This window comes from Pholis gunnellus, assembly GCF_910591455.1.
Source record: "Pholis gunnellus genome assembly, chromosome: 21".
Taxonomy (NCBI): domain Eukaryota; kingdom Metazoa; phylum Chordata; class Actinopteri; order Perciformes; family Pholidae; genus Pholis; species Pholis gunnellus.
This window is the reverse complement of record NC_136548.1, coordinates 717,088-861,266: the sequence shown is the minus strand read 5'-3', so window position 1 is coordinate 861,266 and position 144,179 is coordinate 717,088. Positions and strand designations below refer to the sequence as shown.

Genomic DNA, 144,179 nt, shown 5'->3' with positions numbered 1-144,179 from the left:
TTTACTTAAATCAAAAACAGATCACTTCATTTATAATTACATTTTAATACATTTTAACTGATTATAATGCATTGTAAAATAAGATGTATGAGAATTATGTTTCTTTTAAAAATAATGACTCGAATAAGGTATTACTTGACCTTATTATAAAATGCTATATAATGTGTTATAATATTGTTATAAAGCATTAAGAATATATATGAGTGCTTGTAACTATACTTATACAGTGCTATTAACAGATTATAACACATAAGTAATAAGTATGCTTATAATGTGTTATAGATGTGTGTAATAAAAAGTGCTATTTTATAAATTACTTGACGTTTTGCTTGAATACGGGCAAAGTAAAATAGTAATATCAGAAAAAAGGACTTATCAAAAGCATAGTTACTGACAATGCAAATTGGCCCTTTCAGAGTATTATTTTATCATTTATGATGCCTTAATATTACTGACACATTAATGTGTAATCAGCATTTTAACTGATATTCTATTGTCTAATATGCTTTGGATGAGTTTTTAAAGGGAAAGTTATCAGTCCCACTGATATGGAACTTGCTTGCTTTAGATAATCTTTAACAGTGGACATTATTTCTACTTTAATTTGTCCGCCAGGACAATCTGTAACCTAAACAGGAGAATTTGATTGGTGGAGTTTGGACAGGAAGCTCTCTGTCCTCTACTGTAGGCTGTGTCTTTGAAGAAGATTAAGATTATACTTTGATTTACCTGTGACAATATGTATCTAAGGAAATGTTTTTCAATTAATATCTTTCATTCTTTGTATTCATTTGTGTAACATGTTTGGTTTAGTGGACGACACCTACTCAGCTCCCCTCAGGTAACAAGAACCGTAGATACAGTCTATCTATGATAAGAACCCCTCCATGTGCTCTTGGCGAAGATGCTGAACCTCAAAGTGCTTTGGAGAACTGTTAAAGTTGTCTTTAGGACCCGACCAGCTGAACTAATTGTGAACATATGTGAGTAAAACAGCATAAAGCTCATTGTTGGAGAGTAAATGCTGCATACATAAAGGCCCGACCTAAAGATGCAAACCCAGTCGTCGCTCTTCGCTCTGCTGTTTCACTGAGGAATCAAAGGCAGCCACAGATTAGCAAACAGTTTAGTGCATGTCAATGGTCGTCCCATCAGCACATTCAACTTCAAATAGCTTATCATTGAGTTCTCATGCAAACACTGTGTGAGTTTTTCAGTAAGTAGATTAGGTTAATGATTGAGTGAAGCCTCAGAACAGCAGGGACCACAGAAAGATACCAGCGGGCTGATTGTTTATACAATACGTTCACAGTACCTTTTAATACAACACATGATCACAGCTGTTGAGGCTGACAGCTAAACTGACTGACTGTGATTTGCAGGCTGAATTTGGAAATATTACAAAATAAATAACATTGTGATATTTCTTCTAATGATTAAAGCTCATTGTCTTATAACTTTGTTTGTGTGATATTACTGAGGTTCAATGGCCGCACACATAAGAGACTTTTCCAAAACCAACATATGCACATTGATCTCAGCCCCTGTATTGTGTAATGGTTCACAAATTGTGCAGGGTAAAGTCAACATTTGGAGAAATAGCCCACACAGTTGGCGGGTGAAATGTCCAGAAGATAGCTGTTTGATTCCAAAGTGCCTGTCTGATCTGGTCAATTAACACACACCCACACACACAGCCCCCCTCCCACACACACACACACACACACTCACACACACACACACACACACACACACACACACACACACACACACACACACACACACACACACACACACACATGCAGTCATGTTTCTATCACTTTAGGACATTGTTACATTTTCATGACTTTTGGGGACATTACATTGACTTACCTTCATTTCCTGCAGACTAAGCCTAATCGCTACCAAATCCTAACCCCAGTCCCCACAATGTGACTGTTTAATCAGATTTATTGCCCCACAAGAGTTATTTACACTTATACACACAGACACACACAGATCCGTTTACATCTCTTCAGAGGACATTGCATTGACTTACATTCATTTCCTGGAGATTTACCCTAACCACTTACCAACTTGCCTTGTCCTAACATTAATGGTCCCATGCTGTTCCTCCTGATGATAAAAATGTGACAAAAAAGCTAGTTTACATGTAGAAGATGACATGCTTTCGAACAAGAATTCTGAAATGATGTCATGTCATGCAGGAATTCAAGGACATTTTTTGTCATGACAAATCAACACAGTCTCAAGGTAGATTGTGACACAAAATACATTTTAGTGGTTTCGTGCTGAATTTTGGGGATTTTTTCCCGTGCTACGTGGGATCTGTAAGACAGATTTTTTGAGACAAAAGGTTTAGGAAAAACATCATGGTTAAAATAACTACGTACAGCTAAGTTTAGGCAACAATACGATTAGACGTTAGTCTGTGATACTCATCCACAAACCCATTGGTTCCTACTTCCTGCTGAAGATCTTTACAAACACCTCACAAATATATAGTTCAGTTAAAAAAAAAAAAGTCTAACAATTTCAAACAGCTTAACAGTACCAAACGCTACTCAAAGAGGAAGAAACTGCATTTGTTGGGGACTATTTTCAGCGGCGGATTAATTCCCACTTGGTGCTGTAGTGAGTATTTGTGGCAGCAGGACGGTGTGTGTGGGACTGAGTGAAAATAAACTACAGTGTGTGTTCATGGTAATGACGGAACATGTCATCCAGTGCAACAGTGTGGCTCACTGATGTATTTTTGTATATATTTTGGACAAATATGAAGCTTTATGGCACTGAGGAATATGAAAATAAAAGTCACTTTTTTATCACTATGTTGTATACCAAAAATGTAGACCACGTTGACTCACCCAGGGTGTTTTTGTTTTTCAATAAATGAAGTGATAGTGAACCTAACCCAATCATTGTAACCTAATCAAAACCCTGAAACACTGAGCCAATATATGTCTTAACTATGAAACACTTTTCAGTTCCCAAACAGATGGCGACATCAGGTGTCATCGGGTGGGACAAAGTACTTCATTTGTCTGTAGGTGTTATCATAAGTTAATCTTTCTGGTATTGAGCGGATATTCTGAGCAGGGATCAGAGACTGTGAATCACCTTTTTAATAGGATGAAACCGTCATAAACAGGCAGGACAGTATCACCACCGCTCACTAACAATCTGTTAGCGCTGTGTGTCAGTGTGTGTGTGTTCCCTTGTGGTACTGGTAGAAACAAGTTAATGTGTGGTTATATTTGAACGACTGTGGAATGTGTTGACTGTTGACCTTGGCCAAATGGAAGCCATTATCTCCCCACGCTGAGGGCCCCCCCCCCTCCACTGAACTGATAAATTAATGAGAGAAAACACGGCATACATCGATACTAGTGTCGCCAGCAGCCACAGAGACACGGGGAGGGAGGAAAGCAGAGGGGGGAGGGGGAGAGAGGGACAAGAGGAAACAGAGCCTGTCATTGAGAAACACAAATATCAGAATGGCAAAGAATTCTTACTGAAAATATATTGTTCACTCCAGCATTATATTCAGATGTATGCTAATTTAAAAATATAAAAGAAAGAGAAAATAACATGAAGAATTTACATGATTAATAGCAGTGGAATTGTGCAACTGGTTCAGTTCCTATAATTATAAAGTGTCATTTACTGTTAGTGGAAAAAGTTGAAAGAGAGTTGCAATGATGTCTCAGATCCATCAAGGAAGTGATTGTTAATGGGTAAAGGAAGTACCAGGTCAGAACATGCACACAGAATAAAACAAAAAAAGACAAAAAGCAACAAAAAAACAAGGTGCACTCAGTAGAGTGCAGATCTCTGCAAGATGTGTCTGCAAGGACCGCTGCTGTAGTGTTTGATTGAATTAATACAAACCGCAATTGTCCCCCATACTCTTCTTCAGACTTGTTTTAAAAAATGACACGTGGATTTGTTGATAATGATGTTAAAAAATAACATAAATATCCTAAAATATCTAAAAACACTGAGAGAGGAAAGAACCTGTGCTGTGCAAAAGCACATATTGCAAATGAGATGACTTGAAGATGGACAGAGGAGGCGATAAAGAAGAACATTGGTTACTTTTACAAGCGGTGTAGAGCATAATGCCGTGAAGGCAGCAATGAGAATTGCTCTCATGATTTGTTGGTGACAAATATAACTCACAACCTATTTGACTCTAATAATGCATGAACAGATGAACAACAATGTAAAGATAACTGAAGTGACTGAAAAGGGGCATAGCTTCATCCTTAAACATTTCCAACCAATCTGAAAAGTCTATTTTCTGAAGTGACTGGAGAAGGGTGCAACCTCTGCAGGCCTTCAGCATTCTGTTTTTTATATCTAATAGAAGTGTTAAGTGTGAGTCAAGTTATGAATTTAATGACTTCACACATTTTTTTATTGTTTTTAAAACTACTGTTTTTGGACTTTCAGCAGCATCTTCAGAGATGGACAGGCCAATGCTGAAACACAACACCTGTTCATCCTCCTAACTTCCCCTTTAAAGCTGAGTCAACCACTGGTCTTAAACCATAAACCAACTCTGAATTATTGAATGGGTTTTGGGACCAGTTTGTTGTCTCCAAAAGGGAGAGAAATCTGCATAATGTGACAGATTGTTTTTTATAAGGGCACATACGCACACATGCGCACAGGACCCAGCTATTAACACTGCAGGTAACAGAGTTCTTATTGCAGCCTGGAACCATTTAGTCACGTCTACACCTCTCAGTGCAGAGGAACTAGGAGTTAAATTGGCCATGCACTGATTTGTGTTGAAAGAGAACAAACAGTGGCTCATGTGCTCTGCTGGGTGGCACACAAGACCAAACAGCTTTTGAAGACCTGTAATGATGACAAATGTATGTTTGTGGGTTTACCGTGTTCCTCTACCATTAACCCGCCATGAGGACAGTGTGCTACTTGTACCAGGGAATTGATTCGTGTCGAGCTGGGTTTCATATTGACTATTTTTCATTAGCTTCACATTTTGTACATTTTGACACTGCATATTTATTACTTCCACTGCATTCAGTATGTCACAGATTCATCTGCTATTGTTCATTTGTTCATCTGCCCAATAATGTCTGTTTTGCTTGAAGTTTTCATTTTGTATTTGTTTGTTGATTTAACAGGGGAGATAGATAAATGAGTGTCACATAGGAAGAAGAAATGCAATTATGTATAGCTAATCTGCAGTCCATATTCTTCGTTGGACTTCTAAATTCTGATGAAAACAATTAAACAAATGTACAATTTCATTAGTTTGGATCATCAATAGTATTTATATAGTAGTTTTCTTATTTAGTTTAATTCCGTATGATTCATTTTTCAAACCTGCTGGCTTATTTTAACACTTACCTTGTGTTTTCTATTTCTCACATATGTCCTCCAACTTCCCTCTCCCTTATCCATCAATCAAAAATCAGCTGAGTCAGCAGAGTCACAAAGCCTAAAATAATTCAATTTATTATTTTATTATTATTATTATGTTTTTGTTTTAAGTCTCACATATACACACTTTAATATACCAGTAACGATGTATCACAAAAATATATCTCTACCTTAACATAGTGTACTGATAACTTTGTTATAATAGTCGTCCCCCCCCCCCCCCCCCCCCCCCCCCAAATATCCAGTTAGGAAGCCTTTATAATAATACTATAATATAATAATAATCTCTGACAATCTAATCATTTGAAATAAGTTAAGTTTTTGCATTCTGTCAGCGCTTACTTTCATGTTGCTATGATCTATTATGTTGTACAACATAAGAGAAACAGTTGTGAAATATGAAGGAAAGCAGAACAGAGAACAGAGACTGTTTGTAAATGCAGGCCCGGTCTTTTATTGCGTGAGGGGATTAAGTTAAGAAGATCCAACGATTCCTAGCTTGAATTCCAGGAACCCGAATCTACGTTGCCTCTGAAACAGCCGGATGAACTGCTGCTCTGTGGTAGGATGGAGTAACTTGGATTGGTACCACCTCGAACATACAATATATTTAGAGATTGCTCTCTGAATCATCATATTGCAGTAATAATAACTAATCAGACCTCCTTCTGATCTGAACTCAAACAAAGTTTACTTTGAACATTTTCCCCTTTGGTCATCAGAAACTGACTTGGAAGTTCTGTGGAACTAACAAATACACTGTATTTATGTATTTAAGGTGATCTCCAAACCAAGCTTCTTCACTTTGTTTTAAAGGGCCCAGTTTTTTATTTTCATATATATTTGTTTTGCTATTCATCGGCAAACTAAAGTTGTTGTTAACTCAATTCACTTGTGTTGTTGCAGAGACGATATTGATCAATAATCTGAATACAAAATCTGCAGTCCGTTCTTCGCTGGAATTTTAAATTCAGATTAAAACAAATAAACAAACAAATGTGCTATAAGACCAATGATTTAAAACAATAGCACAAATAAAACAGACTGTGTGTATGTGTGTATGCAAGTGTCTAAGTGTGTATGAATTGTACATGACTGTGTATGCTTTGGCTAATTATTATTATGAATATTGAATGTAATTTAATTCTAATATATTGTAGCACCTTTCATACCAAAATGGAACTCAAAATGCTTTACAAATTAAAGAAAGAAAAAAAGCCAGATGAAATATAAGACAACTTAAAAAAGAGGAGGGAAGTAAAATAAAAAACAATCAAATTATATAAAGTAAATTAAATCTTGGGACACATCTTTGCATCATGTCACCCAAGAGGCAAGTCTGACCACATTTATATATGAGAACAATGATCTTAAAATGAATCCTATAACTTAACTATAAAGTTAGGTAATGTGTTGAACGAAAAGCAGTTTCTCTCTTTGCTCTTCATTAAAACAATGCTCCCCACATATCTGTGTTTTTACATGCCTGTATATATGACTTACTCCTACCTGTGTAATGTATGAATGTCAATCGCTGTGTCCTGCGCTAATGCAGAGCTTGTTGTGGCTCCATCACGGCACAGTCATTCAGTAGAGACACGTTATGGAATACATTGAATATTCTTACACGTTATTCAAATTTGTACTCTATTTCATTTGGTACTATTAATGGCTTCAACTGTTTTTGGCTTTCTTAACCATCTCCACTCCACATCTTCATTATCTAATTATCTAAACATAACAGCTTTCCATCATCATCACTGTAAGTTATCTCAATGTGGCAAAAGAAGCCATTATCCTGAGTTGATTGTTCAATTTCAAAATGATCTCAAGAAAACAATCATTGTTTTCTTAAGATTACATGTCTCATTATGTTTCTTTATCTCAAGATAACGGGCGTCTGTATTTCATGGTGTATCCAAACTGGTTTCATCATGCAGTCGTTCCGCTCAGCTTTAAATAATAGAGGCTGAAGCTCATATGACCGTCGCTGTGTTGTTTTTTTTGCAAGAAATAAACAGAAGTTACCATATTTGGAATGAGGAGGAGTGACGTAGAGACGCTGTATACAGTTCTGTCAGTGGCAGCGACCTGTCAATCATAGTAAACCCGCCCTAAAGCATCCCCTGCTTTATGGTCTGTTTGACTCTAAATGGACCATCATTTACTAAATGAACATCCTGCTGTATTGAAGAAGACTTGAAACTAGAGATTGAGACCATAAACTCATGTTTACAATGTTTACTGAGGTAATAAATCAAGAGAGAAGTAGAGTCATTTTCTCATAGACTTCTATACAACCAGACTTCTTTTTGCAACCAGAGGAACCATGACCATTCAATTCATGACCAGTCTTACCGTCTATATGGGCGCCCTATGAAGGGGCACTTACTATGTGATTTAGTATTGCACTTCTATAAAGTTAGGATTTTAGGCTCAGCCCAAATCTAGGGGGACAGTAGTTGTATGCACTGTTTTCCAAGCCATTTGCGATCATAGAATGCCAAAACATCTCCACATCATTTAGGAAAAATATGATAGTTGCCAAAGAGAAATAAATCATCCCGTATCGCCGACATCGTGTTTTGTATCTAACTGTCTTTATCATTCTGCAACCAACACAACAAATGTTGATGATGACTCGTTTTCAGTCCTAAACTATTTTTAGTTACATAACATACATGGGTAGGAATTTAGCGTACAACATTACTAATCTGGAAAGCTTTTTTGTTATAATCAGCTGGAGGTAGTTCACAGAATGAATGTTTAGCTGACAAATGTTTTCCATTTGAATCCATACCAAACTAATCTGGGCTGCTCTAATTGCAAATAAAGGATCCCTGACAACACCAAGTCAATGTGACCTTCAATGCTCTGAATTGAATATTTATTTAGCGAATAGCATAGTGTTAGCATAGCACAGAACAACCCTCCATGACAATGTTAGGGCAGACAAAGACGGTGATATTACCCCAGTAATGGAACATTTGCTCCATTTGGTCCAGTCAGAGAGACCAAGGGGAGATGGCACAAAGTTGAATGTATTTTTTAAAAACCTGACAGATTCGGGGCAGTAATCTGACGCTAATGTGTAACGATGGTAGAATTCTCCTTTAAGAGGAATGGTTGGTGAGACGGTGATGTTGTCCTCCTTGTAACAGGGCGAGCTGAGTGGACAGACTTTCGAGTGAGACGTTGCAGACACCGGAGCTCAAAACAAAGAAGTGAAACCATGTGTGCTCCAAAGAAAACAATAATGTGCATGTCAGCAGGGCTGCAGTCTGTGGCAAACTTCTTACCATACTCTATTTACACACTCCAAGGCCAGCCAATACTGCCACCAGGGGCCCACCAGCCTGGCTACCTGATATGGATGAAGCAGAGGCATGCAGAGGACACTCAGGCTAGCCAGGTGTAAAGCTCTTTGGAATAAGTGTCCATCCCTCATTTTAGATCACTAATTCATGTTAATGAAGAAGCAATTTCTAGTTAGATCATTATTATTGTTTATGCTGCATGAACAATAAATACTGTGCAGGCTATTAAAAATAAATATATATTTGCAGAAAATGTTCACATGTCATGAAAATACTGCAAAAAGTAAGGTCAATAGACCAGTGATTTTTTGCCATAGTTGAGTCTGAGCCTGCAATATAGTGGCTGGCTAAGTAATACTCTTCCATGCCAGTGGGTGGTAGTAGGTAGCGCAATAATGACTGTTAATTTAAAACGGTAATTAAATGATGCGCAGAAGAGGTTGCGGTGACAAGACGAACAGCAATAGAGAAATATTTTAAAAGGAAAAATGCAGACTCTGAACTGGGCCCTGGACAACATTCTAAATGAAAAACCTTGTATGAGCGAGCTTGAGGTAATACAGCGAAAGTTATCTTTCAGTTGGATTTACTTTCACCGGGGATCCGACTGCACTGACTCCGTTATGCTTGGTGTGTAGGGAAAAGCTATCCAACAGTGCCATGGTCCCAAGAAAGCTTAAGCGTCAATGTGTCATTTTGTAACTTTTTTGGTTGTTGGTGTGTACCGTGGGATCTTTTCAAAGTCAAAAATGTACCGCAGCTCAGAAAAGGTTGAAAAACACTGCAATAGACTACATTGGACCCAAACACTAATGCCCATGTAATACTCCAAATCAACCCTTAATTAATAAAGTACCATTATGTTATTATATTGACACTTTGAACATTATCACCATCAGTTTCGGATCATCCCCTTTTCTTTTACTTTTTAATTTGTCATTTTGGAAAAATCCTCTCCACATTCACCTTGAGCGTCGAGTGTCTTTGTTCAGCGTCCCATCTGGTGAGTCAACAGTGAGACCTAGAGTTGTCCCAGAAACCACTTACCGTGGGAGTGAAAAGGAGCCACATCGAGACATTAATCCCCAAAACAATAATCCAATAGATAATGCGTGAGGGAGGCCATTTGAAGCAATGGAAAACAGGAGCGGGGGCGAGGGGCCCGGCAGAAGAGATTCATTCCTCCAGCAGCTAAGGAGATATCACTCACCGATTCATGGGTGCACTCAAGTGTACTATTTGCTTTTCAATTAGGCCATATCCAAATGGAAGATAGGGAGGTTTTAAATGTATTAACATGCTAGTTAAAAGAGTTCAGGATTTTCTGCCTCACCATCCAATTTAGATAGAGTCCATCTGAACGATTAGCTGCTCAAACAAGCCGCCCTGGCAGAGCACACACACTGATAATAAATAGTTCTGGCCAAACGTAGCAAACATCCGACTGAATTAAGCTGCTATTAGGGCACAAGTGACATTTTAGGAACAATGTAAAAGGATATATTCTGAGGTAAGGTAGGTGGCTACTGGGAAATAGTTTTGTTGGATTTTCCATTGTGATAAGATAATAAAAGTCAGGCTTTTGAATTAGTTTAAAGGAACCCCTTTAAACATATATGATTTTGATATTCTGTCTCAACCTTGTCCCCTTAAGGCTTCAAAGGCACTATGAGTGGGATTTGTCGATTGTGGTTTGTAAACATAACATTCAAAGCTGCGTGCTTACGATCTGGCACCTGGTCGCTACGTTTCTACAGAGTTTAGACCAGAAACGTCCTGCGCACAGAAAATACAGCCAGAGGAGAGGGTCTCTGCAGATACAGACACCACCATGCACTCCTGGTGGGTCAGAAGTCATGATTGAGAGGGATTATTTATCAGTCTATACAACGTTTTTCTTTTAGGAAAATCTACAAATTTTTCCTTCCTATGGTTTAGTCATGTTGAGACAGTGTGTTTCCACAGCCCAGGCACCAGGAACAAAATGATTGAATGGCGTTGTACATTTTTTCAAACCACAGATATGTTCAATGCCACTTTTTTTGTGCATTTCGTCAGAGCAAGTGACGTAGTATATATAGCGGGCGTAATTGAAAGTTAAGTGGTATAATAACGAGTATAACAAACGAGAAAGTCCACTACTGAAAATCCACTGGTGGATCAACAAACACAGGACTTTCACCTGGGAGACAGCTGTTAGTGTCCAGTGTGAAACTAAAAGTACATTTTGACTTTAAGCTTGTTATGCAACGTAAAGTCTGCTTCAGGTCGGTTGTTTATTTACGCTTGTTAAGTTGTTACGTTATTGTTTTAACACAAACTTTTTCTAACCTCAACCAAGAAGTGTTGTTGCCTTAACCAAACCAATCATTTCCCAACGTTAACCACATGGCCTTGTTCATTTCTGCAAGCATGATAAGAGGCTGATATGAAACGTATTCATTAAACGTTTAGGTTGGGAAACGTTGGCTCTCAATGTATCCGCAGAAACGTACCACATTTCTTTGAGCAACTGGGTTGGTTTTCAAATGACCTCCTTCTGGCTTCATCAGGTCCATGTTAAATTTCAGCACATACAGTTTTACATACCCGTTGCCATCATTTTAATAAGTTGTTATTTGCTGAGTAAGTCACAACACAGAAACATAAAATCCTAATTCTGTAGGCCTCTCTGCACACAGAAAGCCAGTATTGTAATGTCTGTGTGGAGGTATGGAATGTCAGAGGAAATGGATCAAAAGTGTGGCTCAAGTCTTATCAGCCTGGCCCCAGTCATTGTTGTACAGTGACACCTTTCTATGACCAGAACTGATTACAGCAGTTACACTTTAAAAAGTGTTATGTAAAATCAAACTAGTATAGAACACAGCCCAAATGTAGACTACAATATATTTTGCAACATGATCTACAGCAATTAAGGTCTTTGCAATTTCTGTGATATGAATTCATTATTTAACATGGTATGTAACAAAATGTAATGATAAAATGGTCCTGTAAGGAATGAAACATAAACTAATAGTACCCCAATGTCAAGTGATTACAGTGAATAGTCTTGATCAGGCAGTGTTTTGTTTCCACGGATTCCATGATTTATTCTATTGAGAGGAGCTATAACATAAATGTATGGTTTTAGACATGGAGTCTGTAACAGTGTGGCTGTTAACGTCGTGGGGCTTTAACCTTCAGACATATGGCTTTATTCAAACGTGACAGGACGGTTAAGAGCCACGATGTTTGTGAGATATTTGTTGTTTGGTCCAAAGAGGGAGCCGTGTTATAAAGTAACGATATGAAGAAAGAATGTGTTTTGTGTTCGCTCTCAGACCGCAGCAGTGATGGATTTTAAATGTAACTGATGAAGCCATAAGACATTTACCCGACGTGTACAATTGTCCTCACATTTGCAGATTCCACACATATTTTGTTTTGTGTCCGTAATTCTATATAATACACCCTTTAGTGTTCAACACAAGGAAATGCATCTCTTTGCGGATGTAGAAAAACGCCAGCGCAGAAATGGGAGAGAAGGGTTCATTTAGTCCGTCTTTCAGCGTCAGTCTTATGGAATATGCTCATGGACATTATCGAGACAAAAACAGGACCGATAATGCATGGCGTGTAGCCAGTTGTGTGAAATACTTTGTTAATAAAAGACATATGAAACACTATGCTAGCATGCCACCGAAGTTAGCTAAATACAGCTGTATTACGTTCTGAAATCAATTATTAGCTCGCTACTTCCACAGGAAGTTGGACTTCTGGTTGACTCGCATACGTCCAGAGAGCTATGTAGAAACAAAGTGTTAGATGTCAGAAAACACAGTGATATTACTGCTCCAGTTCAGATGCAATTCATATCTGTTTGAAGTGCATTCTCAGTTCTTATCTTCTGTATCTGTATTCACTGTGCATGTATGGTCGTATGTGCAGCGCTATGTGTCATAGTCAGATTAACGCAGCTTGTTTCTAGTTTTTACAGTGTTGTAACGCAGCTCTTATCATCCCCTCACAGAGACAAACACACCTAAATGATCCAGTTATAAGCTTTTATTGATCTGCTGCTGGTCCTTTTATGACATGCTTGTGCTGTTGTTCCCATCCCACACCATTGATTTTTACTGCTGTGTAAACAGCAGGCCCCCTTGTAAAAGTGCCTCAGTCCACAGCAATGTGTTGGGCAGGCTGTGTGTGTGTGTGTGTGTGTGTGTGTGTGTGTGTGTGTGTGTGTGTGTGTGTGTGTGTGTGTGTATTTGGATTCAATGATATGGTAATAATTCCAGATCAATGGGAGACAATGTTTAAGGGTGCTACTCCTTTTACTGACATATGGGCCTTGACAAGCAGCTGAATAATGTTTTACTCATATCCTTTTCCTGCTCATGTTAGAGGGCCCTCCTTCTGCTCTCCCATTGGTCAAGAGAACTGGATGTCATGGACTGGTCTGTCAGGCCAGCCTGTAATGACTGCTTCTTCGTTTTCGCCTACTTTCTTTGTATTTCTTTTGGTCTTTGATAAAGAGAAAAAAGCTTTGCACACAGCATATACTTCAGGGTTGGAGGTGCACGGCAATGGATAAACACGTAATCATTCAAAACTAATCACAAGTGTTTGGGTGATAAACTGTGCACTAATCCTTTTTTCAGCACAAACTCAACTGTAAATCTGACTTATTGTTTAATCATTTAACAAAAGATTAACAGATTTGTGTGTATATATATATATATATATATATATATATATATATATATATATACACTTTTTTGGGGGATATATATTTACTTATATTGTATATAGCTGTTAAATGTTTATACCTACATCTGTTCTACTTTTTTGCTGCCCTTTTTCATTCTTTATATATGTATTTTTTCTTGTTTATTGTAAAATAGTGTATGTACATTGAGATCAGAGTGGAAACCGGAGACAAATTCCATGTAGTTGTCGAGCTGATTCTGATTCTGAAAATATAAGAAATGGAAATATTATACGGTCTATCTCCTCCGCGAATCACCACCTTAACGTGGTGGAGGAGTTTGAGTGGCTCAGTGATCCTGGGAGCTATGTTGTCCGGGGCAGTAGCCCCTGGTAGGGTCTCCCAAGGCAAACAGGTCTCGGGGGAGAGCCCAGACTAAGAGCGGTTCAAAAGAACCCTGATGATAAGCAGCCCACAGTCTTCAGCCACCTCGCTCGGACCAGGGAAACCGGGGCACCCTCCCGGAGCCAGACCCAGGAGGGGAGCTCGTCGGCGAGCGTCTGGTGGCCGGGCCTTCGCCCATGGGGCCCGGTTGGGCTCAGCCCGAAGAAACAACATGGAGCAGCCACCCTGTGGACCCACCACCCGCAGGGACAAGCATCGGGGTCGGGTGCAATGCAGACCGGGCGGCGGGTCAGGCCGGAGGCCTGGACGAGCCGATCGCCAGCAGCATAGACTAGCTCTAGGGACGTAGAATGTCACCTCGCTAGCGGGGAAAGAGCCGGAGCTGGTGCAGGAGGTGGAGCGATACCAGCTAGATATAGTTGGACTCACCTCCACACACAGTACTGGCTCTGGAACCAAGCTCCTGGAGAAGGGTTGGACTTTGTCCTTTTCCGGAGTTGCCCAAGGTGAGAGGCGCCAGGTGGGAGTTGGGGATACTCACGAGTCCCCGGCTGAGCGCCGCTGTGTTGGAGTTCTCCCCGGAGAACGAGAGGGTCGCCTCCATGCGCCTACGGGTTGCGGGAGCAAGGCTCTGACTGTGGTTTGTGCTTATGCACCAAACAGCAGTTCGGAGTATCCGGCCTTCTTGGAGTCGGTGGGAGGGGTCCTGGAAAGGGCGCCGCCTGCTGACTCCATAGTTCTCCTGGGGGACTTCAATGCTCACGTGGGCAATGACGGAGAAACCTGACGGGGGGTGATTGGGAGGAACGGCTTGCCCGATCTGAACCCGAGTGGTGTCTCGTTATTGGACTTCTGTGCTAGCCATGGTTTGGCCATAACGAACACCATGTTCGAACATAAGGTGGCTCATAAATGTACCTGGTACCAGAACACCTTAGGCCGGAGATCAATGATCGACTTTGTAATCGTATCATCTGACCTGCGGCCGTATGTCTTGGACACTCGGGTGAAGAGAGGAGCAGAGCTGTCAACTGATCACCACCTGGTGGTGAGTTGGATCAGATGGCAGGGGAACCGGTTGAAAAGACCCGGCAAGCCCAAACGTATAGTAAGGGTGAACTGGGAACGTCTGGTGGAGGACCCTGTCTGGGAGGTCTTTAACTCCCACCTCCGGAAGAACTTCTCACACATCCCGAGGGAGGTTGGGGACATGGAATCCGAATGGACCATGTTCAAAGCCTCTATTGTGGACGCGGCCGCTAGGAGCTGTGGCTGTCGTGGCGGCAACCCGAGAACCCGGTGGTGGACACCGGAGGTGAGGGAAGCCGTCAAGCTGAAGAAGGAGGCCTTCAGGGCCTTTCGGTTGGCCTCAAGGAGGTTCTGGCAAACCATCCGACGGCTCAGGAAGGGAAAGCAGGCTGTTCTCAGCGGGGTGGGGGAACTGTTGACCCGGATGGGGGACATCGTCGGGCGGTGGAAAGAGCACTTTAAGGAACTCCTAAACCCGACCAACATGGCCTCTGCAGAGGAGGCAGCGCCTGAAGACCTGGGGGGCTCACCCATATCCCTGGCAGAGGTCGCTAATGTAGTCAAAAATCTTCTTGGTGGCAAGGCGCCAGGGGTGGATGAGATCCGCCCTGAGATGCTGAAGGTGCTGGAGACTGTCTTGGCTGACACACCTCTTCAGTGTCGCATGGGGGTCGGGATCAGTGCCCATGGACTGGCAGACCGGGGTGGTGGTTCCCATTTTCAAAAAGGGGGACCGGAGAGTGTGCTCGAATTATCGGGGTATAACACTACTCAGCCTCCCAGGGAAAGCTTATGCCAGGGTGCTGGAAAGGAGGCTCTGACCGTTTGTCGAACCTCGGATTCCAGAGGAGCAGTGCGGATTCCGTCCCGGCCGTGGAACATTGGACCAGCTCTTCACCCTCGCAAGACTACTGGAGGGATTCTGGGAGTTTGCCCAACCAGTCTACATGTGTTTTGTGGACTTGGAAAAGGCTTTCGACCGGGTCCCTCGGGGGTTCTTGTGGGGGGTGCTGCGGGAGTATGGGGTGCCGGACCCGTTACAACGGGCGATCCGGTCTCTGTACGACTGCAGTAGGAGCTGTGTCCGCATTCTCAACAATAAGTCAGACACGTTCCCGGTAGGTGTTGGCCTCCGCCAGGGCTGCCCTTTGTCACCGGTCCTGTTCGTGACTTTCATGGACAGGATTTCTAGGCACAGCCGGGGGGGTGGAGAACGTCAGGTTCGGGGGTCTCGGGATCACCTCTCTGCTGTTTGCAGATGATGTGGTCCTGTTGGCCTCCTCGGATCGTGACTTCCAGCATTTACTGGGGCGGTTTGCAGCCTTTCAGGCCGATAAGCCACACCCCCTTTCCGGCGCGTCCAACACGATGGACGCGAATGAACACAAATAGTCCCCGGTGATGCCGGCGGCGCGATGGACGCGATTCGCGCCGCGTTCATCGCGTTTGGTGTGAACACACCTTTAGAGATAGGGTAAGGAGCTCGGACATCAGGAGGGAACTTGGAGTCGAGCCACTACTCCTTTGCGTCGAAAGGAGTCAGCTGAGGTGGTTCGGGGATCTAATTAGGATGCCTCCTGGACACCTCCCACTGGAGGTTTTCCGGGCACGCCCAACTGGGAGGAGACCCCGGGGAAGACCCAGAACACGCTGGAGGGATTATATCTCCCAGCTGTCCTGGGAACGCCTCGGGATCCCCCAGTATGAGCTGGAACATGTTGCGGGCGAGAGGGAAGTCTGGGTCAGCCTGCTTGGCCTGCTGCCACCGCGACCCGACCCCGGATAAGCGGAGGAAAATGGATGGATGGATGGATATACGGTCTATTTTGATGTAAAATTATTTTAGCACAAATGTTATTGTTCCTTTTTCATTGAAAGTCGATATTGACGGACGTGAAGACAGGTTGATAAATAATTGGCTGATGTTTTAGAGACCCCATGAAATTCCCACCTTTACACAGCATTTGTGCTCCACAGTCATCTGCACACTACCAAACTTCATCATCAGCCTCCCATCAAACCTTCCACCACTGTTTCCTGGCAGATTGGCTGTTGTGCCAAGCCTTCTAGCCATATAGCAACCAACCTTGACAGTTGGTCCCAATACACAAACATCATCTTACTTCAATACTAATCAGCAGATCAAACTCTGGTTTAAACTGGACCAGTTAAAACTGGATTTTCTATTAAATTGCAGGTTAATCAGGGATTTGCAACCATTCTAACTAGCCTGTTTTTTGGCCTTAATTCATATTTTGAAGAGATAGTTACTGATTTAATATACTTGTCAGCAGCACAAAGTAACAAAATGTAGTCCAAGGAGGTGTGATTAGCCGCAGTGAATGAAAAACCAAAGATGGGGTGTGGAATTCAAAGGAAGAGGCAGAGCATTGAGCTTCAAGTTCAGGCCTCACACACACACTCACACACACACACACACACGCACACACACACACACACACAGGCATCACTGCTGGCCTTTGCTTTTTAATGTGTCGTTTCAGGAAACTATTGTTGCGCTGATGTTTCCAGCTATAATGTGACTGGCCAGAACAATGCGGTGTTAATTTGTTTGGTTTCCGGCAAAGGACTGTGAAAACAGTGATGGCCACAGAGACAGGAAAGGACATTAATAGATGAAGGAATGCTGGGGGACGAGGGTGGCGGGGTGCTGGGCAATGTCCTCAATGAAGGAGGATGTTGGACAGAGAAAGAGAAGGTTAAAGCTAACATTAGCATATAGCGATGAATTAAAGCACACATTCTATAACCGCAATATAATTAGTACATACACAATTAGCATTTAGCTCACTGATGGTGGCAACAGAGAGCAGTGTTTAGGAATAGGACTGGTTGTGTTTCCAGTATTTTGTGGACTTTTTGTGGAAAGCAGACATTTTGACTCAAAGTTGGAAAAGCACAGGTGTTATAATAACATTAATAATGGATCTGTTGTGCTCAAATGTCCCAGTAAGTCATGCCAGTGTGCCTGTGAGCAAGCATGAGCAATACCAGGACCCTGAAACTCAAGTAGTTACATGGAATTCAAACATATTTACAGCTGTGTGTTTTCCTACTGTCACATGTCAATAAAGAAAAAGTGTCTGAGGACAGCCTCTCTGTGCCATCATTAGACACTCAGACAAGTGTTGAGAGCGACAAAGTTCGGCCAGGGGGCGGGAGGGAAGTGGTGGTGGATGGGTCAAACAAACATAGGACTTTCACCCAGGCCGTCGTTTGTGTCCAGTGTGAAACCATAGACTGTATATAAGAGGTGGACATAGTCATCGTGACGTCACCCATTGGTTTGTGGACTGCCATTCTGAAGCCTCGAGTTTGGAGATTTGGCCGTCACCATCTTGGCATTTTTGCAACCGAAGAACGGGCGTTACCATATTTGGAATTTGGAGGAGTGACGTTAAGACACCATATACAGCTCTGATAGCGGCAGTGACCTGTCCATCACTGTAAGTCCGCCCTAAAGCATACTCTGCTTTATGGTCTATTTGACTCTAAATGGACCATAATTTATTGCTGCATGCTGTATTGAAGAAGACTTGAAAGAGACCATGTTTACAATATTTACTGATATCAAGTGAGAAGTAGAATAGACTTCTATACAATCGGACATCTTTTTACAACCGGAGGAGTATAGTTTCTACCTGAGCAGAAAATGAAGTCAGTCTCCCTCTGTGCGTGTTGTTATCAGAGCTTCTCCTTGCTTTGTGTGCATAGCCGGGTTGGCAGCGCATGAGATTTTCTATAATAAAATGTAAATGTGTGTTGTTAGAGGCAGGCAGCATGGAAACCCCATGAAAAGCCTAGACGTGTAACATTCCTCATCATATTTTGATGTACCTGTGGTTTAACAGTGATGAGTCAGTCTGAGCCACATTTGCAGGGATGACTTTGTTGGTGGAAAAATAAATGTATATGGAATTCAATATAATACTTTATACAGTTCTGACACTTTCAACACTAATACTTTGTTTAATCATTGACACCGTATCCCCTGTAAAGGAAACATTGTTTCAAAAAGGGATTCATAAGATTCACATTTTACAAAGTGTCAACCGTTTTTCCGAGCAGGTATCATTTCTTTTAGGTTACTTTTTGTTGTTGTTTCTTTTAAAATGTTTGAACTAAACTTTACTGGTTTCAACTAATATGGCTACGATGACCAGTCAGTTTTGTATGTGAGGTATTTGTCTGCATTATACAGAAAGTCTAGTGAGTCCATGTCAAAAGAAAACTCTCCATGGACCCTGTTGCATTCTTGTTATCCATGAAAAGGGTTATCTGAGACAATAAGGGTAACAGGATATGCTGTTTTATCACTTCCTCCCAGTCCCACTTTGTTAAAGACTGCATCACAGTGAGCGAAGGAAAAGAGAAGAAGGAGAGAAACCAAAGAACTGAAAGGATAAAGAGGAAGTATGGTGACAAAAAAGTAATTGACTGAAAAGCAGATTTAACATGTGAAATCCAGCCATTTATTGTCTTGTTGGAGATTTGACACGGGCTGAGTAGAGTCCAGACTGCTCAGTTCAAAGCTTTGCCACCTGGTAGGTAAAAGTACTTGACTCTTGGTTGGTTGTGTATGACACAAGATATGGATTCACTTCATTAAAAACAGTTTTTTTCTGGATAGCATGATTCCATCAGTAAAACATAACGCTGTATCTTATAATAAAGTAAGAATTTTTGGTGTAAGAGCCATTTCCCTAACAAAGACCACGCCAGTAACGATATATTATATATTGAAGGTGAAGAGCCAAGATGAAGCAGGAAGGATGGATTAAAGGTCCGGAGGCAGGGCTGAGGGTTGAAGGGATGGGGGTCGTGAGACATGGGGATGAAGGGCTGGGGACGAAGGAGGAGAGCGACAATGGAATGTTGTTAGCTGAAGACGGTTGGGAACCGAAGGGGGGGGAGTTGAGACTCTCAGGGATACCCTGCCTCTGATGCGTATAGGACGTGTTTCATCCTAACGGAGACCTTCTGATTAACATGCTGATGTGTGTGTATGTGTGGGACAGTCCTGGACAGGGTGCCCCTAAGAACATTTCTAATGAAGACATTATTTCTTCATTATCTGTGCAGGTCCGCTGCAAATTTTCCCATTTTTGAGGGGAGACAAAATGTTACCATCTAACCCCTTCAGTAAAATAACTTATTTTAATTCTACCGCTACCTGGTCCAAGTGACATCACACCATCAGACACAGCCCTTCGCGGGAAGTCCCGTGTGGCATGGTTTTCACCTGTCTGTGCACATCTGGGAAGTGAGGAACATTGTTTTGCCGCGTGGAGAAACCCGCACAGAGTATAAACGATCTAAAGCTCATATCCGTGCGGAAAGCATAACCGAGGCTTAAGAGTATATTTATTTAAAATTGATAGGTATAATCAACTTCATATTGTTAACAACACATTTTTATTCTGTCCCCCCATATATTCAATTTGATTTATGTTGTATAGCCCAGATCCCTCTCCCAGGATGGTCAGAAGTCCAAAAGATGTCATGTGTACAGAATGACCAACATAACAGAGTTACAACACATGCAATGCCTGTATGACAGAAATTATTCATATAATGAGAGTAGTAAGCAGACTAATGATGGAAGAATTACGACAGCTAATATTAACAGCAGCATGTCAGGATTCCTGTCTGAACCATTGTGTGTTAACCTCTGTGTTCCCCCAATCTCCTCTCCTCATGTGTCTGTCATTCCGCTGTTTGTTATTGTAAGTCATGTGCTCGGTGTTTGTTTTCTTGGACCTGCCTCCAGACAATTTCCATGGCCACACCCCTGATTGGCACCCAGCTGCGGACAATCTGGATCGTTACCAGCTGATCCTGATTCCACTGATCACCGCCTGGCTGCTTATCAACCCTGGCCCTGCAGGCCTGGGTTGTCAGTCCGTTTCGTCTTCTGCCTCGGTAGTCTCACCTCTGTTCCGTGAATTATCTGTTGATGTTTCCTTGGACTAACTTCCTTCCTCTCCACTACGTTGTAGAATATTCGCTGTTCTGCCTGGCCTCCGGTGTCGAACCACGGGACCTCACACCGTCGATCTGCCTGCCTCCGGTGTCGAACCACGGGATCTCACACCGTCGATCTGCCTGCCTCCGGTGTCGAACCACGGGATCTCACACCGTCGATCTGCCTGCCCTCCGGTGTCGTGCCACGGGACACACATCGTCGATTTGGCTACCTGTGTCGGACCACGGGCTCCACACATCCTCCTTTAAATACTGGTGAAATAAAATCTGTTTTGCCAGACTCTGTCTCCTGTGGTCTTGCTATTGGGTCCTCATCTTGACCTCCCGTGACAGAACGGACTGACCAGTATGGATCCAGCAACCACAGGAGCAGCTATGCTGACCGGACACAGCGCTCTGCTTGAGGCACACCAGCAGATGCTCATGGACATGCGTGAGGCACAGAGATCCATGGCAGCTGAGGTCTCTCAGATTGGCCTCATCGTGCAGGGACTGGCTCGGACGGCTCCATCTCCGCCGGCTCCGGCACCGGCTCCAGCGCCTGCACTCCCTTTTCCAGTCCTGGTCCCGCCGGATCGGGAATCCCCCGTGCCGTCTCCGGATCACTATGACGGAACTCTGGGGAGGTGCCGGGGCTTCCTGTTCCAATGCCGACAGGTGTTTGACCGTCAGCTTCAGACTTTTGCCTCTGACAGATCCAAGGTTTCTTACGTGGTGGGATTACTGCGGGGAAGGGCTTTGGAATGGGCCACTAATATGTTGAGCATCGATCAGCCTAATTCCGTGTCGTATGTGGACTTTGTGGAGGATCTAAGGAGGGTTTTCGATCACCCGGTGGACGCCGAGGATGCAGCTCAGCGTCTTCTCCGCCTACGTCAGGACAAGGCGAGTGTAGCGGAACATTCGGTGAATTTCCGCATTTTGGCCGCTGAGTCTGGGTGGTGCGAGACGGTGCTCAGGGGAGTGTTCATCTACGGACTATCGGAGGCCATAAAGGATGAGTTGGCCATCTGTAATAAGCCCGGATCGTTGGAAGGACTGATGAAGCTCACGATTGAGCTGGACAATCGGATGCGGGAGAGGCGACGTGAGAGGAACTACCGATCCCAAGGGGAATTCCCCGTGACGTCATCTTCCTCCAGTTTTCGCCCTCGTGCTTCGGCGTCAGCCTATCAAGGCGAGCGGATACATCTTACGGCTCCGAGCTCGTCTTCTTCTTCCTTCCCGGAGGTGGAGCCCATGCAGCTCGGCCGTGCTCACCTTCCGCCACAGGAGAGAAAGAGGCGGATCAGAGCGGGTGAGTGTCTGTACTGTGGCTGCCTGGGCCATTCAGTGTCCTCCTGTCCAGTTCGGCCAAATGGGGGCGCTCGCCAGTAATGGTTGGGATACTGGTGAGCGGACCCAAACCTTCTCTCAACTCCTTACCAAGACTTTTGTTGCCTGCGTCTCTCTCTCTGCACTCCCGCTCTCTCTCTCTCTCTGCACTAGTGGACTCTGGAGCGGAGCAAAACTTCATGGACACAGAATTTATAGCTAGAGCCCAGATCCCCCTAGAGACGTTGGAGTGTCCACTAGTGGTCAATGCCCTAGATGGCAGCTTCCTGGCCAGGGTCACTCACCGGACCCAGCCACTTCAGCTCATCCTGTCCGGTAATCACAGAGAGAGACTTCAGTTCTACATTTTTTCTTCTCCCCAAAACCCTCTAGTTCTGGGCCACCCTTGGCTCACCACCCACAACCCTCAGATTGACTGGGCGGCTGGGAGTATTGCCGCATGGAGCTCCCACTGTCATGCTAACTGCCTTAGATCTGCGCAACCCCCTGAAGGACATCTCCAGGGCCCCACCTTGCCGTCGCCAGATCTCTCCTCCATTCCCAACGTTCTTCGTTGAAGTGGACGCCTCTGACACAGGCGTGGGGGCCATCCTGTCACAACGTTCGGAAGCTGACTCTAAGCTTCGCCCTTGCGCCTACTATTCCCGCCGGTTGAACCCGGCAGAAAGAAATTATGATGTGGGAAACCGGGAACTGCTGGCAATCAAGCTGGCTCTCGAGGAATGGAGACACTGGCTAGAAGGGGCTGTTCATCCGTTCATGGTCTGGACGGACCATAAGAACCTGGAGTACATTCGGACGGCTAAGCGGTTGAACTCTCGTCAGGCTCGGTGGTCACTATTCTTTGGACGTTTTGACTTTTCCATCTCCTACCGCCCCGGCCACAAGAATACCAAACCTGATGCTCTCTCTCGCCAGTTCTCTCCCGAGGGTCACTCCTCCAGTCCTGGCACCATTCTCCCGGCAACCTGTGTGGCAGCCGCTCTCACCTGGGAGATTGAATCGGTGGTGCAGGACGCTCTCCGGACCCAGCCAGACCCCGGAGGCGGACCTCCAGGCCGCCTCTTTGTTCCTCCGCCTGCACGCTCCCAAGTGCTCCAATGGGCGCATACCTCCCGGTTCTCCTGTCACCCGGGCATCAGACGCACCATTGACATGCTTCGGCGAACCTTTTGGTGGACATCACTGGAGGCCTCCGTTGTCGAACCACGGGACCTCACACCGTCGATCTGCCTGCCTCCAGTGTCAAACCACGGGACCTCACACCGTCGATCTGCCTGCCTCCGGTGTCGAACCACGGGATCTCACACCGTCGATCTGCCTGCCCTCCGGTGTCGTGCCACGTGACACACATCGTCGATTTGGCTACCTGTGTCGGACCACGGGCTCCACACATCCTCCTTTAAATACTGGTGAAATAAAATCTGTTTTGCCAGACTCTGTCTCCTGTGGTCTTGCTATTGGGTCCTCATCTTGACCTCCCGTGACACTGCAGTTGATATAGTAGAATAATAATGATAATAAAATCAGTAATGGTATCGGTAATAGTAATGTGACTAATCATAATAATGATACGTGTCAGTAGGTGTCAGCAGAGCCATGGCAGGAGGCTGGACCAGGGTCCAGATATAACTACGATCCATGGAAACCTGTGAGGAGAGAAAGAACAAAGAAAAGCAAAGTTAGTAATTTGCATTGATGGGACATGAATTCATACATAGATAAAGAGAAGGAGAGAGGAGCTCAATATATCCCAGTCCCCCGGCAGTCTAGGCCTATAGCAGCATATCTAGGGGCTGGTCCAAGGCAAACCTGAGCCAGCCCTAACCATAAACCTGAGCCAGCCCTAACTATAAACCTGAGCCAGCCCTAACTATAAACCTGAGCCAGCCCTAACTATAAACCTGAGCCAGCCCTAACTACAAACCTGAGCCAGCCCTAACTATAAACCTGAGCCGGCCCTAACTATAGACCTGAGCCAGTCCTAACTATAAACCTGAGCCAACCCTAACTATAGACCTGAGCCAGCCCTAACTATAAACCTGAGCCGGCCCTAACTATAGACCTGAGCCAGCCCTAACTATAGACCTGAGCCAACCCTAACTATAAACCTGAGCCAGCCCTAACTATAAACCTGAGCCAGTCCTAACTATAAACCTGAGCCAGCCCTAACTATAGACCTGAGCCAGTCCTAACTATAAACCTGAGCCAGCCCTAACTATAAACCTGAGCCAGTCCTAACTATAGACCTGAGCCAGTCCTAACTATAAACCTGAGCCAACCCTAACTATAGACCTGAGCCAGCCCTAACTATAAACCTGAGCCGGCCCTAACTATAGACCTGAGCCAGCCCTAACTATAGACCTGAGCCAACCCTAACTATAAACCTGAGCCAGCCCTAACTATAGACCTGAGCCAGTCCTAACTATAAACCTGAGCCAGCCCTAACTATAGACCTGAGCCAGTCCTAACTATAAACCTGAGCCAGCCCTAACTATAGACCTGAGCCAGCCCTAACTATAGACCTGAGCCAACCCTAACTATAAACCTGAGCCAGCCCTAACTATAAATCTGAGCCAGCCCTAACTATAGACCTGAGCCAGTCCTAACTATAAACCTGAGCCAGCCCTAACTATAGATCTGAGCCAGTCCTAACTATAGACCTGAGCCAGCCCTAACTATAGACCTGAGCCAGCCCTAACTATAAATCTGAGCCAGCCCTAACTATAAACCTGAGCCAGCCCTAACTATAAACCTGAGCCAGCCCTAACTATAGACCTGAGCCAGCCCTAACTATAGACCTGAGCCAGCTCTAACTATAGACCTGAGCCAGCCCTAACTATAAGCACTATCAAAAAGGAAAGTGTTAAGCCTACTCTTAAATGTGCTGTGTGTCTGACCCCCGGACTATAACTGGAAGCTGGTTCCACAGAAGAGGAGCTTGATAACTGAAGGCTCTGACTCCCATCCTACTTTTTAAGACAAGTAACCCTGAATTTAGGGAGTGCAGCTCTCTAGTAGGGTAATATCGTACTATAAGCTCTTTAAGATATAATGGTGCCTTACCAATTAAGGCTTTGTAGGTAAATAGAAGAATTTTAAATTCTATTTTAGATTTTACAGGGAGCCAGCGTAGAGAAGCTAATACAGGAGTAATATGATCTCTTTTCTTAGTTTTTGTTAGTACACGAGCTGCAGCATTCTGAATCAACTGCAGAGGTTTAAGAGTCTTATTAGAGCAGCCTGATAATAAGGAATTGCAGTTATCTAGTGTAGAAGTAACATGTGCATGAACTAATTTTTCACATATATATATTATATATATGTAACATATGTTATATATATATATATATATATGTACATATATACGTTTATATATATATATTGTTTTTCTCTCAGGCTCTCTATTCTTCCCTCCCGCTGCCGTCTCTCTGTGTGTCTCTGTGTCGGATGAGTCGTGTCTGAAGTCAGTGATGGTACCCAGAGGATTTGCCTATCAGTAACAGCACATGTTCTCCTGTTAAAAAAAACAACAAGCTATCTAAGAGCACACACACGCGTCTGCCGGGGCGTACGGCCGCGCTGCTTTACTGAACACCCTGCATGTGTGTGTGTATGAGTGTGTGTGTTTGCGTGTATGTGTTTGTGTATATATCTCTGCCTCTCTTTCACTTCCCCATTCCAAATGAAAGAGAAGACAATTTCATAACTGGGACACACAGACTTGAGTAGCGCGCACATATTTTCAGACACACACACATGCACACTGATGAGGTTAAGATCAGTTCAAGAAATACAACCTATAATAATGATAATCTTCCACATCCCTCATTTTGACACATAAGACAGATTGTTCTCTAATAGCTTTTAGGAGGCGTAAACGCTTCCCTAAAAATATTTAGTTTTTTCTTAATACTACAACATTATTGAAGAAACATTATTACTTTTTGTCTTGTCATACAACAATACAACTTTTCTTTTCTCAAAACAGTGTAAATTTGCATTTATTCTAATATTTTCTTTAATTTAAATTCCCTAATTATTATTATTTTTTTTTTAGCAGTGTCCCCCAAACCCAGTCTGTAGTGTCACATTTACTCAAATACCGTAATAAGTATAGGTTTTAGGTTATAGAATGGTTTTGTCAATCACTCACAGAAAAAAATTAATTTTTTGCTAATTATACTTATATATATAAACACTACGTATTACTAAGTATTATTTTCAGTACAGGGCTTCTAAATTGTAACATAGTATTTTTTATAGTGTGTGGCATTGCAAATTTTACTGAATTAAAGATGAATACATTGATGAACATGTGATGTATGTGACATCTCTCCAGATTCTGTGAATCAGTAGCTATCTCCCTATTTGTTTCAACCTGTCCACTCAGAACAGTCTTGCATACATGTCTTACAGACAATAAGAACTTTTGGACATTGTATCTCATGATGTCTTGAACATCAACAAGCTGAGAATCTTCTCGACCCAGTCTGGAGCCCGGGGGTGGGTGGGGGGGGGCATTATCTTTGTTTGACTTCCTTTCCCTAGAGCTTGATGAATCTGCGTGGCGGGATGATCTTGACCTCTTCATTCAGAAAAAACAGAGGTGAAGAGTCCACAGCAGTGCAGACAGAAAGACTGCACTGCAAATAATCCATAATCTGCCAGGGACTGTGATTCTACATGCAGACTGACGCTCCACGTATAGCTTCAGGATTCGTTTGGTTCTTCTTTTGACATGTATTTTCCAAAGAAAGTCATGTCCGTTTGACATTTATTGACTTACACTCATTAAACAACACAACCACACTCTCTTCCTCGATGGCCACTGAACACTTCCAGCATGAGGAAAGTTCACAGTCTGTAAACCCAATCACTCGCGAGTCAAAAGTCTTGGAAACCTTGGGAAAGTAAAATTACTTTCTTTTGGTTAGTGAACTTGTTTTTTTGCAGCGTGTGAAGGAGAAATAGAAGCAGAGAGAGAGAGAGAGAGGGATTGATAAAGTATCTGTGTACGTATGTTAACATTCCTCCTGGTGCCTGTCCACTTGACGGAGACAGGAGAGACAACTGGCAAGCCTCTGAGAGGTTTACGTCTGCTGAGCAATAATCATGCACGTCCATGTGTGAGTGTGGCAGTATAAGTGGTGAATGTGGCTGAGCAAACTCAACACTGTGAGAGACACTCGAAGACCCATCAGAGCCTTTTGTCCTGCTGACAAGAGCTCTCCACCGAGACAGACATCCTCCTAGAACAACTTTTTCAAAGCCAAGCCCACTGTTCCCCCCGACGGCAGAAATCTGGCAGCTCCTTTCGAAACAAGCTACGTTCATACAAACATGCTGAGGCTATTTGTACAGTATTGATTATTAAAAGACAAGGGGGGCGACTAACACTCCGAAGCTGAATTTTGGCGAGGGAAAAACAGTCATGGCCATATTCACAGGGGTCCCTTGACCTCTTACCTCAAGATATGTGAATGAAAAGGGGTTCCACTGGTACACACAAGTCCCCCCTTTACAAACATGCCCACTTCATGATCATCCCTTCAGTTTGGGGCAAAGAACATACAGTCTTTAGCAGTATACATGTGTTATTTTTGCTTATTCTAAAAATGGTGTATTTGCTTATTTCTGCATACTGGGGTCACTAAACAGTCTTGGAACTGCATACAATTGGGTATGACTGGAAAGATGAGACTCATGTGTGATGATTTCAGTCCCCATAGAACTGTTGTGACCTCTAAGATGATCACAGCCTCATGAAGCTTTACAACCACAAACTACAGATCGAGGGCATTCAGAGGATGTATGACGTTCCTAAGTATATGGTATCCTCTGTATCATTCTCGTATTATAAGGGGGTTTCTGAGCAGTTTCCACAACAGAAGCGCTCCCCATCCAAACGCAGAAAAAGGCCATTCTCGCAGAAATCTACAAATGTCAAGAGTTATTGACGCCAAATCACAGCATGGATTTGTATGGTTTTCCTCTTGGTCTTGGTGTCTTAATGTGGTATTTTGGAGGTATTTTGGATCATTTTTGATCAATTCTTGAGTAGTCAGAAATTGTCAAATTTAGCACCAAATCTGTGCAACAAATAGTAAGTATGGTAAATTACAACCACTTATGAGTCATAAGTTGACATGGGAATATCTGTCATGTACCTCCACCAAAACGTTCTAAGCCCTTTTCACTGTGAATACATTCTTTTTTATTTAAGACTAGAACAACTTGGCACAAACTGCTGAGCTGCATTTTGATTTTCACTAGTATAGTGAGTAAAAATAATAAATCTTTTCACTTTGAAATGTAGCATGAAGTATAATGTTATTATTTCTTCATATATTTAATGTAGTAATATTATTTTTAAAAGTTGATACCTTGATTGTACTTTTTCATACAATTTTTTTTTTTTTATCAAATACGTTTCCCAACAATGCTGCTAGTTCTGATTGATAAGATTTAAAATAAAAAGTGGGTAATCAATGTCTACTTGGCATAACAGCATGGATGTACATCAAGATCTGGGTGTGGGCTTCTTGTAGTGTGTCACCAGAGAAATTCCACTTTGTTGTTACAAAGGATACAAAGGAGCAGTGGTGGGCCTTCAGGGCCAGCAAAGCCTTCTCTGCTGGACTAAACAGAATCACAAAGTAATAGCTATTTTATAATTTAATAATTTTTCATAAATACACTACATGTATACTTTGTTTTCATTAGCTTATTTTCTCATTGCACAGCTACTGTCTTTGGGGTTTGTTCTTGTCATTGTGTTAATTACATTGATTTTGACTATATGCATTGTCCGTTAATGATGAAGCATCCCGTCATGCACATATTCATGTATCTGTTTTCTTTAACAAAGCAAGAATTATGGTCTGGAGAAATGGGGATTGTGTGGTGACCTGTTTGAATCAGTAGGGAACAGCTAAACGCTGCGAGGAGAGTTTGTAGCATGTGAGCTTGTAGCGTGAGTTTGTGTGTGTTGTTTTCCTGCTAAGCTAGTTTAGCATAGCCTCAGGAATACACGTGCCGTGTACAATGTTTGTCTTCCGTGGTGGGTGTGTCAGACAGCACGTTGGGTGGGTTGCAAGTTTGAGTGCAGTGGCTCCACCGAAACCATTATATTTCCCACAATTTAAGCTTCTGCATTTTACAAACGCACTAGTATTATTCAAACGTATTGTTCGGTTCGTGAGCCTCGTACTGAACGGTTTAATATGAATACGTGTATTGTTACACCCCTAGAAACAAATAATAACCGTAGCTGTGGTGTCATAATGAGGTTATTAGGAGGTGGTTCAACTGTAAAAGGACACTGAAGGCCCAGGTATAAAATACACGGCCCGCCACTGCAAAGGAGTAAACACTAACAATGGAAGAACATGAAAAATAAGACATATTATCTATGGTACTAAATAGATGTTTAAGATTTAAATATATCTGTACTGAAAGTAAGTGGGTAGACGGTAACACATAGACACAATGTATAAAGTGGAGCTCAAATGATGTCACGTTTCCTACAGGGGTTTGTCAGTGCATGTTTACTCAATGCAAAGCATTCTGGGGTGTGTCCCTGTACTGTGTGTGTAAATGAATGCATGATGGATGTATAATTTGTTACTGTATAATTGATGAGAGAAGGAGCCTCTTGGTAGTGGATTAAATGTATTAGATTCAAATGTGACATTAAAAGTATTTTCTAATATAATGTATTTCAAGACAAATCTGCAAAACACATCGGATGAGGATAGTTAGAGAAAAGTGCTCTGTGTCTCCCTCTGCAGGTCAGCACTGGTTAGTTCTGCCTCACAGTCAGCTGCTCCAACTGCTCTCTGAGGGCGGTGGAACAACGAGTTCAAAGTGAAAAACACACAAATAGACACCACTGACAGGCCATGGATTACTATTACAACACTTTTGAAGCCGTGCACAGGAAAGAGACCTCAGTTGTAGTCCTGTAAAGCAGTGGTTCTCAAATGGGGGTACGTGTACCCCTGGGGGTACGTGAAGGCACTCCAGGGGGTTTAAAATTAGACAGAGCTCCAGTCATGTCGGTCATAGTGGGACATTTGACCAACTTGATTCAAGATTTTCATTCCTACTTTCATGGAGGAGAAATCTGCGCAGCTGGATTGGGTGAGAAACCCATTTCTCTTGTCCGAAGTAAACGGAAGCGAGCTACCTCTCACTTATCAGGAACAACTCCTGGAAGTGTCATCTGACCGTGGCCTCCAGATGAAGTTTGCCACATCAACACTCACACAGTTTTGGGTGTGTGTGAAGCAGGAGCACCCTGACCTGGGACAGAACGCTTTGGAGCAGCTACTACCCTTTGACTCCACATATTTATGTGAGGCCTCCTTCTCTGTAATGACTGATCAAAACAAAGCAAAGAAACAGACTGTGCCTGGAGAAGAGCTTGATCACAGTAGTTGCCTCCCTGCCACCAAGACTGACAAAGATCCTCAGTGAAGCACGAGCACAAGTTTCTCACTAAAATATAAATGCAAAAGCACTCAGTTCAATGCAACAATGCAATCTTCAGTGTTGTCAGTTTAATAAATCAGACACTGATGGCACAGCGCTATGTATTACATATTTGTTTCAACCAAAAATGCTTTGCACTGGTTCGGGGGTACTTGGCTGAAAAGAATATTTCACAGGGGGTACATCACTGAAAAAAGGTTGAGAACCACTGCTGTAAAGGGTCAGTACTACTGATACACCTCGACACAGCACCTGTAAAAGAGTAACTTTGTCATTTTTCAACATGAACCCTTTTCCCCAGTGTTTTTGTGTCTAAGTGACTAACTAAACTTGGTTATTGGTCACTAAAATGACGAAAAACATGGTTGAAAAATGCTGAAGTTACCCTTTACCTTCAGCAGTTGCAAACATACAGCAGAGCTTAAAGGTTTCTACACATAGTTGATTAGTTGATTACTTTGTAAGGATAATGTAGAAAAGTTTAGAAGGCATACTGAAATGACAGTCCACCAGCAGCAGTTGGCAGCCATGTGTCATTCCAAACAACCTCTACACAATGGGTGCATTATGTAAAAACCTTTTTCACCAGTATAAAATCGGTTTATGTAAATGTTTATGTTTTTACTGCCTACCAAAGATATTATGGACTGCTACTTGGTAGATAAGTGTTCTAGATACACACAAACAAGACAGATATGACTTGTTCCACCGAGGATTTCCACAGTTTAGGCCAGGATGTTTGTAATGCTATATGAGCACTGCATGGCAACAGGCAAATCACAAATCATATCTCACAAACTATATGTAACACTACACCTACTGCTACTGAGCAGGCGGCGTGCAGTGGGGTTCATAGACCTTGTCTCTGAAACAGCTTCCAGCGATGCTATGAGAGCGGTGAGAGAGAACCAGGACGGTAAAGCTACAGACCGCACTGCTGAGCAGTGAGCTGAGGCTCAGTGTAAGGTCTAAAGTCGAGGGGAGCAGCAGATTCAGCTGATCATTCTGTGTCATTCTCGTATTATCCCTGCTTCCAGTCTTTGTCGCTAAGCTAGGGTAAACACACCCAGGAGGCGGTTTTCTATTTAGTTTGTATCAAACTTGTGTTTTTCCCAAAATGTTGAACTGAGACTTAAAACAATGTCCATTGGGCCTTGTCTGAAACATCTGGACAACCTCCATGGCTTCAACGGTGGACTGTCTCCATTCCAGGATGTCCTTCAGTGGTATTTGTGAGGAGGGTAATTTACAATAGAGGTCAGCGCTTGTATAGCAGCCTGTGCTCCGGACAGACACAGGAAGCTGGCAGGAAGCTGGCAGAGCATGGAGAGGAAGAGCACTCGGAGAGAAGAATAGGCAGAGGGACAGTTCACAGTAGACCCTCACTGCTATGATCCACATATCCTCTTTGAAAAGGGACATGTGCACACATGATTATCACTTGGTAGGAATTAAATAACACTGACGGCGTTGTCGCGGTAACATAGCACCCACCCTCCGGTTCTCCTGCAGGGAACACTGTTAGCTCTATCAGCAAAGTTGTTGTTGTTTGCACTGTTAGAACCATTAGTGCTGTTAGAACCGTTCGCATTTAGCCACCAGCTGCACATGGGAGGAGTTTTCATTCAGTTTAGGCAACAACCCTACTTTGTTAGGTTTAAGAAAAGGTCATGGTTTGGGTTTAAATTAGGCCTTTCAGAAAGCCCCAAAGGCAAACTTCTCCCATGTGACCGCGTGGAGGCAATAGATGCTCTGAATTTTGTATTGAGCACATTTAACCACAGTGTATTTCAAAAAACCACAATCTTTTACTAATCTTGACCATAGTTAGGGACACTTAAAGAAAGCAGAGTGTGTGTGTGTGTGTGTGTGTGTGTGTGTGTGTGTGTGTGTGTGTGTGTGTGAGGCAGAGGAAATACGTTTATGTTTATTTTCCATCCATCTATCTGTCATCTTATATCTTTACAGCCCTGCCTCTCTTTCCCTCATTGTATACCATCTGTGTGTCTGTTCCCGCAACTCTGACACATTTCCTATACTGTTGGCGTGTGTGTGTGTGTGTGTGTGTGTGTGTGTGACCGACTTCTTGTTTTTGGTGGAGTAATAAGGAAACTCATAGTCAGGGCTTTTGTAAGGAGCTTATTGTCAACCACACACTCCTAATGGGCCAATCCATTTCGAGAAGAATAGCAGGAAATAGAAAGTGGTTGTGTAAGTTGGTCAAGGCCTGCTGCCTTACTCAAAATCTAGTTTCAAACAATGTGGTAACCTTTCTGTGGTTCCATTTATTGTTATCCACCACACCCCTCAAGTGGCTCACTTACACATTGACATAGTTATTCATTTAGCTTACAACAACTAAAAGTAGAGAATATGAGGAAACCCAAGTCTGTTTACACATGCACACATTCACAAACAATATAATAATAATGATAATACACCTATTAGTATTTTAATAGAACTGTTTATATATGGAAGACTAAAAGTCAGGATATCTTAGTCTCTTCTTCAATTTTGACCCTTCTTTTTAAAATCTGTCTCTCACAAGACCCAAGCAAAGTTAAAGTTTGAATGCAGGACTAGTATTCTGACATTGTTACTTTTACTTCGTAAAAGATTAAAGAACTGGATATATAATCCACCACTGCCAGCATATAACAGCTGAAGGTACTTTGTATATATAAACTATTGCTGAAAGACCTAAGGCAGCATGTGGGTTTACAAGAACAGTTGTCTCCATATAAAGTTGCAAAACAATAAGCACCTTAATCACTTTGAAAGGCCACAGTGACCAAGATACCACTTTTACTATTTATGTGCTTTAGCCAAAACTCTGACTGCATTTAGTTGTAACTGCAGGCTATCTGTGGATCTTTTGGTAGGTAGAGCACGATCTGATTTCTGTTTCAGAGTCAGTGACGCTGCAGTGTGCATTTTAAAGTTGAATTCACTCTCTGATTTTCAAGTGCAGGTTCAGTGTTATCAGACGTACAAATGTTAGTATTATTTCTGTTTATTTTATTTTTTTTAAATAATATGAATTTCAGTACATACCACCTCCTCACTCTCTTGTCATGCCTGCATTTGTTTACTCATTGCAAGGATCCAAAACTCAACATTTGATCTCGAGTTTGAGTGCTGACTTTGTGTTTTGAATCTGCAATGGTGAATAAAGGCTTCTTCGTGGTGTTTTTTCACATTTTACAGTCCTATATGAGACAAATGTACACACACGGAGCAGCTGAAGTTCGTTTTGTTGGCTTCAAAGTCCAGCGAATCACAAGGTTTCTTTTTCCTGTTGCTCCCTCTTTTTCTGCTGACCGTAGCAGGTGCCCTGAAATCCATCACACACACACACACACACACACACACACACACACACACACACACACACACACACACACACACACACACACACACACACACACACACACACACACACACACACACACACACAGTTCTTGGTTTCCTTCTCTTTCACACATTCAGAAATGTAGTCATCATACTTAGAATCTGAAGACAGAAATGGCCAGTGACAGGGTCCATGCTGCGCTACCTGACCCTCCCAGTCAAAGTGAAGAAGAGAACAAAGAAGAAGAGAGGGCTTTTGGGAATATCTTTGCTGAGTTAGAATCCGTGGACCTGCCTCTAGGAACCACCTTAAGGTAAACCTGTGTAATATTCAGGACTTTTTTATTTCTTTTCATCTGCTGGATACCACAGATGGTTAACCTGACCTACAAAATGAATGATTTAAAATGCTGATTGGTCCTAATATTCACATCAAGAGCCAACAACCAAGGAAACATGCATGTATTTTATATTTGCTTATAATACCAAAGGTGTAATTGAGCTTTTAGTGCAATGTGCTGTTAAAACACTTTAAACAGACAAATAAATGAGCCTTATGAGCAGAGTGCTTGAGTACTTGTTTTGACCCACGTATTACTTCAACCAACTGACTGGTCGAAATGTATGGGGCCATGTGCAGGCTGGTATCAAAAAACAAGTTTGGGGGATTAGTATGTAAATCTATTTTTTGATCTACACGTGACTGTGTACTTATAATATTTTGTATTTTTTGGACTTCATAATTAAACACCTTTTTTTTTTTTTAGAAAGATGAATATACGAAACTATTTAAGTGGGTATCCATTCTCAATCAATAAAACTAAATGTGATTTTAAGTCATTTATACAGCCTGTGTAATCGCTTTGTTCTTATGGAAAACATGATAACCAATTTAATTATAATGTTACTTGCTAAGCTGATATACATTCGTATACATTCTATAATTCAACAATGGAGACAATAACTAACAACCCATATGGTTTTCCATGTTGGCCAATGGCCACAGTGTTTTGAGGTAAATGTTTGGGGATGTGCAAGTGTGTTCCTGTGACTAACCTAATGTAACGTACAGGATACTGTACGTGGAAACAAAGCTGCTGACGTTGAATTCATTACAGCTGTAGTGCGCCCCCCACCGACCAGACCTCATACTGAACGGCACTCTGCTGTAGCTGCAGTGATAGCCATAATACACACATAACAATCATGGCGGAGAATGAAACCCTGGAGTGTATAACGGAGCACGAGCGGATTTTACAGGAAATTGAGAGCACCGACACGGCTTGTGTTGGTCCCACTCTCCGGTAAGAATATACTGCTTCTTAAGAAGTCCTCACCAATCATGATGTCCGTGTGTGTTATTGCATCTCCTAGGCTATAAGACCTTTTGTTCATGAGCTAGCTTGGCTGTCTTAGCCACCGGCAGGCTAACATGAGCTATTCTAGCCAACAGAGCTATATGGTGTTGAAATGAAGCGTGAGCCTAGCTGGCTTGTTAGCTAACAGGCCAACAGTGACCACTGGTTCATTCAGTTGAACGCAGCTATAGCATAACCGCGTAGTGTGTGTGTGTGTGTGTGTTCGTGTGTTACAGGTTTTGTGCCTTGATGGACGGCTGGTGACCTGTCAAGATGTAAACATCAGTTGTGGGTGTGGCTGTGGTACACCACATCTTGTTATCATTATTTTGCTGATGTTGGCTAACAGTGCTAACAATTTGGGCTAGTTATTTATCAATTGACGTTAGTTGTTAAGAAATTAGAAAATGTATGCTTCTGGCATTCCAATATAACGGTACGATGGTTGGATGAGTCATCTAGAAAACCCGGTGTTGTGACGTGGTTGATAATGAGTGATATAGATGATGTAGATACGTTCTACAGCACACTGCATTGATGTTGTTAGTTAGCTACCAAGCTAGCTTCAAAGGCCCTAATGACAGACATTAGTTTGACAAGCTAGTGTTCAGCTGAATGCCTCCACCTCTCTCTCACACACACCTGTCTCGTAGACATGCCCGGAGGCCGTGGTTGTCTTTCAGCATACCTGAGTAAACCAGTGAAAATATGCCCTCAAGGTAACATTACATCTACGCCTCGGTTAGTTTCAGTTTTAGTGTACGATCTTATTAACGCTGTCATTCTTTTATTAGATGGCCTAGACGGTCTAGATTAGTTGTTGAAAAATGACACTTATCTAAGTTGATGCACTAATATCATGCTGCTTTCATGATTGATGAGTTTCTCTCTCACACTATCTGTAAATAGAAACCTCAGTGTTGAAGTCACATTTGATCTGCTCAGAATATTAGTAACAGGTTGAGGGGGAAAGGTCAGGTACTCTAAATCGCTCCAGTCAGAAATGGAGACATTATCTCTACTTTGTATGTATTTGTAAATGCAATTATTTGTACCTTGTGGCAAGTACAGGAATGGTCTGCCTGCAGTTTCAAGGATCAAACTTGGGCAAAATCAAGAAGGCTCCTGGCCACCATAAAGCCAAAGTTTCCCAATGGTCTATGTGATGTCGGCATACATTTGAATGCTTTAGTGTTCATTTCCCTTCTCTCCTGACTGTGTTTGCTTATACTGTGTGGGCTGCCCGGCAGTTGTATATAGCTCCTTCTGGGTGTGGACTAATCCATAATTACAATAGTTAGTTTTACCTGATACATATGTCTCTAGGGCTGGATGGTATGACTGACTTAACATGAGGACTGCGGTGATTGTTACCACTTATCATTGATGTTCTAACTTCCAAAAGCTGTGCCATATTACTGACACACCTGGGGCGTGTATCACAAAGCAAGTTCCACTTCCTCTGGCTTTATTTACAGAATCTGCGCAGTAGTCGGTTGGTGCGGCCGCCGTGTCCCGTTCATTTTTTAATTGTATATTATGAGCGAGGAGATGCTTTACTGCCGGCGCCACTGGGGCATGGGGTATAATTCAGGCTGGGAGAGGACCATTTTTGTGAACAGTGACAGAACACCCCAGTGTCTTATTGTGGCACCCCATCCAGGTCCATCAGACCACCAGCGACTCCCTGGTCAGCCAAACTCTATATAAATGTACATATATATACATGGTGTATATGTTATTGTTATACGTTTTAATTAATGTTACGTCTTAATCATTTTAACAAAAGCTGATGTAGGTCCAGCCTTGTCTCAGCTGTGACGCTTTCTGTCTTTGAATGCAGCCTCCGTAGGACGTGGCCGCTGAACTGGGACACAGCCTAAGTCAGTGCAGATGTTGCCAAGCTAGCTAGTAACATAGTTTGTGACTGTATGAACCATAGACTTTAAAGATCTTTATATACAGTCTATGTGTGAAATCGACAATCAGTGTTATGTAAAATTGAAGTTCGATCTCCTCTCGACCTTCCTACTCTACACGACTACTTTATTCAGAACAGCTAGCAATCACAGCTGTCAATTAGGGCTGGGCAGTGTGGCCTAAAATCTGTATCACAATATCATTTTGAAGCACAAACGGTAACGGTATACATCACGGTTTATTTGTTTTTCTTATAAAAGTCAATATAATTGCTTCCGAAGGGGTTGAACTCTGGTAGGGCAACTGCATGGCATAATGTCAACCATCCCAAAGTCAATGTAACCATCAGAAATTGAAAATGTTATCTTTTTAATTTATCTATGGTGGTTATTTACATAAAACAGGCATTTCAAATGAACAAATTTCAACTTTTGGTTCTTTATAATGCTTTTAACACTTCACTTGTTTATTTACAGGGCTTGTACAAAGGCAATAACGTAGTCCCTGAATATGAGATATGAGTTTACACATAATCACAATCCCTCCTCTGCATTAAGGAGGTTGGTTTATGGCTTTCACCGGTTCCACCGACAGGCTCTGGGCGTATCTCTGGGTCACACTCGTTGTCTTTATGATTCTTCACAGTTCATGTTATTTGTACACATCTGGCGTTTTGGAGAATATTGCAGGCCACAGTGCGTAGAGTATAAACGCCTCCGCTCATACTCACAGCTGGCGCTGAGGTGCCAAGCGAGCCAGTTAAGCCATTCATTTTTATTAATACTCTACATCAGTACTGATGTTTTTTTTTCTTCAACATACCTATTCATAAGAAATATATTATCTATGGCTGCAGTTACAGTGCAGCACTTACAGATAGGGCTGGGCAATATATCGATAATAAATTGCTATTTTGATATGAGACCCACTTAAGTTATTCATCATATCCACTTTACTGATTAACGAAACTTCATTGTGTAAATATTTTGTGAAAGCACCAATAGTCAACCCTAGAATATTGTTGCAATATCGATATCGAGGTATTTAGTCAAAAATATTGTGATATTTGATTTTCTCCATATTGCCCATCCCTTGCAGAGCAGCTGCCAGACACTCAACCCTCACCACACTCCTCTTTCATCACGCTTCAATTTTTATAACTGCATGTTTATTACTTTAAAGCAACTTTCCCAGACCACAGATCTTGGGGAAAGAACTGCAGCAATAACTGACCAGTTGACTTGAAACTTTATCTATCTATCTATCTATCTATCTATCTATCTATCTATCTATCTATCTGTGCTGTGCGGGTGCCTGTTACTGAGATAAGTAACAGGCACCCGCCTAAGACAACACTGTGGACTGTTTTGAGACTTGTACACGCAGTTGGAAAAAAACCCTGAAAAGTAGTGTAAAACATTTACACTAAAATGTTGTGACAATCTGAAAATGACTGGGTGGTTGTTCCTTTTTTACTTTGAAATTGTGTGTATATCAAGTGAAAAACACATTGAAAGGTAGAATGATAGAGCGCAGTGTTTGTGACCCAGTGGCCACTTGGCAAGAAGTCAGCTTCCTGCCCTGAGAGGAAGCAGGAAAACAGCAACCACCTGTTTTCAATTATTAATAAGAGGAAAGAGGAACCTCATGCAGCAGCATGGAGACTGCTGATTACAGGGCTGCATGAGTTCTATGGTGATCAGTTAGTCATTTATCAAGAACACTTTAGTTTAGTTTAAATTGATGCTATTTTAAAAATAATTTTTCACATTCTACAGATTAAATGAAATTTGAAAAAAAGTGGATTAATCAAAAATGAAAGTAATTATTCTTTGACACCGTTAGAGCAGGGGTCACTAATAGGTGGGCCACGGTCAGGATCCGGACCCAGACGCCGTTGTATCCGAACCCTGGACCTATAACCGATAGATAATTGAGAATTATAAAATTTTTCAGGAGCGCTTCTATTTCTATGGCTCAGCGTTTCCAGCCTTTACGGCACTCGTTCAGCTGTGCAGGAAACACACCGACCAATTACATGCGTTGTAAATCACATCACGTGATGCTGCTCAGCCAATCACATATGTGTATTGTGATAAGGACCGCTGCTTGAGTGAGATATAAACAGACGGGAGAGAGTGGACGAGAGGCCGATCAAGTCGGAATTGTACGTGAGTCAGAGAAGTTATTTCACATGGCGTGTTCCAAAACGAGAGAAGTGGACAGCGAAACCAGAGTCTTCAACCAAGAATGGACAGACTCTTCCATCTTCATTGCTTCTGCGGGCAGTTTAATACCATGTCTCATATGTTCAGAGGCCGTGGCGATTATTAAAAGCGGTAATGTGAAGCACCACAATAAATACAGATGTTAATACAACTGTTGCTTACTTCAGTATATATGGCACTAAATCATAGCACAAGTTAGACATTGTGAAGTTCCGATACATGCGCTGGTGATTTAGAAATATGGTCCATTAAAAAAAATTCTATTTTTATTTTTGTCTCAGGTATTCTTCTCCTTGTGCTCTGGCATTAGATCTGACTTCAAACTCTTCTGCAAATGATGTGGAAGTAGGGATGAACATTTGAATAGACGGAGCAGCATCTGATTTGTTTAACAAAATGTCTCCGACTGTCGACAGCACAGCTCCACAGACAGTGTCTAATACGCAGCGTCTATTGGCTGCATGCGTATTGCTTGTGACAGCAATGGGGTTTAAGGTGTTTGTGATATTGACTCATATAAAGTACAATTCAATTCCAGGAATACTCGAGGTGGAAACTTTCCATGGGAATTAACAGAATTGTATGGGGAATAAAACGGAAATATAGGGGTAGCTCAGGCTGTATGTCACGTGTAGACAGAAACAAACATTTTACCATATAAGTAGGGTTGGGTACCGAAACCCGGTGCCAATATGGTCAAAAGTGTGGCTGTTTTTATTTTGAGAGTCCGTTGCTCACTGGCAGCGGTGGAGGAATGGAGACTACTGGACATCGCTGCGGTAAAGTCAGACACTCAGGTCTCCGTGGTCAACTCAGCACACACTTGCATGTTAGTGACCTATATGCTGAAATTGACGGTAAACGCATTTAAACGGTACAGATCGGGAGCGAGCGAAGGACTTTGAAAGTTAGCGGAAAGATTTAACGTGAGACAACATCCGGTTTCTTCAGAGGAACATCCGGTTTCCAGAATAAAATGCCAACAAAGTATGAATTAAATTCACATTAAGTATAAAACATGCTACCTGCATCTCGTGAGTTAAAGGGAAAATACACCTACATTGTGTGTAAAGTGTCTTTATTCTTTGATCGCTGGGTAACCATCATCACCTCTGAGTTACAGCATTATATTGATGAACAGTAGAGCTTCATTCACATGCTCTGTCATGAAGACGACACACATTTAGATGAAATGTGCTGAAACATGTTATTCATGTTGCACAGCAGTGGAACGTTTCACATGACGTCACACACTGAGCACAGATAGTGAAGAGATAGAACTGCTACTGTGTAAAGGGAATACTGCTGTTAAAAAGAACCTTATTTGTTTAAAGTGTTTGCAAACCAAATGTTATTGCACTTTTGTTCATATAGCAGTACTTTTAAAATAAAAGTGCACAATACACTACCTTTGAATTAATTATTGAACTTTGCCATAACAATGTGATTAATCGCAAAAAATCCATGCGATTAATCACGATTAAAAATTGTAATCGTTGCCCAGCACTAATATGTATAGTATACATATACTACACTATACGTATACTACAGTTAAATATATTGTTCAATTTGAAGAAAAAAATTTGCCTTGGCAATAAAAAAAAGTATCTGTTCAGGCACCGGTATCGTTTTAAAAGTATCGTTTTAGCACCGGTATCGTAAAAAACCCAAACGATACCCATCCCTAATCATAAGTAGATATTAAGTTGTGTAATACATACAAAGTGGTGAGTTAGGGAACCATCAAGTTAACTAATGGGGAAAGGTAATTTGAAAATTAGATAGAGCAGACCAGTGGTCCCCAACCACCAGGCCGCGGACCGGTAACGGACCGTGGGTCATTTGGTACGCAATTCGAGCCACCTGTGTCTCGTGACACATGGCAAGACGCTTGTCTCGGTCACGTGATGCGTTACCTCAAAAATTAAGCCCACAAACTAGCGAAAATGAATACAAAACTTTTGGAGAGCTTCTTTGCAAAGAGGAAAAGGCCACTAAGGAGACAGAAGAAGAGCCGACAACTTCCAAGAAAAAGAAAGCTTCATTTAACAGACAATATCAGGACTCTAATTAAATATCAGGAGTATTTCTGACGCACCAAGCCCGCTCTGCAGAATATGTGGCAACAGATGAAGATCAGCTGCTGGAGATTGTAAATGACGGTGGCCTTAAAAGTATGTTTGAGACCACAACTCTGCTGGTGTTTAGATTAAAATCCAGGCTGAATATCCTGAGATCGCCACTAAAGCACTGAAACCCTGCTTCCATTTCACACATCCTCTTTGTGAAGCAGGATGTTCTGCAGTGACAGTAATCAAAACAAAACGAAGTAGTCTGGACATGAGGAACACACTTCGGGTGTCATTGTCTCCCATTAACCCCAGATGGGACCGTCTCGTTGCAGAGACACAAGCTCAGGGCTCCACTGATTCAGCGTTATTGTGAGTTGTATTTATTTATGCATTTTGTATTAGTTTTAATGCCGGTCGTATCATTTTATTTCGTGTTTATCCGCCATACCTTGAATGCCGGTCCGTGAAAATATTGTCTTACAAGCCGGTCCGTGGCGCAAAAAAGGTTGTGGACCTCTGGAGCAGACGACTTGGACCGTGTGCGAGGATTTAAAGTGAGCAACTAATTCATAGAATAAATCATTTATAATAAAGAATGAATGGAAATAGATCAATCATATCTACTCAGATAACATGTTCAATCAAACCACATGCTAACAGCTAGCTAGCAGGATATGCTAACAATTTATAAACTGTGTACTTAGCTTGAGGCTACTTTCTGCTGGTTAACTCAAATGTAAAATATATTAATTTTAGTAATATAATCCAAAGTTACATGAATGCTCAGACTTTGACTGACATCTCTCTGTAATCTGCCAGTTACAGGCTCTACCTTAATCACATTGAATTCATTCTTCGATGACAGGAGGATGTAGGTTTGTCTTGTTGTGACTGTAATCAACCATCCTCAATAGTAAAACTCTGATTTCCTACCAGAGGTGTTATCAATAACTAGGACCTCTGTTTTGTCCTGGTTGAATGAGAAGAAATGTTAGGCCATCCATGAATTAATGTCAGAGATGTTCACAGAAAATAACCATGTTCATTCCAATAAACTATCATACAGGACTGTCTCAGAAAATTAGAATATTGTGATAATCCCCATACGTGTGATTTAGTTTTCTGAACCAAGCTGAGTGTTTTTCAAGGCTCAGGAAACCCTTGCAGGTGTTTCCAGTTAATTAGACGATTCAAGTGATTAGTTGAATACCCTACTAGTATACTTTTTCATGATATTCTAATATTTAGAGATAGGATATTTGAGTTTTCTTAAGCTGTAAGCCATAATCAGCAATATTAAAAGAATAAAAGGCTTGCAATATTTCAGTTGATTTGTAATGAATCCAGAATGCATGACATTTTTGTTTTTTTAATTGCATTACACAAAATAAAGAACTTTATCACAATATTCAAATTTTCTGAGACAGTCCTGTATATCATTCATTTGTGAATGTAGCAGGTTCCCTACTCGGTCACTAGATGGAGCCGTTACTCCAGATGGAATACACGGTGATCCTTGGTAGTGAAGGCTTTGGGCTCAAAGGTTTTGTCAGTTTGGGATCCTCATTCATCATGTGCTAACCGTCCTTATATCAGAGGCATGTTTAACTTAAAGGCCGACCTACGTCATGTCTTCATTCTGTGTCCTTGCTATTAAATCAATTGTACAGCTTTAGAATGAGCTGTGATGTTAGCAATGTATTTGAGATTCATCTACATTGAAGTATTAGGTAAGTAGGCTTTCCAAATAGTTCAGGTCTTTGCTGATTTTGAATCTTGCCCTTTAAGTGACGAGTTACAATACATACTGGTTGGATATCATCGAGAAAGTGAAGTTCTCTATTCATTCCATTTTGGAACATGCCAAAAACTATAAAAGGTTAAATTAGGAACGATGCCCATTGTTTTCAAAATACATCTAAAATATCATAACCAAAGTTTGTGACAAAGTTTTTGTATCAGAAAATAGTCAATCTTCACGTTAAAGTTGTTTGACGAGGATAATATTGTTGTTGAACCATTTCTGAATGGACAGCGGTTTGTGTTTAAACTGAGTATCCCAGTATTTCTACATGTCATATTTCTATAGAGGAAAAATTGTGGTTATAGGCCAAGGTCCATGCCAATGGTAGCTGCTTATGCACAAGTACACACATTTCTACGAACACACAATGACTCACAATTAGTACACACTCAAGCTTTCTCCCTCTCTTACACACACTCAGATACATATGTACACACGACCGTGTGTGTGTGTGTGTGTGTGTGTGTGTGTGTGTGTGTGTGTGTGTGTGTGTGTGTGTGTGTGTGTGTGTGTGTGTGTGTGTGTTTTAATAGCAGGGTTCTTTACAATGTGCAAACAACTGGCCGCCTAGGCCTCCACCACTAGCACAGGGATGTTGCTTCTCAGTGTTTTTGTCGTGCTGTTGTTCAGCATGCACACACATAATGAGGCATTGTAAATGTCAGTGTGACAGGTCGCACACAGCACTACTAGTCACTGGATTGGAAATGATTTGACCCCTGTAGAGGTTTTGGTCATGCGTCTGCTCGTTGTAGGGCGACATCTTTGTTAGAATAACCACCATAGATGATGAACTCACAGGCTCCTGCTCTCTGTTGTCACCTATACTTTGTTTTAATGCAGCCAAATGAACAATATAGTTGTTCTCCTTCACACATTTTTCTGTATGAAATAGTGATTTAAGAAGGGGAAGAAAAAAAGCAGTCAGGACAGAGGGCTGAAACTAGGGGTGGAAGGTAAGCTATAGCAAGTACACCCGTATGAATTTGTCCTACGGTATGAATGTGGAATATACCCGGCAGAGCCTGGAGATGCCGTGATAGTCTGCTGCCATCTGCCGTTCAAATATGTGCTGTAAGTGAAGAACACAGAAGACATGAAAATAAGCTAACTTAATCAAACAGTTATTGTATTGTCATTGATTCCCATGATAATAATAAAATACATGTTAAATAATAATAATTCAATCGTAAAAAATGAATGTACCGTGATATAAACCTTTATAGGGCTGCAACTAACGATTATTTTAATAATCGATTAATCTGTCGATTATTTGTTCGATTAATCGATGAATCGGATTTTTAAAAAAAAGCATTAGTTTCTAACCCTTTTTTCAAAAACAGAACTGACAAAACAACAAATTCACAGCGCAAAAAATCTTCAGAAAGTGCACAAACAGGTTGCTCGAACATCCCTGAGCTGTTAAAGTAATAATTTAAAAAAATAAATGGACTAATATCAGGAGTGGGGTTCAGCGGGTTACCCACGCCTCTCGGCCAAGGGTAGACACACGCTGATCCACTCAGTGTGGCGCGCGTGCAGTCCCGGACATCTAAGGGCATCACAGACCTGTTAATGCTTAATCTCGTGTGGCTGAACGCCACTCGTCCCTCTGAGAAGCTGGACGCCGACCGCACGGGGCCACGTAACTAGTTAGCATGCCGGAGTCTTGTTCGTTAATGGAATTAACCAGACAAATCGCTCCACCGACTAAGAACGGCCATGCACCACCACCCACAGAATCCAGAAAGAGCATCAATCTGTCAATCCTCTCCGTGTCCGGGCCGGGTGAGGTTCCCCCGGCCGTCCCTCTTAATCATGGCCCCAGTTCAGAGAAAAACCCACAAAATAGAACCTGTAGCCACACTGGTCATAAAAGAGTCCACGCTTATTCCTGATGTTCACGTTTATTATTGTCCTCTCATGGAACACCGGGAAAACTAGAGACACAAAACAGCTTCATGTACAAACAACAAAGAAACAAATACTCTTGTCTCTCATCACCTACAAGTATAACAGCACTTTAATGAGTGAACTGAATACACGTCACCGTGTTCTGGTAGACCAGCAGTAGAATAACACGGGGAAGAAAAAGTTCGCTGTTTTCTCCCGCCATTTCTCATCTTTCTGAGCTCCGCTTAACTTCCGGTTTAATGGTCACGTTACAAAAACAAAAGCTCGTCTATCATAAGTAAAACAACGGCACGGTTACGAGTTAAACGCAAGGTACCCAAAATGGCAGTAAATGTAATTATTATAATTGCAGAAATAAACTAAAAATAATACAAATCGCGTAAATCAACTTCCGGTGTTGTCACGGCAACGTTTATACGCCGGTCAGAGTCAGCTACAGAACCGGAGTCCTGTTCCGTTATTCCGAGCTGCTGTGAACACTCAAACATCTCCGCGACTTATTGAGTGGCGTAATAATCGCGCGACACAACGAATCGATAATGAAATTCGTTGCCAACTCTTTTGATAATCGATTTTTATCGATTTTATCGATTCGTTGTTGCAGCCCTAAACCTTTACTGTCTGTACTACAAACCGCCCAGCCCTCGCTAGGACTAGAAAACGCTACATAGAAGCAATAACAAAGCTCTACACATTTTGAAGCGTCCATGTGATTTATTTTTAACAATCATGAAGTTGTGATAAATGCATTACACGGTAATGATAATTATTGGGGATAATAATCAATTATCATTGATTGTGACACAGCGTAGATGACACCACATTTCCTGGTCTGTCCCTCCCAAATCTAGTGTCCTGTATTACCGCTCGCGTTGTTACAACCATAAATCTGTACAAACCTGCTTTCTGCTTCTATGGGTTCGTGGCAAACTGGTATGTGATGCAACTTCCTGTCTTTGAATGGATTTCCACCTAAAAGTCACACAGAGCGTTGACATGTTGTCACTTATATCGTTTATATGGCTAACATGTTAGCAAGCGGTTGTCTATTTCCATATCCAGCAGACACAGAGTAACATCAGTGTTTGTGTGGAGTCCTGTTTTTGTCCACCTGATGAGAGAACGTGCAGCATTCAGCGCGGACCCCAGGCCTTGGTAGTGGCTAATGGGGATCCAAATATAGAAATGCTTTTGCTCTAGTTTGGATTTTCACCATCTCCTGAGGAAAATGTCTGGCTCTACTAACTGCTACATGCTCCTTTACGTCACCGCCTAGTTGCTAACTTTGTCTGTCTGCTGATTGGTGCTGGTGGGAGTTATCACTAAAACAAGTGGGAACTGTAAACTCAAGAGTAAGAGCCAAAGATGATGAAGCTCTGTGGACCTGAGGGCAACTGTAGAGTGGGTGATGATCCTCTGTGGGTTTGTCTCTGTGAATGGCACCTTCTTTGTAAAAAGACAAATGTTAAAGTATTGATTTGTGTAGCTTTAGTATTAAAGGGCCGTTGCTTATTAAAGCTTATTTTGTATGAGCAACTTTCATTGGAATGAATGTGAGCCATCTTGGGGTTTTGTATTTAATGCTTATTATGCATAATAATAAATCGTGCCATATTGTAAATACATGCACACCATAACTCACACTGACCAACAGATGCAAAAAGTATTGCGTTAGTTTTTCCAGCAGTTAAGTGCAGCTATTGTAACTAAGGAACCTCCATCAGGCTGCATACGGACAATCACAAAGTGACATATGAACAAATCATTTTTCATTCTAACAGTTCTTACCGTTTACTCTATTTTTCCATTTTTCTCTTCCTGCCTCACCTCTCTCAGGTCTATTTACGATGACCAGCCCAACGCCCACAAGCGCTTCATGGAAAAGCTGGATGCCAGGATAAGGAACCACGACCGCGAGATTGAGAAGATGTGCAATTTCCACCACCAAGGCTTTGTGGACGCCATCACAGAGCTCCTCAAAGTCCGTGCTGATGCTGAGAAACTGATGGTAAGGGACATAATAACTGTAAAGAGACTACTGGCCAGAAGAGGCGATAGTCATAGTGTCACGGGGCATGATGGAGGACTCAAACGCAGACCAGGCAGAGTAGCGTGAAGAAGGTAATTTAATGAACAATAATCCAATAGCAGACTTTACAGGACTCGATAGGGGATCCACAGAACAGACAAGAGACGAGGGGGGGAAATCCAGCAGGAATGAGACAGGGAAGGTAAACCAGGACCAGGACAAGCCGAACGGGCGGGTAGACATTACAAGGACCTGGCAAGGAGTTACTGAGGGGCAGGAGTTTATGTAGAGGGAAGAACAGGTGAGAGGAGTTGATGAGGGGGAAGTGCTTGATTAATGATCAGAGGCAGGTGAAGGGAATTAGGCTGAGGGAGTGACTGACAGGTAGAGTGGAGTAACACAAAGACACACAGAACACAGAGGCAAAGCCTAATCGTGACACATAGTCACATTAGCTGTCAAATCTCATAGGGCTAGTCATCACTCCAATACCCCCCAAAAAACATTTCTGTTTATTACTTTCAATAAAATCATGTTCCAGACACATTTAGAAGGTGATTTATGTTGTAAAGCATGATTACATTCTTCACATATTATAGTTAGCTGGAACAAGGGAAATAACGATACCAGAAATGTAGTAGTCGATAGCAATGGCAGTGAAATTCCACGAATCGCGATGCCCAATTCCATACCACGGTAAAAGACCAAAGAATAAATGTGCTTCCACATACACCCTTTTATGAAATACATTTGAACATCACAAAAACAAAGTGTAACATGTATTTCAGCATGAGTATAACAAGGTTAGGAGTGAAGATTATGGAGGACTCAATAATGTAAACGCTGAAATGCATTTATTCATGCTAAACTTGCACAAATGTTTTTGACTAGAAAGTTTTTAGTATTTCTTAATTCTCAGTGACTTCAAGAATAACAAGTTCAAGCTATACATACAAAAAATGACATTTCTCAGAAACTTGCCAATTTGTAAAATACATTGCAGACAAGATAACAATGTAAAACAAATCACACAATAATGCTTGAGTCAATTAGGAGTGGGATTAGTAGCAATATCTAGCAATAGGTTAAAAATCTTTTTTCGGAAGTTGTGAATCAATTCAGAATTGTAGAAGATAAGAATCTTGATTGTTACATGAATCAAGCACGACAGGTTCTGCTGTAAATTCTTAAAGACTTTTCACCTCTTAACCAAATTCAATGGATGAGAATACTAACGTTTTCAGGAATAAATGAGAGAAAAGACACTGTCCCATAATGGAAAGGTCATAGGTTCTACTCCCTGGTAACTGCCCAGTGCAATGTTGCACTAGATCACAGTCTTGGTTAAGTTTCTAGATATGTCTCTTCTGCTTTCACCGTGGAGCTGCACCGTAGCCAAATACAAAATTAAAAAAAGAAGCAGTGATTATGTCGTCGGTCTCCCCTCGTTTGGAAGCTTCGCTGTTGAAAGGATTGTCATCAAAAAGCCGACTGGTCAATTGGGTCATGGCTCTCAGCCGTGTGACAAGAGCCGAGAGTTCAAAAATCCCCATCCAGGATCGAGAAGTTTGTCACTGAATCTGTGAGAAAGAGCCTGTCACAAGCCATTAAACCCCATGAAAGAGCCAGTGCACCGGCGACGGGTTCAGGTCCTCGCTGCCTGGTTAATCTGAATTTGCCTGCCTTTGTCCTTGCCCCTTCATGGACAATGAGCTGATTACAAGGCTGAGCAGCTGCAGCGAGGGAGGTAGCGAGGGAAAGGAGAGGGCATGAAGAGGGGGAGCACACCGGGAGAGGAAGGACGGGTGGACATGTGACAGCATGTGTGGCTCGACCGAGACCAGCTCATTCATACATTCTAAAAACGTATTCAACTATCAACATTTTTAAAACCGGGGTTTTTGTGTCTTTTAGGAAAAAGGTATTAAAAATGTTTTGTTTTTTATTAAGAACTATGTTTTGATCTTACTTGTTTCTTACTTGATCTTAATTTTTTGAACATCACACCCCATAGTTCTACATGGTGAACACCAAAAGGCAAACAAGTTCTATGATGTTCATATAAAAACCACAGCGTGATGAAACAATTCAATAAAGTACATGAAAAACAGTAATACAGAAGCCAGACTTCCAAATATCAAACATATATGTAATTTATAAACATTATGCCATATTCATCATCACAATTGAAGATAATACATCACCTATATTCAAAAATATTATGCATTAAGTTATGGGGTCAGATCAGTCTCAATAATTGCAAATGCACACAGAAAGACTCACAAATGCAAACAGAAAGATTCACAAATGCGCACAGAACAATTCACAAATATATTCGATTTACAAATGCACGCAGAACAATTCACAAATACATTCCAATGCACAAATAAATAAATTACGATTTATATAAATGTAAAAAAAAAATCACAAATATATTTCTGCATTTGTATGTATTTATTTGTGGATCGCACTGCATTTATTTGCAAATCGATTCACATTCATTTGTGGATTTATGAGACTGTCCTGCCGTTGCTGGATTCACAAATGCGTTTTTTTCAACATAAACCTATCTGTAGCCAATCAGATGTCAGCCTCATTTTCAACCAATCACATGAGCGCAGCTCCCCCCTCCCCTCCCCACGAGACTGTCAAGCTTTGTTGAATCAGGAAATAAATATTGTAGCCGTCTATGTTCACCCAGAGCTCTACGATCCCTCATATCAGTAGAGACCGGACCAAACTATGTGTGTGTAAACCATATGGTACAAACAATGAGGCCACGAGGCTGCCAGCGTAATGCTGCGTTCACACCAAACACGATTCGCGCCGCCGGTCTCGCCGGGGGACTATTTGTGTTCATTCGCGTGAATCGGTGAATCGCGCTGGACGCGCCGGTGAGGGAGCGCGGCTTATCGCCCTGATAGCCGTTCAACTGTCCGCCGTCAACTGTGGAAAAAATAACCTCTATTTCTGCTTAGTATGTGTTGTGGAAGTCCCAGATATCACGGGGAACGAAACGCCGTCATGTCTGGTTCATAACATAGTCCGGAGGAGCTCCGTGGATTTCATCGAACTGTATTCACTGTGTCTAGCAAGCCACACGTCGGCTGTTTACCACAGCTGTATGAACACAACATAAACTGATTTGGCTGTGATTTAACGGCAATAAACCAACAAAAAGGAACTCCGAAATAACATTTATACACATAGTTTGGTCCGGTCTCTACTGATATGAGGGATCGTAGAGCTCTGGGTGAACATAGACGGCTACAATATTTATTTCCAGTCTCGTGGGGAGGGGAGGGGGGAGCTGCGCTCATGTGATTGGTTGAAAATGAGGCTGACATCTGATTGGCTACAGATAGGTCTATGTTGAAAAAAACGCATTTGTGAATCCAGCGACGGCAGGACAGTCTCAAAAATCCACAAATGAATGTGAAGCGATTTGCAAATAAATGCAGTGCGATCCACAAATAAATACATACAAATGCAGAAATATATTTGTGATTTTTTTTTTACATTTATATAAATCGTAATTTATTTATTTGTGCATTGGAATGTATTTGTGAATTGTTCTGCGTGCATTTGTAAATCGAATATATTTGTGAATTGTTCTGTGCGCATTTGTGAATCTTTCTGTTTGCATTTGTGAGTCTTTCTGTGTGCATTTGCAATTATTGAGACTGATCTGACCCCATATTAAGTTAGAGGGAAAAAAGGACCAATTTTGGATCCAATGTGTGAACCCGTATTGAGTCTCAAACAGAAGTGAGTGCTCAGTCACAGAGACGTTAATATGCCGCCTTTACCGACTCCACCTTCGTCACACTAAGAGGAAAACCTTTCATTTACAGATGTAAACTTACAAGATATCTCTATTAATGTTCTCAAAATCTAAACTTGTGTGTTTATGTTTTCAACATGCAACAGTTCCCAGAACAGCTTTTTAAAGCTAAGGCTGGTTTTATTGCATGTTCTCTGTCTGTGGCTCTCAGCCCCAAGCCCATTGATTCCTCCTGAAGACATCTGAAAAATCAGTTCACAATATATTGTATACGTAATATATTGCTCAGTAAAACTGCTGGTAACTGTCATTTTTATCACAGGTTACTCAAACAGGAGGAAATAGTGCATGTGTTGGGGACTACTTTCAGTGGTGGATTAATCCAAATTTGGTGCTCTAGTGGTATTGAGTCAAAAACATACTTCAGTGTGTATGTTCGTAGTGATGAAGGACCATGTCACCAATTTATTTTGGCTCATAGTTTTTTTGTGGTTTTTGTTGAAAATAAGAAATGTGCAGTGACCATGGCTAGAGGAAAGAAAGAATACAGCGAGTCCTCAGGCTGTACAGTTTAAACTGATGTCTGTGTTTGTTTTGAAAGGGTCAAGTTACGGACACTAATCGAAGACTACAAGATGCTGGGAGGGAGGTAAGTCCACATATCGCGTGTATGCATGAGTGTGCAGGGGACAAAAGGGCTGCTTTATATTGTGTTGTCAGGACGTACGCCTGCTTGTTAACTGCAAAGACAGTTAGACGTGACCGTTCTTTAACCCAGTAGTTAACAGTTGTGGCCTCTTTCTCATTGTTTCCTCTCCATTGTGTGTTCCTTCCCTCAGGTGACGGTTCAGACAGAGGAGGTGATCCGCTGTCGGATCCAGCAGAGGAACATGGCCACCACTGTGGAGAAGCTCCATCTCTGTATACCAGGTAGCACTGCTGCTTGTGTAACAATATGATGGTCGCTTTAATTCTTGTGCTTGGCGAGGTGTTACCTCAGGGTGCCACCGGAGGCCACACGTGTACTTGTGCCTAGAATCTGACCAGTTCAACACCTTCTTCAAATCTCGGGTGTCTAGAGTGAGAACTCTGCCTAACTTGGCGAATAGACCCACTAGTTTCTAGGTGATGGCCATTTTATTTAAGCTGAGGTAAGCTGTTTTAGTTCTTCATTTCTTACATCCCGTAGTGCAGGGGTCTTCAATGTTTTTCAGGCCAAGGACCCCCAAACTGATAGAGATGGAGCAGGGATCTCCAACTGTATATATTGTATAAAATTGTGTTTTATATGAAACTGGGCCTAGTGCCATGTATAAACATACCTCTTTATTGTGCATTCAATACTAAGCTATTCAAATAAAACACAGGTTGATATATTCATGTTATTTTAAACATGTGAAGGTACAGTGAGTAGGGGGGCCGTGCCACTGACATTTAGAAACATACCGTGTCAACTGATACCAATGCCAATATCAACATTGTCTGTCAATTGCATGATAATCATTCACACAAGCTGTTGAAATTGACGTTTTCATTTTAAACATAAATGAGTGATGGCCTATTAGTGCCTCTGCAATGCATAAACATACTTGTTATCTTGCATACAATACTGAACTATTAAAATAATGCACAGATTCATGTTTTGAAAAAAATAAAATAGTCTAATCAACCAAAAAGTTTGCGGACCCTCTGCAGTACCTCTGCGGACCCCCTAGGGGTCACGGACCCCCTGTTGAAGACCTCTGCCGTAGCGTATACAATATATATATTTAATGCAGAAGTAATAGAAGTACTCCTAGATGGCACTCATTACTAAGATAATTGAAGATTAGTTCAAATAACCTTTAGCAGCTGAGTATGAGGGTGTTTCTTTATTAGAATTGAGCACTTAAGGAGCCATATGCTGCAGGATTCATGCAACAAGCACTGGGTCACAGACTTGGAGGTCTGCAACTCCACTCCACTGGTGACCTGAAATAGTACTTTTGGTTGAACCTTTTTTTACACACCTATGTATCTTTTAATGCACAGTCAATTTGGAGCAAAAATAAGCAAAATGCTTAAATCAGCAAACTTACTGGTCTTGTTTCCCGTCTTCTCTTTCTTTTGCAGTGCTAGAAATGTACAGCAAACTAAAGGAGCAGCTCGAGTCCAAAAGGTACCAATCTCGCAAAGCATCTCATCACAGTGTGACTGATGTATAACCATAATATTGAAAACAACTTACAATAATTTTTTAAATCTCAAGGTTCCCAGATTGTGAAAGTGTAACTTTACCCAGTCTAATAATCAGACTTGCCTTGCCAACTAGTGGTGACAGCATCCTTTCCCCCACCCTGTGCAGCTGTGGTGTACCGTAGCACTAGAGTACCATTCTACATCCCAGATGGGTGTGGTTGTAAGTACATCAGAACATAGACCAGTGACGTCGCGTGTTGCTATAGGCCTACGGTACATTGCTGCTGCACACGTTTGGAAAAGGCTTTTGTCACCACTAGTTGGCAGGGGGTGAGGCCAGAGGTTCAAGAGACTTATACCTTTCAACCCATAGAGGCTAGTGCAGCTATGTTTTTCCTTCTTTCAAAAACTACTGTGGACTTATTCTTTGCTTAACACCAACCGAAAATCTTGTTTTTTGCTGACTTCCAGTTGTTTAATGTCCTAAAAGTGTCACCTTGCATTAGTGATGTAGAAGTGTACTCCAGGGTGTGTCAGTACTCTGTGACGTCACTATTGAGCATTGTAACAGGTGTAACAGAGCTTGCGTCTGATCTAGGGCTGTCAAAATTGGCAAAAAAGGATGTTTCAAAAACACATCAAACTATTCCAATGTCTATTTTTGTGAATTATGTCAATGACCTTGTGTCGAAGATTATTATTATTTAATGTTATTTACAATTAGAATATAGCTTATTCAAATTTAGATTTGTTGACATCCCGATCACATCCCGATCACACTCAACCATACACGTCAAATTTATAAATGAATGAATAAATAAATGAACATTTTTATTTTTGTGTCCGGCTATTTCCATCAGCCGTCCCTCATAGAATTATACAGACGCATTAATCAACAACAAACTGATTATTTCAATATGTAAATATTAACCCTCATAAGTATGAATAGCCTACATGCCTCATGGATTTAAGGATTCAAGGGCAATTTATTGTCATTATGCAACTCATAAAAGGGTTGCAAAATGAAATGCATCTGCAACACAAGAGAAACATGACAAACAAAACAGTAGTGTATTCCTGTGCATTCTTTTAAACTCGCATCAGGAGGAAGGCAAACAGCTGCAACAAAACAATTCTCTGGGCAATATGGCCGACATCTTCACATTAAAAACTCAAGATCATGGAAACACTGTCCGTCACATTTGACTGTTTGAGCACCAAGCATCAGTGTAAACACTGAGTCCGCCTCCTCTCGTCCCACTGGAGTCCTGCTCTCTGTCCTGCTGTCCGCCCGTCAAGTGCAGCTCGATCCAGGACTACGATGGAGCCAGGTCTCTGTGAAGACGTGGGCACAACAGTCACTGACCTCCCGTTGCTCAGTTACAATTAATTTTCCTTCAACCGAACATTAGCCAGGAGCAGACTGGGTGGTGGAGTAGCTTTAGATCCTAGCTGGGTTAGCTTAGCTTCCATCTTGGCTCTCCTCCTCTCGACTCTGCTTTCAGTGGCATTTATCTGTTTAAGTTCATGAGTAAGTAGTTTATCATCAAGGAGGATTTCATCTGTCTTCTTTTTCTCCTCCTATTTCATGCTTTAGAAATACATTCAGAAAATGCAAAAAATGTATGACCAAAAGGTTGATTGAAGCCCTATCCTCAGTCGTCAGTGAGGCTGGCTGTGGTCAGAGGCCAAACTTTGAACCACAGAAGGCAGTTAAAGACTGCTTTGCAACCTGTTAATATGTTACTTCTTGGTAAATGGAAGTGTCTACACATAAATGGACAGTTGATACATGTTTCTGTTGTCCATTCTAAAAAGTGTGTTGTTTTTTGCTAATCTTAACATTCTACCAAACCAATCTGCAAAATCATCCAGTATTCATGACGCAGGCTTGCGCTGCTCTGTGGGTTTGATTGAACTTCATTTTTACCCCATGAACTTCATGTCTGGTCGTATTTACATGCCTATCCATATAAAGAGGGGTGGGGAGTTCACTTTGGACAGGAAAATAATGACCCTTTCTTGTTCATTACTGTGTACCAAAAGGAAGAGGCCATTCACTGGCAGGACAATTGACCCTCAGTGTGCCCTTGTTCACAACAAGGCCCCCTCACTGCAGCTCTGTCACGGCCCACAGCCAATCCGAGGCAATTAGACCATTGCCGGCCACCTAGTGTGATTTGTGTGTGTGGAGTGTACTTAAAGCACTAATGACATAGCCTATACACTTCCAATAAATTGGAATGGGTTTGAATGCCACAAATGCACATTATTGTCCGTGCTGTATGTGTTCAGGTCACATTCTGCTCCGTGTCCTGCCACTTGCAGTCTTTGTGTCCTCCTTCGTGGTGCTCTGCACTGTGACAAACGTTTTCACCATACAGCTTATGAGGCTGTCTTCTGTTCATGTGGATACAACACAGTTTACACTCGCTGACCGACCAATTAGATCCCTTCACAGTCTGCCTATCAGCCTAATGATGGGAGCTCAGCACACTGACCTAAAGCTGAACCCTTGTGACGTGTGCACACTATGAAAGAGCACAATATCTTTGTAACACAGGTAGCCGAATAGGCGTTAAGAATGAAATATCACACTTTACTGCATGCAATGTATTAGACTTACATGTACCTCTGTGATTGCCTTGTCAGGCCTTAAAATGTGAGCAGTAGGGGATCTAAAGGACAAAGCTCTATTCCACCATATTTTAATACGCGGGTCACCATTTTTATACATTTAATTACCTTCAGTTTTTCTCAGAACATTGTCATGTTCTCACTTGTTTTGCATATTTGCCACTGCAAGATTAGCCACACAATAGTCACGCCAAAAGTTCACCAAACATTGTTGGGCGCATGGACATTAAAAAAAAGACACAAAGAAAATTCAAAGCAGCAGAACCAGAGATCCATGCCTACATTAACCATAATGCATCTGACATCAGTTTCATGTTTGTTATGCTAGTAGTAGCTCAATTACTAAACTCACATCGTCCTCTTTCCGTGTATAAAAATGTATATCAAGTTTATGTGGAGATAAAATGAGACTTCAGCAGTCTCAGTAGACAAATCAAGAGGGTATCTTCCAAAGTTAAAGGCTTTGTAGTATGAAATTAGCTTTTTGTGGTTCCCAGAGGAGGGATACGCTCTTGATTTGACTAATTCAGACTGCCGAAGACTCAAATTAGCCTCAGAGAAATTTTTTACAATATTATTGCACTGAACTAGAACTGTCGATTTTGTCCCCTATCAATTACAAACTCATTAGGAATGTATCTCCCAATGCCCTGTATGAATTAGGAAAAGTAATATAACAAGCAGAACTGCTTCAGTGTTCCAATGGGAACCTGATTATTGTTTTATGACAGACTTGATACTTAATAGTTCTGATTAAAGGAGCAGAGCTGTGACTGCATCCTAACTCAAGCCACACCGTTTGTCTCTGCAGATATTATGCTGCATTAAAAACCATGGAGCAGCTGGAGAAGGTTTTCATTCCCAGGTAGGATTATACCATCAAGGTTCATGATGGAACACAAATCTTAAAGTACAGATGTTTTTCGCCCTCTGTGGGTTTCAAAGATGGCTCTGAAAAGTATATGGCTTTTGATCTAGACAGCTTTGATTCACACCTGTTAAAGGTGGAAGTCTGGGATTCTATAGAAAGATTGTTGACATTTGAACTCAACACCCAAACACCCGTTGTTGCTCCCTGAGAGCATTGGCATGTGCCAGATTTAAGCCAAAGTTGTACTTTCTACGTACGCTAGGGCCGCTGAGGTCCGCCATACGCAGACATCCATACGGAGTCAAAGCATACACCCTCTGATGACAGAATGTACGTCATGCGGACCCTTGCATACCCGCGGACTTGGAAAGTATAGCTCCTGCTAAAATAGAACTACTATACATCTGTGTATGCATCCATTTGGAGGTATAACCGGGGCTTTACCATCCTTCTTGCAGTTTACACATTTAGAACTACTGATTTGTTAAATCAAAGTTCTACTAAATATGATGGTAAAGTTAGCAGAAGAACTCTAATATAGGAAAGGCCTCTTATGTCAGGTAAGAATCATTATTACTGTCTGAACCAATGACACACTCCCTTACAGTTCTGTGGAGAGAGAGGATCTTCTTCCTCTTTTGTGGTTTCTCCAACAATGGAGAGGTAATGGTGAGCGATCTGCACCTGTGCAGTGAAGTATGACATAAAAAAAACACACATAAACTCCGATATGACCGTTGTTCAGATATCAGATTTAGGACCACATATAAAAGTGGAGATATATCTGATTCATGCATCCTCTGTACACCTGATCTGTGTCACATAACTTAGATTTTGGCCACATTTGCTTGTGATGTGAACGAGAGCCTGAGATCAATCTCAAATGATGCTGGAAGTATTACCAATACAGGCCGGCGCACAGTAATGTTACCCGAGTATTAGTAGCATGACACTGATTGGTCGATGTTTTCGGTATTGGATTTGGTTGATTTGCCAGCTGTTGTGTTCATATCAAATTAGACAATGTTGGTTGGATTAGATTGAACTCTTTAAAGTGGACACAACTGGGCTGTTTCTACTGTGTCTCCTGCAGGGTAAGTCAGTACAGGTTCTGTCAGATCATGGCTGAAAACCTGCCCAGACTGAGAGAGGAGATCAAGGAGATCTCCATGTCAGACCTCAAGGACTTTCTGGAGAGCATCAGAAAACACTCTGACAAGGTCGGAGAGACCGCCATGAGACAGGTATGAGAGTTTGTGTTTTCAAACAATTTCCACAATAGATATAAAAATGTATTTATCAAATCATTGATCTGTGTGTTTCTCCAGGCACAGCAGCACAGGACCTTTAACAGTGCAGTAGCCAAGCAGGCCAGTATGGGCCACTACACCAAGCCTGTGTACTCCCTCAACGGACGAACTCACACTCACAACGGCCTGATGATGGACGACGGAACGGGAGACGAGGAGGAAGCTGATGAAGAGGTAAGGAAACATTTTGTGGTCGGGTGTGACGGAACGTGATCATGCAGAAAAAACGGTATTCATCTTTTCCTAAACTGGGTTGTATTTAGTTCACTTCTTTCTTATGTGATAGCTGCTAAATGTAAATGGTGGAGTTTTTTTGGTTGTATAAATGTCATTGCTTTCTTAGTAATCAAACCTTTCAAGCATAAAGCTGCTCTGTAAGATAACTGTCAAAGCAGTACATTTATTTTTCATGACGTAGGTAATTCATGTTTCATAGTTACTAGCTTGCTACTTGTTTTCATTGGTTGCTGTACTCAGAATGAGTGTAAAGAAATGTATGTCTCGTCATCTGTGTTTGACAGGTCCTTACAGCTCAGGACCTGGTGGACTTCTCACCCGTCTACAGGTGTTTACACATTTACACTGTGCTGGTAGGTGTTTCTCTCTCTCTCTCTATCTATCTATCTATCTATCTATCTATCTATCTATCTATCTATCTATCTATCTATCTATCTATCTATCTATCTATCTATCTATCTATCTATCTATCTATCTATCTATCTATCTATCTATCTATCTATCTATCTCTCTCTCTCTCTCATACTCACACACACACACTAATACACATTACTTTACATTACATTACAGTCATTTAGCAGACACTTTTAACCAAAGCGACTTACAATTCAGATTCTATGACATTCATACACCGTAGGCACAGCTACGGGAGCAGTTTTAGGGTTCAGTGTCTTGCTGAAGGACACATCGACATGCGACTAGCGTAGCCGGAGCCAGGGATCGAACCACTGATCCTCTGATTGAAGGAAGACCCTGCTCTCCACTTAAGGAATAAATTACCTCCTCACTGACCATTTCTGTAGGACCTCTGCTTTAATGGGACTTCACCACAGATACCGAAAGGTTTACTGTTAGAAGACTCGAGCAGAAATGGGTTCAAGTCCATCCCAGCAGAACAGCATCATCATATTGATCCAAGGCCTATTCACACTGAATACTACATTTCTCTGTTCATTGGAGCTGCCTTCATCACTGCTTTACAGTACTGCCGTAGCTCACAGAATATTAGATATGCTACTCTACAATGTATTAATTCTTTTTATTCAGATTGGTAATCACATTGATAATAAGAATAATGGTTTAGGAGAGTGTCTCGTTTTCACTTTCTCAGCTATAATTTTCAAATGTACCCAGCTTGCTGAAAGATCCTTAGTTTCCTAAATTCTATGCCACTGCAACAATTTTTGGAATATATTGTTATCATTATTTGTATTATAAATATAAACGCCATCTGGCGTACAGCTAAACTAATTGTTTTCTTTTTGTCATTGTCAGTCACTTTTGAAGAGGTTATTGAAGCCTGTTGTATTTCTGTGTCTGCAGGGTGACCGAGAAACATTTGAGAACTACTACAGGAAACAGAGGAAGAAACAGGCCCGGCTAGTGCTGCAGCCACAGGCTAACATGGTGAGCAACACACAAGCAGCCTCAGAAAGCATTACAACCAATGGCTCCTATAGTATCCTAAAACACACATGTAATGCATTTTTGTGAAATTCAAAGAACCAAATTCAATTTGTAGTTCACAGCAGGAATTCACATCTCTTATTGTGTTGGGCAAAATTAAGCAGCTTTGACCCAAGTTAATAGCCAGTTAAATAAATAAACAAATGAAGCTGCAACAGACAGACCCTTCCAGTTATTTGCTTGTCTAATGTTTACGATTCACTAAAGGAAAAATACACTGTGAGAAGTTAAAGAGCTGCATTCCAATTTGACTTAAAGCCACGACTAGTAGAATTAGGAAAGTTATATCTTTGCTGCCCCCTAGTAGTAGTATGGAGAAGACACCATGGCGAACAGCAATGCATGCTTCTACCCCTCTGCACCTCATTGACTTCTACCAGGTTAGCAAACACTAACGTTCCAGGTTTTCTACCAGAAAAGTGGAGTGGAGTCGAAGTTGTCGCAGCCTGAACTGTACACACGCTGCACTACAATGTTTACAGCTATAACCTTACTGCTACCTTCACACACGCACTCTCTGCCCCTTTGGACCTCATGCTCGTTATTCCTTAAAGGAGTTTGCAACATTTTAGTTTAAAAGCATTTACAAATTATTATTTTTTTTTAAAGAATCCCTGATGCTTAGGCTTGCAATACACTGGCGGGAACTCTGCTCGCTACGCTATCAAAATAAGTTGAAAGGTAATGCGTCAACAGGAAATATAGTCAAGTATTTGATGTTAAGATTGAGAGAGTCAGCTAAAGAAGTATACATATGTATAGGCATTGTTAAAATTTCAAACCTTATTCTTGTATCATTTATTGCTGTTCTGTTTGGCAACCAGCTGCCAAGTTTTGGATGTGTGTGTGTATATATTTTATGCATTCCTGCACTGTGTGCAAACATGGCTTTCTGTGTGTTTGTCCAGCATGAGACAGTGGAAGGCTACAGAAGATACTTCAATCAGATAGTAGGGTAAGATGTTCCTCCTATTATCACAATACAGAATATTATCTTTAATGCTACATTCTGCTGACCTTTTAACTCTGTTTGATTAGTGTGTCCAGTCAAGTTTTTGTCATTCAATCCTTGGGTTTCAAAGAGTCGTAACATTTTCTGTCATTTTCCAAGGGAAATTTAAACGCAGGAATTTTGTAATTCTTGCACAATTTCAATATAAAATTAAAGCTGCAAGCAACATTGATCGGGCCCTTGCATATTCACGCACGTCGAGGGTACTGGTAGGACTCTGGTGGATTGCATGCATTTCTGTGACCATCATACACTGCGTGCACGAGTTAAACGGTATTTCCTGTGTCGACCAATGGCTTAGCCAGGTCATTTTGCCAGGTCTTAAGCTTCGAATGTTTTGAGTTTACCTCCGAATACAATCATAACTGTAAGCCTGTAAAAATTGACAAAAAACTGAATGTGTGTGAATGCGCTTCAGTGTTAGTAACATAATCGACTACTGAGTGACTCAAAGCTGGAAGAGTCGAGGAGAAATAGGAAAGTGTATAGTTCCATCTGGAAAAAAACCCATATTTTTCTCAAGAACTAAATTTAAGCCACGAGGTGAGCCAATGTGGAATAATCTGTCATACAAATTAGGCTGGGTGCAGTTTGATTTTATTAAACAAACTTCACGTTTCATAAAATTACTACACGGCCTGGCGCTAAAACGAACAAAAACAATTACATTTACTATTAATGAAAACTCCATGTAAAAGCGTGATTTGGAAACCTTTTTTATCCAATTTCTGCTCTCCAAACATCTTAGTTTGCACATATTTAGATCAGAGAAGTCTTTTTCTGGTGGTGTGCCCACAAACCCTTTTCATAAGTTCAGTGTTTGGGCCGCTGTAATTATAGAATCCTGCTTACGTCCATGGTTATCAGTAGGTGGCGCTATGACTGTGAGTTAATATTGGCAAGCACAAGTCCTAAAGTCATGACGGTCATCAAGCATGTCAAGTTTTGCACATTTTTGACAAAGTACAGTTGAGTTACAGCAGCTTGATGGATGATGGCGAACTATGTAAAATGGCTGCCACGCCACATCCACGTTGTTTGGTGAAACCTCAAGCTTTTAGTAAATCTAGGTCTTTAGATTGTTCTGACCAAATTCTAAGTTGATCTGATTAATCCCTAGGAGGAGTTCGTTAAAGTACAGCACCTGTAAACGGCAAAAAAACCACGAGAAATTAATACAAAATTCAAAATGGCTGACATCTGGTTTGGCTTAGAGCATGGACCCCTAAGACTTTTTTTTAAGTCTACATGTGATACATCTGCTTACCAAATTGTATACGTCTAGGTGAAACGTACTGCGAGGGCTGCATCGTCGAAATTTAGTAGGGGGGCGCTAATGAGCCGACTTGCCACTCTGAAGCACTAAAATCACATCAGATAACTACATTCAGGATTTTAAATGTGTGTGAAAAGTTTGGTTATGTTTCCAGCATTTTTAGCCCCTCAATAGCACCTTCATTGTTAATGGCAAAGAATGCTTTGCAACGGCCTTTCACAAAACAACAAACGGAGTACATTTTCATCACAAAGGTCTTTAGATTGTACTGGCAAAATTTGAAGTTGATTCGATTATTTCCCTAGGAAGAGTTTGTTAAAGTGCAGCGCCTGGAAATGGCAAAAACTACACTCGAAATTCTGTAGGGGGCGCTCTGAAGCATTATGAACTTCTTACATTTATGTGGAACTAATGTGACGTTGATGTGATTTACTTACTAAGAGAAACAAGCCAAAGTATAGAGACTTTAACTCCCTGTTGGCGCTATGACTATTATACATAATTGGCCTGCAGATGTCTTCAGGACTGAAGTCTCATCAAACATGTGAAATCTGGAAAAGATCTGACCATGTGGAGTCGAGTTACATCAATTTATTTGTTCATGGCGATGGATCGAAATTTGCCGAGCCGCCACGTCGCCGCCCTTTAACGAATTCTTACAATCTTCACAATGAAGCATTATCAAGGTCTTAAGGTTTTTCTGACAACATTTTAGAGGGATCTGATTAATCTGTGAGGAGTGGGATGTCAAAGCACTCAACCCTTAACTTCCTGTTACCACTAGGTGGCGCTATTACTATGATTCGAAATTGCCATATAGATGTGTTCCAGGTCAGGATGCTATGACTAAGATTTTTTTTCGGTGAAGCGGTTTGTTGTTCTGTCGTTTGTTTGCTCACAGCTTTGTACTGGTTTCACGGAGAGAAATTCTGAAGATATCTCTGGAGTCTGTGTCGAATTCTCATGCACTGCGATGTATTGGTGGTCTGTGTTAGCTGTTAGCTTCTTTTGGAATATCGAAGTGGATGCATAGCTCGCCAACTCGTGGCGACAAATACGTGATATTGTGGTACATCTTCTAGTTGCTTATATTAGTTGTGTATAATTGTGTCTGGAGTGTGTAAAAAATGACTTACATGGTAGTGTTGCCCAGATGTTGCTTTTTAATCTGGTATATAACGTGTGTAGCATTCATATTCATTCATTTATATTCGTTTCTGAAAAGTGCATTCTCCGACACTCTCTTCGCTAAACTGTCTCGCTCGGTAACCAATGGTGGATAAATTAATGGAAATAACCCATATATTTCCATTTTATTCCAGTTCATTCTCATGGAATGTTTCCACTTTGAATATTCCTGGAATTGTGCAACCCTAATTAGTCCTGTTGGTTTCAATGTGAACATAAATAAATGTGTTAAGATGTGTGTTTTTTCTGTGTCAGGTTCTTTGTTGTGGAAGACCATATCCTCCATGCCACGCGGGGTCTGGTGACCAGAGCTTTCACTGATGAACTGTGGAACATGGCCCTGTCCAAGATCATCGCTGTGCTCCGCACACACTCTGTAGGCTCTCACGCATGCCCACACACACATGAATGAACACGCACACACACAAAAAGCAGGGAGTGGACTGTGGCTGAGAAGGAGACTGTTTAGAGTTAATAGAGATAATAGAGCCTGCTGTGGTTCTATTTATCCTGGAAGAACCTTCTTTCACTGGCTGATATATACACACACACACACACACACACACACACACACACACACACACACACAACACTGTGGAGGTCAGTGCACCCACAAACACCCTAATGATGTCTCTCTCAAGAGAAAAGGTCAAAACACACATACGCATGCTGCCAAGAGGAGGTCATTGGGGCCTTAATGAGAGACAGATTGCAACAATAACAGCAGATTAAGAAGGCATATTCCTGATCGCTGGGCTCCAGTCACTTGTAAATGACCCAGAGGATTATGCTAACAAGCCGGAGAATGGGCCGCACAGCGTGGGGGGAGATGACTAACAAAGGCCCCTGGTCTCCCCCCTGGCCTGCAGCCCCTCTGCTGGGCCATGACACAGGCAGCTCCACACTGCCAGGGGTCCTGCCCTTCCAACCACTGCATGGCCAGCCCACAGGGAGAAAGTCTGTCTGTGAGCCAGACCACTTCTAATTTATTGTAAAAAGGTCTGCAATTTTATGGATAAAAATAAAAGATCTTCATGCTGATGGTGCTCACATATTTCAATAAACAAATCCCTCATAACACAACTGTTACCAATCCATTAATATAGCTAAGTTAAAAGAATGAAGTTCACGTCACATTTACAAATAGCATGGATCAGAACATTGTACATACAGGCTAATAAAACGGTCTACATCCCTGCCACTGCTGTGATTTGCTGCTGGTAGCAAAGTCTCCAGCTGGTTGTTGGTGTGTGTACGTGTGTGTCTGAGTAAACAAAGAGGCAGGCGGCCGCCGCTTTACGTCAAATCTCAGGCTGTGTTCATTTGCTCAGTTGATTTACACACTCCTGTGTTTGTCAGGATCCTTGTGTCGGCGTTAAGGGACTCCACTGTGCTGCTTTCAGGGTCATAAATCACTCGGCACTCCAGAAAAATGGAGAGACTTTGTTGGTGCGGATTGACCCTTAGCTAAGCCCCTCCCCCTTAGTTACTCTTGCTACGCCTGTCAAGCTGTCTGAAATCACAACTTTGTTCCCTGATTCACTTTTCCTACATAATAATGCATATTAAATGAGTGTTTTTAAACAGTGAACAGTGAATTGAATAAGCATCATTTTACTTACACTCACAGGTGTAGGATTCCACAGCTGTATTTATTTATCAGATGACAACTATTTTTAAAATGAAAAAGTTTGCTCTGGCAGGTGGGCGTTGCTTGGTTTTGGCTCGAGTTTTTCCAACATGGCGGTCGGGTCACAAATATTTTACAGCTAAGCAATGCACTAAAATAGGCTTCTAAAAACATTTGAGGCGAGGATAACAGTCTTGATCCATATTTGAGCAGCGCTGCCTAGTTTGACAGCAGCAGTGATTGACAGCTACGTTAGAGACTCCTCGGCTCTGATTGGTTGTTTTCTTTCAGGCAAGGTCTGTCTCATGTCTGTCAGTTTACAGTGATAATTGGAGCAAATATGACAATTAAAGTCACTGTAGCTATAAACAACACAGTGCTTTACAAATATCTTTAACATTTCTTCATAAATGATTACTTTTCCCCCTCAAATGCAACTTTGGAGTGATGTTTGCTGATTATGTTTTTTTTTCTTTTTCCCAGTCATACTGTGATGACCCAGACCTGGTCCTGGAGCTGAAGAACCTCATCGTCATCTTCGCTGACACACTACAGGTGAATTCAAAGCTGTACTTCATTTGAACATGTTGGGACTCTGAAGGGTGCAGAACAACTGACATTAACTCACTTTATCTTCTGTATGTGTGATGTCTGTTTGTCTACAAAGGGTTATGGTTTCCCAGTCAACCGGCTGTTTGACCTGCTGTTTGAGGTCAGAGACCAGTACAATGAAACTCTCCTGAAGAAGTGGGCGCTGGTTTTCAGGTGGGTTGAGCCGACGTATGTGACTGTTTGTCTATTATTACATTTCTTAACTTCATTTTACAAGTGAGATGTTGAAACCAAGCATGTGGGTAAATCCTGGTGACGTGTGATTGGCCCACCACCACCGCAGCAGCTACAACCCACTCAGCCAGGGATGCCGGCCTGCACACGGCTCAGACCACAGAGATGTCCGAGTTGTCAACTAGAAGCTAACAGTGCTAACAGCGCTAACAGCGCTAGTGACGCTAACAACAGTAACAGTGCAGACAGGGCTAACCGTTTAAAGCGGGGGGCTCATTTGTGAAGGTTATCTAGCTGAACAAAATGTGTGAGTATCATAAACTTTTGTTTTCTGCAGTAAATCCAAAATCCAATGGAGAATTCCCATTTGCTTTTTGTCGAGAGAACCGGTGAGATGCTAGCTTCCTGGTTGGCCTACCAAATTATGTCATACCTGCAGCACTCTGGTGTTTTCAGAGAGTAATTACTTTGTTCTAAGGTCAGATTGTTGTCTTAAACAGGTGTACAAGTCTTCATGACGATTGTGACCATTTTATATTTTAGAGTACAAATACATTATACTGTCATCTTTGGATGACATATGATAGTACCAACTGAACAAACTGTACTTTGAGTACAGTAATAATCAGAGTACCCAATAGTGAAACAAAGAGAGAGATTCTTAAAGCTCTAATAAGTGTTCACAAACACTAAATTGTGTTATTTTCCACAGGGAGATCTTTGAGTTGGACAACTACAGTCCCATCCCAGTGGAGACAGAGGAGGAGTATATACTGGTAGTCAGCCGCTTTCCCTTCCACGATGCTGAGATAGAGAAGGTAACATGCTCCACTCCCATACACTCACAAACCTATACATCCAAGGCAAGACTTCAAATTTGGATTACTTAATAGCGCACTCATAAAGACACTCGGGTTTTCTGCGGTGGTCGGTGTTACTGGTGTAATACACCAAACAAGGATTATATGACTTCCCCAGCGCCCCCATATAGAAATATAACCCATTCAGTTCATTTTCGCGGATCAGTGCCCACGTTCGTGAAATTATAATAATTACAAATTTTATTTTTTAAATACTAATTGTGTTATCGGTCGTCAGACGCTACAGTTATGACAATAAAATGTCTGCTCCGTACAGCAGCATAAAGTAGCAAGATTCAACCAATCACATGACGAGAGATAAGGAGTCATTTAATATGGTTTCCTGTTTTTTTTTTGTGTGTGTGTGTGTGTGTGTCTGTGTGTGCGTGTGCGTGTCTGTGTGTGTGTGTGTGTGTGTAAGCAGCAGGACTTTCCAAAGAAGCTGCCAATGTCCCAGTCTGTCCCTCAGATCTACACACAGGTCAAAGAGTTAATTTATGCCAGCCTCAAGTTCTCTGAGTCACTACACCGGAGGTTGGTCTCATGAAACAATTACCATTTTTTCACTTTCAGTATGTTGAGGTGGACACTAGAACACCTCTACAGTTCCAATCCTCCTGACTGTTTGCCTCTTTGTTGTGCAACTCTAATATATCTGGACTTGCTAGATGTAAAGTTTGTTTGTGTACCCAGTTCTACAGAGATTGACGACATGTTGCGAAAATCAACCAACCTGCTGCTGACAAGAACGCTCAGCAGCTGTCTGCAAAACCTCATCAAGAAACCTCACATAGGATTGACTGAGGTAGGAACAACACTGCCGTTACTAAGCATCATCTACACCAAGAAGTAAGTCATTTAGTCTGAAGTTTTCACCTTCTTCCTGTAGCTGGTGCAGATCATCATCAACACCACCCACCTGGAGCAGGCCTGCAAGTATCTGGAGGAGTTCATAACGAACATCACCAATGTCTCCCCCGAAACAGTACACACCACAAGACTCTATGGCTTGTCCACGTTCAAGGTAAATGTGGATTCTTCTTTGTGTTAATCATACACTTTGTTGACATATGTTGTCTTTTGCATTTTATTATTTATATATATTTATCTAAATCACACAAAATGACCCAAAGGGTGCTGCTTTGTACATTATTTCCTTTGTCCTTGGTGCTGAAAAACAGTTCCAAGACCAGCCGGCAGCCTCCAGTTCAAGTAAACTTAAACTTACATTCTCTTTAATGGCCATCAGGGGGCAACTCCTCTGGTTGCAAAACTAAGTTTGATTGTATAGAAGTCTATGAGAAAATGACTCTACTTCTCTCTTGATTTATTACCTCAGTAAACATTGTAAACATGAGTTTATGGTCTCAATCTCTAGTTTCAAGTCTTTTTCAAAACAGCATGATGTTCATTTAGTAAATTTAGAGTCAAATAGACCATAAAGAGGAGCATGCTTTAGGGCGGGCTTACTGTGATTGACAGGTTGTTACCATGCTGTTGTCCGGTCTGGGAGTTGTCTGTTTGTTTGTATTAGAATGTTAATCCTTTTACAGTATTTTCAGTTCATGAAAGTTCATTGTAACTTCTTCAGTGTTCAGTTGTACTTAGCGCCACATTCTCGTGTCATTTCTGGTTCCAAAAAAAACAAATTGGTGACGGCCAAAATGCCAAACTTCATCAATTTTTTAATCAGAATTATAAAGTTGTGCTGATGCTCTGTTTTAGTGAAGCTCAATAATTGTGGAGCTGGGCGCACGTGCACAAGTCAATAGCACCAGAGCAGCTGTCATTACACAGTGTTATGGCTATTTATAGCAGTCATACCACTAGTTCATCACATTTATCTGTAAGCCATCATTACTGTGATAGCTCAATCCTCATCATCAGTCTGACAGAGCTTCACAATTCAGGATAGAATCAGAAGATTATTGACCAGGAGATGACGGCTCAAATGTGGTAAAAAGAATAGTACAAATCATCACTCATAAATATTATTCAGTGAGTTTTATAAAAGTGCCTGTAAGAGCCAGTTTGTATTCTTAACAGTTTTTTGTATTTTATGTTTATTGCAAAATTATGTGTGTTATGCCCTTTAGAATGTTTACCATATAATAGAGGTAATTAGTAATTGGTCATGTTTCAAAATGTGCTTCAAATGTGTGTTTTGCCCTCTGAAGATAAAAGATTTCAGTGCTAGTTAGGTTTTGATGGAGCAGGATGTGGAGCAACAATTTGGATGTGGAGCAGAAGACCGCAGATTATAGACTTTTTAGTTATAGCCAGCAGAAGGTCAATGTTTTAGTACTCCAGTTATTACTCCCACCACTGTGCCTATGCAATTTTACAGATATATATATATATAAATTCAGCAGTATTTCAAATATGATTTGGTTATTGAAAATTGTGATTAACGATTTAAAATGGCTTTTCCAACAATGTTTAACCTTATAGATTAAATAGTGCTCTTTTTTATTTTTTTGTACTGTTTTACTTACTTTTCGAGAAGTTTTAACTTCTGTTTAAATGTCAGGGACATTAGTCATTAGGAACATCCCTTATGTTCACCGTATCATATCACCCGCAGCTATCTCCGGTAAAACTGTACACCTGGTCTGAAAGTATGCGTGAGGTGGGCACATTCTTCTTTTTCTAAATACCAGTTCTAGTGTGTGGGGAATGGTGTATGCATGGTTTTTGTGCGTTTCATGAGCGAGGACGCATGAGAACAGCCTTCCAGGAAGTGTTTTAATGGCCGACACGCCCCCTCTTTGTTCATCAGTTATGTGATTGGACGCTGCAGCCAATCGGACTGATCTGATTTTTTTAAAGTATCTCTGGAGTTTCATACCAGAGTGAAGACAGATCACAGATTAAACTCAAGTTTTATATTTGATTAGTTTTCTGATTCACCATCTGGTTTAAATAAATGTTCATTGTAGGTCTAAACAACAAAAGGACCACAAACAACTTTCTTCATTTATTAGAAAGATTTGTCTTTTCATGATCTGATATTTCCCTCAATCATTTTTTATTATGGGTACAATTAAAGTCAGAGAGAGCTGGAGAGACGAAACACTTTTTACATCATTTATTATCATTCAGTCACAGGCTGATCATTCCTGAGTGTCGGGTTAGATGAGTTTTATCATTTAAGTTTAACCTGAAACATTGAGCCTAATAAATTAATTCCAGTAATCAGGAGAAACCATAATCATATTCTGGGTTATTTAATAATGACATCACAATCAGTATTTCAAAACGTACAGACGCAAATAATTCATAAATATGACAAACGCATTCTGCCTTAGAAATCGATCCTGTGCTTAAAAACAGGACATAGTTTCAAGAGGTAACAGGCCTCAACTCTGGCAGTGATGAAGTGTCTTTATTAGTATTATTAGTTACTATTATTAAGTACAATGATCATGTGAACAGACACACACGTCTCAAAAGTCTCTTCAGCTGTTAAAGCCGTGACAGCTGATCAGCTGTGATCAGATCCTCCGTCATCAGAAACAGACGTCGCTTCACGTGATGTAACTGAGGAAAGGACGTCTCATACCTCTTAAAACATATTTCCTCGTTTCCTCTCTCCTCGCATGGTTTCCTTGCGTCTCTCCATGCATCCCTGGTGGGAGGGACTAAGACGCAAGGAAAGGACACAAGTGAGGGAAACAGGGATGCAATTAAGAGACTTGGGATGTACCCATTGTCTTTTTTTTTCTTCCATTCAGGAATCTGACAGTGATACAGGATTGCAATACTAAATAGGTGGAGTGCTTTTTTAAGGACTTGTTGCTCTTACAACAGTTCTATATCAACTTTAAACTAGTTGGGAAGAAGTGAAAAATCCAGGCTTGTATCAAATCACTAAAAGTAAAATCAAGCTTACTCAGCTATCCACATTGGCTAACGGTAGCATAACGTTACTGCTAGCCTAAAGGTTCTTAGATTTGCTAAATGATAATTAGTGTCTCTATTCCTCAATGACTAAAGGTACAACTGTATTTAAGACTATATTTAGTCCTATGAAGTCTTTCAAAGGTGCTTATGAAATATATTTCCCAGGATGCTCGTCACGCTGCAGAGGGAGAGATTTATACCAAACTCAACCAGAAGATTGATGAGTTTATCCAGCTAGCAGACTATGAGTGGGGTATGGCTGAGTCGGACGGCCGTGCCTCTGGATACCTCATGGACCTGATCAACTTCCTGCGTTCCACTTTCCAGGTCTTCACACATCTCCCGGTGAGTCTGATCCACCATCCACTAACCTGTGACCCGTTCAACCCGCCACCTTTGTCTTGGAACTGTGGGACAATGTGTTCTTGGTTTTTAGACCCATTCTATTGGCTTTCAAATGGTGTGCCGCAGTTTTGACTGTGTTTTTGTTGATAATAGGGATGTGATAATTACTTTTTTTTAAATGTATTTTCTCTAAACCCCAACTGTTGTTTGGCTACATGTTCATCACATCCCTACTAAATGTGTGTGCTGTCTGAAAGTGAATTGATGTATGGTATGGATACGTTGGTAGCTGTCCATATGCATGGTAACTGCGCTGTTACTGACTTGTATACTGCTTTTGCATACTGACATTATTTCCAGCAAGACCCATTTGTTAATATCTAAGTGTTGACAACTTGACCACTAAATGTGTTTTGGCCCAGATAAGCTGACAAATACAGCTGGTTCAGTTCCACTTTCAATGGGCCACTTGCCTGCTCTTCTCCCCTATATCATGTCCTGAATGAGTTCTAGCTTATTTTCATTTTTCCAAGAATGTCTCCTGTCCCCCGATCCACACCCCTGGTAATAAACAGTACTGTAACTAATTTGTTTTACTAGCAGTTTTATTCCTTGATTAATTTGACTTGTCAAGCATGCAAGATATCTCCAGTTGAATTTACCTCCTCCTGTCCATTTATTGTTGCCACATTTCTTTTCCTGTCCTTTCCCTCTTTCCCTTCCCCTCTGCCATTTTTGGTTGGTTTGGGGGTGTCTCTGCTCAGAATAACAACAATGACCATGCGTCGATGTCGGTGAGTATTCCTGCCTTGCTGTTCCAACACTATGCTGCCATTCTACGGGCAGAGGGGAGATGAAGAGCATGCTTTTGTTTGACTGTAGAAGCTCCACTACTCCAGGCTTGTTGGTTCTTTTGGCACCTGTTGTCACCCTTACTGAGGACATTAAAGAATACTCTCTACATTTGCATTTTCGCAATGAATATAGTCGTCCAGAGGGACTTTGAGTGAGAGACGACCAAGCAGCAACCACCACAGCTGAAAGCTAAAGCAACAGAGGAAGATCCTCTTATGGCCGCTACATTTTGCTGGCCAAAAAAGATTATTCACTTATCTCAAGTCAAGGTCACTCTTGTAACACAAAGTCAATATTGTTTTCCCTTGACATGACATGTCATTCAGTGGCTAATTTTGTGACATTGTGTCTTGTTTATATAAGCGGTTTAGTTTCAGAGGCATGATTTCAGAACAAAAAGCTATGTGTAGTAGTTATGAAATACTTTTTCAAAGTCGTGCAAAATAGCAACTGTCATCGTGTGTGACAAAGTAATTACAACTCAAAGCTCCACTTACGATCTTTTTCTGAACTTTAAACCACATTTCATTGTCTTTGATTATGTTGTCAGTGTTGCACATAAAGTTCCAGAAAGACTTCCATTCTCAAGTGGAATCTTAGGAACCTCAGGGCATCAAGGTCCTTGATAATTACATACCATGTTTTGTTTTCGACATGAGAGTGTGTTGCATCAGGCCAAGGAATCTATCATAAGGGATTCTGTGTAATGTGATCCCTTTGAAAAGAGGTGTGCTGCTTTGCTTTCATACAATATCATGGTGCAATTATTTAAAAGTGACCAATTTCAAGGCACCAAGAATACAAGGGGTTTACTTTTAAAACAACACATTTCCACACTATTCAGTTAGTCTTTGTAACGATCTTTGTCCACATTGAGTGTAGAAAACGCAAACACTGATCTTCTCTCTTACCATGCACTACAGCCAGCTTCTTGTAAGGACTAGGAAAGGCGGTCTAGTTGCTCTGCTGAGTCTTAGCTTGTTAAACTGTAATTTGTCCAAACTCATGATATAGTTGTTCTCATTTACATATTTTTCTAAAATTGAACAAATAAAACCAGTGATTTGACCCTGCTCAGGAATGCTCCCAGTCAAACGGTAACTTTTAGGTTGCAGCACTGAGACATCAATTAAATCACTATTTTACAATTGTCGTCTGACAGATGAACACAAATACAGTTCATTGGTAACAACTGTGCTGTGTGATTGGCTCTTCCTATATTTACTGCTACACAGCCCACCGTCAGGCTCATTTCATTGTTTACTTTAGGCTTCATTTCCCACGTCTACACTAAAACACCAAGCTGACATTTTGGAGACTATTTTCAAAAAGCTCAGTTTTTGGGTGTGAAATACAATGACTTAAAACTGAGTTTTCTAAATTGGAGTGCATTTCTCTTTGGGGCACATCTGTGTGTGTGAATAGTCCCTGAGGTGGAAACCAGTCTATGCAGAGTCAGAAATTCACTTTTGTGATTGAACAAACTTGATGTGATACCAGCTTAGAGTGAATGGACAGACCTTGTTGCTGCCACACCATGTATCACTACTGTCCATCTGCCACTCATTTGTCAGCATGAAGGATGTTAAAAGGGATGCTGCGGAGCTCAAACAAAGGAAAGCCAGAGATTATTCTTTCGTTTTTTTTCTGAAACTAAACACTCACATTTCTTATATCAAACCCAAGAAAAACTTTGCAAGGTGCCATCAGTGATTTGTGTTTTTTACTCGTATACCTTTTAATAAAAGGACTCGCTGATTGTCTCTTCGGTGTTGTTTTTAATCAGGGTGATAATCGGCTGTGCATTTTCCTTGACATTGGGGTCACCACATCATCCTGTGGTTTGAGAGTTTTGCATGGGTATCTGTGAGAATGGATTGTGTTGAGCTGCTGTTCTGTTCCTGTTTACCACAAACTCTTATATACAGATCAATTCAAAGTTACTGTTAGTGTTTTAGACACTTGAGGGAAGGTATAATTTATAGAAATTCCACAAACATACCTGCTCACAAAATCAAGAAAAAACACCTCAAGTTGTGGTAACGCTTACAATTCTTATTTACTTTGGAGTTGTTACATATGTAAAGTTGTTGATGGAGTTTATGTTGTGCCTTACCTGCATGTGTTGGGCTGTGGTTTTAGTTTTTTGTGTGATGTTTTACAAAGAGCACATGTAAGGAAATGAATAGCACTGTAAGTGGTTTCATACCTTTCAGTGACAGATTGTGTGGTTTATCATATCCACGGTAACATGAGTCCCTGACATAAACATCTCTTTAATGAGATGGATGGGTGGGTACAACAAGCTTTCAACCAGAAGGCCGTTGTTTGTGTCCCATGTGAAAACAACTTTAAAAAAACGTATATTAGCTAACAAAACATACTCCACTTGCGTCATGTACGTAACGTAATTAACATACGTAACTTACTTCACGTACATATGTAGCATACGTAACTTGCATCACGTACTTTACTTACGTAAATTAAGTCACGTACATAACATGCGTAACTTGCGTCACGTACGTAACATACATAACTTACGTCATGTACATAACATAATTAAGATACATGCATGCTAATCATGTCATGTATGTTAATTATGTTACGTACATGATGTAAGTTATGTATGTTAATTATGTTATGTTCGTAAGGTAAGTTATGCATGCATAACTTACGTCTCTAACATAACAAACTTAACATTTGCATCTACCTTAAGTTACAAAAACACATAGGACTTTTGCCCTGGAGCCCGCTGTTCGTGCCCTGTGTGAAACCAACTTATGTACGTAAGTAGACTTACATAAGACTTACATCACATACGTAAGATACTTAACTTATCATACTTCACTTAAGTTGTTTCAGTTAACCAAAATTGCCTAAACCTAACCAAAGTAGTTTTTTTTTAAATTCAGAATGTGTCCCATGCAGGGGCCTATCCTGCATGTTGAAAAAGTACGCGTTTTTCACATCATGTCATTTTGCATTGCTTTGAGCACCATGAATATAATCCCAATCATTCATTGTATTGGCGTTGCATCAGAAACAATGAAAAACAATGACAAATTCAATGACAACTTTCTCAGTTTGAATTATCTCTATGGGTAAATACCACTAGGACCAAGGGAAGACATATTCCGGGGATTTGGGGTAACTGAAACCAGACATTATTAAAATCAAAGATGAAAACCAAATCACCCATTCTTTTTCTACATCTTATTCCATGCATCACCTCTCTTTCACTTGACAACTGCACACATTAGTGGTTCCTGCTTCCAGGACATAGCTCTAACTGATAAAGTCATAATGGAGTTCATCAACAACTTTTGTACCACCAAGCACCTACATGCTCTGTCTTGATGCTTTTGTCTATGTTTTACATGCATTGTATCTTGCTCCTGTCAATTAGTCATTGTCATTGGCTGTTGACATTGCAATTTGTATCGACATATGCAGGATGTCGATAGAAATCACTGTTTTAAAAGCTTCATGCACCTTTATATTGGCACTGATGTAAACGTTAGGATACATGGTGCAGAGAAGGTAGACGTGTCTGCAGGGAGTGTTGCCTCCCCAGTCTTCAGTCTTTTGCTGCTCTTGCTGAGGCTGAAAGGTCTCTTGGCATGTATGCAGCAGCAACTCCTGTTTTGGTTTGGTCGGGGTTCAAAACCAACTTGTCTGGTTGGCAATCAGCTGTTCACTTTGCCCGTGTATGCCACACTCTCAGACAATATCTCGCTAAAAGTCAAGTGGTCTTTCCCCAAATAGGCGTGCTCATTCTCTGCCCTTCTCATCCCCATCCTAATCTCTCCTACACCTTTCCCCCCTCTTTTGCATCCTCTCATCCTTCTCTTTCCTCCCTCCCTTCCGCTGTCCCTCTTTCTGTAGGGTAAAGTGGCCCAGACGGCTTGTATGTCAGCCTGCAAGCATCTGTCCACATCATTGATGCAGATGCTGCTGGACACAGAACTCAAACAGATCAGTATGGGGGCCATTCAGCAATTCAACTTAGACGTCATTCAGTGTGAATGTAAGTACAAATATATGTGTCGTTCATTTTGATTGATGAAAGTATAATTGGAAGGGTTAGACTAACCAAGGTGTAAAACTCTAATAGCCTAGGGGTATTTCATTAACTGTGTCTCAGCTATGTCCATTGTGTTTATATGTGGTCCAGCACTAAGAAGCTGACCAGGAGCCACAGTTTTTGCTATACTAGCTATGTGTACTTTATTATGGTAATGTATTTGATTGTTGTCTGGTGGTATTTCTGTTTCCTCTCAGTGTTTGCCAGTTCAGAGCCGGTCCCTGGCTTTCAAGGAGACACACTCCAGCTGGCTTTCATCGACCTACGACAGGTAAACTGTCTCACTGAGCTGTATAGAACAAATCAACAGTCAAGTTTTGAACAGATTCATCTATTGCTCCAAACTTTGTCTCATGATAGTTATTTCATTTATGTGTTGAATTTCTAGCTTAAGTTTATGTTCTTATGTCAAGCCTTTGTTAATGGAATAATAAGAAAATCCAGGGTCCAGTGTTGCCAGATTGGCCTGGTTTTCGATTAAGTTGGGCTGGGACAAATAGCGTTGGGCTTGTAGATGAAAATTGGGCTGCTTTGGTCAACATTTGGTGGGATTTTAAGTTGTGATTGGGCTAAAAACTGTCAATCTTATCATGCAACACGGCCTGGGTCGGATGTGTGAGGAGAGGGTTGGCTACTACCAGTGGAAGTCTCCAACGCAAAATGTGTTATATGTTCAGGGGCTTTAAAGACTAGTCAGTCAAGTTCAGAGAGCTAACAGGTTCCAATGCTGTTTTGAAATGATGCCCAGTTGTTCAACTGAGTATTCTAAGTATTCCATATTTAGAGGCTTTCCTCCACTGACACATACAATTGACCCTTCACTAAGTCCCGCCCCTCAAACACAGACTGACCAATTACAGCTTAGTCATCCAGCTTTGACCAGGCTCTGCTAGACTGTAATGCAATCCGTTTTCATTTCCAGGCTGCTTTAGTGGATTTGAAGCTAGTCATGGATAAACATTGTGCAATAGTGATACTCGTTAAAGGTTTACACGTTTCTAAAACGTTTCAATGTAAAAACATGCAGTGTTAACCGACCCGGCCGATCGACCCGGTCACGGCTTTTCTCTGTCCTGGCCCCACAGTGGTGGAATGAACTTCCCACTGACGTCAGGATAGCAGAGTCGTTGCCCATCTTTCGGCGCAGGTTGAAAACTCACCTTTTCAAGAAGTAATACCCTGAGCCTTCCACTTAGCACTTATTGTATTCATACTAGTTTGTTGCACTTGTTTTCGTTGGTTTCTGCACTGTACTTTGGCTCTGGGTTATGCTCTTAGATGCTTGTTTGGGAAATACCTATGTTGAATACACTTATTGTAAGTCGCTTTGGATAAAAGCGTCTGTTCATTTTTACATTACATTACAGTCATTTAGCAGAGTACGTTAGCATAATTTAGCATTAGCACTTCTATTCTACTCTAGCTATTGAAGGTATACTGAAAGTACACATGCTGCTTTTGTTTTTTAACCATTGTAACAGGAACAGTGTTGTTACTTCATTTCATTGTCTTTTGTTTCAATCGCCAGGTGATGAGGTGGTTCACTTTTACTCTGTGATCTGTAGCTTTAGCTTCTAGCTTTATTTTTTTAACCTGTTTTTACTCAGTTTGGCGTCCTGGATTTATCCCTCAAACGCCTATTGTCCTTCTGACTGCTTCTCTCTGAAATCACTTTTTCAATTTTCCATAAAGCTGTTATATCTATTCAGAAAGTGCAGTTTGTGACACAGTGGTCTCTACGGTAGCTCTGACAGCTCGACAGAGTAGCAGCAGGGGGCGGGGCTAAGCAAATGGTCAATTCTGCTTAAAACTGTTTATAGCCAAGTGCTTCAACCAAGAAATAAAGAACAAAGCCAGAACGGACCAATAATTTAGATTTAGTTACAAAGTCATTTCTTTGGCTTCAGTCCGTTTCCACCGTTTTCCGCTTCACTTCTCAGCTGTCCCACACCTCACCTCTCCAACAATATTGTGTTTCACTGGCTGCTTCTTTTCCAGACTCATGTCTTTGTGTTACCTTTTCAACTTTCACCTGTCCCAAGGTTCACCTGCGCAAGAAAATTCCTATTCCCAAATACACAAGCACAAAGCCCCTGCCTCCCTTTTTGTTGTGAACACCAGTGGTATGTAAAGTGTTGCTGGGTCTCATTAACTTGTGTCTGTGCTGATTTGTTAATCTGAGCCTGAGGTGAAGGCTTGGCTCTGCATCCAGTCCAGGTCACAGCACTATACTGAGGAAGTTTGTTGAAAACACAGAAAGAAGACTGAAAAATTAAAGGGAGAATTTGCCACCTTTTATGTAGATTTCCAATAAGTGCTGCTGAAGAAATAAATTCCCCAGTGAGTGATATATCGATCGAGAAAGCTGATTTCTCCTGCTGCGGCAAGTTCGTTACAAGCCCTCTTGAGTCTGAGAAATGAAAATGTAAATTTAGGAAATATTCTTACATCTCAAATTTGTAGACCGAACTAAGACAGGCTTAACTGCCTTGTTAACTCATCGTAAAACACACTTCATTCATATTGGACAGAAACTCACAAAACCCATCTTGCTTTGTCTTTCCACTGTTCCAAAAATCATCAACTCTTATGCAAAGGCATAAAGGTGAAGGAGTCTCAGCCATATGCCAGCTTAAACCGGTGCCTCAACAGACCAGATCTAGACGGATGAGATATAGAGCACACAGCTATAGAAAGAGCTTTTAATAAGGTCCAGCAACAAGGGGATGAGGAAATATTTGGCCTCTTAATTACTCTAGGGAAGAAATGCTTTATATCAAAACGGTAGTTGTTGCATTTTATAAAAGCCGTTTTATTTCCTAACAGAAAGGTCTAAATCCTGTTTCAGTTGCCTCAGGTTCAAATTTGGTACAGCACTGATCTTGTAAAATGTCAGGCATATAGGCAATACAGGCAATAATAGGTTTCAGCAATTATTAAAAGTTTAGTACGAGTTCTACTGTAAATTTATAAACTTGGTTTTCAGAGAAATTCTCCTGGAAATCAAGATCTGCTTAGAAAATCAATGCAAGTAACATTGTCTGTATTTTCTCTATCAATTCTACCAAATCATATACTTCTTCCCAGGAAACTTCAGGGGATATTATTAGAAAATGACTGACCCAAAAAATAATTATAAATTAAATAAATAATTGTTTTGTTATTAACTGTATGTATAAAAACTGCACCTGGTTGCCAAAACCCCCTCAAAGGACCTGACCTCAGTGTTCTCAGCGGTAGCTACAGCCCTACCTGGGCCTGTTTTCAACTAAAGCTTAGTTTCCTGTGAAGCATCTCATTAGACAAGATGTGTTCATGTTCCCTTTATGCAGGCTGCCTGCTTGACATGTTAATCCTAGCCTTAGGTAAAGGGTTTGGTGAGGTTACCCAGAGGTCATCCCTTTACTTTCTCTTCATATGATGACTTTGGATTTCGTAGCTATGACTGCCTTTTAGATCGTTATCCTGGAACCATTTAGAATGATTGAGTCAAGTCAAACATTTAGGGCAACATATGTGATGTCAGTAACACACTAAAAGGTTGGTCAACATAGAAAGATTTGAGTGCTACTATTTGCTGTTGCCTGCAACAGAGTGTATGTTAATGCACTGGAGATCAAGAATATTCTACACCTCAGTGATTTAATGCACCATATAACACATATGAAACGTTATATTGTCTTTAAGAAATCAAATTTCATACATCTTGAAACTTGCTCATTTAGATTAATAGGAGTTTAGTTTTTTTATTTATTGATGGTCTATATAATAGAGATTCTGTTTCTGCTCTGCAATTTATTTTTTCTTATTGGCCAACATATACATACATATGCTAATATCTGCAGATATATCAGCGTGGCCGGTCTAGCTCTAGTTCAAACACTGGAGACACAACAGGATGCCATTCATTGTGAATAAACTGCTAAAAACTCTGCTGTAAACCCACCACCACTACTCAAACACTCAAAAGTGCCAAGACGTGGGGAGGTTTCTGCAAGTGTCCCCTTTGACATGGGATGGCTACCCATTTTTTCAAGATATAACTTTTAGTAAGTTACCAGGATTTGAAAAAGTAATCCATGCATGAAAAAACATCGCCAGAGAACTACTTTGTCATGCAGGGACAAAATCAACAGGGAATAGGACAATTATCATATACTCGCCCCCAAACCACCAGACTCCAGTCAGACAAAATGCAGTCACTTTCTTGGTTAGTCTTTCTGCTGTTCAAACCATCCCCAACTCTGGTTTGAGAGTTTGAAAGAGTAGATATAAACAGAACTAACCACTGTAATGTTTTTGTTGTTTACTAAACTTGTTTTCTGTCACATTCTAGACATTGAACACGACAAAGCAAACCTTTTTTTTTAAACTGCATATAGGCACTCATTTTAGTGGGTATTTGCATCTGTATGAGTGCCAACACCTGAAGTTAGGGAGAATAGCCTTGTCTTCCATTATAAGACAATAGCATCTAAAGAAGGGAAGGAAAGCTGAGAGGGATTTCTAGAGTTTCAGAGCACCCTGACTTAGTGTCTCAACGTAAAGGTGAAACCAAGGATTTCATGGTAAGCCATCAACTAATGTCACAGGGACAAAGAGCACACACACACGTCATTCTCTTTTTCTTCCACTCCGGCTCTTTCCGTTAATCGTAAACCTAAATTCACATCAGCCTAACCCTGGACATCCGCTGGATGCAGCTTCGTCACCTCTTGGTTGTAGATCAAATTTGTACTGATATTGTTAAGAGTTCTTTTGTCAGCATTGCTTGTGTTTTTCAGCATATTGAAAACACTTCTGTAGCTCATTTCAAATTGATGGTGGGGACAGATACTTTGTGGCCGTTGTTCAATCGTTTTAATGACTGCATGCAGCACGCCGTCGTGCTATTGTGCATATAATAAACCTATAGCATTCCTTTTCCTGCTTCACAAAGGAAGAATACAACAAAACGTTCCAATGGGTCAAAGATGAGACTAACATTTCTGCCACAAACTTTATTATAATTTACTGTTTTTTATGTTCTGGACCACTGGCAAATAAAACTTGACTGTAATTGGATTATAGCAAGTATTCAATTATGAAACAGAGTATTTTTAACATTTCCAATCATATTTACAAACTTTCACCCATTTTCCGCTGGTGATCCAGATCAAATAAATAATGCGGTGGCAGCACGCAGGGAAGGTCTTCCCACCCCATCTGTAATGGCGAGCCCAGCCACCCTGAAAGAACCATTACGGCTGTTTGTGTCCACAATCCCATTCTTCCAATCATTACCCAAAGCTCATTGCACATAGTTATTGAGAGGCGAGCCTTTGGGATTTGGAGCAAACATTCAACATAATGACTGCCAGTGGGTTTTTTTTCAGGACTTGTACAAGTCGACCTTCCACAGTGACAATTGACTACCACACACACACACACACACACACACACAGCCTATCTCTCTCTATCTCTCTCATGCCAAAAGCTGAATATTTCCCAGAAGTGTTTACCTTTTGACTCTTTAACATGACTCTGCTCGCCCAGCAGAATCCTACTAGATCCCACTGATGGTTGTCTCCACTGCATTCGGGGTCATCCGTCAGACATATGTGACAGAGTGGAGTGGAGTGGAGTGGTGTGTGAATGACATTCCCCTGGGTGGGGTTGGATATTGAGAAATGGTTCTCAAGTGGCAAAAAGGTTCTGTGAGGGTAATTACCCTCCACAGGCTGCATTGTTTTTGATATCATAGAGACAAAACATGTGCATAGAAGGAGAAAATCCTCAACTTTGTATGTTTTGATCGGGCTGCAATTTAAAATGACTTCATTATTATTAGTATTATTGTTATCATCATCAGTTATGATGATCCTTAAAGCATTGAGAACAGAACATGTCTGAATCATGTGAGCTCAGATGTTAGCAGCACTACAGCATGTTAAATGAAAAGTAACATCAGCTGTGAAATAATGTCCCATGAATGTTAACAATCAACATATACTGTAGATGTGTGAGCCAGACTGCTCCTGTCTGCACCTTTACTCTCTCTCTCACACAAACACACACACTCACGCCATAGATAAGAAAATGTACATGGTAGGGTAACCATCGGTTTGATACCAGTATACCATTACAACCCTCGTCCTTGGTTAGAGATATCTATGGATATATATGCCCTCTCATTTAGCTTTATTTTAGATTGTGGATGAGTTATCAAGACATGTTCTGGCTCTGTGTCTGGTGCGCAGGAATAAACCAAATCGTGGGAACAATTTAATTAAATTGAGGCCACGAATTTCATCTTGTGCGCACAAATGGATAAATGGTGGCCTTGATTTACTTATTTTTTCTCTCATTGGCCCTATAATCCAGATTATCTAAACCCCTTCATTTGGAGGTGAAAGTGAGCATTGGAGCCCTACCAGCTGGTGGATAGTCTCATCAATGTATCGCAGGTATATCGGTATAGACGCATTACCCAGCCAGTAAATAACAAGAACAGTCAGTAGAGGAATGCCAAAGATATGATTCAGCTCATTTAGAACTGTATTCATTACATAGTTTTCCACCAGAGAGCACAGACAAGTCCTTTTTTACACTGTGAAATCTGTTTAAAAAATCCAGAATGCATCTGGCTCTAGTGAGCGCACCTGAAGTACCTCACTGCACAGGAAAAGAGAGAGAGAGAGTGTGTGTGTGTGTGTGTGTGTGTGTGTGTGTGTGTGTGTGTGTGTGTGTGTGTGTGTGTGTGTGTGTGTGTGTGTGTGTGTGTGTGTGTGTGTGTGTGTGTGTGTGTGTGTGTGTGTGTGTGTGCGTGCGTGCGTGCGTGCGTGCGTGCGTGCGAGAGAGAGAGAGTGTGAGTGTAACTCCATTATTAGAACTGATAGAACTAAGTTTTAACCAACTGTAGTTCTCCTTCAAAGAATCATGGTACCAGCTCAGTCCGATCCTGTTAGTTGTTAGTGTTGGAGAGGGAGATGGCTGCTCGCGGCTCATCCCTTGGCTCCAGGTGAAAGAATGGCATTGTTGCTAAGCCTCTCTCTCTCTCTCTCTCTCTCTCTCTCTGTGTGTCGGAGTCTCTCAGTCAGCTGAATAATGCCATTATCACTAAGCTGTTCTTTCACTGCTCTTTCAACATGACCCAAACACCCAGCTGTTTCACCCTATGACATTAGCATACACTGTGTGTGGGTGGGGTGGGGGGGGGGTCAGCTCCATCAGGTTAACCCGGGGTCGTGGGGGGGTCATTTTGAATGTTCCTGTTCACACTTAACACTCATCATGTTAAGCAGTAGAACCCCCCCTCCCTTCCTCTCTCACTCTTCTGTTTTCTCTCTACGTCTCAGAGTGACACAGGATACACAAGTGTTTACCGTCTTCACATTATCTGACCCTGCTGCTGAGCCGGCTGGAGCCGTTCGCTCTGCTTGGTTATGATGCAAAACTAACTACAGTGTTTTTTTCCTTCAAAAACGGAGCTTTACCAAAACGGCCTCCAGAGGGCACAAATCTTCTAATGCCAGCTTGGCGTTTTCTGTGTGTATAAGGAACACTTCTCAAAAGCCCAGTGAGGGTCGGGGGCTGTGTGCCGGTAAAGTTAAGAAGGATTTTCTGTTGCCTCAACCCGTCTCTGAGATCTTTCAATTTAAAATATGGCCAAATACACAGCACAGCTGTTGTTATTTAAGTTTATTTTGTCAGAAAACGTGATAACCACAAAATAAGGTTTTGGTTTCGCTGTCTGTCTGTCGCACTCCTCCCAACACGTTGGCTGTGGGCAACTCTGTCGATTGGCAGCTGAAAAGAAGAGATTTATCTGTGTTTAGGTGTTTCACTGTAGAAAGAGGTTTTCTACTAAAACCATGTGGAAACACGAGTGCATAATAATAATAATAATAATAATAACTTCATTTATAGCTCTTTAAAAGCAAGTAACAAAATGCTTCACAAAGACTTCTAAAGACAGGATTCTAATAGAGCTGGAACCATCTCAAGTGTTACTATTTTTTCAGCCTGGATCCTATTTTTCCATGTTTTTGTGCCTAAGTGAGGAATGGGGACAACTTCTTTTTCCTTTTTTATATTATCCGTTAAACAGGCTGCAATGTATTCTTCTGGCAACAAGTCACCTCCCGTAGGATTTCAGAACGAGACTTCTCCTTGAGCGAGACTTGGAGACTAGAAGCGAGACAATCTGAGCCCGTCAGCGTCAGAAACATGGTGAAGGTTCAGCACTTTTGGGACAAAGATCCCTCTGAGCAACAGTTGAATAAGTGTAGAAGAAATGCCCAGACTGGTTAAAGAAAGGATAGGCTCACCATCAAAATGTGTGCAGATTGAAATAGGGGCAGCTTCCTGTTTCAGCATCATATGCGCAATAACGCAGCATCTAACCAGCTGGTACTGACGTGTTGCTTTAGCAAAGCTCTTCTTCAAACTTCACAATAGAAATAGAAGATTAGTGTCGGGTTGGCACACTGACCAATCACAGTTCAAACCTCTTGTGTTGTATCTGAGTGGAGTATATCTGTGTGTTCTCTAGCTCCTGGATCTGTTCATGGTGTGGGACTGGTCAACGTACCTGGCAGACTACGGCCAACCAACCTCCAAATACCTGAGAGTGAACCCAGCCACCGCCCTGGCTCTACTGGAGAAGTGAGTGCATCTGATATGAGGACATGAATACAATATTTCAACATCACTTTTTAAAAGGACACATTTGTGCAGGGCTGATGTTTTTGATGTGGGTGTGCTGGTAGAGTAAGTGAAGGGCCACCAAGAAACAAATTGTCTTTTTGAACTGAAAAGTATTAGTGCTAGGATGTTTGACTTAACAGCAGTCAGCTGGTTCCCATGTGTCGTGGAAGACCGGGAAAAGTCAAATGTCCTGGAAAATCTTGTTTTGTCCTGGATTATGATTTCAACATTCTCTTTATTTTCATTTAGCTGAGAATAAACCACTATCTATCCAATCTCCCCAAAACAGATAACATTGCCATCTGAATGGGCCAAGTTTGGTTCAGGCTCATATTAACGTTAGTATGGTAGTCCATGGACCAGAGTATTCTGGTTATGTTGTGGAAACACTGTCAACATCCCCCCACGTCACAGCACATGGTAACATTGCTTTCTTGTGAAATATAAAATGTGAAATTGGTGAGCCCGTTTGGTTCAGTTGCTATAGTTGATGTGCTTGCTAGCTGGTTTTGCCTGCCAAGCTTTAAGGGTTGCGATTCAACTCTAGGAGTGATGGTGTTGGGCGTTGTTGACCTACTTGGATAATAAAATGGGAAGCTTGGATCGAAACAATGAATGGGAGCCCAAAACAGCGGCTAAATACTGGCTGACGGTACGTTTTTACTTTGCTAGCATTCTCTTTATATGCATTGCTGCATTGTTGAGGTTAATATTAATATTCATTAATATTACCAGTAAAGCTGCTAAAGTATGGTAGAATAAACTGATAAGAGTCAGTGATAGTTAATAACCCGGGAAAATTCTACTCTTTGAATTACATTTTCATAAATTCTAAGCATGTGAGGGATGCTTTCACACCATAGACTGCACGTCTTTGAAATCAGACTTCTACAGAGAGGAACACGTTAGTGTATGTCACGACCCCCTTCTGTCATAAATTATTTTTTTATCTAGTTTTTTTATGCTCAAAAACAGGTGGCTGGAAGTGCTTCACTGGAGCATTTGTTTATACAGATGTTCTGGTGTGGGTGCTTGATGCCCATTATTTACTTTAGACACTAATAAGGAAAGATTTGGTTCCAAGACTGCTTTTGTTTCCAGAGCTAGTATACGCTCATGCTGTAGGCCGGCGTTGGACTTGAGCTGAGAGATCCTCTGACTTTGTGGTCTGACACCGTACCTTGAAAGCGTTCTAGCTTCACTTCGCATGTTGAGATGGTTGCTCTAAAGTCAGCAGAGAGGGATGGTCGCCGGTTATCGGGTTTGACAGTGCTGTTTTTGCTTTGTTTGGTCGATCTATCGCCATATTTACGGTATGTGTTGCTCAAAATCCAGTGGCGGGCCGTGCATTTTATACCTGGGCCTTCACTGCTGAAATACCACCTTATAACCACATGATGGCGCCACAGCTAGGGTTATTATTCGTTTCTTGGGCTGTAACTATATAACGTTACGTATTTGTATTAAACCGTTCGGTACGAGGCTTACAAACCGAACAATACGTTTGAATAATACTAGTGCATTTGGAAAATGCAGAAGCTTAAATTGTAGGAAATATAATGTTTTCTGCTCTCACTAGGAGACAGCGGTCTGTGTGACCTCTGAACCGGAACAAAAACAGCTGTGCCCCGCAACTGTTCCGGGAGGCTAGGCTAACTAGCTTAACGGAAAAACAACAGCAGTAACGCGCATTCTGCCACACACTCAAGGGCCATTCAGATATTAGATGTAAAAAAACGAACCAGTTGACTTACCAAATGCTGATCACATCCTCTTTTCTTTGTTGACAAAGAGTTTAATCCCACGGTTAAATCCCAACTCACAAATCCGTTTATCTTCCAGTTTCAGCCATTGAGTGTTAAAAAACAAAGCTAGGTCAAATTTAAAAAAAATCTACACCAAGCAAAATATAAAAGATATAAAAATATCATAATTTCATTCATATATTTCAATATGAACTCTTACTACTTGACTAAGCCTCTGCTGTAAATTTCGTTTCAAAATAGTCACGTGCTCGCCCACTGACCAATCACAGCACAGAATCTCACTGCAGCGCTGCTGCTAATGCTGATGTAGCTGTAGGCCAGCAGGCCACTCTGGCGCGTCCAAGAATCTCAAACTAAAGATCTGATTGGTTGAAGACTATGCCAATCAACAATATCGTCTCCATTCACTTAACCTGTACATGGAGGCACTGGTGAGTCTGCAGGCCTGGGGCCTCTCTTCTACCCAGAGACACAGAGGTGAAATCTGATTGGATAAAAGCTCTACTTAAAACAAGCTGCACTGGAAGCAGAGCAACTGAGGAGCACAGTAACTGTGCAATGAGAAAATAAGATAATGGGAAAAATATTTTTATAAATTATAATACATGTAGTGTATTTAAGAAAAAATATTAAATTATAAAATAGTTATAACTTTGTGATTCTGTTTAGGCCAGCAGAGAAGACTTTGCAGGCCCTGACGGCCCGCCACTGTCAAAATCACTTTATCGTCCACTTGGTGTGGAGTTAAAGAGAAAATTAGGTTTTTTTGAAAGTTAACAAAAAAAAGGTTCTAAGTTTCTAATGAACATTGTACCACCATCTTTCACATTAACAGCCCTTCATTACAATAACTCTTGCTTGTAATTTATGAGAACCCTATGAATTTGTCTTGTTTTGGTTGAATCGTTGCTGTTCCCCTAAATCTCCTTCTCTCTGCTGTTTTTCTGCTGCTGCTGCTCAGAGTCTACAGGGGGTAGGTGCAGCTTCCTCACTGCTTTCTGTTGCTCTTCTCCATGCATGCTCTGATAATCTCAACATGGTTCTACCTCCTCTATAGTATAGAGCTGGTCTCTGTAACTTGGTATAATAGTGACTTAAGGTGTAATGTTTTTGACCTTGAATTTAAGTTATTTCCTGCTTGAACCTCATCACAACTTACTTAATCAGCTCAAACAGAGAAGTTTAGAAAAACCTTCAGAATATAGAGAGGAATGAAACTGTAGAGTTTGGTGTATGTAAGAGCTACTGAAGGCTGACTTTTGGTGAATTTAGGAATTAGATTCAGAAAGCAAGCTGAGTGAAAACTCTTTGAGTGCTGAAATGAGGGACACTCTGGGTTTTTAGTTTCAGAAAGAGAGGGAACTGACCTGCTCATATAGTTTACATGCATTAATATCTTTACGTCCGCTGGATTCAAATGGAGGCCCTGTCTAGGCACTCCATTGCTGAGGAGCTCAGAGTTAAATGAACAAACTTCGATCAGCAGTTCTGGAATGGAGTTTTCATCCGAGTTCAGGCTTAGGCTCAGTTCGTTAGTCCTGCTTTCTGAAACAGGGCCCAGAGTTTGTTTTAAACATAACGCTTCAGAAAACATGTAATACAAAAATAGTCTTAATATAAATAATCAACTGGGAAAGTTTTATGGCGATATCTGTTAGTTAAGTAAAGTAGCACCCTAAATGTGTCCGTCTGCAAAAGAAAAGTCTTTCATCTTCACCAGTTGAGAAGTTGTTAGTTTATCCTGCCAATCCAGATTGAATTCTGATGGCAACAGGCAAGTGAGTACATCACTGAGTCATCACAACCTGTCTCTTAGACACTCTCTGTCTCTCTTTCTATACAGGATGAAGGACACCAGTAAGAAGAACAACATCTTCTCTCAGTTCAGGAAGAACGACAGAGACAAACAGAAACTGATAGAGACTGTGGTCAAACAGCTGAGGAGCCTGGTCAACGGCATGTCCTCCTAAACACACACACACACACACACACACAGGAGAGACATGTGCGTCACAGTGACATGCACACACTGAACTGCCAAGATGCTCACAGAGGATGGAGATGAAGTGATAACATGGGGGAATTCACACACACACACATGGACTCAAAAAAAGGGACAGATAGGCCGCTTATACACACACACAGACACACATAAAGGCACAGTAATACACTCACTGTACAAGGCATGCAGGGAACACACACTAAATACTCAATGTAAATAACACACACATACTAAACACTTTACTGGACTCTTCACAGGAACAGTAAGATGTTTGTAAAGTATTTTTAATGGCTGTGATGAGACAAACTATGTTTTGTACATTGGTGAGTGTAATGATTGTATCTGCAGAGGGAGTGACGGGGACAAGTACTGGGACAATGAGGTCAAAGGTCAATACTCTGCACCGCAAGGGAATGGGAGAAAACCCGTTATACATTCAACATGTTAACACTTCTCCTCAGAGCTCCATTAGAGCTCCTCTGTCCTCATTGATCACTTTGTGTTTATCAAATGTTTTCCGTACAAAATGTTTTGTTGCACTGCATATTAGGGCAGTAACAACTAATTGATTAAACCGATTCAAATAGATGATAAGAATTTCATGTAGCACTTGGCAGAAATGTCAGCATGGATTAGTTATTGTAATTCACAACACGCTGTGGCACCATCACGTAGAGCGGGGGCAGTAAGACAGCCCATAGGACGAATCACAGGAAATGGCGACAAATTATCTCCGTTATCTCTGAAGTAAGCATTTGAAAAACGGCAGAGGCAGACACTAACAATAGAGCGAAGTAAAGTGCAGAGGCACCATTACAGATTCTACTTTAAAAAACAACGAAACGGGCAGAAATAACAATAACTTGTGAGGATCAACGTAGCAGGGCCCCAGATGAAGCTGTTTACACCTGGCTACATTGGTCTATTACAAAAACAGAAGGAAGGTATTAATTAAATAGGTACATTTAAGGAATACCTAAAAATTGGTAAGTCTAACACAAATTACACGCTAATTAGCTTAAATCAGGTCAGCGAGTGTATATCGTAACGTTAAGGCGTTTTGGGAATATTTCATGCCATCAGTCAGGTGTCCCTCAGTGTGTGGCTGCATCCTCAATATCCAATTATTGAAATACATTTTTGTAATTTCGCATTTTACAAGAAGACAAATAATACGTTTTGTTTTATGAAGAAATGCTGGAAATAATAAAATGTAGCTTTATTGTTTTTATGCGTTTAATAATCGATAAATCAAAGTAATAATAGATTGATCGATTATCAAAGTCGTTGTTGGTTGCAGCCCAGTTCAACTCATTGTCCCAATATGTCGACTGTTGTCACTGTGTAGTGATGCTGAGCTCATAGATGGATGGATGATGACGTCTCAAAAGACTGATGTTCATGAAAAACAGTGAGGCTTTGCTGAACTCCTTGGTGACTTTGCTTGCTGTTTGTCTCATTTTCTGCCTCACATGGAGCATTTAAACCAAGCTCCTGAGGCAGAGCCTCACAGGGACTGAGCATGGAGGATCTTTCACACCCAGATTGTAGTTTAAATAGTCACATGTTCTCTGCACACCAGAATGTCAAAAACAAGGGTAGAGATCTGAAAAGTGGCTTTTTAAATGATTTGGTCCATCTTGGACAACACAACACACCAATTTCCCAAATAATGCAATCTGTTACAACAACGCACATATTCATGGAGACATAAGCCTGGTCATCGCAGGTTGTTGTACTGGATTGTATCAGACTGCACTGGTGGTCAGCAAAGGCTCCAAGGAGCTGATGAGGGTTTTGCTTTGGTGTCATAGTGATCACTGCATGAGGCATCTTAATGGAGGGTTGATGTCACCATGTGAGAAATTGACCACAGTCACAGGAAACTGATCTGGTGCTGACATGCTATCAGTATCTGGATACGTTTGGCGTAAATGCAAGCAAAACACGCTGTCATGGGAAATTATTGTAGGTTCAATGTGGTACAATCTCAGCCAGGTGTAAATGACAATTTGAGGGTTTTGGAAAAGATAAAATCTGAAATCAGACGGGCTAGCACTAGTGCTAGCAAGATTTTCCACTGGCTCTGATTACCTTATTAAATTTAGATTATATTCCTTTTGTCCTCACAGCATCATTTTCATCATTTGTTTTCATGTCTACAAGGGAGCAGCTCACAATTTACAACAGCTTCCTACGTAGACACCAAGTGTAGTGTACACTCTCCTATTGCTTTAACAAGCTTAATAAATAAAGTTTGATTTTAATAAATAAAGTAGCCCACTTAGCTTATATTTAATATATTGTATTATGTTTATGCCTCTTGACCTCCATCAACAACACCAAAGTAAACAATACAACCGTAATAGTGTGACATAACTGTAACTTTAAGTTAGGTAACGTAACGTTGAGCAGCAAAAAAATGCTTATAGTTTATCATTTCAGCTAAAGTTAACGTTAGTTTGCTAACAACATTATCATTAGCTATATAGCTAGCTAACGTTGGCAAACTCATAAGGTTAATATGCGTACACTCGCAGCTATGCCAACAACCAGATACAGATCACATGTTAATGGGGTCAAACGTTTCAACATCCACAGACCAACTGGCTGTCATTGTTACTCTGATGACCATTACCTGTCCAAGACTTTAAAAGAAGTTTGTTTTCCACCCAGTATCACAGCTGTACTCATTCATAGCAGCCCAGCAGCGTGGCTGTGAGGGTGGTCGGGTGACATCACGGTGACATCACGGTGACATCAGTGCATGCCCTCTTCCTCCCTCTGTAAATCCTGTCAGTTGTAGGGTTAGGGCACTATTTAGTGACGTTGACTGCAGTTTTGTCTTACAACCCACTCAAACTACTTGATTCACGCTTACAAGAAAACAAGGCCCACATGGCAAATTATGTTGTTGGTGATTATATTTACATATATATATTTAAAAGTTTAATAAATTGCATTCTAAATTCTTTTTGTTCCTCAGGGTGAAATGAAGCTTTAGAATCTTATAACCATGTATATTTACAAAGCACAGCAATAATGAATTGGCGGCTTTACAGCCTTGCAGGCAGGTTGATGCTTATCTAAAACCTGCACATGACTATTGATGACAAACATTTTGTAATGAGACAGTTTCTATTCTATTCTGTTTATGTTTTGGGTCTGTGCTCCTTTTTCAGCAGGCAGTTTTGCACTGAAAGTTGAATTCTTTTTTTTGCCTTTTTTTGTAAATGCCAATGTATATACTGCATATTTTGTAAAGAAAATATTGCAGCAGTCTGTCTGCAACAAACATAATTGGAGGTTGACACTGTAATATGTACCTCCATCAACACCTAGGTAAATATGTAATTAATAAGAGTTTGCGTTTGTTGCTTACTTGGTGAACACAGTACAGTGTGAGGAGCTCAGTGATTTTTGTTGGTACCTTCTCTCCACTCATTTGCATGGTTAAGATATGAAAACATAACTATATTATATTCTAGCATAGACCCTGTGTAATATTCCAATATGTAGTAGTTAAAGACAGAGTTCAACTAAATGCTCAAAGATGTTACCCAAAATATAGGACCGATCCAAATTCAGTTGTAGTCAAAGGGTCTCTGTGCACACTCCTGTCTGGGGTTCATCTCGGGTGTAAACTGGTGCTCCTAGTTTGGAGTTGTGCACAGGGCCGTGCATTCATGTCCAATGTTCCATAAAACAATGACCAAGTCTCAAATAACAGCTGGGCCAGGCCTAACAAATAATAGCCCGTGAAGAAACATTGAGGATATTGCAATGCCTCACATTTTCACATCACTAATTCCATCAGTTCAACAGTCATGTCATAATCACCACTCTCTCTTTCTACCACAAATACTTTCTTTCACTGCTTATTTCCAGTTGTTTTATTTATTTACTTATTTCAAGAACTCTTTCAGTGCTACATTTGAGGAAACAAATACAATGTTTTACTAATGCATTCAAGTCTGCCACCGGCCAGATACCTGGATTAACATGAAGCAATGAATTATCCTCATGTTCATAGAAAGCGGAGTCCATTTCCTTCAGAATGTATTTGCTGTTGCTAATTGGTTGTATATAGATGTAACAGAGTTTTATCATATGGGACGATTTACTTTAGAATTCTGAATAAAGGCCTGGCTCTCTGCATTTGAAGTAAATGTTTAAATATATTTTCATTAGTATACAATGTGTCACATAAACTCGCATGTGAGACAACAAAAGAAAACGTGTGAATGCGCTCACAAAACTCAAAATGAATCAATCTGTGGTCTTTTGATTTAGCAGCATTTCAACAGGTTCCTGGTATAATGGCACAAATCAAAGTTTTTCATAATGCCGCTTGTTTGCCAATGATTATTTCGATGGATTTAAAGATAGTGAGGTATTTTTTGCCTTCCACAGCAGTGGAGAGAGGGTACATTTTGATATCCAAAGGAATCCTTGCTTTACCTTTGTCATTGTTCTCAGTGAGACACCCTGACTGAGATGGTGTTTTCCTAAATTTGGTGTTTTTATTTTGTGTGCTGTAATAAAAGTTTATTCAACAATAATGTGTGCTTGACTGATCAGTCTGTTTGTCTGTCCAGCAGCTTTCTCTTCAACAAAATGTAGCCAAGCGTCAATCTCCGGGTCTGAAAAGTGAAGCTAACGAGCAAGTGTTTTAAAACCTGCATTCTCTCTAGTGGCCATCAGGTGGCGACTCCTCTGGTTGTATAGAAGTCTATGAGAAAATGACTCTACTTCTCTCTTGATTCATTACCTCAGTAAACATTGTAAACATGAGTTTATGGTCTCAATCTCTAGTTTCAAGTCTTCTTCAATACAGCAGGATGTTCATTTAGTAAATGATGGTCCATTTAGAGTCAAACAGACCATAAAGAGGAGCATGCTTTAGGGCGGGGCTTACTGTGATTGACAGGAAGCTAGCGCGGCGTTGTCCAGTCTAGGAGTGTTCCCTGTTTTTGTCTTAGAACTTTAATCCTTTCAGTGTATTCACTGGTTTGGCTCGTTTGTGTTTCCAGAGACATACGTAACTTAGGTTGAGCAATGTTGGCACAGTTTTCATCCAATCCACTCTTTGTCCTGTCTTTTTTTACTTACTTACTTTGAAGCTCGGGTTTCTCATTTGCATTTACCACATTTAAGCTATACAACCAGGCGGCTAACCTGTTGTTAATTAATTCATTAAATAAGGTAATTGAGAAAATGTTTTTAATGCGGGTGAACTGACCCTTTAAAGCCACTGAGTGTGCCTCATCTTTAAATGAACCACCAGTCTCAACCTAGTTATGGGTGCTCTACCCCTCCCTCTTCCTCTCTCTCACACTCACACAAAGACAGAAGCGTCACTTGTTCTGTGAAGGTTTTCTTGTCATCTTATATCTCACCCTCGGAGCCTCGCTGTGTCCCACCGCGCACACGCTAACTGGGAAACAGCAAGTGAACTTTGGCCCGGGTCAGCGCTTGAATGCGAGGATCCCTGTCGCCGTAGATGTAATGAGGCGAGAGACATTTGGAGAGCTCTATTATCACTGGACAGCAGCCACCCTGCCAACACACACACACACACACATATTGACAGAAATGTGTTTGTTTTCCCCATAGGGTTACTAATACTACACTCAGATCTACTGTCTTGTTACATTCTTCCACTGCTCTTCTCGAACATTGTGACCCTTCTTTCACATACACTTCCTCCATCTGTGAGGTGGATTTGCCTCTCAGCGCTCACCAAACACACCCACAAACCACAACTAATCACAAATGCTCAGGATGATGCATCTTTGGTCCAACTGTAAGGTCGAAGTGTAAAAGTTTATCATCAACTTTGTAAAAAGTCCGGTTTGTGCTGATATTTAGGAGAACTCATGGACGGATTATGAGACATTGGGCCCCGAGCACAGACATGTGAAGGGCCCCCAACCCTCCAACATAAGAACAAGAGCCACAGATTCAGAGACATCTTTCTGTTCTTTTTTTTCATTTGATGTCTCTTTTTTGGTGACATTTTGTGTCTCTTGGAATTCGTTTTTCATGTCTCTTTTTGGTCATTTAGCTAAACTTTGTAGATGTTTTGTGTCTCTGTGTGTTCGTATTCTGTCTCTTTGAGGTTATTTCTTTTAGGGGACTTTTCTCTTGCCATTGTGGCCCCAGTGCTTGCTTGTGGGGAAATGTTGGGTCTCTATAAATCCTAGAGTACGGTCTAGACCTGCTCTATATAGAGGTGTCTTGAGATAACTTCTGTTAGGGTTTGACGCTATGAATACATTGAGATTGAATTGAGACATTGTGTGGTAGGAGGGATGTTTATTTAAAATAACATTTTGACAAAAGAAAGCACATACTCTCTGTACTCTGAAACCAAGGTTCTCATGACCTCAGCAGCAGAAAATGCAGTTTTGCAACAGCAATGATTTGTCACAACTAACAGTTTTCATCACATATAAATATTTACATGCAGATGTCATTTATTTCCCGCTTTGCCTTAAGTTGTGGGAAATTACATTCTGTCTGATTTGCGCCAATCAGACTTGACTTATTTGGTTGGTTGTAAGAGAGTATTAGGTTAAATCTGCACTTTTTAATGTAACTCTTCCTTTCCTTTTCATTTTGTGTTCAGTTCAATATTCAATTAAATAAATGGAAATGGAAATAATTTTTCTTTAATTTTTTTATCCAACAAGTAATTGAATTCTTTAAGTATATTTTACTGATAATACTTCTGCACTTGTAGATAGGTGACATTGGAATACTGGACTTTTACTTGTAATGGAGTATCTTTTATTTAAACTACTTTTACTGAAGCAAAGGTTCAGAATACTTCACTGCATGCCAACGTCGTATTGGGCCATTCAAGGTAAAAAAAATGTAAAAAGCCGGATGACGGGGGAAACAATCTGAGAAAGAACTTAGTTAGAAGTTGGAGATATAGTCAGAAATTTAGGAGAAAACAGCTCGCAACTTTACAAGAAAAAAAACATCTTCAATATTCTCTGAGATTATAAAATCATACATTTGAGAGAAGAAAACTGTGTGTGCACTATTAAACTGTAGGTGTGATCTGACAGGGTGGAATAGGATACGCCACACAGTCCAATTATCTGATTTAAAATATGTTAATATTATTATAATATATCTTTTAGGCCACATGGGCAGCTTGCCAGCCTTTACTCACAGCCTACAACAGTGATGCTTTTGCATATTTATATAACCTATAACCTTTTAAATATTCACACAAAGCCCACACGTAAAATAGCGGTTATTTTATGCATTTTGAAGTTCACCACTAATAATCCAAATTACAACGTGTGATCATGATGTCACACCGGCTCCCAGGAGTAGCCTTGATTAAAAACAAACCTGGATCTCAATTACAAACAATTTTAAAGAGCAAACATCAATGTTGAGCCGCTGCACGTTTGCACTCTGAATAAATTATGTGTGGGTGAAAACCAGCAGACATTACGTTCCTGTGTCGAGGCATTGTGTGAGGCGGGGGGGCATCCTTCCTGCAAGTCAGCAGGAGTGACAAGTATTCTAGAGCAGGGATCAAACACTTTAACAAGGCAGTAAACAGCTTTCACATTCACTTCAACAATACAGCGGGCAGACAGGGGAGGAGGAGGAGACCCGGGAGCACATTGACATGGTCTGACCTACACATGTACCAGTATCATAGTGACTGTATCTCAGTCTGTTTTATCTTCTCATAGCCATTGAATCCTTCCATCTATAAAAGGGCATGAGATTAAGAGCGGGAGGTCAACACAGATGTGCCAATCTATATAACAATAAAGGGTTTGATCATTCACAGAGATGAATTCAGCATTCTCCCCATTTCAGTTGCCATCCAGTGTTTCCCACTGGGATGAATGCGTACTGGATGTCTTATTTAAATATTAAGTAAATAGGTAATGATGAACGGAATGAGGCCTGGAGACCAGCTCATTCTATCTCTAAGAATGTTTCCTTTGAAACTAACTTGACTTGAAAACACACTGGTGTCTCTGGACCACCAGCAAATTATGGAGGCATGGTCTAACCATTTGGCACTCTAGTTGTTGGAATTGCTTTTTCACTTACTTCTATTGAGTTTCTACAGTGAGAGACAAAGAATGATGTCAGTGGACAAACAGCGAGTGACCCCGTGCTGAACCAGCAGCCTGACACTACCTCTGACCTCCTCCTGCTGGGAATGCACCGCAGATTTGCACCTCAAACTACAAATCCCAGAAGTCAAGAAGAGTTACCAAGTTACCATAAAGTGTGTTGTAAGCCGGTGTTAATGCAGGCCTACTTAGCTCGCACCTGGCTGCGGTATTCTTCATCATTCATCAACAAAAGAGCGATGACAGTGATATCAGGGGAGACGTATCATACATATTGATTGCCTACTTGGCAGCATCGACTCGGGGACCCTGCAGTGCTGGCATCGTGACACTGGGCCACCTGAGACAAACAGACGGATTGGACTGGAAGACACCACGGCAGTTGTCAGAGGAGTCGTGTGTGTAATCTCTAAGACTTCTGGAGGGGCTAAGAACGTTACCGGTGCTGAAGGCTGGCAGGACGAAGAAGCAAAGCTGCTGTCCATTGCCTCTCCAAGCCTGGGGAATTTGAGTGCATGAAGGAGAAGGTTTTACATGCAGCACTAGTGAAAGCTCAGAACCTTTTCCCGGGTACAGAACTTTGAATCTGCCCAACTCCACCGAGTTTGAGTCGGCTGATACGCCAGGAAACGTGACATGAAGTAGCGGTTCCATGGGCGAGACGAACACCGTTGGCACATCACGGCCTCTCTTCTCTACTCTTCTCCAGCCTTCCTCATTTGTGTCTGTAACCGTAACGTAAAGCTCCGACAGCCTCCTCTTTCAAAAACATTGTGAATCTTCAACCCTTATAAGTAATCTAAAACATTTGCAGAAATCCTCCAGAGTAGACGGCGGGTCTGTACGGGACAATCCTTTTGCTGTTTAATTATTTTAATTTTTTCAAATTCTCCCTCTCTCCATTTCTGTTTCTCCCTTTCCCCCTCTCTCTGTTTTCTCTCTATCTCTCTTTCTCTCTCTCTCTCCCTCTCTCTGTTTTCTCTCTCTCTCTCTCCCTCTCTCTGTTTTCTCTCTCTCTTTCTCTCTCTCTCACTCTCTCTGTTTTCTCTCTCTCTCTTTCTCTCTCTCTCTCCCTCTCTCTGTTTTCTCTCTCTCTCACTATCTCTGTTTTCCCCCCCCCCTCTCTCTCTCTCTCTCATTATCTCTGTTTTCTCCCCCCCCCCTCACTCTCTCTCTCTCACTATCTCTGTTTTCTCTCTCTCTCACTATCTCTGTTTTCTCCCCCCCCCCCTCTCTCTCTCTCTCTCATTATCTCTGTTTTCTCCCCCCCCCCTCTCTCTCTCTCTCTCACTATCTCTGTTTTCTCTCTCGCCCCCTCTCTCTATCTCTCCCTCCCTCTCTGTTTGATGGACAGTGAACTTGGTTGAGCGTGAGAGTTCACTGAGATGTCAGGGTTACAAGCAGGTCAGCCAGTGTGTGAGCTGGGGGAGGAGATACAAACATGTGTGCCTCTGCACTTGTGCTGAATGCGTGCTCTCTGTAGGTGTGTGTGTGTGTGTGTGTGTGTGTTATGATAACAGTAAACACATTAACAGATGTCATGGTGAATTTATCAGCTGTGATAGTTCTAGAACAGACACGTGCTGCCTGAGCACAGATGGAAAGTAACTACTTACAGCTACTCGTGTACTTTATTTAATACTAGTTTTATGTTTCTGATAGGTGAGCATTTGTTTTGATATATCTATACTGTCGCTCACTTCATACAATGTAGCTCTACTACTTTCTATGGAGACTAATGTTTAAACTACGAAATACATAATACGCTCATATGATACATTGCTGCAAACTATAGGTTTTCCCGATAGTTTTGGAAATATGTTGCTACTTTTAAAGAGGTTTCCCATTCTGATATTTCTACTCGAGTAAAGGATTCGCACTTTTTCAACCACTGGTGTACTTCATCTTAACCTCAGGTGTACTGAATGATGCCCCAAATCTGACATAAGGCAATAAAAGAGCATCAGACAAGACTAAAAAGTAAAACTGAATACATTAGTTGATAACACAGTTAAAGAACTAAAATAGAGAATACAAGGAAATGCAACACTTTATACTTTTCCTCAACCTTCAGTGTTTGCAGAATAGAGACCATGGTGCAAATGATGTTTGTAGTGATGGTGGTGCTCTGGGGAAATATAATTATCAGGTCATTAAAATCAAATGGGTTCATCCTCTGGGGAATGTGAACATGATCAGTAAACGAATTACAAACTGTCTGTTAGATTATGAGATGTGTGTGAAGGTGACGTGTGCTGCTGTTAGAAATGTCATAGAATGTAAAGGTTCATCCCCTGGGGAGCATGAAAGTGCTCATCTCACCGCATTCTGCCAATGAGATGATATGATATTTCTAGACTATAAGGGAAGCTTTTGACCTGACAATGAGGCAGGCTACATATCTCAGAGTTTACCTTTACGGTCACAGTATGAATTGTGCATGTGACCGCAGTGAAGGTGTAGATTTCTCCAGCAGCGTGCAGCAGCTGATCAGCATATTTACGGTGAGTTTATGGAGCAGCATGGTGAGGTGTAGACTCAGGAATCATTCTCCACACTTGAACCTCCCTTCGCCCGCCCACTCGCTCCCCTTCCCCTCCCTGCTTTATCACACCTGAACAGCAGAATCCTGTTTCACACATTCACATTGTGATGAGAAAATCTCGCCAGCTCCAGCATGACCAGCTGGAACCCATTCACCCTGAACATGCATCACCCACTGCTGTCTGTCTGAACGCAGAGGGTAAACAGGGACTTGTACATTAATATTGTTGTTGAACAAATACGTTTGTCATGAAATATTTTGTATTTTAGCGCTAGACCTTTACTTTTATCGTTTGGTTCAGAGTTGTCAGAGCTCATCTCTGTCTTTTAAGCCCCTAACCCTCCCGTCAATCAGATGAAATACTGTATCAAACTAACCGTATTCATATTAAATGCTTTGCTGTTCTCGACTGTATTCCACTCCCTACACAAGTGCAGACCATTTGATTTACTTTGATTGTTTAAGTGTTATATATTTAGTTATTTGTTTGATTATATTTCCTGCTAATTTTATTAGAATAGAGAAATCTCTTCTAATTAAAATCTCTATAAAAACTGGAAACATAAACTATTTGCCTGCTCGGCACCAGTTTGCAGAGTTCCTTCCATGAAACTTTATAGGAAAATGTTCAGGAAGTTGCCGTCTCTTCTCACCGGGGTGAACTTCGGGGCGCTGTCTTTTAAAAAAACAACACAACAACATAAGCACACAGTCAGCCAGAACAGCCAGATCCATCCATGTAGAGCAGGGGTCTCACACTCATCTTCACTCTGGGCCACATCAGCATCACGGTCGCCCTCAAAGGGCCGGTTGTAAATGTAAGACTGTGTAACTGTAACTACTCCTAATATATTGGTAAATAACTGTCTCTGCATTTGATTATCGTTTATTCAAGTGTAACAATATTGTACATGCAGTTATATAAATGTAAAAATATATTTAAGCACATTTCTGTTATAATAACTTAAATCCTTTTAATTTAGGATTAAGAAACACACATTACTCTATCAAAGATCAAACTTTTAAAGAAAATAGCAAAGACAAATATCAAACACAACTTATTACAATAACTTTGTTCAATGCTTAAAATCCTTTCAAGGGTGCGTTTGCACAATCCCATGTGAAGTATTTCATGTGTTGTAAAGCCACGTTTAAAGTAGTCTTCAATGTACTCACAATACATTTATATGTCAAATGTAGGGTAACCAGCCAAAGAGCTGCTTCTATGACTGTTGTGTCTCATAATTATGACTTTCTATCTCATAACTTCGACTTTCTATCTCATTATTTCGTCTATGGGGATATTTTTATTATCAAGTCTAACTTTTAATTGGCCTTGAGTTTGAGACCCCTGATGTAATGCGTCGTTGTAAGCAGCAGCAGCCAAACTATCTCACTCTGACAGACCCTGCCACGCACACACACACACACACACACACACACACACACACACACACACACACACACACACACACACACCTACCTACCTACCTAAACACACGTCCTGTCGTTATGGCAGGTCGTAAAAAGAAAAAACAGACCAAATGCAGAGTGAGGATGTGGTGGCTCGGCAGATGAGCGCCTTCTCGCTCTCTCTGCTGCGGCGTAGCCCGGGGATAACCTTGCCTGCCTGCGCGTGCGTGCGAGCGAGCACGTGTCTCCGCCCGTCTCTACTGACCCAAGTTTGAACCCGCTGAGAGATATCATTTTTATAACAACACACACACACACTCAGGAGGGGAGAGAGAGAGAGAGAGAGAGAGAGAGAGAGAGAGAGAGAGAGAGAGAGAGAGAGAGAGAGAGAGAGAGAGAGAGAGAGAGATAGAGAGAGAGAGAGAAAGAGAAAGGAAGAGGGTTCAACCTGAAAGCGGACTGAGAGCAGAGGGGAGTGTCAGATCGTCCTATTTTTATAGTGATACATCGTGAAGGCAACCGGGGCGGTATGAATAATGACAGCCACGCGGTGAAATCTGTGTGCACCCTCATCAAATCATTCAAAGTGTGTGCGTGTGCGCGCGCACGTAAAGTGAAACTAAACTAAATTAAAAAGTCTCAGTTGAATGGTAGCAGTGAGAGCCATGGGGAGAAGGATTAAGACATTCTTCTTTTCCCATTTGCTGAAGCGGCTAAAAAAAGGTGCTGCTTAAAAAGTGTTTTGCTCCTGAATGCTGGCCGCCCTGCAGGCATCATTACTGATCCCACAAGCGGGGCTTAAGCCAAAGGTAATGAGAGTGTAAACTAGCCGCCGTGTTGCCAACAAAGGCGTCTCGGGACGCGCTCCATTGTCTCGGAGGGAATCGTCACCTTTCTCTCTCTCTCAGTTGAAATCCGCCGCGGATTGTCTGCGTGCAACAGGAGGTAGGGATTAAGGATGCGGCCCCCGTGGAACAAATGGCGAGGGCGAGTCTGCCAGTGCGGGCCGGAGGCGGGGCCGAGCGACAAGCCCACAATTAAAGATGAACTTTGAGTGAACTAATTTATCTGAGGGAGGAGAAGGTAACGGCAGCCTATAAAAGCGTCGGGCGAGCAGCCCGAGAGTCACCGTGACCGACGGACGACTTCACCCGAACCGCACCGCGAACTCTCCAGCAAAAAAGGCGCCGCCGAAGCCGCTGCAACATGGCCCTGAACACGCTGCTGGCCACCTTCCTGTGCACCATCGTGCTGCCCATCCTGCTGTTCCTGGTGGCGATCAAGCTGTGGGAGGTTTACATGATCCGAGGCAGAGATCCGAGCTGCCCGAAGCCGCTGCCCCCCGGATCCATGGGCTTACCTTTCATTGGAGAGACGCTGCAGCTCATCCTCCAGGTAAACGCAAGAACGCCGTTCACTGACTGTTTGTCTCACACGTGGATGAGGATTTGCTCCGGGACACTTTGAGGAAATGTGACCAATTTATGTTTAACTTGTTTTGATGGTGTTATCTTTTTTCAAAAACAAACAGCATGTATGGCACCTACAGCGTTTAAGATTATATTTAAATGGAGAAGTTATGATTTAAAAAATAATATTATCATCGCAGTAGGTCTACTATTGGTTGATTTTAAATAATGTATTTAATTACAATATATAATATCAGTGTTGTGTTTGCTCACCATGTTGCGTTGGTTCGTGTCCACCTTTGCAGAGGAGAAAGTTTCTGCGCATGAAGCGGCAGAAGTACGGTTACATCTACCGCACGCACCTCTTCGGCAACCCCACGGTGCGCGTTACCGGAGCGGATAACGTCCGGCAGATTCTGCTGGGGGAGCACCGGCTCGTGTCCGTGCAGTGGCCCGCGTCCGTGCGCACCATCTTGGGCTCGGACACGCTGTCCAACATGCACGGAGCCCAGCACAAGACCAAGAAAAAGGTGAGTTGTGATTTCATTTGAAACCGTCGTCAGTGGATGTAGAATCAGTACAGCCTGAAACTACCATTCGCTTTTTAAATAACCCATGTTATTGACACGTTGTCCTTTTTAAGCAATTTCATGGCTGCTTTAAGTACATCAGTATAAGGAGGAGCATATATCCTGCATTATTTTCTTCCTCTTGTATAATTTATTAGGGAGCACAGCAACTAACATCTTTTTTATTTTGTTTTATTAATTTAATAATGAATAGGCTAGTCTTATCAATACTGTGTCTGATGATTAATTACTGAACAAATAAGTAGCTATGGTAATTTCTGATCATTGAATCCTAAAAACGTTATTATTTTTGAAATAGTGACAGTCAGTGTGTGCAGTTTCTCAAAGGATTGTCCATAAAGTAATGTCTGTGTCCAAATACAAATCAAACGCAGGTTACTGCACTGGAGTTGATGGAGCTGATTTTTAAAAAAATACTTAAAATGTATAGATTTGCACTTAATATGGTTTGAACTTTTGTTAATGCTCTGGCAGATTGTTTGCCTTTGCTCCAAGAGAAATAAAGTTTAAGGGCTGGATTACAGACAAATGACTTGATAAGGAGTTCTTTGCAGTGCACTGAGGCAACATAATAAGTTCTACTGTCAGTCAAATAATACCATACGCATGGGCTTCTGCTTCCAAAAATCTAACGCCCCTGCCCTTCTCCAGGCCATCATGCGGGCTTTCTCCACTGAGGCTCTGGAGCACTACATCCCCGTCATCCAGGAGGAGGTGCGGGCCGCGGTAAAGGAGTGGGTGGCCAAGGACTCCTGCGTTCTGGTCTACCCGGAGATGAAGCGACTGATGTTCCGCATCGCCATGAGGATCCTGCTGGGCTTCGAGCCGGAGCAGATCAAGACCGACGAGCAGCAGCTGGTGGAGGCTTTTGAGGAAATGATCAAGAATCTGTTCTCTCTGCCCATCGACGTGCCCTTCAGCGGACTGTACAGGGTAAGAGACAAACTCATGATCCACTTACAGCTACGCTACCCTTTTTTTCAGTCCTCTTACATTGTGTTTCTCCTCTGCCCTCCATTCATCCTTCCCTCCCTTATTTCCACCTCTCCTCTGTTCATTCGCTGCCTCCTCCTGCCTTCCTCTCCTCCAGGGTCTGAAGGCGAGGAACTTCATCCACTCCAAGATAGAACAGAACATCAAGAAGAAGGTGCAGGAGTCGGACAAGGAGTCCAAACACAGAGACGCTCTGCAGCAGCTCATTGACAGCAGCAAGAAGAACGGGGAACCGCTCAGCATGCAGGTAGTGACGCGATCACGTCCCGTTGACATTGTCAAACTACACATAAACTAACAAAAGCTTCCTCCACCCTTCTTATAAGCCACTCTTTTAGTTGGGGCCTGAACTAATTGTGTCTAAATTTCTGTTTCCAGGCCATTAAGGAGTCTGCTACAGAGCTGTTGTTTGGAGGCCATGAAACCACAGCCAGCACAGCCACCTCCCTGGTCATGTTCCTGGGCCTGAACCCTGAAGTTGTGGATAGACTGAGGCAGGAACTGATGGACAAGGTAATTACACTGTGCAACTTAAGTTCTATATGTTTTTGTTCTAATGCCTTTTAATAGGGGTTGCTGCGATGAACATTTGACAAAGCAGACAATCTGGTGTAACTTTTCATCTCATTCATTTATAATATCATGAACAAAATGTATTAAAGGTGCTAAACACAAACTTCAGAGCATACCTATTGCTCCGCACGGCTCCCAACATGGTGATGGCTGAGCCGGTGGCTCGCATCCAACAGCGCCAACAAGTTTGCAAATGCTCTGAATATTCAGTAGAGGACCTTTAGGCATGAGCAGCAAACACCATTCCTGACCTTGCAAACAGTAATTGACCAAAAAAAGGTAAAAGTCTACCTACTACCTTATCATAAACGTTCAACCCCATCTCATGGTCTACATCAGGGGTGGCCAACCAGTCAGAGACCAAGAGCCACATTTTTTACTGTGTTACCGCAAAGAGCCACATCATACACATGATACACATGAGCATCACTCTATCCCTTCCTCACACACACACACACCTTTGCTCAGCCAGATTTATTGTAAATGTCACACACCAACATGATAATGACAGAAATTGACTCCTAAGACCACAGGCCAGTCATTTTCAACAATGAACATTGTGTGCACTGTCTCACACAGACAAGCTCTCAGTTCAACCAAGTCCACAAACAAAAATATAATAATTTACAATAGTGTTTTTCTTTTACTATGCATGTTACTTAGTGGGACTTCTGGCATTCCTTGCCTTGAACAATCCTCTTCAAATCTGGCTTGTATTCCGTTGTTGCCACTCGAAGCAATTCTTTCACATGGGTGTCAGTCAGAACAGATCGATGCTTTGATTTCACGTGTTTCACGGTAGAAAACAGACTCGCAGACGTATGTTGACCCAAACATTAACAGTATCTTAAGCGCAGCCCGTTTGACATTGGGGTATTTTTTCATTGGCACACTTTTCCAGAACTCAATGGTCCCGTCCCTTAAAGCAGGTTTGAGTTGGTCCTCCTCACAAAGATCGATCATCTCCAACTCAGCCGCAGCCTCATCTGTGACTAGCGGGGCTTTCAAACAGTCCGTCTCGGCGTTAAATGGGTCGACGAGGAACGTAATCTGTGGCTGCACATGCGCGTTTGACGAAAATACCGTATTTAACTCAAGCGAAGCGAACACGCACATTAAAAAAACACAAATACAAACTTCGATATGAACGTAAGAGCCACATGAAACCGGGCAAAGAGCCGCATGCGGCTCGGGAGCCGCGGGTTGGCCACCCCTGGTGTACATCAACAAATTAAGTTTGCTAAGTTGTCATACTAACTCACGTGATGATATCTGAGCTATCTCCACGACAACGGAACAAACCCTAGCTGCTGGTGAAAACCATGAGATGCTGTGTAAACCTCCGGAGGAGAAAGCTAGTGAGAGGACTATGATTGTGCTTAAGCACAATACAACTCTACTGTAATATAATTCCTTTATAAAAATGAAACGGTAGGGTTAGTATACCCTATGCTTGCCATAGAGATGGTAATCCACAGTGAAGCTTTCTCATTCATTAGTGCAAAGCATGTTAAACCTTGATCAGGAGCCAGGTCTGATGACCATTGTTTTACTGTAGAGCTGGTCCTCGGCTTCTCCTACCATGCAAGTTTGTCTCTGTCTTTAGGAGGAGCAGGGGATGGAACTCCACAGTCTGAACATTGAGGCCTTGGAGCAGTTGAAATACACAGGCTGTGTCATTAAAGAGACTCTGAGGATCAACCCTCCTGTTCCTGGAGGCTTCAGAGTGGCCCTCAAGACCTTTGAACTCAATGTAAGTTAACAAAGATCTCTGTGAAGCGAACGTGTAAATGGCAGATTGAGACACAACTGAAAAGCTGTATCTGCTTACTGATCATTTCCCCGACACCAACTCAGGGTTACCAAATTCCCAAAGGCTGGAACGTCATCTACAGCATCTGTGACACCCATGATGTGGCAGAGATCTTCCCCAACAAGGAAGACTTCCAGCCGGAGCGCTTCATGACCAAACCCTCGGCCGACTCTTCCAGGTTCCAGTACATCCCGTTTGGAGGGGGCTCCAGGATGTGTGTGGGGAAAGAGTTTGCAAAGGTTCTGCTGAAGATCTTCCTGGTGGAGGTGGTCACAAAGTGTCACTGGACTCTTTTAAACGGGCCACCCACCATGAAAACAGGACCTACTGTCTATCCAGTGGACAATCTGCCAACCAAGTTTACCAGCTATGTATAAAAATGAAACAGAGATGACGAGGGGTCGTGTTTCCTAAAAGCAGTGAAGAGTCGAATAGTGAGGTTTCCCAAAGGTCTCATCTGTGTTTTGCCTCCAAATCCACGGGGGAACTACAGTAAAAGGAAGTCAATGGGGAGTTTGGGGAATTTAGAAAGTTCTAAAGCAACCGATCAAAGGCTGCATTTATTCAAGAACAGAAAATACTTTGTAATTCAGATTTTTTGGACTTGGTCAATGTGGGTTTTTCGACATGGCATAAATTGTACATATTGTAGATGACTTAAGAACGTACTTTACAGTTTATATTATGATGTTAATACATTGGATCTGTATAAATTTATATATATATTTGTTTGAACAAACTAAACGAGAGGCACTATACACAGAAATGGAACACTTTAATCAGCTCAGAGGTGTATCTATAGTATTATGTACATATGTAATGTAGAGTCTGTTTATATAACTTTTGTATCTTACCCCAACTTATTTAAGTGACTTATGTTATATTGTAAGGGCTTTTTATTTAATAAAACTGTTATGCAGAGAATCTTGTTTTATTTCATTTCAATTAAATTGCAATGTGAGAGTGAGTGGAAAATATGGAGATTAATCTATTGTCCGTGTATCAAGTACAGAGCTGGAGGAAGGTTAGCATAGCTTAGCATAAAGACTGGAAGCAGTGGGAGAGAGCTAGCCTGACTGTCCACCTCGAAAGCTCACTGATTAACACTTGTGGTGCAGAGTTAGAACATCTCTGTAGCCTGCCCCTCCCCTACGGTTTCATTAACTGCTAATAGCGGTACATGCCGGAATGTGTCCAGACTGGTCTGGTTGCATTGTGGGTGATTTAGGCACCAGGAGTTGACGAGGAAGAATAATGCATAGAATAAAAAAAGGATATCTGGTTTTGCTGCATCATTTTTTTTTAAACTGTCCATTGAGTCAGAACAACATCATGCAGTGCTAAATAAGTGGAGTACTTTAAAAAAAAATGTCAACATGACATGCTGGAACTATTTCTTCTCAAACATGTATCCTCTCACCCAGCACTTCTGTTCCAGCTATAGCGCAGGTAACCAGATATGTTTTGTTTTTTTACCTGTTTGCCAATAATTCCTTTTGAAATGACACATTTTACGTTATTTACATTTCTTCTGTATGATTAAACAAACAAAATGCAACATGCTGATTATTGTGTTTTAAGTGTTTTTAGTATTTTTTCACTTTGGACAGAGTCAGTTTAGCCCTGCTCCCACTTTTTATGCTAAGCTAGGCTAACTATGTCCTGACTCCAGCTCCAAATGTAACACACAGACATGTGATATATCGATCTTCTCATCTAACTCTGACAAATCTGAGTTAAAGTAAAAAGAATAAGTAGCTTTACTGCAGTACTCGTGTTGATCTGCAATTGCAAATGTATTGATGAGGTAAAGGGCAGCTCTCCATGGGTTATTTGAAAAGGTAAAGTTTGCTGATGACAGTTAATGTATTTTACTCTGTAGACAGGGTGGGTGGTCCTGACACACACACGCACATTCCATTATCCTTACAGAATCAATAAGTTGTGCGGAGAAAAGAAAAATAGGAGAGAAATCTGGAATCCATAGAAGGAGGGAAAGCAAAGCAGAGACCTGATGACCCTGGCAGATGAGCAGATAGAGGGTGAAACAGAGTTCATACTGATCAGTTCAGTTTCAGGGCATTGAACCCCTATAGACCTTCGGTGGAACCGTGGAAGTAGGCCAGTAGCATGGGTACATGTTTAGTGCAGGGTCAGAGAATAGATTCCCACATTTAGGACAGCAAACAGTCAATGGATTGCTGTTGAATGCTTATGTTGAAATGTGTCAATGAAAAGCAGTTAACAAGTGTGGATCTAAATAGACCACTATGTTGGAAGACAGGGTGTGTAGCTGGCAGAGAGATTAGCTGAGGATAAAATGATCTGGGTGGTATGGGATTCATTTTGTTAATAAAAATGTAAAGAAACAATAAGTACAGCCCAAAATTGTTATTATTATTCCAAAATATAATATCACAAGTTACTGATCTGCTGCATGTACACACATATTCACAGTAACTGGGCCCAGTTCTTTGTTTGTGTTCATGTTGATGATTTGACATGAATCTGGATTTTTTCATTCTTTGAAGCTGGTTATCTCAGCCAGGTAAACCTGTGAGGAGATCATCTGTCCAGTTGTGTGTGTGTGTGTGTGTGTGTGTGTGTGTGTGTGTGTGTGTGTGTGTGTGTATCTCTGTGTCTGTCTGTGTCACAGCTAGTTTCACATACTGCTGGTTCCATCAGCCTAATATCTTTTGTGCTCATTTATAACGGTATGCTCAAGGACTGCTCGTGGTTGCAGATATTAACAATTAAAAAATAAATAATAAATCCCAATATTAACTTCACCGCCATCTTTGAGTGAGGTGCAAATCCTTCAGCCTAAACCTGTAAAAGTGTAGTTTTGTTGACAGTTAGCTGGACCGTGATCCACACGTTTTACTGTGAACCAAATGCACAAACTCATTTTCAGACACAAATGGCTGACTTTTCCTGAGATTCATAATGGAAGAGCGTTGATATAATTCTGATTTCAAATGAGAACATGCATGTTACAATAACATGTTCAGAGTGAAAACCTACCTATAATTATACATAATGAAGATAAAACAAACCCATAAACTTAATTACAAGACAATGACTGTTAAAAGACCAGAATATTGTCCTGGAATTAAAGCTGTTTTTAAAGAACTTTTAGTACGGTTTCAAATTTCATAACAGGCTCATGATTATCACTTAAAAGTCTCTTGCATGTCATGGGAGAGAACCCCACCTACCATGCACAAACTGGTCTGACCCCATTTACTGGTAATGTTTAACATAATGAAACAGTGGAAACATTGCGGAGCAATGTAACCTGGTTTCTCCATGCAACCAGGTTATCCAGAAGTACATGCAAATGCACGCATCGATAGTGAATGTTCTAAAGTGTAACACTTTTTCACCTAGCAAACGTCTTCACCTAGCTTGGTATATGAGAGTCAGTGTTTCTGCAGGCTAATGGCAGCTTTACTGGCAGATGTGCTTTGGCCTCTTTCACAAGTTGTTTCTCTTTCTGTTGCTCTTCTGATTTACACCCAGCCTCCCTCCACTCCATGGTGACTTCTTTGCATTGTACTGTTGTCCCTGGCCCTTGTTTATTACTGTGCTACTTGTGATTATTGGATCCACAAATGCTGAACTGTTGTACTTATTGTAAGTCACTGTTGATAAGAGTTTCAGCTTAATGGCCAAATTGTAATAGTAAATTGTAGCTGACACCTTTATGTCCAGCCATCCTATCCCCGCTAGTTCAGCCCTAGAGCGATGTGAATGAACTTCTCTGAACTTTGCCTCCTCTTCTCATTCTAAAGAGCGTCTGCTTCCCTCCATTGTTTACCATCACCCAGTGGAGACAAAACTTTGCACAGCCGAGGCCATTTTCGTCTAAATTTGTGACCATTGTAGTGAATTTACAACACAGCGTTGAAAGAGGTTTGAAACTAGCTTGCTTTCAATTAGATCCTCAGGCCTGAACATGGTCCAGAGTAAATCATTGTAATAGCTACAGAAGTAGTGTTATTGAAGGCAACACTTTTATACACCAAACCACTTTGTTGCCATGAACAGCGCATAGGAGAGGTGAGGGGTGGAGGGTGGAGGCTGGAGGAAGCAAGGACAACCACCGTGAAAGGAGAGGGGAAAGGAGAACAAAATCTGGTCTGCCTCGCAAGGTTTGGTTTCAAGATTTTAAAAATCCATGTGCAACCCTGTCTCCTACCAAATTACATTCCCATACAATTAAACTGCATTCTCACAAAGGTTTCGAGGGAAACTTATTTCTGCCGGTCATGTGGTTGACGTTGTAAATTGAAACAAAACAAAAACACAACAAAACTACTTGGTAATGTTTTTAATACATCATGTTTGTTTTTTTACGTTAAACACAGAATCCCATCCTACTCTCAGACTATCGGGCTTGTCTGACGACACTTATTTAATCTCTCTGCATTCCCTACAGCAGATGATCTTTTAAATAATTTACACAGAAGAAAAAGCTTTCCCTGACACCTTTTCCTTCATATGTCAAATTTACAGGGGGCTGTTTGCACTCTGATAAGGACCTTAAAATCCAACAAATGGTCAGCAGAAGAAGGAAATAATCTTATCAAATGAAAGTCACTTGTCTTAATGCTATCACGTGTGCTTAACCAGGTACCGTGAGGGTGCACTTTAACTTCAATGGGCAGTTATTTGGCCTGATGACCAAGGTCGTTTAGAATCAATCGGCTTATAGAGTCTGTGCTGGAGAAGTCATTGTAAGTCAATGGGAGTGTTAAATCCTCAAACTGCATTTGCACAGTGTCTCTGGCCCCTCGGCCCCTGCTGTGGAGTCAGATGAGTGCCCAATAAGAGATGCTAACGGCGTCGTTAGCATGGCTGTTGGTGGCTCACTGTGATTATTCATAATTTGAGTGACTGTTGACGTTGAAGTTCAGTAGGTTAGAAAGAGTTCAGCACCCTGGGAGAGAGGTGCTTATTACATCAACACTACTCTGATCAAGGTTTACCTACTGCTGTTAGTGGTAAAATGCCTGAAATGTAAGAGGATCATTTACAATTGACTGTAGCTTATCATGTAACCGGCATTGTCAGGATGTATCCATCCAGTTCTTCCTGTGTCCAAAGGAATCACAGTCACACTAATTCAAGATTTGTTACAATTCATAGAGTTCGGGAAAAATAGTTGGTCACACCATTTGGGGTCTTAGTCTTAGTCTCCCTCTTTGTCTCTCAAAAGCTTCCTCTTTCTCCCATACGTGTAGGGAACAGATTCAAGAGGAGACCCATTAAAATAGATGAGATGAACATCGGCCACTTTGACTAAAAGTCTCACATTAGCATTACATTGCTGTGGTTTGAAACCAACAGTATGGCATTTCAACAACACAGCACCTCGTTAAGGGCACAGCATGGTCTCTGTGCTGGCTTGGTAAATAGGGCTGTACCGAATATTAAATACATTTTTACATTCACGGTTTCAATCAAGGTTTTCCAATGAAGTTTTGAATGTCTGCCGTCATCACCCTAAAAACATGCAAACAAAATCCTTTCAAAAATATATAGTATGTAAAAAAAAAGTCATAGTATAGCATGACATAAAACGTCATAGCATTGTATGCCATAATAAATATCCAAGTATAGCTGGCTATAAAAAATGTCATAGTATGTTGTAAAACATTATATAAATGGTAAATGGACTTGCATTTGTAAAGCGTCTTTCTATTCTTAGAACGTCATAGAATAGCATACCATAAAAAAGATTATGATTACTTTTCCTTTTTCTGCACTATGAGTTTTTTTTAACAGTAACTATACTATGCAACATAGAAAAAAACTTTACCATGTCTTAAAAAGTCAAAGTAATGTATGCCATAAAAAAGTCAGTATGATATGCCATCAAAGGTGATAAAAAATGCCATTGTATAAATGACCAGTATTCTATGTCATATAAGTGTAAAAAAGTGTAAAACAACATAGTATATAGTCACAGCATATGCTGTTCAACATGAAATAGATCTTATTGAAGAGTAGTGGCTATAACTTTGTTCTGATAGTCTTTGTTGTTGTTTTTTGTCTTCAGACCCGTCCAATGCACACAATTTGCGCACAACTGGCACAGCAGCTGTACCTTCACTTATTATTTATGTTTACCAACATGGCATGTTCTCCTTTAATATGGTGCAAAGTTGTTCCAGTAATCACAATGCTATAAGGAAATGAGTTACAGACTAAACTTGGGTTGATTTGATCTGTGTTGGCTACAATGTTAGTTCTACTAGTGTATGCTGATCACCAGGACATGGAGGAAGTCCTCTTCACTATTGTTATGTGTGATTTTGATCCATATCTGAGATTCATTTGTATTCACGGTGATATCATTATTTATACATTCTTGTGTAATCAGTGTAGCGTACATATACTGATAGCCCAGCTTGTCCTTAAAAAAGAGATGTATACAACATGATTGTGCAGTACAGTGTTGAGGATATACATGTATTACAAAAGGAGACCAGACGGATCAAAAAACCTTCAGAGGGTTTTAAAACCAACATGACGTTTCTTAGTATGGAGTCAGTCTGAGATGTAAAGACATGGATCCTGCAAAGTCTGCTGCTTCACAGAACAATCAACTACATGCGTTTATGTTTTGTGTTAAATATTGGGCAGTTTGTTATTAGTAACTCAGCTGTTTTGACAGTGTCCGCTTCGGTAACTTTGCACTAAATTTTGAGGAAAAGTTTCTCAACATGAAAAAACTATTTGTCATGATCAGGGTTTTAGTAATTTCTTTATGAATCTGCATCTCATTACTCTCACAACCTAGAGTGCTTTAAGAAACATCAGACTTAGCTCTCAACATTCATTGTTTTATGACATTAATTGTACCATGTAAACAGACATTACAGGCATCTGTATATGTGTTGAATCAGCGTATCTTCCTCTGCACACACCACTGCTGCACAAACCACTGCATCCCTATAATGAGTAGCTGCCAGTAGTAGGCTACACACACTGCTGCTTTAACTCCAGTTAGCCATTTGCATTAAAGTCAAGATGTATCATATCATAACAAGGTCAGATTGAGGTTCTCTGTTGAGTCGAACTCGAAGACAACCCCATCTAGAGGTAGGCCAAGGGATGGAGCGTCAGTGTGGATGACAAACGCACAAGGAAAGAAGCAAACCCTGCAAGTACTCCCACTGGCATCTGTGTCCATTTCAATCTGCAGAAGAGCTTTGGTCCCTTGTTTAACTCACTATTTATTCTATTTAATGTTTATATGTTCTATTTAAAAGTGATGCTGTTGATGTTCATTACAACCAAAAAGTCCTGCACATTGTTGTAGATCTGAGCGTGGTGGAGCATCATGGTGGCCTGAACGATTCTGTATCGATTCAGTGACAGAACATAGTCAAGTTTGGTTTCCTTTCAGCTCAGTGTGAGTCTTTACTGCGTTTTGTTTAGTAACTGTGGCGCTAGTTTCTCCTCTCTCTCCTCTCCCCTGATCTCTGTGTTTCTGAGCTTTGCACTTACATACACACAGAGCTAAAATATGGCATTCAAACACTCATCAGTCTGCTAGATTGTAGCTCTCGCTACCAATATTATCTGCTCTGTTTCAACAACGTTGGGCTGAAAAAACATGCAGGCTGAAATTCAACTGTGCTGTTCAGATGTAGGGACAAAGAAAGAGTAGAAGAACTGTTCTGCCCTGAATAAGTTAACTGTTAAATCTGTTTTGATTGTTTCATGCATAAATATGTGGCGCTTTTATTTTGACACCTGTAATGAAGCAGGAAGTGAGAAACAGGAAGTAGGAAGTTGAGAGCTGTAAACTGCAGAGAACATGGTCGCAGCTGTGTGGTATCCCATGTTTAATCCACAGTAATCCTTCACCTGAATTCCTCAGAAAGCAATGTCTGTAAGTGTTTTATGTTCTTAGTGTGTTGAATAAGTAAGAATGGTGACCTTTGTTAGGTAAATGTGAACATAAGGCTGTTTATATTTATCTGTTATTCATATTGCAGTCAACTAAGATGTTTTGTATTTTCTTTTCTAGTTTCACTCTGATTCAACGTTGTCAACCTGATTAATATGTACGGAATCAATAAAGGAGCAGGCACGCTCGCATTCCTGGCTCTTGAAAAGGAGTTTGGCTGGCTGTTTATCTATGTTAACACTTAGGAAGTAAAACACATAGAGAGAACAGTACAAGAACAATGAGTAAGGAAAACGAACTCACTAACGTGCGCTAGGCTAATTCATGCTGTCTAAAATGATAAAGGCTTATCTTAGAGCTGAACCTTATTTTCCAGTTAGATATTACAGTGACACCTGTATCACACAGATAGTAGTGGGCAGCAGTGGGACCACTAGTGACCCCTCGTATGGGATCCCCGTGGTGCAGAAACAGGAACGAAGACCTTGTAGATCTTTGAGGACTGACAGATCCAAAGACTCTCCACTGATGCCCTTGGATGTGCTCCAGTGCTTGAAGTGTATCCAAAAATAAGGGCCAGTACTCCTCTTATTCACATGTTGGCGTGTGTGTCAGCCGCTATCAGCAATCTCATGCTACTTATTCTTACTTATAATTGCTTTAAGCATATTATACTGTGTCCGTGATTTGAATGTTATATTATTTCACTTTTGGCTCATCAGTATAACCACAGCTAACCAGGCCTCCATAGTTAGCTGCTATAGCTGACCTCACTGTTCACAGATGAACGTAAAACATCTGACAGCTACAGAACAAACTCTATCATCCTCCTGTATTAAATATGCCAACAACACAAATAGAAATGGAGGAAAAAAGGTAAGGAGACAGAAAGAGATCAGGGAAATTAAAATGTGTCAAAAAGTGTAATCTCATATGAACGCACTTCTCTTAATAGTCCCAGCCAAAATAGGAAACTGAAGAAACTAGGCAACTAGGTAAAGGACAAACCGATCCACATGTTCTTGTGTAAGCGCTTGTGTGTTATTGATTTCATTTTGTTCAATGGATCAATCTTTAAAAACACTGGATACTATATTTCCCATAATGCAACCAATAGCATCTTTCCATTACTCTCCCGGCCTGATAAACGCCCACGTGTTCCAAACTCCACACCTCCGGTTTGTAATTCAGACTTTCTGTTAAACATTTATCGTTTCCAATGTTAAGTGACTCAATCTGATGACATCATCATTTTTCAGATGACGAAGTGTCTCATGAACCACAGAGGACATTTTACAGCTACTTAAATGGGATGTGTTGTACTCCCCATAATGAGCAAACCGATGGTGGAGTGGCCCTTTAAATGCAATGCTTTTTAAGCCAGCCCTTGTATTTTGTAAATCTTTGTATGCCACATTTGCAATGAATGCACCACCAAGGAAACGTTTTCAAGCAGTGTTTGTTTGCAACAATTACCACAGTTGTTAAGAGATTATGAGACAACACAAAAGGCCCCACCACCTCTACGAGCAAGACATACAGACTTTATAATAGTTTGGCCTCTTCTGGGTGTTGTGTTGTGTCTTTTAGTCGTCAGTACACATCTCTGTGTGGTTGTGTGTCTCTTTGTGGTCAATTTGTGTCTCTTTATAGTTGTTTTGGTCTATTTGTAGTCTTTTTGTCTCTCTTTGAGTTGGTTTATGTTTCTTTGTGGTCATTTTGAGTCTTTTCCTGGTGGGTATGTGTCTCTTTGAGTGACAATTTGTAGGTGAACGCCAGGGGGGCCCCTGACACTTCTAGCCACTTGGCTTGTTGTTCTGTAATCCATCCATGATCACATAATGGAATGGTAAATTAGACGAATATAATATAAAATGTAACTTGAATTAATTAACTAAAATCTTGGTCTGGTCCTTTAAACCATGGCAGACTATAACAGCTGCTGCTGAGAGATCACAACTACCCGCTGCTGTCATTCAAAAACATGTTCTCATTTATCCTCTTATCGCAGAAATACAGTGCAACAATCACTAGCTCTGATGTCATGAGTTGGTATTCGGCCAGCCAACAGCCAGCAATAAAAGTTAGTACACTCTCTAAAAAGACCCATAAGTCTGGTGTCACTACAGGTATGTGAACTGTGAACACAGATAACAAGGGCTTGTTTTCTTGGTACTGTTAAATGAGCAGCAGTACACTGCTTCCTTGAACTGAATCTTTGTAGAAGTGCCTTTATCTATATCGCCTTGAGAAATGACATATTTCACAGGATGGAAAGGACATGCACTAGATTCAATGACCCTACCCTACCATAACATAAGTGGCACTTGAATTAAACAGTTATTGTAGAAATTACATAAATAAGCATCTGATAAAAACAAGCATCCAACAAAGAGGCTGATGAAGGCTGTGTGATACAGACAAAAGCTCCAATGCAAGTGGTCATCTGCATTTCAGCCCTCACTATTTCATCACTTGGCCCCTCCTTACTCTTTAAATTGGTGTTTGACTTTTTCCCCCTTAGTACGATCAGAATCAGAATGTGGTTTATTGCCAAGTAGGTTTTCACGTACAAGGAATTTGCTTTGGTGTATTGGTACATAACATAAACATAATAAGAGAAAGTTAAATTCCAAATAAAAGTAAGTGCAAACATCAAAATTACAATAAAATACTATAAAGGATGTACAATATACCTGAATTAAAATGAAAGCTGTATAGAAGAAAATAATTTTGAAAATAGGAAAAGAAATACTTTCATCTACTCAGTATGTACAGTATCTGTATTTAAAAGAAAGAGCTGTGCAGTTTTTATAAGTGACAGTTTAGTGTAGAAATTGTCCAAGGAATGTGCAAATTCTCAAAGTGTGAAAAGGAATACAATGATATAAATGATGAATGGTAAATGGACTAGTACTTGTATAGCGCCTTTCTAGTCCTACGACTACTCAAAGCGCTTTAACACTACATGTCAAAATTCACTCATTCACATCCATTCATACACTGATGACAGGGACTACCATGTAAGGTGCCACCTGCCCATCAGGAATATCTAACATTCATACTCATTCACACACCGTAGGCACAGCCCTCAGGACATGAACTAGTCAGAGATCAAACCATCGATCTTCTGATTGAAGGACGACCCGCTCTATCCGCTCTACCACTTAGCCACAGTCAGTCCCAAAGATGTGTGTTCATGTGATGCATATAAACAGATGGGAAGACGTTAATGTAATGTGTAGTGTCAATAGGACGGGAAAGGAGTCCAGTGCGGGTCCCAGGACTTGTTGATAATGACAGACCCTGGAGAGGAGACAAAACACACCATACTTGCTAACACACATCAAAATCGTGAATCTATATAAAATGCATTTTGTGCAATAGAGTTATGCAAATACATGTATCTCATCACAGAGAAAGTGCATGTAAATCTATGTGATATGCCAAAACAAGTTCTAATAATTAGGATGTGAACATTGTAATGGACAGTATATCTTTTTCCATTGTGGTATATTGTCATGGTACATGCTAAGGAAAAGCTAAGGAAAACCCTTGCATGAGATTATTCTGTTTATTTTGATGGCACTGTCATGATTTGTACAGAGTAGGCTGACACATTTAAGCCACATTGTCCTGAGAGCTCAGTAGAAGAAGAACAGTTGCTTTGGTTGCGGACGGGGAAATCCTCTCCGTTTCACTGCTGTCAAAGTCCACAGGGATTACAGTGTACTCAAACATACTTTACCAAGTTCAAAAGTTCAGCACAGCTCTGAACTCTGTCAGGGACTGTGGAGGCAGGCAGGAGGCAGGCAGTCCATTCTTCTGAGTGAGTCTGTACTTCCAATAACAGCTATTCCCAATAAGGTTCAGGGAATACTTAGAATAGCAGGGGAGTTACAATTTAAGGTCAATGTGAGGGTGACACTAATGACTTAGCAAGGAGGTCAGCCAGGAGGCAGCGATAACGCACACACACACGCACACACACACACACACACACACCTACACACACACACACACACACACACACACACACACAGTGGTGCAGTGGTAGCCAGTTACTTCTACTTAATGAATACTCAGTGTAAAGTTATTGGCACTTTACTGTAACATGCGTAACTCTCACTATATTTTACCTTAAATTGATAATCAATATAATAATATAATCCTCTATAATTAGTCAGTAATTCACTGTTCTTGTAAGAATCTTGTAATTCATTACATTACATTACATTACAGTCATTTAGCAGACGCTTTTATCTAAAGCGACTTACAATAAGTGTATTCAACATCGGTATTCAAGAGAACTATTAGTCACCAGAAGTCATAAGTGCATCTCCTTTGCTAAACAAGTATCTAAGAGCATAAACCAGAGCAAACGTACAGTGCAGAAACAAACATACAATAAGTGCAACGAGCTAACACGCAATACAATAAGTGCAACAAACTAATACGAATACAATGAGTGCTAAGTGGAAGGCTCAGGGTAGTACTTCTTGAAGAGGTGAGTTTTCAGCCTGCGCCGAAAGATGGGCAGTGACTCCGCTGTCCTGACGTCAGTGGGAAGTTCATTCCATTCATGTTCAAGGTTTGTTTATTGTCATTTTACAACACAGGGTGACACAACTAAAGCTACATCCACACTAATACGATCTCCGTCCACCCTGCGTTTCAACCTCGTTTTCGAAATGATCTACGTCCAGACTAACATGCCTGAAAACGAATATCACATGACTATTCACGTACACTGGGCATGCGGGCGGGTGCTGGTGTAAACAGGAAGTAAATTGGTTGCTTAGTTAAAAATAATACGATGAGTAATTAAACCCTAAACCCTAACCCTAAAAAAGGTCTATTTGAATAATTTTGGTGTTATAATAAACACTTGTGAGATTTGTTCAGATGTGTAAATATCAGTATATATGTTACTGGTTAGGAGTAAATGAAGATGGCACAGAGCTCAAATTGAAAAGTTTCAGGTTCGCCTAAAAATAAAAGCACTTACATGATGATTATCTCTTTTGAATGATACAGCTGCAGGTCTATACCGCTCCCAAATCATAGCACAATATGTGAACAGTCTCTCTGCAAAGTTTGACTTTGATAAAGTGAAGCAGAACAAAATTAGAGAGGTTTTAGTTCAGAGAGTTCAGGCGAGGTCTCCAAAATGATACATTTTCTCATGTACCAAACTATATATTTCACTTGTATATCACTAATGGTGTTCAATACATCCAAATACAACAGTTTGGGCTTTATTTTGAAAGCCAACAATCCTCTCTGTGTCTCTCTGTGTCTCTCTGTGTCTCTCTGCGTACTGGAGTTTTTCTCGATGTCAGACCCCTGTGACGACGCAGGGCTCTATCTCAGCAAACCATTGGTCGATTTCAGTGATTGACACTTCATTTGAATCCTTAGAGCCAATAGAATTTAGCCATACTGACCAAAATGAGATTGACAGCACTGTTACAGTTTATGTGTGTGGACTTCAAAATAGTTGTGCAGAACAAAATAAGCATTAATAAGATATAATAAGTCCTCCATTTTGTGTCCGTCAAACTAAGACTTCACACGTCCGCTCCGTAAGTCTAATAACGCCGCTGGACACGTCGCTCGCTAATCGCTCCATTAACAGCTGCTTCCTCCACAGAAATGCAGACTTTAACTGAACAACAGCTGCTAGTAAAGACAATAAGGTCAGCAACACCTGTAATCAGTTGTCCATGTTGACTTAACCTGGTAGTCGATTGGTAATCAAGGCTGTTGCTGATAAGGGCGTGACGAATCAGGAAAGGACACGTTGTGACTGCTAAGAACCAATCTAGCAGCATACGTGGGTGTCTGCGTCATTGTTTCCAAATGTATGCGTTTACGCCGCCCATGCGACAAGGTAACTGGAGTCTTCAAGCTTATCGATCCTCGAGAGCATTTTCAAACGTATCCGTTTTCGGTGCTCTGAAACTCAGGCGTAGTGTGGACGCTCAGTGTAAACGTAGCAAAACATCCGTGTTTTCAAATGGAAACGGAGTAATGTGGACATGGCCTAAATGCAAGACTTGGTCCTTTTACGGTACACAAGAAAAAAATATTACTGATGTTCAGTAGATGGGAACCAGTGATGTTTTGGGTGGTTTCAATCACCCGCTGTAGAGCCCTCCTTTTTCTGGGCCGTGAACATTCCATGCCAGTTTGTAACGTTTCCAGTCAGGATGCTTTCTTTTCCTCTGTAATAGTTAAGAACCTCTCAGGGGAATTTTGCCTTCTTAAATTTCCTTAAGAAATACAGTTCATGAGCTTTCTCCACCAGGATAGAGATGTGGGATGGCCAGGTCAGGTTCTCTGTGATGCTGATTCATAGGAACTTAAAACCCTTCAACCCTCAGCTCCATTCATGTAGATGGCGGTTTGTTTCTTCACCTCTTTTCTTCTAAAAATCTATTTCATTTGGACAGTTGTGTTAAATGCTGAGCTGAAATCCACAAACAACATTCTGATGTAGGTTGTGTGAGAGCCGAGTGGAGGGCAGTTGCGACTGCATCCTCTGTGGATCTGCTTACTCTGTACGCAAACAGGTGAGGGTCCAGGTTGGTCAGGATGTGGTTTTTGATGTGCTGGAGAACCAGTTTTTGAAAGCACTTCATCAGAATGGGGGTGAGTGCCACAGGGCGGGAGTCATTTAGACTGGACACTGCAGACTATTTAGGCACAGGAACAATGGTGGCTGTCTTGAAGGAGGTGGGAACACTCTCCTGTGACAGTGATGTGTTGGAAATGTCAGTGATGACATCAGTTAACCGGTTGGCACATGTTCTTAGTACACGACCAGGGATGTTATCAGGCCAAGCAGCTTCGCTCACATTCACACTCCTCAGGTCTTTCTTACATTTGCTGTGGATACTGACAGTGGTCCATCTGGAGTCCTCAGGCAGACGTGACGGCTGACTCTTTGTTGAGGAGATAATAAAAGGTGTTAAGCTCATCTGGCAACGTTGCCTCACATATAGTTGGAGCACTCCAGGGCCCCGTTTCTCGTACGTGGCTACCTGAGTTAGCCGGATAATTTTCAGGATGAGATTACACAAGTGAGGCTTTTCAGTTCCTCGAAGCAAGTTTGGAAAAATCACCATAGCAACACATCCATAAGCTTGAACCTGCTCCAGCGCAGGCTAACTTAAGTGAGCTGGATAAGCTGCCACTCCCCGGAAAAAAGTGTCAGCTCCCTTCCTCAGAGATCCCATCGATGAAGGAGGATATTAGTTAGATTAGCGTTTTATAGGGAGAGAGTTCTTCGAGATCGCCAAGATCCGTTATCACATCATGATGACTTCCTGTACGAGCGCTATCGATTCTGCCGACAAGGAATCATTTATTTACAGACCTTCTCGAGCCGTACATTGAACACCACACGCTGCAGCCGAGCATTGACTGTCTCACAGACTGGATGCAGCCTCGCGCTTTTTTGCGAGTGGTTCATGTTTGTACAGTGTCGGTGATGCGGAGAACATCAGGAAAGCCGCTGCATGCCGTGCTGTTCATAAAGTTTATTTGGCGCTTAAGAAACTTATGGATGTGTTCATTCCATCACCATGGCACATGTTGTATTGACTCACCATTCTGAATAATGTTTGTGTGCTTAGTTTGTACTTGCTCCTGTGTCCTCTTGATGGCTGGGTTGCAAATACATGATGGTTGAAAGCACTCATAATGATATCAGAATCAGAATCAGAATCAGAACCGTTTATTGCCATGGTATGTTGAACATACAAGGAATTTGACATGACGGGAGGTGCATAACATTTAACAACAATCAGTGCAAGTAGAAACATATTAAAATGTACAGAGAGATATAAAATAGAGTAAGATATCAAATAAAGTGAAATATAAAATAAAGTGCACAAACGAACAGATAACAGGACAATAAACAACGAACAGATAACAGGACTATAAACAAGTGAGATGTACGTGTAGTGTAAAGTGTCAAGTGTACAGAAGGGATAGAAGGTATGCAGGGGAGTGACCGGTAGGACTTTGTCCCGGGGATGACAGAGTCAGTGGGGATCCCGGGCTCTGTTAATGAGCCCGACTGCGGATGGGAAGAAGCTGTTCATGTGGCATGAGGTCTTGGTCCTGATGGACCTCAGCCTCCTGCCAGATGGGAGGGGCACGAACAGATTGTGTCCAGGGTGAGAGGGGTCGGCTACAATCTTTCTTGCCCGCTTCAAGGTCCTTAAAGCGAACAAGTCCTGGAGGGAAGGCAGATTGCAGCCAATCACCCTCTCAGCAGAGCGAATGATGCGCTGCAGTCTGCCCTTGTCCTTGGCTGTGGCTGCAACGTACCAGACCGTGATGGAGGAGCAGAGGATGGACTCAATGATGGCTGTGTAGAAGTGCACCATCATTGTCTTTGACAGGTTGAATTTCTTCAGCTGCCTCAGGAAGTACATCCTCTGCTGAGCCTTCTTTGTGATGGAGCTGATGTTCAGCTCCCACTTGAGGTCCTGGGATATGATGGAGCCCAGGAAGCGGAAGGACTCCACCGCGTTGACAGGAGAGTCACACAGGGTGATAGGGGCTGGTGGGGCTGCGTTCTTCCGGAAATCCACAAACATCTCCACTGTCTTTAGAGCGTTGAGCTCCAAGTTGTTCAGACCTCACCAGGTCACCAGATGGTCACTGATATGACAGTGTTATTAGTACACCATAGCATATCATTATTGTAGAAAGTGATTACGGTGGACTCATGATAAGAATAGAGAGAATCACACAATTTATTTTCACTGCTTATTATGAATAATACATACATACTGATCCGCCCATACACAGATTCACACACATATTCAAACTCCTAGTTCTATATGGTAATCTACACATACATGTATATACACATATATAGTACATGATACATAAGCACATACAGTCAGTGGTGTATAAAGTACCCAAAAGCCATACTTGAGTAAAAGTAAAGATACTTTACTGGAAAACGACTCCAGTAAAAGTGAAAGTCGCCTATTAAAATACTACTTGAGTAAAAGTCTTAAAGTATCTGATATTTATTGTACTTAAGTATCAAAAGTAATTTTCTGATATTAAATGTACTTAAGTATTGAAAGTAAAAGTACAAGTACATGCTGTTAATAAAAAAGCAAAGGGTCAGAATTTTGAGAATTAGGAAGTTTATTCTTTTAAGTGCTGTGGCCACCATGACCAAGGACAAGGAGTTGTGTTGAAAATAATTGGGTTGGCTGTGATCCATCCAGGAGCAACAATGTTGAACATCATATATTGTACATAAGTATACTTTTGCATCTACTATGAACTATGGGCCTGATTTGAACACAACAGGCAAAGGTTTTGCTCAAACTGAATCTGCAATTGGTCGACTGCTACCATCATAACTCGATCTGATCATCCACAAAATTACTCAAATATCAAAACATGATCAATACTAAAGTATTACAAATCGTAATGCGGCGCTCTCACGGCTCCTGTCAATCATATAGTGTGGTGGCTAGCTAACGTTAGCCAACTAGTGCTGCAGTGATTATAGCTAAGATGACTCAAATCAACAACATCTCACAACTGTCAACACTTCCTCAGCTCACTAACTCGCTAGCGATCTGTCTACTACACTAATTGTCTCATTTGATTTATGATAGCTAGCGAACGTTAGCCTAACATACACCATGTATAGCTACATTAGAAGATCAGACACCTGTCCCTCCCCCTCCCCCGACACAGATATACTCCAATCCTGTGGGAAACACTGCTAGATATCTGAACAGGTTCATGATAATTATGATAACTAAACATTAACGTTGCGGCTCATGGGATTCATCTTAATTTACCCCAATGTGTTTCCTGTGGTTGGATGGGGAGTTTTTGAATGCCAATATTTCAGTAGCTTCGGGTAAGCATAAGAGGCACTTCATCCGGTACGAAGAATCTTTCACTCCAACATAAGAAAACATTTCTCGCAAATATGGCCACGGGTGTTGGTCTTCGTCACCACCGTCGTTTGTTGCGGGAGCAGCAGGTGCTTCCATTTCTGCTTCCATCATGAAATCAGTCATCGTAGAGTGGAATTCTACTCATGTAGTCGCTCGCTAGCGAGCATCCTGGGCATCACTGGGAATCAAAAAAACGCGGCTTTGAGAGCACTTGTTTGCAGTTGCGTAATAACGTGATTAACCAATGATTTAACTTGCAAGCTAGGTCCACTGATTTGCCAAACCTGCTTGCTTGCAGTCTGTGTTCCACCACAGTCCCCGACGTTGGTCTCATGATTCATTTTTTTTCTAAGGATAGATTTTATTTTGTAGCGAGTAACGAAGGTTTCAGGGGAAATGTATCGGAGTCAAAGTATCAGTTTTCTTTGCAAAATGTAGTGAAGTAAAAGTAAAAGTCAACAGAAATATAAATAGTAAAGTAAAGTACAGATATCCAAAAAAACAACTTAAGTACAGTAACGAAGTATTTCTACTTCGTTACTATACACCACTGCATACAGTACATATATCCTCATAAGTATCTATTAATTTGTATCAATTAGATATTCTTTGGGCTTGTTTTTATCTACTTATTCTGAAAGAGTTGATATAATTATGTTCACTATAGATCTCATTGGATGATGCATTCCATTAAACCTAATGCCAGCAGCACATTTAAAGAAATATCATCTGATTGATTGGGGTGATGAGGCTCTTAAAATGAACCTATACATTTTCCCAACTTTTTTTAACTTGTCTGATATTTTGCCATGCTTCTTGTCTAGCCCTCGCAGCGGTGGCGGTGTTAGATTTCGCCATGATTATGGTCTTGAATTCCTCGTATGTGTTAATGATCATCTCCTGCTCGTCAGCAGAGTAAAAAGAGGCTCTTTCTTTGAGTTTATTTGCCGTTGTACTGTTAGAAAATCATGGTTTCGGTGATCGATGCTTCCCCCTTTTGAAGTAGGACGGGCACGCGCAACGATCCTGATGACTGACGTCTGGTTCGAATTAACGAGACTGTTTGAGCGCGGATCAGCCTTTGAGGAACCGAGATATCCTGACTTCAATTATCGGGTTAATTTAAGCTGCTAATAGGACATTTGATCGACTTAGTTGAACCACGTACGAGGAACGGGGCCCTGCTTTTGTGGCCTCTGGTATTGTCGATCGTCTGCCACATGTCTTTGGTGCTGTTGGTGTTGAGATCTCTCTCGATGTGCCTCCTTGAAGCCAGCTTTTGGTAGTGCCCTCACTTCTCCGTTCATCCAGACTTTCTGGTTGGGGAATGATTTTGTGTCTTTGTGATCATTATCATCAACACATTTGCTGTTGGCTGTACTGATTTTAGAATTACAGCTGATGGGCGCAGTGACGATACAACAACCAAATAACTAACACAAAGAGTGATGTCACAGGTCCTTTGTGCTAAATAATATTTATGAGTGTGATTAGGTATTTAATCCAGGTAAAATAATACACATCTTCCTACTTCTATTTTTATGAGAACCTTCGCGTGTGAGAACCATCGATTATGTTGATCCCTGACTTGTACATTTACACTCCCACTTAAGGATTAGCCACAAGCCGTCATTAAGTGCAGAATATCTGAAAAACAGAATAAGCACTGCAGTCATTTACAGTGTGTCAGCAATTGTTACCTTATCTAAATAACTGCTTCAGTTACCATTTCAAATAAACATGCATGCAATGATATCTTAGAAAATACTATTCTTTGGTTTGTATACCAGTATCACACCTGTAAGGCTACATCCACATTACTACATTTACATTTTAAAATGCATAACTTTTGCCACACTTACACCTTGCGTCCACATTACTACAAAGTTGTATACACCCAAAAACGGAGGGGTTTGAAAACGCTACCAACGCTAGGTTAGTTAGAAAACTCCAGGGTTGACTCGTAGTGTGGACAGGCAGAATAGAGACCTTTGAAAACAATGATGTAGATACCCACGTTTGCTACTTGATTGGGTCTTAGCAGTCATGATGTGTCCTTCCCTGATTCTTCATGCCGCCGGAAGAAAACAAATGATTGATTTTCAACTACCAGTGGTTAATTTAACATGGATAACGGATTAGGGCATTGCTGACCTTGTTGTCTATACTAGCAGCTGTTGTGCAGTTGAATTCTGCATTTTATAATTGTACTACTGCTGACATGAGGAGGAAGCAGTTGTTATTGTAGCGATTAGCGAACCGCGTGTCCAGCAGCGTTATCAGCCCTACGGAGCAGACATCTGAAGTCCGGGTTTGCTGCTTTGAGGAGGACAATGGACACAAAACCAAGGACTTTCCTTTTCTTATTAATGCTTATTTTGTTCTGCACAACTATTGTGAAGTCCACACAAAGACTGTAAACAAACAAAAACATAAATGCTCTCCAGCATCTACGTCTGCTGGGACTTCAGCAACCAGCAGAGCTAGAGTGTGAAAACAGACAACAAAAACGAGGGAGAGACGTGTGTTGACCAAATTTATTGACCTATAATCTGGTAAAACTTTTAGTTGTAAGTGTTCATTTTAAAGTACATGTAATGTCTCTGCGAGAGACAGAGAGAGCAAAGCCGGCAGTGTTGTAACTAAGTTTGAAATATAAAACTGTCTGTTTGAGTATTTAGAGGAAGATTATAGAGGAAGATCTTATTCAAGCTCTACCTTTTATTATTTATTATTAAAGAGTACAATAATACTCTGTTGCATTTTTTGTAACTAAGCAACCAATCTACTTCCTGTTTACACCGGCAACTGCATGCCCATTGTATGTGAATAATCATGTGATATTCAATTTCAGGAGTAGTATGGAGAGAAATCATTTCAAAAACGATGTTAAAACACAACGATCTACGTGTGGGCTGAGATTGTTGTACAGAAACGTATAAGTGTTGATGTAGTCTAAGTTTCTTACTCAAATTGTAAAAGGTTAAAAGGTTATATGCACAGAATAATGTAAAATAATTCTGTGAAAACCCTCTTGCAGATGTGGGGGGGAGTAGGTACTTTCAAGCTATAACACATAGCTTGCAGTTTTAAGGTAAAGCAGTTAAGCTCTAACAGATACTTTTATGTAAAAGTTCCACAGTGGGCACCATGTGAGCATTCTTGCTCTCTGGTTTAAACTTTAAGTAAGGCTGAACAGGGTTTTGAATACAGGAAAGGGTAGGTGAGGAGGTCACGACGGTCACGCCACAGAACCTTTACAAGGATTCCCCACTTCCATGAACCCAGGAGCAACCAAACATCTAAAAGACAATAAAAAAGGAAATAAAGGACACACTCGTTCTCTAGAGCTGTTAACGTCTCCTCAAGGTAATTTACATCCAAATGCTACCCTCGTAAACACTGATAGACCAGCATAGACTCTCCATGTGGAGGACACATGCACACACACGATTAGCAAATCGTACAGTTTATTTTTACAGTACATATCATTTATTAAGTACAATCCTTTTACTGAACTCTACTCTAAAAACATGCTGTGAACATTTCTAATTGTACACACACTGAGAAACATTCACACCTCAGATCATGTGATGGTGTGGCAGGAGGCCATGGAGAGACCAAAGGATATAACAGGTATATGTCACATTTCAGACATCGTCAGTCCTTTGATGAGGAAGAAAGAAAGAAAAAAGGCAATTGTCTGTAAGCAGACCCCAATATAACTGTTTCACCAACCAGGAAGGACGGAAATACACACACACAGACACAGTGCCCTGTGTCTTTAGAGGTATAGTCAGTTAACGCAGTGCCTAAAACTGCTGAAGGATTCTAAATTAAATCAGTATTATGACCTTATTTTTTAATGATCGAGATCAAATTAGAAATATTCCTAGGATTTTGTTTTATTTTTTAAATATCTTGCTTTGGTTGTATTTCTGTTCAAATACAATTATGTGTGTTTGTAAGAAAATATCATTTAGAACAGAAAATTAAATCTGTCAACATAATCAAATGGCAGAGGGAAATGTCAAAATTTCAAACGACCTCCCCACTGAGTGGCTTCATTTTACCATATGGAAATCTCTCCTGTGAGATACAGAAGTATACATGAGTTTAGAAAAGTTTAAAGCTTCCATATATCACGTCAAATGGAGCATCAGGGCAGTTAGTAGGATTATTTCATGGTCTGGCTCCCCATGTACAAAAAGACCTACATTGAAATTGGTTGTTGTTGTGTTTATTATGTGGTTAGGTACTCTATTGGCTCAAGTTTCAACCTTTGACCTAAAAAATTTGAAGGTAACTTTTTTGATGTATATATATAATCTATTTTTTAAAATGATGTATATATAATTATATATATATATTGAGACAGATAATCTAAACCACCACGCCTTAAATTAGTTGCTAGTGGGTCAAAAGGAAACAATATGATTTGGCAGAAAAAGAAAAAACAAAAAATCACACCTTACACATCAAACACGTAGGCTCCCCAAGTTGTTGCAGCGCTTGGTCGTGCACCTCTGAATTTTTGTCACACAAAGTTCACTGATAAAAGCATAATTCACATATCTGAGTCTTCTACAAAGATGATCAATTCTTTTTAAAATGCTTTAGGAACAGGAGGTCTTAAAAATCTATATCTGAGTAAATATTTTGCGGCCAAATCAAATTGTTGACTGGATATTCAACCCTTGTTTCATAATGCATGTAATACTTGACTTTTTTCTTTACAGGGCTAGAATAAAGGTGATAAAGTAGACCATGCTTGAATGTGTGTACCAGATTTCATGGCGATCCTTTAGATAGTGGTTAAGATATTTCAGTCTGGACCAAAGTGATGGACCAACCAAAAGACAGACATTACCATCCCCAGAGCCATTTGTGTTTCCCCAAAACTCAGACTCTCCCCCTTTTGTGACCCCTTCTACCCTAATAAACCACAAACACTCCTCATAATCCAACACGTACCTGTTAGACTCAATCAATTCAGAGAGGGACATTTTCACAACTTCTGGATGGTAACTAGAATCCTCTCTACCTCTGTTAACTTCAACCCCTCCAGTAAACCTTGTGAGAACCAGTACAGAGAGAAGGTTTGTTCACAACAAAGTAGTCACTGTTGTGGGAGGGAACGTGTTCAGAGGGGATGTAAAGGTAAACATCAAGTGACCCTCACGCAATGAAACAAAGGTTAAAAGGGAGGGAGGGAGGGAGAGACGGAGTGGGTGTGATACAAAGTACCACGTCTGGAATGCATTTAGAGGTTCAGGCACTCTTCTCAAAGTGATGAACTGAGCTACATGTACTGAGGGTGTAAGGGCAAGCTGGGGACAGGCAGAGAGCTTGAAGATGGAAAACAAGTCTTGTGAAAGCTTGCAGTTCAACCAAGGTGCACCAGCTGCATGATAATGTAAGGAGGAAGAAAGTAGAATTAGGCCTGGAAGTTTTCCTTTTTCAGAACTGGTTTTACAGGGATTCTTGTAGCTATTATTTGATACGGTCACACAAGAAATTAAGGGCGTACTGCAAAAAAAACACAAAACAAAACACAAGAGAATAGAGCACGGCTGACGAGACTAATACAACACAGGTGATCCAGAGAAAAAAAGGAGGGAAAACCTCAAAGACAGGAAGTCAAACAAAATCAAACAAACAGGACACGCAGGGGAAATAAAACAGGTGACAAACTAAAGAAAAACCAAGAGAATGACACTGGGAGTGGAGTGACTGGGACATGTGGAGTAATCTGAAGTGACCAAGTGGACAGGTGTAAAAATGGGAATATGGCTGAAAGGAGGGACAGAGAGGCAGACTGGACAAGAACAAGCGCAAACTATGAAACTTTTCTGGTCAACTAGAAATAAAAAATAAAAAATACTGAACACATTCATTCCGTAGAGTAAAAGTCTCGCTGGGTACTGACGTGCTTAGAGCTGTCGACTTGGGATCAGATTACCCAACACACTGAACAGATCCGAACAGTTCGCAGCTAGCTTACAGGGAAAATGAGAAGAGAGCAACCAGGTGAAATCCAAACCAGCGGCGGTCGCTGGAGACACATTCTGATGTCAGGTGTGAACGGATTTACACTTTACAATCTGGAGACACCTTGATACAGGATAACGGGTCTGAGCAGGGCTCTAGTTTGGCAGGTTGCCATTTCCTGCACACACACACACACACACACGGTCACATATACACGCAAAGCCACCCACCCACAACCCACAAATGCACATTTGTGTGAACAGATTCATCATCCAGTTTCACTTTCTGTTGGCTCTCATGATCAATCATAGTCCCAGTGTTTGCTCTGCAACTGGCCATCTTTCATTGTCACCTTCAAAGGACTATCTTGTCTTCATTGTAGAGTAGTGTAGGATGTGTGTGTGTGTGTGTGTGTGTGTGTGTGTGTGTGTGTGTGTGTGTGTGTATATGCATCAGTGTTTCAGAAAGAGACCAAGAAGGAGGAAGAGTTTCCTTGTAATTCTTTCCATAATCACTGGTTCTTGTATTTTGCTCATATAGTTTTATGCTGACTGTGAGGGAATTAAATCCATTTAGATTGTAGACATATGGTTCTCTAAAATCTCTAACCAAGAAATGTGTTTCTGTATGTCTTTAAGGAGACAGAGGATGGAGTGAGGAGGAGGAGGGAGATGAAGGGTCAGGGTTATTTTGCTTCATTTAAAAGTAGAAACGTTTCTGTCTAAATCTTATTTACAGATTTCTAACTTTCATGGTCACTGCTGAATCATCGCTCAGTGTCGTTGTCATGTGGTGTGTACAGCTTGTGGGGAGTTGGTGGTTGATACAATTAATTAGCACACACCGCTACATATCCATGTGATCGGTAAGAAAAAAAGAGAAATAAAGAAATAATAGTATTTTGGATGTGAGAATGTGAGAATGGTGAAAATATTCTATGAAGACTTCCAGTGTGCAGTAGACGACCAAGGAGACGCACACACATGCACACACACTCAACACAATTCATTTTTTTCTTTTGTTGTTTGTAATGTATTGATATTATTATCATATTTCATATCTTGTAAAACATCTTGTCAATAATATTTTACGTAGTCATATCTTATGCATATTCATTTTATGTTCTCTGTAATATTGTAACATTTTAATATTATATAGGTGGAGGCTTCAAATAAGCCCAGTGGGCTTTTTGTCTCTTCCTGCACTGAGAAATTCATTTATCTATGTCTTTTATTTTTTATTTTATTGTTTACATTGTACAAAATAAATAAACTGAACTAAATGAAAACTGGCATCAAACAAGAATGCAATATTATAATTTAAAAATTTTGATTGTTATGGTGATGAGAAGACCAGCTGGCCACGGCGAGAATGAGGATGAAGCTCGAAACAGAACTTAAGGATAAGGACTTTGCGGATGAAGTAGCTCTACTCTACCAAACGGCAGATTCCAAATAAAACGACAAGACTGGAGGAAGAAGCTACACGAGTGGGACTCAGGATCAACGGAGAAAGCACAAAATAATGAGGCAAGATGCCCCCAATAAGAGGAAAGGATTAAGATCCCTTAAAAGGGGTGCATTGCTCTGACTAAAGAGGAGCTGGAGCATCACTACAAGTACGAAGCTGAGGCTGTATGAAGCGCTGGTGGTGCCAGTCTCACCACATGGGTGTGCAAGGCAGCCGCTGGCCACTTTGGATCAATCCACGGAGAAATGCACACAGCCCGCATTCACAAACTGAGCCTCGTCTTGTCAGAAAGGGGACTTAAAGAGACGTGTGAATACAGATATGTTCAGACAGAAGACATATGAGAAAGATAATGTTTTTTTACATTAAAGCATGTAAACATGTTAGAAATGTAGAAACTCGAAATACAAGTATGAACCTGAAAATGAGCGTGATATGTCTTCTTTAAGATTCACAAAGATCGTGGTTATAGCAAAAAGTGATTAATGTATAGTTTGTGGCACTCGTGGTTACGGTATCAGCACTGGAGGCGAGTGGAACAGAATGGACACCAGGTCCCATTCGCAATGAATAGCAGCCTATCAATGGGCCAGCTTTTGAGTCCATATGTGTGAACGTCCTGAAAGCCTATTCAGATAAAACAAAGAAAACCAAATCATCACCATCATTATAACATTTTAGTTAAGTACGATCTTTTGAGTGGAGGAATGTTAAATATGCAGAACAACATGCACTGCTAGATTTTAAACTAATAGTCATGCTCTTTTCATTTGGACTGAAGAAAACCACAAGACGGCATAGGAGAGATGTTTAACTTGCTACATTATACCATTATAATGGTATAACGTTATATAGACATTTTATTCAACCGACTTCATATTTCATAACAGTTTCATCTTGCTCTGTCGATCAAAGTCTGCCTAGTATTTGAAGTCTGCATGTCACATGTGGCATCTAATATCGACTAATACACGTTTAGTTTATATTTCTGTTCTTGTATGTGATGTATTGCATTGTCTATTGTGCTATATGTGCTTCAACGTCAATGATGTGTGCTGTCCTTCATAAATAAATAAGTAAAGTGAGTGGAAATATTCTACAACGTGGGGGGTTGCAGGATAGCCGCAGAACAAAAGTGTTATAATAGCATAACAGTATAATAGCGCATCATTTCCAAATGCGTGACAAGTCGAACGAGGCGATAATCAGGCTCGGAACTGAAATCAGCATTTGTGCAGAAGGGCTTTTGCTGACACAAGTAAAAGGTCCTCCCCCTCCCTCTGTCTCAAACTGTCATCTGGCCTGCACATGAACCCTGCTCACCTCATAACCCCAAAGTAGCAGCATGCCCGGCTGTGTGTGTGAGTTTAACTTGCTTATCATATACAAACAGATCAGACACAGATTTTGGGGCGTCGATACGTTAGAGATAGAGACCTAAAGGCTCGTATTAACATCATATGTCGACAGGAATTCTATGTGATTATGTGTACAGTAAAATCATTTAGTGTGAAGTTCCTCTTTCAACAATGGAAGCACTCTGGTAAAGGTCAGGGAAAGATCCTGGTTTCAGTTCAATCTCGATGATCACAGTGTGTGTTGTGCGTCGAGTCCCTGCAGACTATTTATTTTTAGTGTGATCGAAGAAGTGGCGCTCACACTGTTAAAGAGCTGAAGAAAAAAATGTTGAAACAGAATCAACTTTTGAAGAACCCCGGTCACGCTGCGGTGGCCAATCACGTAACCGCTGATGAATGGGCCATTCAAATCAAATGGGTCAATCAAATGAGTGTCACTCAAATGGGCCATTTAAGTGACACTCCCACGCCGCCACACAGCCCTGTGCTAATCGCCGCAACGCCTGACTTGGTGTGAATGCAGCCTAACTGCTGACGTCTCTGAAAGACACGTCCAACAAGCCTCCTCCACTGCTCTTCTGTTCAGAGTCCTGCTCGATGCAGCAGTCAAACTGTGATTACCGTTTCTTGCAGTTGTCCATCAGCTTGTCATATCAAAATGAACAGCGCTGCCATAAACCACCTGCTGATTAGTGTCCAATTGTAATTCCAGGACCGTGAACCCAAAGTGTGTGAGGAACAGTGGAAACAGAATCAGAACCTGTGACAATATGTCAAATTGCACCAAGTTGTACATGTGTGTCAGAGGTGGAGCCTAACTCCTCCGCCCTCCCCCCCAAAAAGTGTTTACCCCACGAATAATAATTGTTGGGGGAAACACTTCCTGCCCCTGATGTATATAAAAAGAACATACTCACACACACCTCCTCAAGGGTCATCAGGAGGCTGAGAATAATAGGAGTGGCCAGACGACCAGATTCCTGGCGAATGGCTCACCTCTTGGAGACACACACACACACACACACACACACACACACACACACACACACACACACACACACACACACACACACACACAGTACCCAGTTAAAGGCCAGGCTGGCACCAAAGGATTTCTACACCTTTGCCATCATACAAAACATGTGTATATGATAAATTAATTTACTGTATCACTGCATCTTAAGTGGTGGTTGACAAACGCTCTCCTTGGCTGTCTGTCTGTCTGTCGTCCCTCCGCATATCTATCCATCTAGCCACGCATCCGTCCGTGTCTTGTGTACCTTAGCTGGGCAGTAAGTGTGTGTGCTGTAGTAACACGGTGTGATGAATCTGCCTATAAATCAGAGTTGTCAGGGTTTGACTGAACTATTGGCCTTTAATGGCCAATAAATACAGGTTAGCAGGACAGAGGTTGGCTGCAGGTCACAGGGCGGAGTGTGTGAGTGTGTGTGTGCGTGCGTGCGCACGCGCGTGTGTGTGTGTGCGCGCGTGTGTGTTTAAGAGAGAGAGAGAGTACGTCCTATTGGCTGTTGTTGTGGTGGGGATTCACAAATAGGGAGTAAAGAGAGAACATTTGAATTGCTAATATGAATCACTACTTCAAATAACTATACAACAATTGGGAGCATCCTAGAATCGCTGTCCCCAAATGATATGTGTAGATCATAAATACCCACAATAGGGTGTCTATAGTAGGGACATTGTCATTTTCAGCAGCTGTTTTAATCTACATTTCAAATCCTCAATATTTTAGCCGTCTTTGTTTTTCATAAACCAATTTAAAGCTTTCTCTCTCTTACTCCCAACTTGTGAACTCCCTGTCTTCCTCTCTGACTGGTTTCCCAGCTGGGATCATCAACAGCCCCCCCCTCTCATCTGTCCGTGTCTGTCTCGTGGAGACAGCGGTCACCTTTTAGCCCTGTGAAAGGGTTGGCCTTCAGGCCCACCTCCCACCGAGACGAAGGGGGTCAAAAGCGATCCAACCCAGGAAGTGATTTTACGCCCTTCACACATGTGAGGAGCTTTTAACAAGCAGAAAGAGAGGACAGGAAGGAGGCTGGAGGTGTAGTGAGAAGCATCACGGGCCTCAGATCTTCTACCTACCGGCCATTCTTCACTCGCTCTCGTCCTCCCTACTATGTTGAGAATAAAGTTGAAATACCATTTTGCAAACAAAGACGAAAGGTTGAGAATAAACATCAAACTTTTGAGAATAAATCAAACTAGCGTAAGTGCATATACTGTAATTTCAACTTTTTTATTGAAATGCAAAATAATAATAACCACCCCCCTAGCATCTGATCTTTATCTTATAATATTCTAGGACAATTATGATACTTTGGTTTTATCTTAAGATTTCAAAGTTTGGTTTCAACCTGACTCAACTTAATCGGTAAATGAGTACCTTTACATGAACACTTGTCTCTGTCATGTCTTATCCTGGTTTTCATCATATTCAGGATATGATATAGAACATAATAGCCCTGTGTGACTGTAACTTGGGAGTGTCTTTAATGCCTCCACAATAAAAACTCCTGACCATGTTTTACAATCCAATCTTTATATCCATTTTATATTTTTGGTCATTTTTTCCTTCAATGCATATTTGCAGTTCATATTTTAGGCCTAATTACAGTCAAATCAATTAAATTGTTTAGCTATGTTTCATAGCTGAATAGCTCAGCAATAAGAAAATATTGTGTGCTATAATATTTGTATAGTTCCCTAGTATTTTGCATAATATTCACATAATTAACTGAAACTGACCACTGTTTTTATGTATTTTGTGACTCTAGACACTCTAGACACATAGACAGTTATAACATCACCCAGTGGAGTGTTTTTGACAGCTGTCATTTTAGGAGCAGAATCTGACATTCCAGAACATGCACCACTATGTACCAAACCACTTACTACCGCTGATACCAACAATGTAAGAATGAAAGAGTCACCTCGCCCACATCCTGCCTCTGCTGCTCCTCTGGCCCCGTGACGCTAAGACCCAGACTGATGTTGCTAGTCTGGTGACCACTTTGTATTTTGCTAGAAGTGACACAACAAGTGGACCATGTAGCCATTTCAAATTTCAACAACCGAGGAGTCAGGATAACGCCAGTAAGCTAATGCTAGCACTACTGCACTTTGTACTTTTACTCTTGTATTTATTCTTTGTTGTTGTATTTTACTTCATTCTATTTTAGTTGAATTTTAGTTCAATAATATTTAAATGATTAACAACTAATGTTTGCATCATTGTAATATGATGTGTATATGTAAGAGATCACTGATACAGGGGTCATTATGAATCACAGAGATAAACAGCTTATAAAATCCTTCAGGGATGCAGCCTTGTGAGAACAGAAAACAACTTTTCAACTCATTGCTGTTCTTCATCACTGTGACAAACATCACTGAGCATTGTGGCTTTACATTTGTGTAACAAAGCTCATCACTTTAACAGACTGGTGAAGCAGCAATGTTACAGATTCTATGCCAGATAAGGTCTTTTGTCTCCTCCCTCTCTTCTTCCTCTTCCCATACATCTTTCTCTCCTTTCCTCTGTCCCCCACTTCAATTTCTATTGCACACCCCCCCCCCCATCCCCTACCATCAGTTTTCTTCTCACCCCGTCCCCTCCTGATTTTATCCCTCTGTTCATCCATCTATCCATCCATCCATCGTCTCTTTCTCTCCGTACAGGCTCTAACCTCTACTTTACCTCACACCTCAACTTCAGTGTTTGTGTGTGTTCAGACAGATTAACAAGGCTTAAAATGATCTAGGTCTAGGCCTTTCGTCTCTCTCTGGCTGTGTTTATGTGTCAGGATATGTACATGTACAGTATATGTGCGTGCATGTGCATTTCAAACTGTGTGTGTGTGTCTTACCGTGCACATGTACATGTACATGTATGTGTATGTAAGTGTGCGTGTCTGTGTGTTAAGACAGCAGGGCGCCACCTCTAGACTTAAACCCCTGTGTGACCCCTGGATGATCATCCCAGTGTTTAACAGTCCACATTCCAATCTGCTATGTGTGTGTGTGTGTGTGTGTGAGAGTGTGAGAGTGTGTGTGCGATGGCTCCCCATTATCCATGGTTGCATTTACATGTCAGGTATTATTAAGCGATACTCCAGAGCTGCACTGAATGCAGTAGCAGACTAAATAGACTACACTGCTTGACACAACGCAGTGACACACACGATTACAGTCGAGAGGAAGGGGTGTGTGTGTGTGTGTGTGTGTGTGTGTGTGTGTGACCAGTGAAAGGGGGAAAGGCTAGTATGAAAGTAAGATTTGTAGGATAAAAATAAATAAATCACAAAAAACTGGTGATCAATACCAGGTGTTATTTTGCACAAATGTGGAACCACTTCAGTAGCTCATTGTTCCTTTTTGACCCTGTCAGTGGGGACGAAAGTAACACAACGGTATAGACTTGAATTGTTCATATTATTTTTGGTTTTATTAAAAATGTCCGATAATGTCTTTTTTAATTGCAAACATCTGTCCATCCCAAAAAAATAAAACACCTAATAACACCTCTAAAACTCACTAATTGCATGTAATGACATTACACTTTGTGCACTTTAATTTATATTTAACTTTATTTTATATTTTTCTGTACATTTTTCTGTTTCTACTTTGCACTGTATTGATTGTTGATGATTGATAAATGTTATGCACCTCCCGTCATGTCAAACTCCTTGTATGTTCAACATACCTTGGCAATAAACGGATCTGATTCTGATTAACATGTTGCATTGTGTTCAGTTCATACTCACGATGAAATTTGAAAAAAAAATCAATTTGTACAATCATTTTTATACTTCTTCAGAACTGCTAGTCGGATGGTTCGAAAAATTTCAGAAACCCGCCAATGTTGGACTATTGGCGAGATTTACACTCTCTAGAGTTTGAGTATGACATTTTCGAGCAGAGGTCTCAAAATAGGCCTAGGGTTTAAGAGGTTTTAATACAACATGTTAGTCGCGTCTCTCCAAACAAGCTTCTGGTAAAGATTTTTACCAAAGACACGTCAAACTTAGTATTTTGCCACGAAATTCCCTGAGCACACTCATGCTCCCAGAGGATGAACCTTCACCATTTTGGACACATTATGAGCTGTCCTCTGGTGCTATCAGACCTAATAGCTACATGAGAGAGTTGTTTGTTGTGACCAACGCATACATCAATAATTCATTTTGTAACAGTTTAGTAAATTATTCTAAATCCCCACTGTTTCATGTATTGATATAGCTCATGTAAGCTGTCGCAGTCATTAACATGGACATATAACAAACTGATGAATAATGTGTGCTGACTACAGCCTCCGGATCAGCAGTACAGTGCAGGAACTACCATTTGCTAACACTCACTTCCTATGTTCATAACAATCACACACACACACACACACACACACACACACACACACACACACACACACACACACACACACACACACACACACAAGGTGGTCAAGAAAAAGGCAGATGTGCCACTGAGGGAACCCCAGAACATGCACGTGTGTGTGTGTGTGTGTGTGTGTGTGTGTGTGTGTGTGTGTGTGTGACTTTTCCATGACCACAGTCATGCAGAGTTCAGGAGCAGTTCTTCCAGGTTAACACAGCAGGGTGCAGGGACACACACTTCTCTCTAGCCCTGCTCTGTCAGACACACACATGCACACACGGTTTGTAAATTAAAATATTTTAATTCAAGTATTGTGAATAGACTATTGCAATGTAATAAAGTCATTAAAACAATTGGCACATTTTTTTAATGACTGTGAAGTATTGAATTGTGTTCCTTAAACATTTATCCTGAACTTAAGGTGTGTAAAAACAAAGATAGAGGATATTTCCATTGGATGCAGTGGTGCACCAATTAACAAAACATCTCTGGTTTGAATTTAGAGCATCATATACTTTCAATGAGATGTTGGAACAAACAGATTTACATTTTTACCTGTATCTGACCTAAAGTTGTAGCCCTCTCTTGTCAATTAGGTTTTAATGGTTAATGTAATTTTGCTGGATTACATTCACTAGTAACACTTTCTTTTCTGTCAAAGATGTGCTACATTTCTGCAGGGACGAGGTTGCGGTGGCATTAAAAGCAGAGAGGTTGTTGTTTACATCCTTCGATGTGATCTCGTCCCTACTAGTCATTAGAGGTACAACGGATCAGAAAACTCACGGATCAGCAAAAAAAAGGGGGGGGACACAAATATAACTTTGCTTTCCATGTATTACTGAAATAACTTCAACTTTGGGCTATAGTCTAACATACTTTAAGATAAAATAAATCATTCAAGACTACTCAATTCTGTTCAGTTAAAGTGCAACATGAGGTATGTTGAGACCCTCTTCCTTTGATCAGTATTGAAAGAAAAAACAGCCAGTGTCTACAGCATCAAAAAAGTAAAAAGAAAGAAAGAAAACAGAGTAGACCGGAGCTAGCTTACACTGTTTTAGCTGAACTGAACTGCTAGGCAACAACTTGGGTCTGTTTACTTCCTGTCAGGTTATGTCATTAAAATACACTGCAATAAACTTGGAATGTTTACCATTACAACCGTGAAATGGTCTACAACTTTACTTTTCTTTTCGAAAAGATGAGAATATCTCCATTCTCTGGGGAGAGGGTAGACCTTTGTGCAGTCACCATGTCCCCTGCTGTGGAGAACACCCTCTCACTAGGCACTGAAGTGCCAGGTACTGCGAGGTAGCGTCTCGCCATCATGGCAATGTGAGGGTATTTACACTCACTGCTTTTCCACCATGCCAGCAGATCAACACCCACTGGAATGCCATTTGCTGCCTTGTAGAGCGCCACTTCCTCTGTGATGGTGTTGTTGGCAAAGGTGTGGTGGTCAGCATCCTTCCTCACAAAGATCTCCCCAAAAAGCTCCTCTATGGTTGACTTCTTTTGTGGAGATGTCCTGTCAATGTCTGCTCTGTGGCTTGACCCTGCAGACAAAATCACTTGATCTACAAAAAGATATATTTATTTTCATGTTTTATGAAACTATAATTGGGATAACAACAATTAATAAAAGCCATTATTAATTACATTTAAAAAAAACATACTGCAGTATATTTATTAAATAACTCTTTTCAGCGGCCATAATCTTAGTGGTGAGATCACTGTATGTTCTCTAGTGAAGGTAGTCCTGTAGATTGAGGGGGGGGGGGGGGGGGGGGGGGATGCAGTGTATCTGGGGTTCAGGTCCCCTCTAATGACAGCCTTCACATCTCTAGTGACTGTGCAGTCATCCTCACTTGGGGCCCTGGAATGCAGGATCCTTGTTTTCAGAGGTAGGATCAGGGACACAGATGGTGTAATTTCAGGGCTCAATAGGGTTGTAATGGTTTTGAGGGGTTTGAGCACCTGGAGGACCTCCTCTGTAATTTTCACATCAGCATCAGACAAGGTGACGATGTTTCTGATATTTTTCTTCAGGGTCTTCTCTGTCAGAGTAAACAGCCACCTGCTGCTCAAGATAACGCTCCAGCATGTCATAAGTGGAGTTCAATCTTGTTTGAGCCTGTGGGACGGTAGCTGTAGCATTTCTTGCTTGCTCCTAAGCACATGAGCGGCAGTTGTGCTTCAGTGGAAAAATGAAGCCACTTTCCTGATCCTCCCAAGGAGGGGGGCCATCTGGTTCACTGAGATTCCCCTTTGGGATGCTAAATTTATCACATGTGCAAAGCAAGCTACCTGTGGTCCTAGTCCAGCTTCTACCTCTGCATTTATTTGGTTCCTGGCATTATCTGTGGTGACTGGGATATTGCTATTGGGCCTGTCTAGCTTCCACTCTGCTACTGCTTCTGTCAGGACCTGCACCAGATTTGTTGCTGTGTGACTTTCACAGAGGGAGCGTGTCTGCAGCACCGTACTATGAATCTCCCACTCCACCGTGATGAAGTGAGCTGTCACAGTCACGTAGCTCTCCGTTGCCCTGGAGATCTGTCTGTGGTGATGGCAACAGAGGATGCCTCCAGGCCAACCCACCCATATAGCCATCTCTAAAGCCATGCCGCTAGCATGGCTAAAACATGGATGATTTAGGAGCATTTAGCTAAAACATTCATTATCAAAATGTTACGACTTAACAGATATGCCAAATGAACGTTGCAATCAATGTTTCAAATTGGTAGATTATACCATAGACTGTATATAAGAAGTGGACGTGGTCATCAAGTGGACTGACGTTTTGAAGCCTCCATATTGCAATTTGGTCGTCGCCATCTTGGCTGTTTTGCAACCGATGAACAGAAGCTACCATATTTGGAACGCAGAAGAGTGACGTAGAGACTCCGTATACAGCTCTAATAGCGGCAGCAACCTGTCAATCAAAGTAGCCCTGCCCTAAAGCATACTCCTCTTTATGGTCTATTTGACTCTAAATGGACCATCATTTACTAAATGAACATCATGCTGAAGAAGACTTGAAACTAGAGATTGAGACCATGAACTCATGTTTACAATGTTTACTGAGGTAATAAATCAAGAGAGAAGTAGAGTCATTTTCTCATAGACTTCTATACAACCAGAGGAGTCGCCCCCTGCTGGACATTAGAGATACAAGATGAGAATGCAAGTGTTAGGACACTTCGGCATCGGCCTCACTCTGCAGAACAAGAGGTTACCACCTGGTTTAGCCAAATCATTTCCAGGACACAGGATTGTGTTTTGCGTGAGCTTGGCCTGTCTACCATGGACATGTTTGTGTTACTGGCTACCCACTGCTAGCTGTAAGCCTGCTTTAACAATGCGTACTGAACCTCATTTGTCAGACATTTATGACAGTGAATTTGTATTCATCTTCAATGGTTTACTGGGCTGTGGTCTAAGTGTATCTCCATTCAGCTGCAATGTGAAGAAGACAAGAAGTGTAAAAAAAGTCAATGGAGTTCTTAAATTTGTGTTTAAGGACACAGAACCATCTTCATGACTTGTTGTTAGAGCAGAAGGGAAGAGTACAAAGACTTCAGGTTCAGGTTACCTTTATTTGTACCGGTAGGTAGACTTGGTTTGCAATAGGATGCGAGGCATCCATCTTGACACACATTACAATCAACACACAAACAAGACAAATATGATAAAAGTACACAAGGCTACAAATCAGTCACACAGACTTGTGAGTGGTATTTAAATAAAAGCTACTTTGTGTTTTTGTATGTAATGCTTCTTTAGTGTGTGTGTGTAGCAGTGTGTCTACAGGAGCCCATTGATATTACATAACATTTGAACTTGAGTCCCTCCTCCAAGGTCAAACAGAGTTCACCTCGCAGAGTTCACCTCGCATGGCTGCCTCGGCCATAGCGACAAAAGAACATCACTGTCGTCCACCCCTCTTTCTTCTTCTCTCTTTTACTCTTTTCTTGGTGTATTTTTCATGTTACCGAGTAGACCCTAAAGACAAACCTGCAACTAAAAAGTTAATATGATGATTTATCAGCCCCACGTCTAAAGAAAACGTCAATGGCTGATCTGATTGGCTGCACACTTTCTCACCTCCACACAGCTGGCCAATCACTGTGTGAAGAGGGCTTGATTGGCAGACCGTTGGTTTCAGGAAGTTACAAAAAGCGTAAGATGCAGCTGGCATCAGGGGTTTCTCACAATCTGACATAAATCTGTATACATCAGCATTTGGGCTGATGTATACAGATGTATACAGACTGTTTACTTTACAGCATACCAAACCTCACTACGGAGTAAACCCGCCAATGTTTGTGAGCACACAGACACTAACCAAACTGTCCAAACACAAACCCAGATATACAAACTTTTGAATAGGTTTTCGGTGCGACCTTAAAGGAACATGACAGAGGTATAACCACTAGTAGCGCTATAGACAATGGTTTTACAAGAGGGCCCACGATTGGGTTGGAGGATGCACAAAGACACACATGGGTAATTGAGAGACGCAGCGATGTGCCAACAAAGGCAGTGAACATAAAACAAATAGCAAACAATGGATGTGATCAATGCAGGATTTGGCAAAAACAAGTTTGTTAGAACTAGTACTATTTGATTTTGTGAGAAATACTGAATGTAAGGAGAACTTTGTTTGAGGACAAAACTAAATCCAAAAGCTCGACTTTGTGTTTTATTAAATCTGATCCGTTTTGTCTACATCCACAAACATATACTGAACTGAAAAGTAGTAACCGTGTTCTCTCAAATCAAAATCTCACCGTAGATGAGATCAGTGCCGACACTCTTACTCATTCTCTGTCTTAATGTCAGACACGAATAACAAACTCCAAACCTTACAAAACATGTGCAGGTTCTCAAATACAGATCCTCTGCCTCTCTGTCTCACACACACACAGGCGCCGCCCACACACACTCTGCCACACCTGTCCTTCCTGGCCTCGCTGCCAGCTGGAGTCAGATCCCTGCAGAATGTTCCGGTAAAACGTTGTGGAGCGTGAAACCGGCAGTCTGCTCCACGACTGCCAGCCCAGCACTGCAGGAGGATGATGGAAGAGGTGTGTGTTCATGATCACAAACTGTTTGTAAGATCAATAATTAACATTAATGCTGCTAAACTCGAAATTCAGAGCAAAAATAAAGCATCAAACAATTATTTACTGCGTAAATATACAGTGGAGTAATGTCCACCTGAGCAGAGAATGAAGTCACTGTCCCTCTGTGTGTAGTAATCGCAGCCTCTCTTCATTTTGTTTACGTAGCCGGTCTAGCAGCGCATGTTTTTAGTGCATGTGAGTCTTTCTGTTGAGCCCCACTGGCTAGCTAATGGCCGCTGCTTTGCTCTGCTCTGCACTGCACTGCTTTCTGACAACGGCTTCCCGACCGACTGTGTTGTTCAGAAGCGTAGCTCCCATCCCCCTGGTTCCCCCTCAGGTAAACACCGTTTGCTCTGTCACCACTGTTGCCGTGGTTTGGACTGTTAGCAACGTTAGCAACGTTAGCTGCCGGCTCAGCCGTCACCATGTTGAGAGACGTGTGATCCCTAAATGCTCTGAATTTGTAATTATGTTAAAGTAGTTGGTAAATATAAACATTTAGATACGGATAATGTGTGCACTGCACTGTAATGTATCTGCTATAGTGATGACATTGTACCATTGGCAGAATTACAGAAATGTCACAAGCGCTGTGTTGGACATTCCATACTAACATACTAACAGTATGTGAGATTATACAAACAATAGTACACAAATTGCATAGTACTTTCCGGTGAAATATTATAGTAAAGACTGGACACTACCCTGGCATGAATATCGCACAATGCAATGGGATAGAGACAACAACGTTCATAACACACAATGGCGGACAGCTCTGTAAAGTAAGTTTAAGCATAACATGTGATTTTGCAAGTCATTACAATTGTATTTATATCACTACAGACACGGAGGTGAAAGCATCACACTACAAGTCTATTCAGTCCTGAGCACTTTAAGGACTTTAGAAACAGTGACACAAGGTCCATTCACTAACTGTTCAGGAGCGTTTGGTTATATCACATTCATGGTTTAGCTGGACTATTCTTCGAAACCAAGCCAAACTATTTTATAAATCAGTGCATCACCATTGGCTGAAACTAATGATTTGATGGTCTGAGGGGGCTAGAATAGTTATTCAACTTTCCGACACTGGGCAAGCATTTCAAATATTGCCGCTTTCATTCATTTTGTTTTCTTCCTGATATTTCTGCCAAAAATGTAACCATCCATTCAGCTTGTAAACATGTCGACAAAACAACATTTACATAATGGATACGTGAGTTCATGTAGCACTTTAG

At 41.3% G+C, this 144,179-nt stretch overlaps 2 protein-coding genes across 2 annotated transcripts; both read left to right on the top strand.

Moving 5' to 3' along the window:
• Positions 1-35,217: 35,217 nt before the first annotated feature.
• On the top strand, positions 35,218-92,804 carry exoc6 (exocyst complex component 6). Its single transcript, XM_079183338.1, has 23 exons — positions 35,218-35,348; positions 47,177-47,348; positions 51,755-51,802; positions 51,993-52,083; positions 53,266-53,311; positions 56,780-56,833; positions 57,933-58,083; positions 58,168-58,323; positions 58,671-58,739; positions 59,710-59,793; positions 60,762-60,808; positions 63,585-63,705; positions 65,443-65,514; positions 65,627-65,724; positions 66,458-66,563; positions 67,030-67,139; positions 67,299-67,410; positions 67,495-67,629; positions 70,674-70,853; positions 75,594-75,735; positions 75,990-76,063; positions 84,326-84,438; positions 88,090-92,804. Exons 1-23 carry the CDS (start codon positions 35,251-35,253, stop codon positions 88,214-88,216), a joined length of 2,406 nt encoding a protein of 801 aa, XP_079039464.1. The 5' UTR covers positions 35,218-35,250; the 3' UTR covers positions 88,217-92,804.
• An 8,663-nt stretch (positions 92,805-101,467) lies between these two features.
• On the top strand, positions 101,468-106,617 carry cyp26a1 (cytochrome P450, family 26, subfamily A, polypeptide 1). The gene is made up of 7 exons (XM_079182102.1): positions 101,468-101,721; positions 102,041-102,265; positions 102,977-103,258; positions 103,416-103,565; positions 103,697-103,831; positions 105,498-105,644; positions 105,749-106,617. The coding sequence occupies exons 1-7, from the start codon at positions 101,533-101,535 to the stop codon at positions 106,079-106,081; spliced, it is 1,461 nt and encodes a 486-aa protein (XP_079038228.1). The 5' UTR covers positions 101,468-101,532; the 3' UTR covers positions 106,082-106,617.
• Positions 106,618-144,179: the final 37,562 nt, after the last annotated feature.

Coding starts and splice junctions, on each gene's coding strand:
- exoc6 (XM_079183338.1), top strand. CDS start 35,251: ATGGCGGAGAATGAAACCCTGGAGTGTATAACGGAGCACGAGCGGATT. Junction 52,084..53,265: donor GCTCCATCTCTGTATACCAG/GTAGCACTGCTG, acceptor TTTCTTTTGCAG/TGCTAGAAATGTACAGCAAA. Junction 65,515..65,626: donor TCTTCGCTGACACACTACAG/GTGAATTCAAAG, acceptor TTGTCTACAAAG/GGTTATGGTTTCCCAGTCAA.
- cyp26a1 (XM_079182102.1), top strand. CDS start 101,533: ATGGCCCTGAACACGCTGCTGGCCACCTTCCTGTGCACCATCGTGCTG. Junction 103,566..103,696: donor GGGAACCGCTCAGCATGCAG/GTAGTGACGCGA, acceptor TTCTGTTTCCAG/GCCATTAAGGAGTCTGCTAC. Junction 103,832..105,497: donor GGCAGGAACTGATGGACAAG/GTAATTACACTG, acceptor CTCTGTCTTTAG/GAGGAGCAGGGGATGGAACT.